Genomic DNA, 144,179 nt, shown 5'->3' on the forward strand with positions numbered 1-144,179 from the left:
TCCATTCGCAAAACGGTAAAGCAAACGGCACTCAGGTTTGAAAATGTAAAGTGGGACACACTGGACACACGGGACACTTCCTTGTCAGGGCTGGGAACATCAGATCACAAAGTTCAGAGTCCTTCTGCCCCCCCCCAAAAAAGTAGAAAATATTGCCATTTAAACTCACAAGCAAACTTAAAACTGTCCATCTCTTGTTTCACCATTGAGAGCGAGACAGAGGGAGAGATGGAGAGAAAGAGAGAGAACGAGGGGGAGAGGAGGGAGAGAAAGAGAGAGAGAAACGGCACTGTCTCTCTGTCTCTGCAGTTTTTTTTCAAAACCCTGCTGTTTCTAATCACCAGGCACTGCAGCTGTATGATCAAGCAGTCAGTCACACACCCACGCCCCCAGGTTCAAATACCAGTTCTGATCAGGCACACACAGGTATGAACGTGGATCAGGCACACACACACACACACACACACACACACACACACACACACACACACACACACACACACACACACACACACACACACACACACACACACACACACACACACACACACACACACACACACGTGCTTCACCTTCTCTTCAGCTGATTTCACTCTGGAGGAATGCATTCACTGTTTGGATGTGTTGTAGCCCACATACACACACACACACACACACGCACACAAAAGGACGGACTTGTACATAATTTAGCAACTCAAATGTTCACTGCTGCCTGGTTTGCACAAATGGAGACGAAGTTCGCTCTGATCACAGCAGATGACATGAAATAGCTCCATGGAAACAAACAATGCTGATCGCGCTCCTGCAAAGCCCCCTCACTGCGAACCAGACCAGGCGCCACGAGGGGGCGTTTGGGGGCGACGCCCCCTCATGTCATCAACCTCGCCCCCTCGGATGTAAGAGTATTCAAAAATAAAAATAAAAAAGAAAGAAAAAGAAATACTGGAAAATATAGCACCTTGCAGTTTCGCAAATTTTTTTAGTCCAATTTTGCATGCTTTTTTTTTTTTTTTTTTTTTAACAGCGCATTGTGCTCTGCGTCCTCATCAAGCAAGTCGGTGTTCTGTCGAAATGACGGGACACCTGTTGCGGCACCGTGAAGGGAGAGTACACGCATTGTGTTCTGCGTGTCTGTTTATAAGAATCTTCTCGCCCAGAAGAAAAAAGAGCGCCAACAACTACTCATAACTGTGTTCTTCACTTGGAAAAGACACCTGCACTGAGGTGTGACTCAGTGGAAAAAGGCACAACAGTGGCATGGCGCCAGGACAAAGAGGCACAATCAGAGGAACTGTGAAATACTGGTCAGTCACTATTAATAATTTCTTATGTGTCCAACCTCGTAGGTTGATCGTTAAAAGCCATCATAATTATTTATAGGAAAACGTTCTATTTTTATTTCTCAAACAAATGGTTGGGCCTGAAAACAGGTTGGTCTTATTTTTCTACTAAGGTTTGAACTTTGAGAGTGTTTACACATGAGAGAAAAGTGAGAAAATGTTAATGCCTGTTTGAGAAAAGTGTATAAAGTGTGTAGTGAGGGGTTTTACAGCCTTAAAACGTCTATAATAATTGTAAAAAATAACGCTGACTACTTTTGCCTGCTGTGGGTTATTTTTAGAACGTAACTCCCGCGATAAACGAGGGACCACTGTATATCTACATGAAAGGTTTATCTTTGACCCGTTGTGACTGTCATGCCCAATTGCGCTGTGTTTGTGCTTGTGATGGAGGGCTGTATGTGGGGTTAATCTACTGTCTCGTGTCGTTTCTCAGATCAGTTGTTGGTTTGGTTTTGTGGTATGCAGGAGATCACTTGACCGAGGGTCTATATATGTTCAAATAATAATAAAAAAAAATACTGTCATCACTTTTTACTCTTACTCAGTCAGTCTCTTACAGAAGTGTAGCCTAAATACACGAGCTTTCTAGGAGTGCACCCAATTCATTACGCACGCTCAGAGGCAGGTACCCTCCGGTGCGCACTTCTTTTTGTGTGGGGGCGGCGACCCTGCCCCTGTGGTAAACTCATCGCCCCCTTAATATTTTTTTTCTGGCACCGGGCCTGCTGCGAACAAATACACAGGCTCTTGTCTCTGCATGGGCAGGGGGGCAGCAAGCCTTTCAGAGTTCATGGACAGAATGCTGCAGCTCCGGCTGGACTTGTCATTTGATATTTTATTAATTTATAAACAACAGAAAAGGGACTGCTGCTAAAGTCCAAATTTTGTAATTACTGTGACAAAACATGGCTGAATTAGCTCGTAAATCTCTGTATTTACAGAGCTCTGTAAATAAATGAATTAATAAATAAAAAAGTGCCATTTTTTTGTGAGTTGGCAGTTGCATTTGAAAATAGCAAAACACCTGAAAATATGTTTAGTATGTTGCAGTTGTCTGTAAAAATTAATATCAAGATGTTATATATTTTTTTTTCTTTAAATAATTATGACAATTTCCTCCAAACAGGAGTACCAACATGTCCTCGTCAAAAGAAGTCAGCGTGGCGAATGCTTGTTCAGACGTGATCTGGCAACTACAGCGCTTGTCTTTGGACTCTGTGGGTGTGATACGGTGGGATCGAAAGGGGGCGCTCATTCCACCAGTAAAGCAGATAGAATTGACACAAGCTCGGCTGCAGTATTTGGCGATTTACAGGTCGCCAATTGTACCAAAAAATATCAAGTTATCAGTCTTTCACATCCCACTCTAAACACACTAACACGGCATTGATGGTAATGTATGCAAGGAAACAACCGAGACTCGGCGATGGGTAAAGAGCTTATGTTACTTCTTCAGATTTTCTCTTTCCTCGTTAGATACGCTGTTATCATCCGCCATTTTTTTAACCGAAACCAAAATAACTGGCAGCAAACTTGTACTTCCAGCTGTTGCAGCCGTGTCTTCACATTGACACCCAGAACTTCGTGTTCACAGCTGTCTTGTTTCTATTTTGCAGGTGCGACCGAAGAGATTCTCAGCCCTATCAGGTAGGTGTTTGCTGACTGCAGCTAGTTAGCCTACTAGCTGCAAATAAGACTAAAATGGACACTCAAGCTCAGGCTTCTGGGAACACAACAGGCCGCAGTCTGTGCGGAAAATAAAGTGAAAAGTACATGGGTTTTATTTGAAATTGCATTCTGAGTACCACGAATGTTCTCCAATGCAAAGGCTGACATAAAGACGACGAAGAGGAAGTACTCGTCGAATGAATTAGTTTTATTGGAGATCGTAGCTAATGATAGCTTGACTATTAGCTTGGTATGCTAGCTTGTCTGATTGCGGCCTGTCCGCAGTCTGTCATTTTAAAAATACAGTTAAATAAGAGTTTCAGAACAGCAAAACATCCACCTGTAACTTCTATACGAAAGTATTTATCTTTGGGATAGTTTTTATATAGACAAAAGTTAAACCGCCTAAACCTTGTTCTAAAGATTTACTTAATGTCAGATATTTATCACGAAGCAATATGTTTTTCCTTATAACAAATGGTGATTAAAGTATTCGGTTACATCAGCGTACAGTATGGATGTTGTGTAACCATGCAGTACTGCCGGTAAATTGTCAGCTGTATACTCAAAAGATTTGGGCAAATTATTGTCAGAATTAGCAAAACTGTACATTACAGGTATAGCCACCTTAGAATTCGATTTTTTTTTTTCTATAAGCCTCTTCACACAATGGGAATGCGTGTGACCATGTTGGTTCAAAGGTGGAAAGGTGTAAAAATGTAAACAGATGATCAGTCGCCCAGTGACAGCATCGGTCAAACAACTGTCAAAGTCCACAATAAACATTTTTTTTACAGATACTTATAAAGAGTGAAAATGCAACCGTTTTACCAAGCCATTACAATATACATATTATAAATAATTACCTTTGAGATTTTTGAGATTATCCCAGATGCTTTCTCCATCTCATGAACGCTGCCTCCAGCATTATTAGAGATGGTTTTATCAGCCAATCTTTGACAGCAAATGATTAATCCTCTACAGAATAATTATTTTGTATATCAGTGTTCAGCGGCATCCAACGGGTTGTATTGGCATGGCAAATTACGCAGCAGTGCGCGGGTTAAATGCATTTGAGTGCCATCGAGTCATGCCGCTCTGCTCATCCAGAGTTGAGTTCGATCGGGTCTGGGAATGATTTGCCGTCAGCATCTTTAAAAACGGCAGCGTAATCTGTTGTGATACAAATCAGGATGTTTTATCCCACCTCTGTTCATTATACATGGATCCAAATCACAGATGTGCCTAATAAATGACAGAAAATGCAGGGATGTGGACCAGACTGTTACGTCATGTGTATTTACTAGAGACACCATTCAGCTGCCATTCCCAGCCAGATTCATGATTCATTTTATTTTGTGTTTTTTTACAAATAATTCATTTCACATTCTTGGAAATACAAACGTAGTGTACAAGATTTATAGAAGTCTGCAAAGCGAAACCGTGATCAGCTGATTCTGTGTTTCCGAATAGATACTGCCTGGGTCACGGTTAACAAGTTGGGCAAAACCTGAATTTTTAGTTCGTGGGCCGCATAAGCTTCAGCTTTTATTCCTTGGACACCAATACCACGCTATCACAAAAAATTTTTCAAGGAATCAACACTCCAGCGGGAAACATAATCAAGATCTGTCATTCTCGCTGCCCACACAGTCAGTCCTGATGCCTCAAGACTTGAGTTTACGCCTTTTGCTCTTTGATCTCATGCGTGAGACTTGGAAGAGAGCAAGAGTGCGAAAAGGCTTATTAAAGGGGTTCCTTCAGCATTGCTATACAACCCCACTTCCAGTGAAGTTGGGACTTGTGTAAAATAGAAATAAAAACAGAATACAATGATTTGCAAATCCTCTTCAACCTATATTATTCACTTGAATACACCACAAGGACAAGATATTTAATGTTCAAACTGATAAATTTATTTTTGTGCAAATATTTGCTGATTTTGAAATGGATGGCTGCAACACGTTTCAAAAATTCTGGGACAGTGATATGTTTACCACTGTGTTACATCATCTTTCCTTCTAACAACACTCAATGAGCATTTGGGAACTGAGGACACTAATTGTTGGAGCTTTGTAGGTGGAATTCTTTCCCATTCTTGCTTGATGTACGACTTCAGTTCAGCAGTCCGGGGTCTCCGTTGTCGTATTTTGCGCTTCATAATGCGCCACACATTTTCAATGGGCGACGTGTCTGGACTGCAGGCAGGCCAGTCTAGTACCTGCACCCTTTTACTACAAAGCCACGCTGTTGTAACATGCAGAATGTTGCTTGTCTTGTCTTGCTGAAATAAGCAGGGACGTTCCTGAAAAAGACGTTGTTTGGATGGCAGCATGTGTTGCTCCAAAACCTGGATGTACCTTTCAGCATTGATGGTGCCATCACAGATGTGTAAGTTGCCCATGCCATGGGCACTAACACACCCCCATACCATCACAGATGGAGGCTTTTGAACTTTGCGTTGGTAACAATCTGGATGGTCATTTTCCTCTTTTGACCAGATGCCATGACGTCCATGATTTCCAAAAACAATTTGAAATGTGGACTCATCAGACCACAGCACACTTTTCCACTTTGTGTCTGTCCATTTCAAATGAGCTCGGGCCCAGACAAGGCGGTGGTGTTTCTGGATGTTGTTGATGTATCGCTTTCGCTTTGAATGGTGGAGTTTTAACTTGCAATTAGCGATGTAGCGACAAACTGTGCTGACAATGGTTTTCTGAAGTGTTCCTGAGCCCATGCAGTAAGATCCTTTACACAATGATGTTGGCTTTTAATGCAGTGCCGCTTGAGAGATCGAAGGTCACAGGCATTCGATGTTAGTTTTTGGCCTTGGCGCTTACGTGTAGAAAGTTCTCCATATTCTCTGACTCTTCTGATTATATTATGGACTGTAGATGATGGAATCCCTAAATTCCTTGCAATTGAACGTTGAGAAACATTCTTCTTAAACTGTTGGACTATTTTTTTCACACAGTTCACAAAGTGGTGATCTTCGCCCCATCTTTGCTTGTGAGCGGCTGAGCCTTTTGGGGATGCTCCTTTTATACCCAATCATGACACTCACAATTAGTGTCCTCAGTTCCCAAATGCTTATTGAGTGTTGTTAGAGGAAAGCTGGTGTAACACAGTGGTAAACATACCACTGTCCCAGATTTTTTTGAAACATGTTGCAGGCATCCATTTCAAAATGAGCAAATATTTACACAAAAACAAAAATGTGTATCAGTTTGAACATTAAATATCTTGTCTTTGTGGTGTATTCAATTGAATATAGGTTGAAGAGGATTTGCAAATCATTATAGTCTGTTTTTATTTACATTTTACATAACGTCCCAATTTCATTGGAATTGGGGTTGTAAATTTGTTTATTACTATTAAAGTAGGGATGTCCCGATCAGGTTTTTTGGCCCCAATCTGATTCCGAGTCATCTGATTTTGAGTATCTGCCGATAACGAGTCCCGATTTGATACTTTAAAAAACTGAACAATGAACAAATGCTAAATATATAATATTTTCATTTTAATCACTTTATTTTATTATTTATCACTTAAACAGTGCGCATCTCCTTGAGGTAGCTTGAACAATCAAGTAATAACCTCCCAGACTTCAAAAATGTACAAAATTCCATGTTATTTTATTTGACTAAAAATAAATGTCTGAGGTTCCAGAACCATTTATTGATTTAGCTAACTTAATTACAAGTGTTCTAAACTTTTTTTAAACAGTAATCAGAAATTTTGAGGTAACAAACGACAAAAAAAAAAAATTTCCAAGGATTTTTCTTCAGAAAACTGCTCTATAAATGAGCAGATCAGTGGTTTCTGCACCGATCTGTTTTGTACAGATCAGTGGTTTCTGCCACTAGTCTTCCATGTTTTGGCCCGACACGTCATTCCTGTTGGACAGCGCGAAGCTACCTCACAGCTCCGAGCGTCGAAAGTTGGATTGGGTTGAACTTATATTTTTTCTTTTGTTCAGTTAAAAAAAAAAAAAGATTGGGTTGAACTTTGACCGCATCAGCCTGTCGACAAGTGGCAATGCGCGCTCCTGTCAGAAGCGTCGCTTTAGCTCAGCTTTTGACGTGACGCTGACGCCTCTAAAAAGCAGCGCGTCTCATTGAAAATAATGCTTTTTTACACTGATTCTTGACGCTTCTGACGCGTGAAAGGCCCATTAATCTGCAATAATGAGCTTGAAATAGCGCTGATCAAAATAATGAGGATAAGATCTAGATCGGATTCCTGATCGGGATGCAACGTCCCATTTCGATCAAGTCTGAAACCACGTGATCGGGCCCGATTTCCGATCACGTGATTGGATCGGGACATCTCTATATTAAAGTACTCTCAATCTTGTATCACCAGTATGATCAAAATCTACCTCGTCTGCAAACAATTTAGGATTTTGACCCATGTAGGTTAAAACATAGGAACAAGTCACCATGACACTTTCTGTGACTGACCTCATGTAATGAAAGCAATGGTTTGTGTATGTGCGTTGTTTCACACAATGTTAAATTTTACCGCATGATAACATGCTCTCCCACGCTATTAATGATACAATTTAAGACATGTTTTTTCATCTCACATGGAATGAGAACAAGCATCGTAGAAGGTTGAGTGCAAACCATAGGTGAGCAATAAAAGTTCATCCTCAAAAGAGAAATATCCTCCATATTATGTAGCTGGTTTGTGTTCAGAAGATTAGATTAATTTGTTTCACCAACTTGAGCACAAATACAGACCTGAGTTAAAGGAATGCCAGAAGCTGCACAAAGACAACACCATCATCAAGTTAGCAAGTAATAGAACTGAGAAGAGAATGATCAATTTGCTTTTCTTATGTTAGACAAAGTAAATGCTGTAAAAAAGTGACAGGCAGTGGAATTTTCTGAGTATTGGTATTTTCATTTTCCTGGACTTTTAACTTAATTTTTTTTTTATTTTTTAGCATACTTAATTCATATTCATTGGTTTCATATTTGTGGATTGAGTTTTATTCTTTATATAATTATATTTACAAGGCTCTCACCCTCCCCATGGATCGGAATGCATGTAAGTTGCGGATTAATTGCAGAGTTCGTGTCATGTTGACTTGTTTTTAATATGATAATTGTATTAATTTTGATGCAGTTAAAGTAAAATCACAGTCTGAGGAAGAAATGTAGCAGCTCTGTGATTACGCAGGCTGTTTAAAAAAAAAAAAAAAAAAAACAGCCTCACTGAGAGACTGGAGCCTGTGCTGTCACAGAAATGATCTCTATTGACATTTGAGAGTTGTCATTTTTTGCCTGTGCAGCCATGAGCCCACTGAGCCAGGTGTCACGCTCAAAGCGCTTGCACAGCTGACGTGGCTGAGAGTCCACTTCTTTGGAGAAATAAGAAGTATACCCTGTTGAATCCAAGCGTGGTGTCCAACCTCATAGGTTGATCGTTAAAATGACATTCATTAGTTCTAAAAGCCATTATTATTTATAGGAAAACCTTCTATTTTTTTTTTTCTACTAAGGTTTGAACTTTGAGTGTTTACACAGGAGAGAGGGGTTTTACAGCTTTAAAACATCTATAATAATAGTAAAAAAAATAACGCTGACTACTTTGCGGATTTTGCCTGCTGCGGGTTATTTTTAGAACGTAACTCCCGCGATAAACGAGGGACCACTGTATATGATAAAATTGATAACGATTTTATCATATACCTATAAATGATAAATGCACGCAGAACACAGTGCGCATGCTCTCCCTTCACTCACTGCCTCTGGGGGTACGGATGCGGGACCCGCAAAGAATCCAAGTCATGGCCACGGAGCTCTGCGGCTGCAGTTACTGAGACCATGCAGCGGGCGCTGTGCATCGAAACAGCGAGCGTAGTCTCTGGACCTATTGCTGGAGTTGGCTGCAGCTCGGCACAGCAGATGGGGGCGGTGTGAGTGGCCCGTTGCGGCACTTACCGAGCCCGCAGACTCGGTAAGCGCATCGGAGGCAGTGAGAACAATTGCGGTGATGCCGACCAGTTCTGCGACCGGCCCACCTGATAAGAACGCAGAACACGATGCGCTGTAAAAAAAAAAAAAAGATGCAAAATTGCACAAAAAAAAATGTGCGAAACTGCGAGGCCGCGAAAGGTGAACCACGGTATAGTGAGGGACCAATGTATTAAATTACACATTAACAATATCTAGGATCGCACGTGCCGTGACGTCACAACATATGTATGGATTGGCTGATTACCAAGGCGACATTCACTTACTCAGGTGGTATGAAAAATATTACCGGTCCGCGAAAAATATCACAAGGGTGTATTGCTATTTATTCTTTAGTGTTTTATCCAATCATATTGGCGTATCATTTATAGGTATATGATAACTGATATTATTATCACTTTACCAAGACATTGCTAGGCTGATATCGACTCTACCTGGCTATACTCGGCCGCTGTGCGTTAACAAATAACGTTACAGCGCGCGGCCCAAGAACTGTCTGCAGAGAGAAAAAAAAACTGTCCGCAGAGGAAAAGATAAAAAGGCGAGAAGTGTGTGTTGGTCCCAGTATGGATATTCCAGATGATTTTCTCATGGATAGTATGATTTTCTCATGGATAGTATGACAATGAACAGCAGTTAAAGCAGCCAGCTTGATGAGGACGCACTGCCGAATTTGGAGAGCAGCGCGCGCCAGCCGACACGACAAAAGCTAAAGTGAGCCAACTTTTTTTTTTTTTTGCTGGGTGTCGTGTGTTTTGAAATGACATTAAATATTGTTCATGTGATTCCACGGGTTGTGTATCTCAGTAAAGTGATAATAATGCAAATAACATGCTGTTGTCATGCAGTATGCATTTTCTGAGTCCCTCTGTTCATGCCCAGTTGCTCAAAATGACTGATATTCCTAACTCGGGCGAATATCGGTCATTTTGGGCAACTGGGCATGAACGTTGCGCCTCTGAAAATGCAAACCGCCCTCCAAAAGCATGTTATATTATTATTATTATTATTATTTTATTATTATTATCACTGAGGCATTGCTGGGCCGGTAGGATAGGTTTACATTTACGCTACCTGTCTATAGGCCAGTCACAATTACTACAATATTCGCCAATCGCGATTATTTTTTATATTCGCGAATATTTTTCATAATCGCGATTACCATGAATTACTTATTTTATCCACAAAGTTGCATAAACGACTCAGAATCTGACGTCATCATGCTGCAGCAGCAGCCGCATGCAGTTTCTCTGCCTCTGTTCCCTCTCGTCTTGGTCGAATGGTTAGCGAGGCTCGGATAATAACACGGAGCGTGAGGAGGTTCTGGTTCCAAAGCCACGTACCACGGCACCGCTGTGGATGCATTTGGGTTTTAAGTAGGGCTGCCACGACTAGTCACGGCTACGCTGACGATTGAAATCATTAACAACTAATTTAGTAGTTGACGAGTCATTTATTTTATTTATTTTTAAGTCTTTGTTTTTCCTCTCATTTCATAGCTTTAGGAAGCCGTCCTGCCGTCATTTGGACATTCAAATTTTGAATAAGACGGCCGATTTAAAACAGTGGCCGTCTTATTCAAAGCCGTTTGCGCAGACTTTATTTTACTCAGCGTGTGGCTTTGTAAACTTGTAGCATCGCCTGCTACATTGAGTAGCGCTATGGTCTTCTTCTGTATTTTTTGTGGGAGCGTTACAGCGCCACATACAGCCCTGGCGTATGTACTACAGCTTTAAACGAATCCTCGAGGCCTCGAACATTTTTTGTAATCGAATTACTCGATGAATCGTTTCAGCCCTACTTCCATGCCCTAATATCTATCTGTGGTGCAAATGTGGTGAGAATTGTTGAAGTAGTCCCCCCCCCTCTTTTTTCAAAGCCTATATAAAGTGAAATCTTGATTCACAATCCAGATCTGAGTCACCCCCAAAATTTAATGGCATCTTCCATGGCTTAATATCTATCCATAGTGATCCATATTCAAAATTTTTGAAGTCGTTTTGATGTAATCCTGCTAACAGACAGACAGACAAATAATAATTCATGGGTTAACGTTCTCCGTCACCATGAAGGATTTCCGTCATTTGGAAAATTTAACTACACATACGCGTGCGCACTAGGGTTATGACTACAAAACTTTTTTCAAAACTTTCATTTTCCTGATGCATTTGATGAACCTTTACCCATAGATCGCTTTTTTGAAGTTTATTTCATTGGATCTTGAAAAAACCTCCCGCACCTAGCGCCACATCACTTTTAAAAATTTTACACAGTACGATTTTAAAAAATAACGTAACAAGAAAATAATTAACAAGTATCAAGAAATAACAAAAAATATACATATAAATATTGCTAAAATATATTAATAAACAATAATTGGTGTCTAAACACGCTTTGTCAACCAGAAAAGCACCACAGGTACGTCAAAGTCTGGCTTAAGATGGAGTTAGTGTCCCAACACCATCACAGTCTGGAGTCTGGCGTTGAACAATCAGAGATGCAGAACAAGTTAAGAACCGCCTCATGGAACTGATCTCTGAAGAGAAATTTTGTTTGCAGTTTGATGGTAAGAAAATTAACAGTAAGAGTACCAAGTTGTGTGCTTGAAAAATGACAGAAGAACATTACAACTTGGCATTTTGGCTTGTGGAACTGCTGCAGACATCTATATACCACTACAGGACCTGCTTGATGACTACAATGCATGTAACAGTATTCAGATGATCATCTCTGACACAACAGCAGTCAATACTGGTCGCAAAAATTGTGTTGTGGCCAGGCTTCAGAGAACATTTTGAGACAAGGGATTCGATGAACCTCAATACATCGGCTGCCAACACCGCATTCTTGATCTTGTTCTGCGACGTGTTGAACTTATTTTTTCCTATATGGTCACAGTCACCTAACATTAACTACGAGTTTATTGATGAGATTTTGGAACAGTATGATGATTTGCAAAATGCATACATGGGCATAGAAGTGATACCAGAGTATGAGAACCTTGGCTGGAGAGATGATTTCAAAATTCCTTTTTGAGCTTTTTGAAAGCATACGTTTTACGAAACAGAGGAAAAATGGCCTTGCATCAAATGACACAAGCTGCCATCACTTCACAGTGCCAGGTGGAACTCACAAGGAATTTTTTTTACACTTATTGCATTATTCCTTCTTCCAAATTGGCGAGAACAGCTGAGGGTAACTTGCGATTTCATTGCAACTACATGGTCGCGGGCCTGGTTTTCTAACCAACACTATTCAGAGACGGATTATGAAGACCTGCTGTCAGCAATATCCAAACTTACGTGTCCCAAAGCTGTGAAATGCTTCTCTACTCAATGGAAAAAGGAACCATCAGTGCTTGATGAGAGAGAGAGCTGTAAAGTTGATGGAGGAGGTTTGTTCTACTTGCAGAACAGACAAATATTTTAACTCATTGAGTGCCAGCCATTTTCAAAGTTCAGAACATCCCAGTGCCAGGATTTCTTCAGCATTTGAGTGTTTTTTTCAAGACCCATAGAAAATTGAGTTCTATGTCCATGTCAACAACAAACATACCACAAGCAAAGAAAAGAGAAGAAAAGAAATTGGCTCGATGATGCGTCTTTGGCGCGGGGCGTTACTATTGGAAAAGACGCGTTTTAGAGTCAATGGCATCGTGTGAGTTAACAACAAATTTATTAACACTAATACACAAATCTGAAACACTATTAAAAACACTACAAATGCTATATGTACTCATTTTCATGTATTCATCATGTGTATTATATGTAAAACTGACATGTTATAATAAAAAGTGTTTGAGCCGCTCAGTGTTTTAATGTGAAATATGAAACTGTCTTAGGTGCAGGAGGTTTTTTCAAGGTCGGGCAAAACCAAAGACATTTTTGTGAGTTTTAGGTAAAAGTTCATCATTTATAACCCCAGGCTAATAAATTTGAGATTTGTCATAACCCTAGTGCGCACGTGGTGTTATGCATGTTTTGGGGCCGACATATGATACTCTCACTGTCAAAGCAACATCACATTCTGCACTAATCAAAGCAACAGCAATGTCAGCGTGGATGGTGCCACACCATGGAGGAAGGGACTGTGTGAATTTTCACTCCTCTCCTCTCCGCTCTGTTTACTGCTTACCATGAGCCATGGTCCTTCTCCCTGTGTATGTGGGAACATTGGCAGACCTTCCCCAAGTAGGGCAGGGCGTGGCTTTGCTTTGAACCAATGAAGAATTGCTTGGATCTGCTGCTTCGTTGATTTATTTATTTTTTGTTTTGTTTTATTTTGCTTCATCTTAATTTTTCCCTGCTAAAACCCTAAAGAGCATATGTCTGTGAGTAATATTTATAACTTACAAAACGGGACCGATGCTAGCGCGTTAGCATGTCTTTGGCGTTTTCAATGTTAAAGTTAGCATTAAGCTGTTCACATCTCAGCACGTTTGTGTGCATTTGTTTTCTGTGTAATAATTAATGGCTCAGCGTTTGTTGTCGTAAAAGGTTTTGTTTTTATTTATATATTAATAATAGCAACGACAGTAATAGTAATAATAACTAATAATGCTATAATACAATTTTAGAGAAACATACAAAAAGAACCTGATAAAACACAGCAGAAAAGATAAAACCAACTAACAATGAACATAAATATAGAAATAACTGTTTTCTGTGAACACCTAGTGACTCTTGCACCTCCACTTCATCCCTGTTTTATTTAAGTTTAATGACCATTTGTTTGGTCAAACCACATCTAAGCTGTGTTTTTACACAAGAAAAAAAAAAAAGCAGTAAACTGCACATTTGTCTTTCATTCATTCATTCATCTTCTACCGCTTAGTCCAATTAAGGGTCGCGGGGGGCTGGAGCCTATCCCAGCAGTCATAGAGCGCGAGGCGGGGTACATCCAGGACAGGACGCCAGTCTGTCGCAGGGCCACAAATAGACAAACAAACACAGACACACACACCTACGGACAATTTTAAAGATTCCAATCCACTTAACCCGCATGTCTTTGGATTTGGGATAATCTTATTAAAGATCACATATTACACTTTAGTCAGGCCTTTAAAATACTTTTGTGGACTCTTGCTGTAATATGTTGTCAGTGGTTGAGGTAGTTGCTGTAGGCATCTAAAAATGCTCATAATCGGGTGAAACCTGATGGAAATGTCTTTATGGTGTGTCTGTGATATATGTATGTGCAAAATAAAACTCAAACGTTGATGTTGCGTGATAAAGGCCTTTTAATAACAACTCAAAGAAATAATGGCAAAACTCCCATGTAAGTAAAAAAACAAACAAACGATTAATTGGAAAAAAAAAGAATAAAAGTTAGTTGCAGCCCTAGCTTGTTTTACGAGTGAGAGCATTTTACTGATTAAATGTGAATAAGCCAGTTTTGAGTTTCTCAGTGCGCTTGTGTTTTCAAAACAGGTGACAGTGTTACTTTGTGCACAGCAGAACAACATTGTCAATTGCTTTAGCTGCTAATTTTGTATTTTTACTGTACAGACAGTGGACACAGCACCTTTTTGGCGCATTTACTGAATTAGAACTGATCAAAATACTACAGAAGACAACGAATTTTTACTTGACAGTTTAAAGTGTTTTTTCTTTGTTTCAGAGGGCTTCGTACCCATTAAAATTCACTAGAATATACAAAATTTGACTTGCTCTTTTAAAAAAATGTCTGTGGGAGCACCCCCAGACCCCCAATAATCAATACTGTGTTTTTATTTCACAGTTTGAAGTGAGTTTTTGTTGTTTCAGAGGGCTTCATACCCATTAAAATTCACCAGAATATACAAAATTTGACTTATTTAAAAATGTTCTGGGGGAGGACCCCCCCAGAATCAAGGCTACACCCCACCCCCCACCACCCTTTTATGTACCTTTATGTTCAGATTTTGCATTCTTGTTATACTTTGTCTCTCTCTCCTTAGATTTGTATACTGTATAATGTGTTTATTGTATTTGTTGAGGAAAAAGACTGTGTGCCCCACTATGCCACATTTTAGAGAATTGCTGGCATTAATTTTTGCCAGGAAAAAAAAATTCAGTCGGATGAAAATTTATTGCTTTAACATAATAAATAATAATAATAATAATAATAATTTATTAATTTATATAGCGCCAAATCACGAGTAATCGCCTCAAGGCTGCTTTCATTTAAAAGCAGGATAAAATTAAATAAGATTAAAATACAATAAAAAATGTAACCATAAAAAATTAAAAGAAGTAAAATAAATAAAACGTATAAAAAAAAGACACAATAAAATACTAATGATAAAACAGGGAGAAGAGATGTGTCTTCAACCTGGCTTTAAAAGTCTCCACAGAGTCCGACTGTCGTATTTGTGCAGGCAGATCATTCCACAGAGCTGGAGCGCGGTGATAAAAAAGCTCTGTAACCCGCTGACCTTTTCATCACCCTTGGGACACACAATAGTCTTGCACCCTGTGAACGCAGAGCCCTTGCCGGCACGTAGGACTCAACCAGGCCGGCCAGATAAGGGGGCGCCAGTCCGTGAATAATTTTATAGGCCAATAGTAATACCTTAAAATCCGATCTCAAGGAGACCGGAAGCCAGTGAAGGGATTCCAGAACAGGCGTAATATGCTCAAACCTTCTGCTTCGCGTCAGAAGTCTGGCAGCAGCATTTTGAACCAGCTGAAGACCACTGATGCTGGACTGTGGTAAACCAGAAAACAAAGCATTACAATAGTCCAATCTAGAAGAGACAAACGCATGAATCAGAGTCTCAGCATCAGCCATAGACAGGATGGGACAAATCTTTGCTATATTTCTTAAATGAAAGAAAGCAGTCCTCGTAATGTCCCTAATGTGGAGGTCAAAGGACAACGTAGGATCAAAAATTACCCCAAGTTTCCTCACTTTGTCAGTATGATGTATAACACATGAACCTAGGCTAAGCGCCAGCTGATCAAATTGATGCTGATGTCTTGCTGGACCAAGAACCATCATTTCAGTCTTATCAGAGTTCAAAAGTAGAAAGTTGCTAGACATCCAACTTCTCACTGCTGCGAGACAGTCCTGTAAAGCTTTTATGTTGACAGGATTTCCAGCAGCTATCGGCATATACAACTGAGTATCATCAGCATGGCAATGAAAAGCAACCCCAAAATGCCGCAAAATGTTCCCAAGGGGTGCCATATACAGGGAAAAAAGCAGGGGACCCAGAACGGATCCCTGCGGAACCCCGAACTTCATGCACTTAAAGTCAGAGGTAGTGTCGTTGCACAAAACACAGTGGGAACGACCAGACAAATAAGACGTCAGCCACGCAAGAGCAGTTCCAGTAATCCCGAAACAGTTTTCTAGCCTAACAAGTAGAATATGATGATCAACTGTGTCAAACGCAGCACTGAGATCCAACAACACCAATACTGTAGTAGTATCCGAGTCCATTGCTTGCAGAAGATCATTAACTACTTTAATAAGTGCTGTTTCTGTGGAGTGATGTCTTCTAAAAGCAGACTGCAGTGGCTCAAAAATGTCATTCTCAGTAAGATAGTCCACAAGCTGCCGTGAAACCACCTTTTCCAGAATTTTAGAGCAGAATGATAGATTTGATATCAGCCTATCATTTTTCAATACACCAGGATCAAGATTAGATTTCTTGAGTAGTGGTTTAACCCATGATTTAGAGTGGCGTTAAGTGGGACACATTGGCATGACAAAATGCACAGCAGTGCGGGGATCAAATTTGTGCAGGCGTCAAGGTGCTTTTACTCATTAACCCTACACGTGTGCAGATCTCACCTAGCGAACTCACTACATTGGCTATGGAACCCCCAAAGTAGTACTGTACCAGCAGTTATATTTGCTCTGATTTGGCAATATACCACAGAAATGAAAGCACTTTATTCATAAGTAGTAGAGTTGAGCCGGATACTCGTTTCAGACAAGTATCTTGTAGGGATAAAGCATTTTTGGCGAGCATGAGCATGATCTGAATAAAACTCATCAGTATCTGTGCTCGTGCTGAAGGAAAATCCTGATTGGCTAACTGACTGTCTTCTCACTCTGTGATTGGCCAGTCACACACAGCGCCCGCCCCTCCCTGCACAGACACATCTCTCTGCAGCTTCTCGCGCACACACACACAGGATCTCTGTCTCTGTGCTTGGCTTGACTCCAGCTCACGTTGCTGTGCTCCTTAATTTTTCTTCAATTTGCTTCTGTTTTGGTTTGTATGGTATTTAACATTACTTGGTGAACTTGTTTCGTAACGTACGCGGTGCATTTGACAAGACAGAGCCAAAAACAGCTCATGTTGTTGCTCACTGACTCCACTCTGGTCGGGTTTTTTTTTTTTTTTTTTTTACCATTTGTTTGCTGGCTGGTGATATAAAGTCAGTCGGAAAACTTTGCTTGTACTGAATGTGGTGCTTTTGAGAAGAATACAGTGAACAAGGCTGACATATTATTTCCCTGTTTGCCATCACTGGATGTTTGCATGAATCACCAAGTTCACACAGAACCCACACGCAGACACCTTAATCAAAATGCCAAGAATGTTAGGTAGTAAAAAAAGAGAAATAATTTAAAAAAATCACAGTTTGATCATAAAATTAAAAAAAGAAAGGTGTGTTGATTATGACAACTCTTGTTCATGCATACTTAGTTCATAATTTCCTACTGCATTGAATGTCAATTCTGAGGCTATGTTCCCCATTCATACCCTTAAGAATATTCATGTGCTGAGTTGATAAAAATTTGTTCTGTAAATAGTTCCTTTAATATTGTGATCAAAAACATTTAATGTCAATTCTGAGGCTGTTCTGTAAATATTCATTCATACACTTAAGAATATTCATGTGCTGTGTTTATAAAAAAAAACTTGTTCTGTAAATAGTTCTTTTGTGATCAAAATCATTGATTTGAATTTCAATTTTGAGGCTGTTCTGTAAATAGTTCCTTTACTATTGTGATCAAAAACATTGAATCTCAATTCTGAGGCTGCTCTGTAAATATTCATTCATACACTTAAGAGCATTCATGTTCTGAGTTCATTAAAAACTGTAAATAGTTCGCTTACTTTTGTGATCAAAATCATTGATTTGAATCTCAGTTTTGAGGCTGTTTTCAAATAAACATTAAATATAGCAACTTTTGATCAGTCCATAATAATAATAATGTAATGTAAGCCCCACCCATTTCCGGGTAAACCACGCCTACTTCCGGTTTAGGTCCTGCCCACTCCGAGTACAGATGCAGATCATTTATATGGTTGAAAAGATAGTGGTGTACTCACTCATCCCTAATAAGTAGATTTCAACACAAGCAATTTTTTTGTGAAAAAGCAAAGGAGACTACACCTTTAATGGTTTGCTGTTGATGTTGGTAATGATGTGGAGTTATTTTACATAATTCAGTGAGGTCCGTCATTCTTCTCTGCAGACTCTCAAATACTCGTCTAAGAGCCATCCAGGGGGCGACCACCGGCATGAAAAGATGCGAGATTTGACAGATGTCACTCCTCCATGCAAAGTGCTCAGAAGGACTGACAGCCCTGAAAACAAACACATAGACATCACAGCACAAAGCAGAGCAAAGGCTGTCCATACACACCGTGCCAGGGACAGGGATGGAGGTAAGACTCAGGAGTTACGAAGAATAAAACACATTTAGGTTAGACAAGTTATGACCATTAAAGGGTTGTTGATTATTGTGGATTTCTTTTAATGAATTTGCTTTGCGTTTTTAAAATCTATAGTTTTTTTTTTGTTTGTTTTTTTTTTTGTTTTTTTTTTTTATAACTTAAAGCTTTAACATAAAATTTGTCATCTGAATCATGTTGGGTTGATGGTTTTGAAATTGTGCACATGTAGTTTGGGTGTTTTAGTCTGGGGTTTTTGGTAAGATAAATTCTTATTTTATCCAAAGGTTTTCTTGGAGAGTAAACATCACTTGTGAGTAGCTGATTGTTTATTATATTTTTATTGTTTCCTTCATTAGAAAACAGTGTGATGCGTGAATTTAAGTGAAAAGGGGTGCTGCTTATATTTGCAAGCTGTTCAGTATTTGAACATTCTGTCAAAGGGATTATTTGCATCAACAGTACTTTTGTGTCTTGGTTGCATTTTGTTTCTGAAATTTTTAAATTGAACACAACCCCTCAATCCGAAGTTATTTGAGGTCTGACCAATTAAAATGGAACGTCTTCTGTCCCACAGTTACAAATACTGTTGAACTGAAATTTCTTAGTTGGATTTCTTTCCAAGATTACGTAAATGAGTACATCTACGTAAGTAGAGCGGGGTGTGGCTTTGCTTTGAACCAATGAAGCAATGATCCGACTCTGCTTCGATGGTTTGTTATGGTCTTCTGAAACAGATGTATTTTATAACTTAAAAACGGACCGATGCTAATGCATTAGCATGTCTATGGCATTTTCAGTGTTAAAGTTAGCATTAAGCTGTTGCAGCTCAGCATGTTTGTGTGCATGTTTTCTGTATAATAATTAATGGCTCAGTGTTTGTTGTCAAATTGTATTTTTTTTTTTTTTTTTACTCATATTAATAATGATAGCAACAACAATAGTAGTAATAATAACTAATAATGCTACAATACATTTTTAGCGAAAGAGACAAAGAACCTGATGAAACAAAACACAACAGAAAAGATAAAACCAACTAACAATGAAAATAAATAAATATAGAAATAAGCGTTTCCTGTGTACACCTATTGACTCTTACACCTCCACTTCATCCCTGTTTTCTGGGTTGGGAGGGTTACTTTAAAAATGTATTCTGATACAGTTACTAGTTACGTGTTGAAAAATGTAGTCAGTAATGTAATCCAAGTACCATAATATTAAAGTAATGTAATTTGATTACTTTCAATTACTTCTGGATTACTCCAATATCAAATATGCTAATACAGACAAAAGAAACTAAATATAGTCTTGACCACATAGTACAGTTTATTAAGCAAAAATAAAACTGTTTCTTTTACATGGCATGCTCTGTTTTACTTCACATTATGAATTAAAAGCACCCACAATATTGTTTTAAACACACCCAGTGTTCACCTGCTAAATTTTCAACAAAAAATGCCCCCCAAAAAAAAGATAATGAAAACTCAGGCGGTGTGCGGATGAATTTGTAATTAAAAGTGGCTTGCAGAACAATATACAAAACAAAAACAAAAATTCTGCTACTTGTACAGTAAACATAAAATTATCTTACTTTAGTCTTTCACATGGCATTCGCACCATGTTTAACATATCAGTCCACTTATTGAACTTTCAAAATAAGAACAAAAGCATAATGAAAACCATTAGGTAAATACTGTCAGTAAGGAGGCGTGATTGCCATTTTAATTCCGGGCAAGTTAGTGATTTGCGTGCATAGAAGTTCAAGAAACAGGTGGAATATGCCGTAAAGCTGCGCATGTTGGCAAAGCCACAAACGGAGGAACAAGGGAGACAATATTTCCTTCCATAAGTAAGTGGTTTTGGTTATTCTTGTCACTTTGTCCATGATATTTGGATGATAAACAGCTGTGTGTCTCCTGCCATACCTGTGTCGCCCGATGACACGGGCCATTAACTCTTCACTTATGTCTAGTTGATATTTTCCACTGCTAGACTGTCTAGTTAAAATACTTGTCGTTAGTGATTAAAATTGTTCGACAAGACTGGGATTTTTTTTAAATTTGCACCTTAAAATAATGAGATTATGACGACCCGCGCTGTGCTGCTCACAGTCACACCCACACACAGAGATGTGTACCCACACCACTGACTTCATGAATGAAACTCGGTCAATAAAGGATAATTGTGTAAAAATATAATATATGTATATATATATGTGTGTGTGTGTATGTAGGTATTGTAATGGTTTTAGGAGCCGCGTTGTGTTGAACAGCAGCTTCTGCAGCAGGACGCCTCATCTCAGCAGCTTGAACAGCGCAGATTCGTGTAACTTTCAACACTAATATTTGGGAATGTGTGTGTGTCAGAGTAAGTTTAATACTTTCCTGACATAATTTAATGTAATTTAATTTTACTGGCTCGATATCCAGTTCAAAATGGCATTTTTTTTTAACACGTATTTTGCGAGCATTTTTCTGAGTGTGTTCAGTCACGCATCTCCATTGAAAATGCATTAACATCCAGATACTTCATCAATATTTTGCCCGGTTAGGAGATGTAATGCTGTCCATGTTTTCGTTTCAAAGAAAAAAAAAAATACAGATATCAGGGTACTAGCAAGGATAAAATTTTAGCGTAGTGGTAATGTTGAGGGAGCGAAGCGACCGGGGTGGGGGGGGGTGCGGAAGGGGGGAAGCTTCAAGACTTAAAACCTGTTTTTATTCTCTTTCTTATGAGTAGTTTTTATTTTATGATTTATTCTTTTACTTCTGTTTTTAAGTGTTTGAATTTTTTTTATTTATTTATTTTAATTTTTTTATGTTGAACTGTTCTGTGTGAGGCACCTTGAGACAGCTTTTGTTGTAATTTGGCACTTGATAAGCTGATTAAGTTGAAGTTGAACAACATTTTATTGAGCCTTAAAGTAAATAAATATGAGATTGGTTACTGGATCCTTAAACTCTGGACAAAATAAACTCTACATGGTGGATCCTTGATCTCTGGACATAAACAGAAATAAAATGTTAGTTTTTTTCAAAAGCATTTTCTTTCAGACATTATTGGCATGAATGTATTTCCATATCTGAGCACAGGTCAGGTTTATAAAGAATGCAAGACGTCTAATTTTTGGAGGAAAAAACATTTTAGTCGATTGTAGTTTGTCTGTATTGCAACGTTTGTAAGAGGTGTCATTTTATTTAAAGCGGCCATTCGTTTTGAAGTTATTAATTCCGAGCGGACTCTGTCTCAGAGAGACAGAGTCAGAGAGCCGTGCAGCGTTTGAAGCTGTGACAAAACGGAGGACGATTCTCGTTTCTCGACTGCAACAAGACCAGAGTCCCAGTTAGTGACTTTAATCCACACAAAAGTGACTCATGATGTTTTAATGACTTTCAGAGGGGTTAAGAAGCGAACTTACCGCTTCTGAAAAGCAGCGAATCAAAGAGCCACGAGCCAGTGAATCGAAGCATTGCTTTGATTCACACTTCAAACTGGAGTTGCACTGCAGAAATGGTTGATTACAGACGCTGTACTGAAAATAAGCTTAACGGTCCAAAATTATAGCGTAACAGGCCGTAATGCAAGTTTGCGCTATCTAGAACCCTGGATAATATCATAAAATGCATTAAAATTGTAATCCTGCGAACTAATCCCCATTTTTACTAAATATACCTGTAATCTGAATACGTCTTTTTTTCTGTAACTGCAGCGGAATACAGTTACCTTTTTTGTATTCTAATTACGTAACTCCGTTACATGTATTCCGTTACTCCCCAAGCCTGCCTGTTTTATTTAAGTTTAATGACAATTTGTTTCGGTCAAACCATATTTTCAATTTGTTAATTTCTTCAGTGATTTCCTTCTAGAACTATCTGCCAAGAAAAAAACTGCTGCATCCTAGTAAGAGCAGAATACTACTGGAATGGTTTTAAATAAGAAAAGTTGGGGTTTTTTTCTCACCAAAATGGATGCTGCACTCACTGCAGTTTATTGTCTGGAATAGCCCCAGATTGCATTTCAGAGCTTCTAGAATTCAAACATTTTCATGCGGGAGGTGTTGGGGGTAATTTTGGGTTCCAGCTTTTTTTGTTTTTCCACCACTTTCATCCATGAATGTCAATCGTGAGTCACTTTTGTGTGGATTAAAGTCACTAACTGGGACTCCTGTGTTGTTGTGAGAAAGAAACGAGAATCGTCCTCTGTTCTGTTCACACAGCTCCAAACACTGCGCAGCTCTCTGCCGAGTCAAGTTAGAATGATAGAGTCCAGTCGGAATTAATAACCTCAAAGTAAAACACCGTTTAAATCAATTGATACCTCTTTCCAAATGTTGGAATACAAACAAATTGCAATCGTTCAAAACGTTTTTTATCTCCCAAAACAAGACGTCCCGCGCTGATATGCAGCAGCTGGCTGAGCTCAGTTCAGAGCTACGGAGAGACATTCATGCCAGAATGTCTGAAAGGAAATGCTTTTGACAAAAACTACAGATTTTATTTATGTCCAGAGGTCAAGGATCCAGTGACCAATTTAACATGTTGTGTTGACATAGAAAACCTGTAAACCTACTTTTAGTACACAGAAAATTCACAAGAAGTATTGACAAGGGAATCGATAAGGAATCGGATCGATAAGCGGAATCGATAATGGCATCGATATCAAGCCATTATTTTATTTAGCACCATACAAATTTATCTGTGAGTTGCCTATAGTCTCTTTGACAGCTACTGAAAATTTCATGGAAGAATTCCGCACGGTTCCAGAGATAAGCACGAAATTTACCCCCAAAATAGCACTTTTTTCATCAATTTTGTGTGACGTTGATAATTAGCATTATCATTTAAAGTTAAATGTTAAAGAAATAACCTTGTATTTTGTAATATCATTTCCTAGAAAAAACATCATGTTTCTAAAGCAAGGTAAAACTGTTGCAAGCGTAACGCTGAGAATAAGTCATTTATTTGTGTCAAAACCTTAGCTATATCTCCTACTCTGCTTCAGTAGAATAATTATATTATTTGTTCAATAATACCAATGGACAGAATTTTTGTTTCAGGCTTCTCCAGACTAAAGAAGATACCTCCAACTGTTGTCGCAAGCGTTATGCTCTACCACATTATAGTATATATGCACTGATAGTTTCTAGCAATGACTGAACCGAGACCAATAGAAATAAGAATAACATTTCACAAAAAAGACCACTTTTAAATTTTGATGGTTGTGTCACAGTTTGGCTTCATTATTTTTGAACTAGGCCATAACAATAATAATATTATATAATAATAATAATAATAATAATAATAATGATTAAGAAAAAAACCTGACTGAGACTTGCATGTTCAACCTCCGGCTGTATTGCATCTGCTGAATTGCAGAGAAAGAGGGATTAAAAAAAAAAAAAAAATGCTGGGACCCAGTCCACCAACCTTTAATTAAAAAAAAAAAAGAAAAAAAAAAAGACATTTTTCATCTTCCAGGAGATGCTGAAAATGTACCATTAGATACAAAATTAATTTTGTTTCTGGGGCCCCGCGGGCCCTAAACCCTGGCTCCAGGGGACTGCGCTCCCCAGACCCACTGCCAATTTTCTTTGGATTTCACAATTTTCATTTCACAGCCCTGACTTCTGCATGGTTTAATTTATGAGCTATATAAAAATAAATTTACTTCATTAAACGTTTCTGCATAACGTCATAACTGATGTCCAAACTCAGACATTCCTGGGCACGTTTGAGGTTCTGGCTTTAAAATCAGGTAATTTAGGTTTCAGGAAGTCATAAATTTGGAAATGATTATGGCTCTTGGGGTTAGTCTGTGTTTGACAGCTGTTTGAGGTTTGAACAACAGATAAACTGTGTTGTCAAAGTAAGTTTTTGCCAGCTATGTGTTCTGGCTAAAGTAAAGTCCTTCCTCAGGAGTGATCTTCAGATGGCCATTTATGCTTTTATCAGCTCCAGACTTGATTACTGTAATGCACTTAATGCTGGTCTTCTCATGCATCCCTCTAACATGTGCAAAATGCTGCTGCTTGTCTTTTAATGAACACTTCCAGAAGTGAGCATACCCCTGTACTAAACTCACTCCACTGGCTTCTTGTTCGTTTTAGGATTTATTTTAATGTGTTGTTTTCAAAGCTATTAATGGCCTTGCACCCTTTTACTTGTCTGAAAATTTATCTCTTCGCACATACAGTAGGACTTAAAGGCATTTGGACAAATTTTCTTAGTTATTTTCTTAGTTTTAAGGTTGAAATATAAACTCTGGGGGCGATGTTACTTTTGTGTTAGCTGAACCTAGACAATGGAACAAGTTACCTCCTGATTTATGTACTGTTTCTGATCCAACACTTTTTAAATCAAAGCTCAAAATGTATTTATTTTAAACACCTGGTGGCATTGTTGTGTTGTTTGTATGTTCCTTTTTAATTCTATTGTATATTTAGGGGGAGGTGATGGTCTTGTGGTTAAGCATTGGGCTTGAGACCAGAGGATCCTCTGTTCAAATCCCAGCCTGACCAGAAAATCACTAAAGCCCCTTTCACACCGGGGCTGCTCCCGGTTGCTCCCAGTTGCGCTGTGTGTCATTATGACGACGCCGCGTGGAAGCAACTCGGTGCCGAGATGATGCAGCCTCGATGATGCGCAAAGGAGGAAGCAAGTTGGGCACCGAAAAATTAAACCTGTTTAATTTTGTCGGCGTCCTGTGCTCGACGCAGAAAGGAAGTGGTTCCAGCGCAAGTCGGGGCAAAGAGGTGTTACCGGCGTGACTCGGAAGGCAATTTATGATTCCTGCTGTGTTCCATTGTTACCGCAGTATAAATCACACAGGATTGTTTTTATATCGTGTACTTAATGCAGTAAAAACTACATGTGTAAAAAAAAAAAAAAAAGACCACAGAAAAAAAAATGCTGATTGCAGCTGAGCTCCTTCTCTGTGTGGAGCTGTCTGGTGAAGAGACGCACTGTGAAGCAGCTGCAGCTTCTTCTCTCACAAAGGTGTTTAAATAAAATCCATAAACGTCCTCCTCACAGACTGATTGCCAGAAATATCCAGTAAAAAGTCCGAACATCTCTAGTCCACTCGTGGACATTTGTTCACGCTCGCACATGTGCACATGCTGGCTGCTGTAAAGGGCTATATGAATAAATGCTGATTGATTGTAATCTTATCAAATAAACATGTAAATTGTGATATAAATTTGGGGTAAAGGTAAAAAATTTGGGGTAAAAAATTACAAGTACCACAGCTTTTCAATTTAATTTAGTTTCAATTTAATCATCTTATAATGCACCATATCACAACAAAAGTTGCCTCATGGTGTCTCACACAGAACAGTTCAAAATAAAATTAAAAAACACAAGTAAAAGAATGAAACATATTCAAATAAAAAGCTATTCATAAGAAAGAATAAAAATATGTTTTAAGTCTTGACTTTAAAATGTCCATGGACTCTAACTGCCTCACTGTCGCAGGGAGACTGTTCCACAGAGCGGGTGCACGATAAGAAAAAGCTCTTTGACCCGCTGACTTCACCCTGGGAACACACAATAGTCCCGCATCCTAAGTCCACAAAAACCCGGGCCGGCAAGGGGTTTCATCAAATTGGCCAAATTGGATAAGAAGGTGCCAGTCCATGAACAACTTTATAGGTTAATAACAAGACCTTAAAATCTGCTCTTACAGAGACAGGAATCCTGTGCAAACATGCCAGAATGGGTGTAATATGCTCAAACCCTCTGCTTCATGTTAAAAGTCTGGCAGCAGCGTTCTGACCCAGCTGAAGACCCCTAATGCTGGACTGTAGTAACCCTGAAAATAAGACATTACAATAATCCAATCTAAAAGAAACAAAAGCATGGATCAGCGTCTCAGCATCAGCCATAGACAGGATGGGACGGATCCTTGCTGTATTTCGCAGATGGAAAAAAGCAGGTAATATCCTAATGTCCTGGTAATATCCCTAATATGGAGGTCAAAGGACAGCGTGGGATCAAAAATTGCCCCAAGATTCCTCACTTTGTCCATATGATGTATGACACACCAGGATTCTCCCCAGAAATCTTTAGTATAGTGGTGCTGTTGGAAACTATCACCCGAAGCGGTGTGCAACGCTTCCACTCGGGGGTCCTAAGACAAAAAGGAAAATCTTTTAGTATGGTGGTTTCTGGTCTGACTCTGTGCTGAATTGTTGATTAGTGAAATGAATCTGAAATGTTTGTGTTTCATTGACACACTATAAATGTTACAAATGTGCAATAAACTAATTTAAAAGGAATGTACAGAGAGACCATTTAAAATGTGGGAGATTCCAGACTTTTTTCTTTTTACACATTTCCACTGCATAATTAAATTTGAAATCCCAAGTCGTCATCATACCACCAGGCTGGGGGCATTCCCTTCAAAGTGTTAAAATCTCACCTTGTCCTTGTGATTCAGATTTTGTCACCACTCTGTATTGTCCAAAAAAGAAATTAATTCATAAAAAAAAAAAAAAAAAAAAAAAAGAAAAACTAAAGGTCCAGCTTTCCTTCCTGAGTTAGCAGGTGCATTTCTGGAAAACATCTTACTGCATTTCTTGGCATGTGATGTACATATTAGGAAAATCAGAAACATCTGACGGCTGGCTGACAGTGAAAGTGGGCACTATTTTAGTCCCACCATGAACATGCACGTGAAATGTCTACACAACACTTTTTTCTTTTTTTTTAACGGGCTGGACACGATTTCTTACATAGGAAATAAGTTGGAATATGTTATTTTCAGGAGATAATGGAGTTTGTATAATGTGCCACATTCGTAAGCGAACTTTGTGAGGAGCTCAGCAGCTACTGGCTGGTGGTCGTGCACATGGGGACTCTGGTGCAGTGGACTTTGAGAGTCTGTCTTGATGTGAGACTTTTCTGTAACAGGGCAGCACGCACCGTGTCACACACTGTACATTTGGACTTCTCTGCTGTTTTTCACACACACTGTGAATATAAGGCATGGGTTAAAGTTCTCCGTCACCACGATGGATTTCCGTCATTTGGAAAATTTAACCACACATAAGCGTGCGCATGTGGTGTCATGCGTGTTTTTGGGGCCGAAATATGATACTCTCACTGTCAAAGCAACATCCCATTCTGTGCTAATCAAAGCAGCAGCAGCGTCAGCGTGGACTGCGGAGGAAGGGACTGTGTGAATTTTCACTCCTCTCCGCTCTGTTTACTGCTTGCCATGAGCCACGGTTCTTCTCCTCCCTGTCTTCGTGAGAACATTGGCAGACACTCCCCAAGTAGAGCAGGGTGTGGCTTTGCTTTGAACCAGTGAAGCAATGATCCGACTCTGCTTCGATGGTTTGTCGCTTTATCTTAATTTTCCCCTGCTAAAACTCTAAAGTGCATATGTGTGTGAGTAATATTTACCTCTTTTATATTAAACCGACCTGTTATGGTCTTCTAAAACAGTTGATAGATGTATTTTATAACTTAAAAACGGGACCGATGCTAACGCGTTAGCATGTCTATGGCGTTTTCAATGTTAAACATAGCATTAAGCTGTTCGCATCTCAGCCCAGTTTGTGTGCATGTTTTCTGTGTAATATTTAATGGCTTAGTGTTTGTTGTCGTCAAAGAGTCAAATGTATTACAAAGTGTAATTTATTTTTATTTATATATTAATAATAATAATAATAATCAGAAGAATCAGAATCGCCTTTGTCGTTGTAATTTCCATTACAAGATTTGAGTGCAACTCCAAAAAGGTGCTTTCCGTGGTGCGAGTAATTTTTAGCCAAATAAAAGATAGTGAAATTTAACGGTAAATTATTCAGAGTATATGCACAACTAATATAAACATAAGGTAAAATGAAATGTGGACTAAGTAATGTAAAACGAGAATTATAAACAACTGTTTTATTTTAAGTTTAATGACAAATTGTTTTGGGTCAAACCACATCTAAGCTGTGTTTTTACACAAGAAGAAAATAAAATGCAGTAAACTGCACATTTGTATCTTTTTTTTTTCATGAAAATAACTTATTAAAGATCACATATTACACTTCATGGCCCAGTCACATGGCACTTAACGAAGGGTAACGAAGCCCTGACGAAACAAGAAATCTAGACTTTCGTTGACCGTCGTTGGCATTGTTTAACCTTCGCACAGCTTTGTTCCTGCAGCTGGCACTTCGTCAGGATTTTTAAACTGTTGAAAAATTTGAACGAAGGGCAATGAAAACCTCAGTTCGTCTGTTTCGTTTTGCTGTCGTTCTTGACGTTTTTTAATCGTTTGTGTAATTTTTGTAACGTTATTGTTTAATTTGACTTCGTTGGAGCAGCTGAACGTTTTCACACAGCGCAGAAGCCCGTTTGTGAGCGCAGAAGCCCGTTTGTGAGCGCAGAAGCCCGTTTGTGAGCGCAGAAGCCCGTTTGTGAGCGCAGAAGCCCGTTTGTGAGCGCAGAAGCCCGTTTGTGAGCGCTGAGGCTGCTGCTGCGTTCATGTACCGTTGGAAATTACAGGGCAAACTCAGCCTGCTTGCTTGGATTTTTTATCTGTGTGGGGGGGGCAGCTTCAATGAGCTCAGGCACATTACATTGGCCAGAATTATTCTTTTGTGTTGATAGAATTAATTATTTTGCCACAAGCAACTGTTGAATTTGAAACAACAAAAAAGTTGTGTAATTTCCAACAGTACTTGAATGCAGCATCAGCGGCAGTAGGAGCTGCTCCGTGTGCTTATTTTGTATTAAATCTAACAATATGAGTGTAAGAATGATAATCCAGTCCTTCTGTACATGTGGCAACAGGTAGATGAATCAAAATGATGATATAAAGAGCTGTTCTGGAAGACAGAATTCACGTTGTGGATCAGTGATCAGCTGGTGGAATAACCGCACATGTGAGTCAATGCGCGCGTTCACACGCACTGATTAATTTACTGCTCTGATATATTCAATCATCTTTACACTTATATTTATTCTCCCTTTTGACAGTTTTCTGTTATAAATCAATATACGAGGGCTGTCCATAAAGTATAGGTCCTTTTTATTTTTTTCAAAAACTATATGGATTGCATTCATATGTTTTTACGTCAGACATGCATGAACCCTCGTGCGCATGCGTGAGTTTTTCCACGCCTGTCGGTGACGTCATTCGCCTGTGAGCACTCCATGTGGGAGGAGTCGTCCAGCCCCTCGTCGGAATTCCTTTGTCTGAGAAGTTGCTGAGAGACTGGCGCTTTGTTTGATCAAAATTTTTTCTAAACCTGTGAGACACATCGAATTGGACATGGTTCGAAAAATTAAGCTGGTTTTCAGTGAAAATTTTAACGGCTGATGAGAGATTTTGAGGTGACACTGTCGCTTTAAGGACTTCCCACTGTGCGAGACGTCGCGCTGCGCTCTCAGGCGGCGTCATCAGCCTGTTTCAAGCTGAAAACCTCCACATTTCAGGCTCTATTGATCCAGGACATCGTGAGAGAACAGAGAAGTTTCAGAAGAAGTCGGTTTCAGCATTTTATCCGGATATTCCACTGTTAAAGGAGATTTTTTTAATGAAAGACGTGCGGACGGGTCCGCGCGTCGGGACGCAGCCGGCGCGGAGCGGCGGCACAGGAAAAACACCTCCGTGTTGATAACCATTTGTAAAATCCAGGCGGCTTTTGATGGCTTTCAGTGGAGTGAGTATATGAGAAATTGTTTAACAGCTGGACATGTTCCAACTTGTCCTTAAGGCTTCCAACAGAGGTGTTTTTCCTGTGGCGGAGCGTCGCGGCGGCTGGGAGCCGACGCGCAGACCCGTCCGCACGTCTTTCATTAAAAAAATCTCCTTTAACAGTGGAATATCCGGATAAAATGCTGAAACCGACTTCTTCTGAAACTTCTCTGTTCTCTCACGACGTCCTGGATCAATAGAGCCTGAAATGTGGAGGTTTTCAGCTTGAAACAGGCTGACGACGGCGCCTGAGAGCGCTGTGCGACGTCTCGCACTGTGGGAAGTCCTTAAAGCGACAGAATCACCTCAAAAACTCTCATCAGCCGTTAAAATTTTCACTGAAAACCAGCTTAATTTTTCGAACCATGTCCACTTCGACAGGTTTAGAAAAAATTTTGATCAAACAAAGTGCCAGTCTCTCAGCAACTTCTCAGACAAAGGAATTCCGACGAGGGGCTGGACGACTCCTCCCACAAGGAGTGCTCACAGGCGAATGACGTCACCGACAGGCGTGGAAAAACTCACGCATGCGCACGAGGGTTCAAGCATGTCTGACGTAAAAACATATGAATGAAATCCATATAGTTTTTGAAAAAATAAAAAGGACCTATACTTTATGGACAGACCTCGTATATGACTTAGAACATAATACAGTGATACAGCAGTGACCACAGCACACTTTTTTTTTTTTTTAATTGGAGCACGATGGAGCACGCAGCGCGTCGACAGTGTGGATTCTGATGATGGAGATGATCCCTCTTTTGTTCTGGACATGGAACCAGAGCAGGTGGTCTACCGACGTGCACACAGATCTCCACAGATTCTGTTTGCAGTTTCTCCAGGATTCAGGCGCTATAAGCTTCGTCCCAGCGCCGAGTGCTGGAGCAAACACGCTCTGCTCCAGCAGTGGCTCCAGGTGCATTTTGCTGAGATCGTGAGCTTCGGTTTTGTTAAGTTCCTCTTTCGTCCCTTTTTCGCTCTTGCTTCGCAGACTGTTCGGTGATAAAAGCTCTTTCGCCCACCTTTTCTCAACGAATTGTGACGTTTTTTACTTTTTCCCTTCATTCAGGAATCATCGTGTGCCACGTGACTGGGCCATTAGTCAGGCCTTTAAAATACTTTTGTGGACTCTTGCTGTAATATGTTCTCAGTGGTTGAGATAGTTGCTGTAGGCATCTAAAAATGCTCATAATCGGATGAAACCTGATGGAAATCTCTCTGTGGTGTGCCGGTGATGTATGTATGTGCAAAATAAAACTAAACACTACTCCAGGTATGTATGTTTTTGACGAGAATATAACATCATAACTTTATTACAAGCTCAAACGTTGATGTTGCATGATAAAAGCCTTAATAATAACTCACTTCAAGAAATAATGTCAAAACTCACATGTAAGTAAAAAACAAACAAACAAAAATGATTAATTGATTACTAAAATAATCGTTAGTTGCAGCCCGTTTGTTTTACGAGTGAGAGCATTTTACAGATTAAATGTGAATAAGCCAGTTTTGAGTTTCTCAGTGTGCATGCATTTTCAAAACTGGTGACAGTGTTACTTTGTGCACAGCAGAACAACATTGTCAGTTGCTTTAGGACCTAATTTTGTATTTTATTGACTGTACAGCCAGCGACACAGCACCCATTTGGTGCATTCACCGAAATAGAACAGATCAAAATACTACAGAAGACAAAGAATTTTTACTTGACAGTTTGAAGTGAGTTTTCTTTGTTTCAGACGACTTTATAGCCATTAAAATTCACCTGAATATACAAAATTTGACTTGCTCTTTTAAAAAATTTCTGGAGGAGCACCCCCCAGACCCCCCATAATCAGTAGTGTGTTTTTACATCACAGTTTGAAGTGAGTTTTCTTTGTTTCAGAGGGCTTCATACTCATTAAAATTCACCAGAATATACTAAATTTGTCTTGCTCTTTTAAAAAAATTCTGTGGGAGATCTCCCAGACCCCCATAGTTTGAAGTGAGTTTTCTTTGTTTCAGAGGGCTTCATACTCATTAAAATTCACCAGAATATACAAATTTGTCTGCTGTTTTAAAAAAAATTCTGTGGGAGATCCCCCAGACCCCCATAGTTTGAAGTGAGTTTTCTTTGTTTCAGTGGGCTTCATACCCATTAAAATTCACCAGAATATACAAAATTTAACTTGTTCTTTTAAAAAAATTTGTGGGGTAGAACCCCCAGACCCCCCATAATCATTGCTGTGTTTTTACTTCACAAATTGAAGTGAGTTTTGTTTCAGAGGGCTTCATACCTGTTAAAATTCACCAGAATACACAAAATTTGACTTGGTATTTATAAAATGTTCTGGGGGGCTACCCCAGACCCCCCAGAATCAAGACTACACCCCGCCCCCCACCACCCTTTTATGTACCTTTTATGTTCAAGTTTTGCATTCTTTCTATGCTTTGTCTGTCTCTCCTTAGAGGCTATTTAGAATAGATTTGTATGCTGTATAATGTGTTTATTGTATTTATTGAGGAAAAAAGTGTGCCTCCACTACGCCACATTTTAGGGAATTGCTGGCATTGATTTTTGCCAGGAAAAATTTCAGTCAGATGAAAATTTATTGCTTTAACCCATGATATAAGGTCTTAAGCCCTTTTCACACAGGGCCCACTTTGAGTTGGGTTGTGCAGCATCATGACGCCACGAGGATGCAACCTAGTGCCGATATGATGGAGCTCAATGCCAGGACACCGTGACGGACGCAAAGGACAAAGCAAATCCTATAAACTTCACTTCACTTCTCAAATATTACTGTTTGTTTACTGTATTGTATATTTTACTGAAATTGCTGATGCAAACAACCAATGATTTATAAAGGAAAATCATGGAAATCATCAGGGGTGCCCAAACTTTTACATACAACTGTATATAAAGTGAAATCTTTATCCAAAATCACCTCCAGACAACAACAACAACAAAAAAACACTAGTTTATCATCCGTGACATCAGGAAAAAAGTGGTGATGGCGGGCAGATTTTTTTTGTTTCCTCAGAAATGGGTACATACGTCATTTTAAACCTGAAAAACGACACATACAGCACCTGTATACCAAGTGAGGAACTGAAAATATCAGAGATTTTTAAATAAATCTAGTTTCAATGTTGAATTCTAAAGGATTATTAACTGAATGCGAGGTCTGTACGGGAATACGTCAGACTGAGGTGTAAGTACAGACCGAGCGTTAACCAGGCCTGTGTGAAAAACAGAGGTCTGATAAAATTGTACAGACAGAGCAAGCAAGGTTAATAATTCATTTATTATATGGCTATTATATAAATATATAAACACACTAACTTGCGTTATCACCCGAATATGAAAGGTGCTGATGGCTTTGGGCTCGTAATCAGAGACCTGTTTGCTTCACCTCAGTGAAGAACTTGCTAACAGATGATGCTGTTTAGATACTTATGGAATATGTTCATTTCTGACTTGGTTTTTCTTAATCGTGGTTTTAGCTTTTGTAATGAATGGAATGCACATTTCAGACCAATTGTCATGGTAACTGGTCTGATATGGGAAAATATTGGACCGGAATTTGGTCAGAGCATGCGTGGCATCGCAGCCATATAATAAAATCAGTGTACTGCAGTGTAGTAGCATGATAAACATGCATCCTGTGTGAGTGACACGGATCAACTGACTAGTTGTCAATGACATCTTTGGCCAAAGCACACTCGCCACCTAGCGGTCGTGCTGGTTCTTGCACCAGCTGTACCGCCGTCAGTGAAATTCAGCAAAATAAAAAACAGTAAGATGCTTTGGCTGCTCCCTTGTTTTTGCATTCTGGGTCACCACAGCAAATCCAAGGTGGACCTACATGTTGAATTGGCACGTTTTACGCCAGACGGCCTTCCTGACGCAACTCCATCTTACATGGAGAAATGTGGCAGGGGTGGGATTTGAACTGGGAACCTTCCGCACTGAAACCAAGTGCATTAACCACTTGGCTACCACCCAACAAAATAAAAAAAACAAATAAAATAAATTGATGCGGGCCAATTTTGATACACGTGGGGATGATAAACTGGTGGTTTTTTTTGTGTGTGTGTGTGAGGCCTTACCTCTGATGATGTAATCAGTGTTTGCTGGTAGTGGAATTAAAGTTTGCTGAAATGTATTCATATTTTACTTTTGTGCAAGAAAACAGGAAGTGTTCTGGGACAATGTTTGGCTTTGTGAAGTTAAAGATGGAATTCTGCTGTAATGGTTTTTCTGCTGCCAAAATGAGAAAATCAGCTTAATGTCAACTAGACATCCATTGGCAAGCTTCGAATTCAATTCGGTTATGTAGCGCCAAATCACAACAGAGCTCTGTCAAGGCGCCTCACATAGGTAAGGTCTAACCTTACACTCGGTGACAGTGGCAAGGAAAAACTGCCTCTGGTGGTTTTAAGGAAGTAACCTCAAGCAGACCAGATTCAAGGGGTAATCCAGTACTTGGGCCATTCTGCAAAATGACAGAAAAAAAAAAAAAACCTTTCTAAAACAGCTTTTGGTTGAATTTGCCTTCAGATTTACTTCCCAAAAATGTCAGGTCTGGTGTACAATTGGCAAGATTGTGTCCAAACATGGAATAGAAGGAAATCCTACACCCACTAACCTCTGGATCTTACTAAAGATACAACCTTGACAAACAGTTTGTTACGGTAATGATTTTGGTATGTTGTTACTGCTGCTTAAGTTACTTTCTTTATCTTTCTGTTGCATTGTGTTGCAGGGACCAGCTATTCTCCACAAGAGAATTCTCACAACCACAGTTCACTTCATAGCTCCAACTCTCATTCCAACCTCAGCAAGACCTCAGGACACGGTAAGTGTTTCCTCTGCTTGTTTACACCAGCACTAAATGGCAGACAACCCTGAGGATAGTGTGAAAAGCAAAAGGTTACCTGAGTGGTTTGATTGTTTTATGACTGAAACCATCAAAATATGGCATTGGGTATTGTGAAGGCTTTGTGTCTGTCACTCTGTCAGTCTGTCTACGCTCAGTTTAAGTCCAGTCCTATTACTTCCAGAGTCTTCAAATTTACAGGGAACTTTCTTGGGACACGGACAGGTTCAAAGATGGCTAACCTTGGCCTATTTTAAGAGGTATTTTAAGAAGTTAAAATGTCACTTTCTGTTTCAATCTTTTAAGTTTTGTTTTTGAGTAGCAGGCATGACAGCCAGTCAGAGTAGATCTGCACCGTGACGTCTGGCTGTTCTCTCCAAAATTGCTTTGTTTTGTGTGTTTATATACATGTTTCTCATATATTATATAAAAAGCTTGTGAGAAATGAACATTTCTAAAACTGAAAATGCTGTTTTTGGAACCTAGTAACACCTCTGAACTGATTTACAAGACATTTTGCGGACATTAGCATGTTGACATGATAGGCTGGTCGCGAGATCCGTTTTGTTTCTGTGTAAGCATATCATCTTCAGTGATGAAAGTTTTCCGGAAATTACTGGAAATTTGTTTTTTAGTCACGTGGGGACAATTCCAGATTATTTTTGATAACACATCAGAATCCATTCATTCAGTTACATTCAGTTCCATGCCCAATCAGTTGGTGGTGGTAATGCTCTGTGTTGGTTTGCATGCCACCAATAAGCTCCAAAGAAGAAGAAATGTTATTTGGTTTTATTTTTTGGGAAGTTTATTAAGTCATATTTTTGGGGACTGCGCAGTGGTTCTCCTAACGGTTTACTTTGTTGTGGACATTAAAAGTTAAGTGCTGCGTTTTTCCTCCAGTAATCATACATTTTTTTTTATTTATACCAAATAAAGGTCCAAAGTTGATGCATTAATATACCGTAAATACTCCAATTGTTCAATTTGAATTGAAACTGAGAATTATTGTTTTTTAGTTCTTTGAATTTCAGTTCCTTGATTTGCACAACTTCCGCTCTTAAAACTTAAATATTGTTTTTGATTGATAGACGGGCTTTGAACATGTACAAATTGTACGTAAGGCAATAGGATCTTAATAATTAAACAAATGCAAATTATAAAGAATACAAGCTTTATCTATCCATGAAGCCAGAGGACACACACCAATTAGCTAAACTGCAGGATTGTCTTACAGACATAAAGACATGGATGACCTCTAATTTCCTGCTCTTAAACTCAGATAAAACTCAAGTTATTGTACTTGTCCCCACAAATCTTAGAAACATGGTGTCTAACCAGATCCTTACTCTGGATGGCATTACCCTGACCTCTAGTAATACTGTGAGAAATCTTGGAGTCATTTTTGATCAGGATATGTCATTCAATGCGCATATTAAACAAATATGTAAGACTGCTTTTTTGCATTTGCGCAATATCTCTAAAATTAGAAAGGTCTTGTCTCAGAGTGATGCTGAAAAACTAATTCATGCATTTATTTCTTCTAGGCTGGACTATTGTAATTCATTATCAGGTTGTCCTAAAAGTTCCCTGAAAGCCTTCAGTTAATTCAAAATGCTGCAGCTAGAGTACTGACAGGGACTAGAAGGAGAGAGCATATCTCACCCATACTGGCCTCTCTTCATTGGCTTCCTGTTAATTCTAGAATAGAATTTAAAATTCTTCTTCTTACTTATAAGGATTTGAATAATCAGGTCCCATCTTATCTTAGGGACCTCATAGTACCATATCACCCCAATAGAGCGCTTCGCTCTGACTGCAGGCTTACTTGTAGTTCCTAGGGTTTGTAAGAGTAGAATGGGAGGCAGAGCTTTCAGGCTCCTCTCCTGTGGAACCAGCTCCCAATTCAGATCAAGGAGACAGACACCCTCTCTACTTTTAAGATTAGGCTTAAAACTTTCCCCCTCCACAGCATGTCTTTTTCCTGGTTCTCTCCCTAAGCCCCAACCAGTCCCAGCAGAAGACTGCCCCTCCCTGAGCCTGGTTCTGCTGGAGGTTTCTTCCTGTTAAAAGGGAGTCTTTCCTTCCCACTGTCACCAAGTGCTTGCTCACAGTGGGTCGTTTTGACCGTTGGGGTTTTTTCTGTAATTATTGTATGGCCTTGCCTTATATATAAAGCGCCTTGGGGCAACTGTTTGTTGTGATTTGGCGCTATATAAATAAAATTGATTTGATTTGAAAGTCACGCCATTGGATGTGACCTGGGTAACGTCACTGGTTGTCTTTATATACCACATGCACCCAGCGCTCGCTTCTTTTCGGAATGAACTCGCAAGACTGAGTGACAAGCATCTTTGGCGGTCATCCGGAATTCATAGAACCGTAGTTACATTCGTAACTCTCGTTCTGTTTCATTCCTCCTGACCGCCAGAGGGCGGTGCTTTAACACCTGGATGACTTAATACCAACAAGGTCACGAAGAGTCACACTCACCTTGCATCAGCAGTGGGGAGTGAAGGCAGACAACACCGCCGAATTCACAGCAGGAGGAGCATCCACATTCAGTCTGTAATAGTGGGCGAAGGTACAGGGCGAAGCCCACGTAGCAGCAGCACAAATAAAAGGGACACCTCTCAGTGCAGCCCAGGAGGTGGACACCCCTCTGGTGGAATGGCACGTAACCATAGGAGGCTGAAGACCTCTGGACCTGTATACTTGTAAAAGGGCATCCACGACCCAATGCAAGAGTCGCTGCTTTGGGACAGCACAGCCTCTTTTGTGATCACCGTAACACACAAACAGGGCATCCGTTTTCCTGATCCCGGCAGTCGCACTAATGTACTGCTTCAGCATTCGGACAGGACACAGGGAACCTGAAACAGATAATCCTGGATCAGAATGCGGGACATACACAGCCAAGGAAACTGGCTGGTTTAACATGAAAGTTGAAATTCTCTTGAGTAAAAAGGACGGATTAGGCCACAGCGTAACCCCAGATCCGTCAGAATTCCATTGCAAACAGTCCCCAGCGACTGATCGGGCATGGAGCTCTCCCACCCGCTTAGCCGAAGACAGTCCAAGTAGAAAGGCAGTCTTCACTGACACCCATTTAAGATCAGCACTTTCAACTGGTTCGAAAGGGGATAAGCTTAAACCCTCCAGGACTAGAGGAAGGTCCCATGAAGGTATGCGTGCAAGCCTTGGAGGCCGCAAACGTACAGCACCTTTCAAAAAACGACACACTAAGAGGTGTGAACCCACTGACCGGCCATCAATGTAGACGTGCCGGGCAGAGATTGCAGCAACATAAACCTTCAAGGTAGCGACAGAAAGTCCTTTCTCCAGCAGTTCTTGTAAATATTTGAGAATAGGCACAGGGCAACACTCCAGGTCTAACTTTTGGTTCTCACACCACCGCGCAAACAGCTTCCATCTGTTGTCATACAAAGGCCTGGTAGAAGCAGCAAGTGAATTAAGAATAGTCTGAACAACAGCCTGGTCACAAGAACTTAACAAGGAGTCCGGCCCCTCAACAGCCACACATACAGTTGAAGGCGTTCTGGGTGAGGGTGCCAAATCCTCCCCTGTAGCTGTGACAACAAATCCTTCCTGTCCGGGAGAGCCCAAGGTTCCCCCTCGAAGAGTTTGTAAATCATGGGAAACCAAATCCTCCCCGGCCAGAATGGAGCAACCAGCAGCACCCTGTGGCTGCTCTGATCTATCCTGTGCAGTGTCAACATCAGCAGCGGGAGAGGAGGGAAGGCATAAAGGAGGCAATCCGGCCACGGGTGAGCCAATGCATCCTACCCCAGCGGGCTGTCTGGTTCCGAGAGGGAGTACCACCGTGGGCAATGTGTCGAGGTGCTTGAAGCGAAAAGGTCCACTTCCTCTATACCATACTTCTACCAGATCATTTGGACCACAATCGGGTTCAGTCTCCACTCTCCCGGTGGTGATTTCTGTCTGGAGAGTAAATCCGCTGCGCTGTTCTGTACACCGGGCAGATGAACTGCTCTGACACTTTGAAGGCGAGGCAACGCCCATAAGAGAAGCTTCCTAGTTTCTGCCAATGAGTGATTGGACCTGGTGATGGTTTATGTGATAGACTGTTGACGTGTTGTCCGACCGGACAAGAACATGTCTTCCTCTCAGGGCCGGGAGGAAATGCTTGAGAGCCAGTCGCACAGCGCGAAGCTCCAGCACGTTTGTGTTGGAGTCTGACTGCCAAACATTGGCAGTCAGACCCGACCACCTCTGCCTCGCATCCCTGATGACCTCTGGGCGCGATTACTGGAAGCTCTGTGAAACCGTTCAGTTCTCGGGGGTCTGCCCGTAGGCTCCTGAAAGGCAGGCCGTTGAGAGAGCTGGCCCTCAACTGCAAAAGCACGTGCAGCTCTGGGAGTCGGCGGAAGCCTGGATGCAGAGTGAAAAACTGTAGCACGTCTGACTGGCTGAGGTCTGGAAGACCGGTGTAGGTCAACCAACTGTTGCCGAGATTTACTAGCCTCAACAGCATGCTCCAAAGTTTGTTGGGCCGCAGGTCCAAATACTTGGCCTGGAAGAACCGGCAGCGAACGGAGTGTGCCTCTGCAGGATTCGGACAGGGGGGACTGTGCAAGCAACACCTGACGTCTAGTGATGGTAAGGGTTGACATCAGTCTGCCAAGCTCTCTGGACATATAAGCAAAGGTTTGGAGTGAGGCATCACTAAGACTTTGCGTAGCATCATCAACCTTTGCCTCCCTCAAAGACTTTGAGAGGGCAAGGGCTAAATGGGACAGTGAGTTGCCTAGGCGACCGATGCGAGCAGCTATGTCATAGCTTTTGGTGAGGAGGCCATCAGTGACCCTACACTGAGGTCGTGGGCAGCGGGCACCCGACTGACTGCAGCCTTTTCCAGCCATTCAGAGTCACTGATGAAGATACGATGTCAACAAGCAATACCACAATTGGTCGGTGGAGTCGAAATCTCTACCGTCGGCCAAAGTTATACCGTGAAATGGTTATATTGTTGCCCTACTAGAAACGCCATTTCACTTGTCAAATGTCAGTGTGTTTCTCTGCTATGTGATATATTAAACTGGACTTTTTGATCCAGACAACCAATGAGTTCTAAAGGAAAAAAATGAAAATTTTCAAGGGGCCCAAAGTTTTGCACACAACTGTAGCTGTAGATACATACAGAAAGAATACCAATATTGTTCACCGTCAAACTGTGCTTTATCTGGGACTATAAGACCATGGGCACAAATTGGTGTGGGATAGGGAGGACATGTCCCCCCCACCTTTTCAACCGGGGGGACAGAATATGGTATGTCCCCCCCACCTTCTGACATATGTGTGTACTTGAAGCATGCTATACCAGTCTTATGTGCAAACCATGTCAGTCTTATGTGCAAAACCATGTCAGAATAGTATCTTTGTTTTTGCAAGTTTGTATATTTAGCAGCATTGACTTGTTTACAACACCTGTTTCTTGTTTGTCACATTTGGAATTTTCTGGGACTGCATTTGCCCAGATTTGAAACCAAAAATAGTTGCCTCTGGGGACTAGTGTCTACACATGAGTATCAATGGACCATATGCTAATTTACTAAATTCTGAAAGTTAGAAAAGGAAATCAGAAAAGTTATCTGGGACCTCAGAAAGCCCATCTGCAATTATTGCTTGATCTCCAAAATCAGTCTATGCAAACTAAATTATGTTCAGTATGAGTGTTGTCATTAGTGCCACTTAGAAAATTAAATTCATAAGTAATTTATCCTAAACTTATGATCTGTTGTTTATCCAACTTATGCAAAAACAAATCTTGAGAAAATAAATACAGTATGGGATAGTTAATAATTAAGTCTGTTCTTTCATATTTATGAATACATTTTACCACATTGCAGTTGTTTTTTTTAAATGAGAACTCAACCTATCATTCTTTTTGAGTTCTACACATATGGTGATACCTTATTTACATCAAGGTGTTAATAAAATCAATGCTGGCTATTCTCAGAATAAAGTATTATTTCCTTATATCCACAGCTTCAAATTGTATAAGTCAAATGGTGTCCACTTTATAGTCTTCTCAAAACATTAAAATTACTGTTCTGGATGCTCAGAATGCATCTGAGCTTGAAACCGTTGGCTTCTGGGGGCCTAAAGCAACCCACAGACCCCTGGCCTATGGGCTTCGGCCCTGCGGGCCTCGCACTTTGTCCCCCCCAATTTCTAGTTCTAAATTTCACCCTTGCATAAGACAGACATCCATGAAATATCAAGTTTAAAGGTTGTACTATCCTGATTGGGCCTTATCAAGGTTTGGGTAAGCTTTACTTAGTGCTGGATACACTGTTTCACCGGATCCAGCTCACTTCCAAATTTCAGTGGAGTCTTCCACGCCCCAGTATCTATCCGTAGTGCAAATTTGGTGAGAAGTTGTGAAGTAGTTATGACCTAATCCTTCACAGCCTATATAAAATCCGATCGAACACCTATGGAGAGATCAGAACTGCCAAAGATAGGTGCATCATATTCAAGAAGGCTTGAGGCTGTAATTGCTGCCAAATGTGCATTAACAAAGTATTGAGCAAATGGAGTGAAAGGCGTGAGGTTACTCATGTACATGTGATTTCTTAGTATTTTTTATAAATTAGCAATAAACAACAACAAAAAAAGCTATGTCACTATGGGGTGTTGTGAGTCGAACTGGGGGGGGGGGATGAATTTCATCCTTTTTGGATTAAGGCTGTAACAAAATGTGGAAAAATTGAAGGAATAAAAATGCTTTCTGGATGCGCTGTATTATGGAATTCCATGCTGCCACAATCTTTGGCATAACACCTCCAAACCAATCTTACTGGTAAAAATGGGAGTGCTATTATGTTCCTACCTATGTTGGAGTAAAACAACTTTTTCATGAGTATGTTGGAGTATGAAATTTTCATGAGTATGTTGGTCACCCATTCTTACTTTGTTGATAGGGCCCCCACTCATTTGGGAAATGTTACAGTAACCCACCAGTCGTTACCTTCCTCTGGAATGAAGTTCCCTCTTACTATTCAGAAACCATGGCTGTATACCTTTCACCCCAGAATTTCTTGTACATTTCAACTTGCGTTACAAGTTCTTGCATCAGAACCTATTCACTCATGCACACAGATAGGAGCGTGTGTAATTGAGCACGCACACACAGATTTTTCTGTCTGGTTTTCTCAAATCTCCCTAAATGCTTACCTTGTTTTCTCAGCTATATGAACCTGGGGATGACTGGTCAGAGCACATCAGCTCCTCTGGGAAAAAATACTATTACAACTGTAGGACAGAGGTGTCACAGTGGGAGAAGCCCAAAGAGTGGGTGGAGAGGTACTGATGATAATCCCTTTAACAACCTAATTAGCTACAGACATTATTTTGATTATTTTGATCATGCAATCATTGGGCACATGGCAAAATGTTCTGTGTTAACTTGTTTATGATTCATGTTTCACAGAGAACACAAACAGAAAGAGTCAACTAAGGCTGCAGTTGTCAACAGTTTTCCCAAAGACAGGGACTACAGAAGAGAGACTATGCAAAGTTCCACTGCCCCTGGGTTTACAACTACAAGTAAGTATTGACCAGTTATCGCAATCAGTATGTATATATTCTTGCTTTGATCAATTATATACGGTTGGTTACATATTTTCAGTTCAGTTTTGGTTGTAGTTTTGATCCAAATCTACCTTCAAACTAAGTAATGTTAACATTGTTGTCATTGGTCAGTCAGTGGTGACTATTTTGTGCTGACCTTTATTGGTGCTTTGTTGTTACCAAAAGATGCATGCTGATGAGGATTTGCTGGAAAATGCACTTTTAACTTTTGAAACACATGCCCGCCTCTATATGTCATTTTACATGCTGCTTTTACACTACAAGTACCTTGTGGCAATACCTTGGCCAGCAGTCAGAGAGACTACTGCCGGAGCACTCTGAGCACCTCCAGTTGCTTGCATTTCTTGTTTTAGGCCAACCAGAGCAGTTTCTGCACCCGTGCTGTACAGCCAACTTTACAGAAGTGCTCAGAAGAGAAAATAATCACAAATACAAAAATCAATCTAATCTAATAATCTCAAATGTGCACCCAGATTTTGCAGAAGTGATTAGTAAAATATCTGCATCAGTTGAGTATAGTCTTAGTGAAGGTGATTTTATTCTTGTAGATTGTTGTTGTATGTAGTAGAGATGTCGCTATCAGGGTTTTTTTTTTGTTTTGTTTGTAGTTTTTGTTTTTTTTTCCCTGATCAGTCATTTAATGTCGAGTATCTGCTGATGCCAAGTCCTGATCTGATACAAGTAATCACAGCGTTTCACTTTTCCACATTTTAGGTTACAGCCTTATTCCAAAATGGATTAAATTAATTTTTTCCCTCAAAATTCTCCATACAGTACCCCATAATGACAATCAAATCAAATCAGTTTTATTTATATAGCGCCAAATCACAACAAACAGTTGCCCCAAGGCGCTTTATATTGTAAGGCAAAGCCATACAATAATTACGTAAAAACCCCAACGGTCAAAACGACCCCCTGTGAGCAAGCACTTGGCGACAGTGGGAAGGAAAAACTCCCTTTTAACAGGAAGAAACCTCCAGCAGAACCAGGCTCAGGGAGGGGCAGTCTTCTGCTGGGACTGGTTGGGGCTGAGGGAGAGAACCAGGAAAAAGACATGCTGTGGAGGGGAGCAGAGATCAATCACTAATGATTAAATGCAGAGTGGTGCATACAGAGCAAAAAGAGAAAGAAACACTCAGTGCATCATGGAAACCCCCCAGCAGTCTAAGTCTATAGCAGCATAACTAAGGGATGGTTCAGGGTCACCTGATCCAGCCCTAACTATAAGCTTTAGCAAAAAGGAAAGTTTTAAGCCTAATCTTAAAAGTAGAGAGGGTGTCTGTCTCCCTGATCCGAATTGGGAGCTGGTTCCAGAGGGGAGGAGCCTGAAAGCTGAAGGCTCTGCCTCCCATTCTACTCTTACAAACCCTAGGAACTACAAGTAAGCCTGCAGTCTGAGAGCGAAGCGCTCTATTGGGGTGATATGGTACTATGAGGTCCCTAAGATAAGATGGGACCTGATTATTCAAAACCTTATAAGTAAGAAGAAGAATTTTAATTTCTTTTCTAGAATTAACAGGAAGCCAATGAAGACAGGCCAATATGGGTGAGATATGCTCTCTCCTTCTAGTCCCTGTCAGTACTCTAGCTGCAGCATTTTGAATTAACTGAAGGCTTTTCAGGGAACATTTAGGGCAACCTGATAATAATGAATTACAATAGTCCAGCCTAGAGGAAATAAATGCATGAATTAGTTTTTCAGCATCACTCTGAGACAAGACCTTTCTAATTTTAGAGATATTGCGCAAATGCAAAAAAGCAGTCCTACATATTTGTTTAATTGAATGACATATCCTGATCAAAAATGACTCCAAGATTTCTCACAGTATTACTAGAGGTCAGGGTTGTAAGACAATTCTGGAGTTTAGCTAATTGGTGTGTGTCCTCTGGCTTCATGGATAGATAAAGCTGGGTATCATCTGCGTAACAACGAAAATTTAAGCAATGTTGTCTAATAATACTGCCTAAGGCAAGCATGTATAAAGTGAATAAAATTGGTCCTGCACAGAACCTTGCGGAACTCCATAATTAACCTTAGTCTGTGAAGAAGATTCCCCATTTACATGAACAAATTGTAATCTATTAGATAAATATGATTCAGACCACTGCAGCGCAGTGCCTTTAATACCTACGGCATGCTCTAATCTCTGTAATAAAATTTTATGGTCAACAGTATCAAAAGCAGCACTGAGGTCTAACAGAACAAGCACAGAGATGAGTCCACTGTCTGAGGCCATAAGAAGATCATTTGTAACCTTCACTAATGCTGTTTCTGTACTATGATGAATTCTAAACCCTGACTGAAACTCTTCAAATAGACCATTCCTCTGCAGATGATCAGTTAGCTGTTTTACAACTACCCTTTCAAGAATTTTTGAGAGAAAAGGAAGGTTGGAGATTGGCCTATAATTAGCTAAGATAGCTGGGTCAAGTGATGGCTTTTTAAGTAATGGTTTAATTACTGCCACCTTAAAAGCCTGTGGTACATAGCCAACTAATAAAGATAGATTGATCATATTTAAGATCGAAACATTAATTAATGGTAGGGCTTCCTTGAGCAGCCTGGTAGGAATGGGGTCTAATAGACATGTTGATGGTTTGGCGGAAGTAACTAATGAAAATAACTCAGACAGAACAATCTGAGAGAAAGAGTCTAACCAAATACCGGCATCATTGAAAGCAGCCAAAGAGAACAATATGTCTTTGGGATGGTTATGAGTAATTTTTTCTCTAATATTTAAAATTTTATTAGCAAAGAAAATCATGAAGTCATTACTAGTTAAAGTTAAAGGAATACTCGGCTCAATAGAGCTCTGACTCTTTGTCAGCCTGGCTACAGTGCTGAAAAGAAACCTGGGGTTGTTCTTATTTTCTTCAATTAGTGATGAGTAGTAAGATGTCCTAGCTTTACGGAGGGCTTTTTTTATAGAGCAACAAACTCTTTTTCCAGGCTAAGTGAAGATCTTCTAAATTAGTGAGCTGCCATTTCCTCTCCAACTTACGAGTTATCTGCTTTAAGCTGCGAGTTTGCGAGTTATACCACGGAGTCAGGCACTTCTGATTTAAGGCTCTCTTTTTCAGAGGAGCTACAGCATCCAAAGTTGTCCTCAATGAGGATATAAAACTATTGACGAGATAATCTATCTCACTCACAGAGTTTAGGTAGCTACTCTGCCCATTGTTGGTATATGGCATTGGAGAACATAAAGAAGGAATCATATCCTTAAACCTAGTTACAGCGCTTTCTGAAAGACTTCTACTGTAATGAAACTTATTCCCACTGCTGAGTAGTCCATCAGAGTAAATGTAAATGTTAAGAAATAATCAGACAGAAGGGAGTTTCAGGGAATACTGTTAAGTCTTCAATTTTCCATACCATAAGTCAGAACAAGATCTAAGGTATGATTAAAGTGGTGGGTGGACTCATTTACATTTTGAGCAAAGCCAATCGAGTCTAACAATAGATTAAATGCAGTGTTGAGGCTGTCATTCTCAGTATCTGTGTGGATGTTAAAATCGCCCTCTATAATTCTTATCTGAGCTAAGCACTAGCTAAAGGTCCGAAAATTCACAGAGAAACTCACAGTAACGACCAGGTGGACGATAGATAACAACAAATAAAACTGGTTTTTGGGACTTCCAATTTGGATGGACAAGACTAAGAGTCAAGCTTTCAAATGAATTAAAGCTCTGTCTGGGTTTTTGATTAATTAATAAGCTGGAGTGGAAGATTGCTGCTAATCCTCCACCACGGCCCGTGCTACGAGCATTCTGACAGTTAGTGTGACTCGGGGGTGTTGACTCATTTAAACTAACATATTCATCCTGCTGTAACCAGGTTTCTGTAAGGCAGAATAAATCAATATGTTGATCAATTATTATATCATTTACTAACAGGGACTTAGAAGAGAGAGATCTAATGTTTAATAGACCACAATTAACTGTTTTAGTCTGTGGTGGAGTTGAAGGTGCTATATTATTTTTTTTTTGAATTTTATGCTTAAATAGATTTTTACTGGTTATTGGTGGTCTGGGAGCAGGCACCGTCTATATGGGGATGGGGTAATGAGGGGATGGCAGGGGGAGAGAAGCTGCAGAGAGGTGTGTAAGACTACAACTCTGCTTCCTGGTCCCAACCCTGGGTAGTCATGGTTTGGAGGGTTTAATAAAATTGGCCAGATTTCTAGAAATGAGAGCTGCTCCATCCAAAGTGGGATGGATGCCGTCTCTCCTAACAAGACCGGGTTTTCCCCAGAAGCTTTGCCAATTACAATGTGACATTGTTGTGTAATGACAGTGTGAATAAGGTTTTTGTTTGTTTTGACATTTTTATAAATTTATGAAGAAATCACGTATGAAGCTCAAAATTGAACTCAGGCACATCCTGTTTCCACTGATCATCCTTGAGATGTTTCTACAGAATAAATTGAGTCCACTTGGGATAAATTCACTTCACTGGATATAATTTGGAAAGTCACACACCTGTCTACATACTGTGGATGTACCGATCCACATTTTTTCACTTCCAATCCGATCCCGATACCTGAATTTGGATATCTGCCGATACCTATACTTTTCCGATCTGATACCAGAGCTCTCTCTGCTTTAATATTATCATTATTGTTGATTTTATATGAGGATTTTCTTAAAAAGGAGACCTGAATGTTCAGCTGCAATTTGCTAGAAGGTGCATCTAAGATGAAAGCCTAGATTTGATGTTTTGTTGAGTACTTTGATCTTTTTTTATAGACTTTTATAGATTTAAAGAGAAAAGACAGCACTCGCCGTCTCTCCTTCTCAATTTTCAATTTCAGTGCCGCATTATTGATATGGGAGACATGAGCTCTCTCAAACAGCCCGGCTTCAGAAACCTCCCTCTCCCCCTCCCGCTCAGCAATAAACAAGCAGAGAGCAAACAGCACTTTAGAGGATTCGCAGTGGGTGATCCGTGTCAGAAAACGTTGCAGGTTGGATCGGTATTTTCCGACACTTGAATTACTTCGGTATTGGAACCAGACACCGATCTGGGATTGGATGGTCCCATCCGTACTACATACAGTTGTATGCAAAAGTTTGGGCACTAGGGTTGAGAAAGCATTTTTGACGAGCACGAGCATGATCCGAATTAAACTCAATATCTGTGCTCGTGCTGAAGGAAAATTCTCATTGGCTAACTGACTGTCTTCACGCTCTGTGATTAGTCAATCACACACAGCGCCCACCCCTCCCTACACAGACACGTCTCTCTGCAGCTTCTCTCTCTCTCTCTCTCTCTCTCTCACACACACACACAGGATCTCTCTCTGTGCTTGGCTGCTTTCTGCCTCACGTTGCTCTCAGTACTCTTGCCCAGCTTAAGTTTTCTTCAGCTCGCCTCTTTTTTGGTTTGACTGATATTTAGAGTTATTTGGTGAACTTGTTTCGTGTCATACATGGTGCTTTTAACAAGACGGAACTTAAGGCGGTCACAGCCTCCAGTCAGGTTTTTTATTTATTTATTTATTTTTTTAACCGTTTGTTTGCTCTTCGTTTTTGTTGGTGATATAAAGTCACTTGGAAAACTTTGCTCCTACAGAATGCGGTGCTTTTGAGAAGAATACAGTGAACAAGGCTGACATATTATTTCCCTGGTTGCCATCACTGGATGTTTGTATGAATCACCAAGTTCACACAGATCATTAAAAAATAAACACTTACAGACCACTTACACACATACACACAAAGTAGCCTATATTAATATTTTTATTGAACTTGGCTGCATGCAGTATCTGCAGTATCTTTCTCACTGCAGTTCATAAAAATAAATTGGTCAGTTGAACAACCTCACAAGTCACACACACATGCACACACAGACAGTCATGCATACACAGACACACACATCTTAATCAATATTGTTTAACTTTGTGCGTAAAAAATGCCAAGAACATTAGGTAGTAAAAATAAATAAATGAATTGGGAAAAAAAATCACAGTTTGATCATAAAATTAAAAAAAGAAGGTTGTGTTGAGTATGACGACTCTTGTTCATGCATAGTTAGTAGTTCGGAATTTCCTACGACCTTGAATGCCAATTCTGAGGCTGTTCTGTTATTATTCATACACTTAAGAATATTCATGTTCTGAGTTTATAAAACAAAAACTTGTTCTATAAATAGTTTCTTTACTATTGTGATCAAAAACATTGAATCTCAATTCTGAGGCTGTTCTGTAAATATTCATTCATACACTTAAGAATATTCATGTTCAAAAACATTGATTTGAATCTCAATTTTGAGGCTGTTCTGTAAATAGTTTTCAAATAAACAAATATAGCAACTTTTCAGACTTAAAATAATATACTGATTTAAGCCCCAGCTATTTCGGGTTAAACCACACCCACTTCCGGTGTAAGCCCCCCCCCCCCCCCTGGTACAGATACAGATAATTTAGTTGGTTGAACAGATACAGATAGTGGTGTACTCGCTCATCTCTATTGGGCACCCTTGATGATTTCTATGATTTTCCTTTATAAATCATTGGTTGTTTGGATCAGCAATTTCAGTTAAATATATAGCAGACAGAGTATTTGAGAAGTGAAATGAAGTTTCTAGGAATTACAGAAAGTGTGCAATAATTCTTTAAAAAATGAGGCAGGTGCATAAATTTTGGCACCCCAACAGAAAAAATACATCAATATTTAGTAGAGCCTCCTTTTGCAGAAATAACATCCTCTAAATGCTTCCTGTAGAGACTCGGGAGTGGAGAGGACTGTGTGCTATGTCCGTTTAATTAGGTCATGTGACTTCGGACGCAGAGGCGTGTCAGTGGACTTCAGAGGGTTAAAGTTTATTGTGAATCAGTGCAGACAGCACCCACAACATTGTGACACCCAGAAAAAAGTGGTAGTTTTGGCTGTTACAGATTTCGATAAAAACCAATAGCTGACGTCACACAGGCTTTGTCAAGTATGTATACAGTCTGTGATTGTCTGTCGATGAATCTGCCCCTTTTCCTGCCCTGTACACACCCACATTCAACTACAAGAAAAAAAAAATAGAAAAACATATGAATATTCAAGTATACAGTGGGCCCAAAACGTATTTAGTCAGTCTAACATTATTTAATAATTTGGAGAAGATTCATATTGAAGAATGCTTTTGTTGATGAAATGTCATTGAAGATTTCTCTATTTTTAGAGTCGGCACATGTAGAAAAGCCTCCAAGCACCCAGACCCAGTCTTCATCATCGTCATCTTCGTCATCATCCGGGTCTGGGAGCTTGAATCCCTCCACAGGACCTCCTGGATCATCAGCATCAACAATACCTGTGTCCCCAGTCTTACAGTCACCCATCCCTCCGCTACTACAGGACCCCACCTTACTTCGCCAGCTTCTCCCAGCACTTCAGACTGCTCTACAGCTCAATAATGCCAGCGTGGACATGGCAAAAATCAATGAAGGTATTTAATTAAATGCACTTACACTTATTGTTATATCAATTATATTATGTTGTGTGGTGGTCTTATTTATTCAATTCAGTCACTTTATTTCAAACATAGGGTTCTTATAAATAAAAAATAGGACTAAAGAATAAATAAAAGTAAACTAAAATAAATGAGCAACATGAATATACTGTATTCTAAGCCGACCCCCTTTTTTGATGAACGTTGGTGAAATGCCCACCTAAAAAAATTTATTCTGTGACCCCCTCCCCAACCCAACCCATTGTAAAAACTAAAAAATGAGTTTTCATTATGTTTCTCTCGTCTCTTTTGCATCTGACTTGTGATGATGACTTCTGTTTGACCTATGCTCTTACTTGAAGAACTTTTGTGCAAGAAACAGGTGGTGTTCTGTGACAATGGCTTGCTTTGTAGGCCCAGCCATATGGTGACTTTTCAAGGAAAGATACCGGCATAAGGAGCTGTGCTGATACTATCAGTTTGTTAGTTTTTGTCCGATGAAAGTCATTTTTCCCTCTGCAAAATTAGTTCCTTGTCAGTTTATGTCTGCAAAGTTCATCAGAAAGTTTTGTGCATGTTCAGAACTTTGAGGAGATCTTTCCTGCTCCCTGGAAGATTTTTTTTTTTTTTTTTTGAGTGTGAGAGTGGGACACAGTGGGCCCATGGAGCGCTTCGGGACATGAACATGGAGAAAACTGAGTTCATGTATTGACAGCGGCAGACTGGATGTTCTGCTGTTTTCAGTGAGATGCTGACTGGAAAATGATAGATGTATTGTCTTAATGAGAAGGAATCACAGATGGAAACAAACGGATTAACTGTAGAGTCGCGTAGATTTAAACAGGTAGGAACTTTTGAAGCTTCCATGAGAGCTAGATTTCTCAAATTTTCTAGTTTTAATATAAGGCTGTGCAAAATGTTTAATTGAAGTAAATTGTCTTTGTGGCTGACCCACTGATCTGAATATAACACTGGATAGCTCATTGGCCAATATTTTTGAAGCAAATCAGCCGCCATATTACCACTCACGTACCACTTCTGAACGGTCTTTTCTACTGATCTTTAACCAGGCACGCACAATTTTATTCTTTTTGATTTTGCCAAAAAATGCCTTCATGGGCAGCTGTAAACTGTGCAAATCACCAGTTTAAAGGCTGTGGATGAACATTTCACCTGTGAGTATGATTGTAATGGAAAGTAATGAACAATAATTTGAAGAGTTCTGTCCCTTATTTCAGCATATAGACAAAGATAATAATAATTAATAATAATAAGTGTCGTGGCTTGTGTGTAGCCGCATGCTGAGTTTTTGTTGGATGAACTATTTTAAGACATCTATGAGGTCTACTTGGAGCTTTAGGTGTTGCTACAAGTTTTATTACTAATATTAGGCTGAAGCTCATAGAGTTGTGCGTAATAAATACTGTCATTGCAGGGAAAACCAACTCTCCTGTAGCCAGTTAAGTGGTGTTTTATTCTTTTCAGTGCAACTATTAAAAATACACTATTGCTATATTATCCATCATGACTTTTGTTATCAATCTATATATCAGGCATTGACATTAAGCTTTGTCCATAGGACAAGTAGGAAAAGCTGGTTGCCGATGGCACGCGATAGATACGCCAATGGCGCGTGTCACCTAGGGGTATCTGGGGGCATGCTACTGTGGAAGTACTGAAATTACACTTTATCATAAATTACTTCTCTCCTGTGTGGGTGGTAAAATTGAATTTCCAAAAAATAAATTTTATTACATATTGCATGCATAGCCTCTAGCCTTTTAATCTGTTAACCAAGACATAGCTCATAATGTTTCTCTCCTGCGATTGTTCATAATTGGGGAAAAATTTTAAATAATTGGTAAATCAATCAATCAATCAATCAATCAATTTTTTATATAGCACCAAATCACAACAAACAGTTGCCCCAAGGCGCTTTATATTGTAAGGCAAGGCCATACAATAATATGTAAAACCCCAACGGTCAAAACGACCCCCTGTGAGCAAGCACTTGGCTACAGTGGGAAGGAAAAACTCCCTTTTAACAGGAAGAAACCTCCAGCAGAACCAGGCTCAGGGAGGGGCAGTCTTCTGCTGGGACTGGTTGGGGCTGAGGGAGAGAACCAGGAAAAAAGACATGCTGTGGAGGGGAGCAGAGATCGATCACTAATGATTAAATGCAGAGTGGTGCATACAGAGCAAAAGAGAAGAAACAGTGCATCATGGGAACCCCCCAGCAGTCTACGTCTATAGCAGCATAACTAAGGGATGGTTCAGGGTCACCTGATCCAGCCCTAACTATAAGCTTTAGCAAAAGGAAAGTTTTAAGCCTAATCTTAAAAGTAGAGAGGGTGTCTGTCTCCCTGATCTGAATTGGGAGCTGGTTCCACAGGAGAGGAGCCTGAAAGCTGAAGGCTCTGCCTCCCATTCTACTCTTACAAACCCTAGGAACTACAAGTAAGCCTGCAGTCTGAGAGCGAAGCGCTCTATTGGGGTGATATGGTACTATGAGGTCCCTAAGATAAGATGGGACCTGATTATTCAAAACCTTATAAGTAAGAAGAAGAATTTTAAATTCTATTCTAGAATTAACAGGAAGCCAATAAAGAGAGGCCAATATGGGTGAGATATGCTCACTCCTTCTAGTCCCCGTCAGTACTCTAGCTGCAGCATTTTGAATTAACTGAAGGCTTTTTAGGGAACTTTTAGGACAACCTGATAATAATGAATTACAATAGTCCAGCCTAGAGGAAATAAATGCATGAATTAGTTTTTCAGCATCACTCTGAGACAAGACCTTTCTGATTTATATCAGAAAGGTCCAATATGCATCTGCTTCTCTCCTGTGTTTTTTTCTGAATTCATCATTGTTCAGTGCATGATCATTTGCCAGTATGTTTTTTGATAAAGCAAATCAAATTATTTTATTTCAACATTTAAAATGACTTACTGGTCTGCAATTGAAGGAAAATCCCAACATTCATGGCAGTATATTGTGTTGTCCTCTTCCTTGTGCCCCATCCACGGATAATCCTGTGTCCAGCTACTCACAATCTTCCTCTCTCTTCCTTTCTCTTCATATCTCTTCTTTGAAACTTCTACACTTGTAGGGGTTGATGCTTTGTGTTTGACTGGTGTTTAGACATTCTGTTCAATATATTCTTCAAAAAGCGTGTTGATCAATGCAATGTTCGTTATCTAATGTTTCCTGTTACAAATCTCATTTTTCTGTAATTCGTGACACATTCCTGACATTCTTAATGTGACTTAACGCATCTGAATAGGTTTCGTAATAGTGCGTGTTGGAGCGTGATATTCTTGATATTCATGGAGCATGTTTTTGCCTGTCAAAAAATCTTCCACGAATGTCACACACCACCCTCATTTCGTCTCACGTTGTGGAGGTCGCAACTGAGCGTATTGATCCGTCTTGATGAGTAGTGATCCTTAATAGAACGTGACAACGTTTGTAGTGGTTCCTGAGATGGTTCTTGGAGCCCAAACTGTCACGTGTTATTACGAAGTGACACGGAAACTGTCAAGTTTTGACACGACCTGAAACGCGGCGTCACATTTGACTGCACGCCACGACAAATCAGTTTTCTGTCACGTGTGCGCAATTAAACTCGGCTCCAAATGTCATTCCACAGTTCCTGCTGAAACTCCTCAGGACGCTCCTGCAGGTGTTCCACCTGCTGTTGTAACCGATGAGTGGGAGAACAAGTCTGAGCAACCAGAGGAGCGAGAGGAGCCTCACGTGCAGCCAGACATCTCTGCACCTCCTCCAGTCCGGCTGTGGAAGAAGCGTGCGCACAATTAAACCCTGCTGCATCGCTTTCAGTTTGATTGCTGACACCAAGTCAGCTAAAAGTCTAATTTCAGTGCTCTTCAGCGCGCTCCTGCAGGTGTTCCACCTGCTGCATGTGCCTGATGTTTGGGAAAATGGGCGAGACGAGAGCCGCATGAAGCCACACATCTGGCTCTGTCCTCCTCCTCCTCTCTGCACCACTCCATGGCACAGAGCCCAACTACGCATGCAGTCACAAAGTTCTTCTGAAAAACTGGAGCCATCTGAATTCAGTTGGATGAATATAGGTGTGTGTGTGGAGACAATTCACTTCGTTCACAACGTGACAGTACTTTACGATGCGCTGTTACGCACAGTAGCGCGCAACAACACAGAACACTATTCTTTACCGTGCGTAATGGTTCCTGATAATTCTCCAGCAACACGTGCCATTAATCGTAACACGTGGTAACAGGTTGCAGCAGTTCCTGAGGACACCTGACGCCTCTGCCCCGAATCATCACATTCGTGATCAGCGGCCAAGAATGTGTACTTCGTGGCATTCGTGACTTGTCGGCGTTATGTGTAAACGCAGCATTAAAGATGAGTCCTGGATGAAAAATCTTTCTGAATCAGTTTTCACACTTTGCTGTTTCACTGAGGCTGTCGTGAAAATGATCATTTATTAAAATTGTTTCGTTGCTTTTTTACAGCGTGTAATATCTGATGTTGACACCCTCTGTCTCTGTCTCTCTGTGTGTGTGTGTGTGTGTGTGTGTGTGTGTGTGTGTGTGTGTGTGTCTTTGAGGGAGTGAGACACTCTTTACTCTCACACCGTATTTGAGCAACCTTTGGAAACATGAAGGCTTTCAACTGTAAAATAAAGCCTATAAATGAATTTCTGGAGCCATGCAAGCAGAAGGAGCTCTTTTTATTTGAAGGCTAAGTTTTTTTTTTTTTGTTTTTTTCCCCCCCACTGCTACAGCTCTGCTCGGCTCTCTGCCGGCGGGGGAGGGGGGAGCGGACAGTTAAAAAAAAAAAAAAAACCTGAGAGCAGGACAGAGTGATGGTGCTGTCATAACAGTGATGGTGTGGCGCTGTTTTTCCATTGTCTGGGGAGAACCCTGTGTTATCATGTTTTCTGATTGTCTGCTGTGTGGAGAGTGGCGGGAAAAACCGAAGACACTTTCTTGCGAGGTGCGAGACAGGCGGTGATGTAAATGAGAAAACAACTTGCCCGGTCGGACAACGATTTAGAGCTATTGCTTGTCCGATCACATTTTACACTTGTCCCGGACAATCGGACAAGCGTTAATGTCGATGGTTTTATATATATATATATATATATATATATATACACACACACACACAGAGAGAGAGAAAGCTGATGATTACACAACACTTGTATAAATTTGATTACAAAATCATAATATCATGGCAGACATAGATTAGGAGGGATGAAGGTTACATTAATTGGAGAACAAAAAGAAGGAAATGAGAGAATCAGCTCAGTTATTACGCCAAATTGCTGACATTCTAAAAAGCCGTCTATGTGCCCTCCACATAACTTGGGAGTGGTAAGATTGGCGCCAGTTTGCTTCAGCAGTTTGTACGGCGTGTGTGGGCCAATGAGCTATCCAGTGTTATATACCAGTCAGTGGGCTGATCGTGCAAGTCACGTCACTTTTTTTTTTTTTTGGCTGCTGAGATGAAAAAGTGCCAGACATTAGCTGACAATGAACACATTTAATAAACAACAAAAAGACAAGAGAAAAATAGACATAGATGTGATTTATTCTTTATTTGTGAGGAAATCAGACATTTTATTCAAATGTGTGGTCTGGCAAATGTAATATTTGGCCGAGTATGTGCAAACAGTCACCCCCCTTCATGTAGAATTTCACATGGAGTGCTCAGAGGCGCAAATATGGTATATACCAAGAAATAAGATATCATAAAGCTTTGAACATTGCCTATTCTGGTTCAATGCACCCAACCTCCACAGGGCTGCCGGAAGTGTGATCTAAAGATCTGTTGGACAGTGGGCTCCTCCAGATGTTCCCAGTTCACCTGCACTATCCGTTTGGGCTTACCAGGTCTGTCCAAAGTCCTCCACCACCCTGTGATCCAACTCGCCACTGGATGGTGATCAGTTGACAGCTCTTCTGCTCTCTTCACCGGAGTGTCCAGAACCTCAGATCAGATGATACATTCACAGAATCACTCATTGACCTTCCGCCCAGGGTGCTCTGGTACCATATACACTTATGACCATCCTTATGTTCAAACATGGTGTCTGTCATGGACAGTCCGTGACTAACACACAAGTCCAATAACGAACGACCGGTTGGGTTTGGATCAGGATCATGGAGGCTATTCCTCCAAGTCACACCTCTTCGTGTGTCTCTGTCATTACCCACGTGTGTGTTGAAGTCCCCCAGCACAACAATGGAGTCACCCACTGGAGCTCCATACTGGACCCATTCAGGGATTCCAATTAGGCCAAATACTCCAAACTGCTGCTTGGTACATATGCACAAACAAGAGTTCCCCCTGCCCCTGAAGGCACAGGGAGGTGACCCTTTCACCTACTGTTGTAAACCTCAATGTAGCGGTGCGATAGCGTGTTTTCTCTTCCTTGTTTTTTTTCTTGGTGTGCTTTGTGAACCATTCTTCAGAGATGAAAGTTTTCCGCAAATTCTCGGAATTCTGGTTTTTGGGGGGGAAAGTGGAAATTTCCGGCAAAATCATGCATCAATTGAAGCAAAATGTTAGTTTTTCTTTTTGGCCATTTTGATATTTACTGGACTTGGCAGCCAATCACAAGGCTTGGTATAAAGCAGTGCACAATGGCCTCCTATTGGTTGGTTGTGTTATGTGACTAGTGGCCAATGTTTGCGGGCTATTTTTATTTTATTCCTTGCACGTGTCAGATTTAGACAGAAGTCTGATTTCATGATCTTCGTATTTGTAAAATATCAACTGTGGTATCTCAGATGCCACCGTTGATGTGAAGTCTCACATTTTCACGTTCGGATCAGACACTGAAGGATAAATGTTATGTTCTGCCACCCCATTATGAAGCGGCAAAGTGAGAGGTGCCATTTTACCGTGAACTCCGTGTCGTGTTGAGATGACAAACTAAATTGATGAAATGTTGTTCTGTTCCTGGGAGCTCATCAGAAATGAATTCAAATGGTGTTTGTTCAAGCAAAAAGGACTAAAACTGCGACCAAACTTTTTTTAATCATCATTTATACAGAAAAGCTAACACTCCCTGTAAGTCTTTCTCAGTGATTTGTGGTGGGAGTCTGAATGCCACCACCACCATACAAACTCTGACATCTCCATATTTATTTTTTTATTTTTATTTTTTTTTTTAAATTGCATCATGTTTCAAAATCTGTCTTTGGCAAGAATTTACTTCAAATTGTCTCCATGTAAACTCTATCCTGCTAAATCTGCATTTTATGGTTCTTATGTTCCATGGGTGTGAAATATCCAACTGGAGGAAAATGTTTTATGCCACGTTCACATCGGGTGCGACGAGACACCACAAATTCGATGACGGATGCGCCACCATCACCCAGTGTGTCGCTCTGCTTTTGCTGCTAAAATTCGCCCCAGTGCGTCATCAAATAGGAGGAGCTTCCATTCCGCGCTCCGGTTGTCAGACAAGTTAACATGGCAGACCTTGATCACACGGAGCGGGTTGCTGTGCTCTTTTGTTGTGGAAAGCTGACAAACGTCACCAGCGGTGCCGTTCCTGGGTTCACAGCATCCTCATGAGATGTTCCCAATTCGGGGAGTATCATTATTTGCAGCAGGAGCTGCGTCTGGATGACGGCCACTTTCAGCGGCCCTTCCGCCTCTGCAGGACCCAGTTTGAGGACCTCCTGTCCCGTTCACGCGCGCACATGTAAACAATTTTTTTTTTTTTTTTTAAACTGTCTGCTTCCTGCTGCGGGGCTGCTGCTTGCTCTTCCCCCAAAAACTGTCATAATTGTGTTTATAAACCAGTCACCATTTGTTTTATTATACATCTGCGTAGTTAATAAATAAAATAATCTTCACGGACAATTTGCTCGCGCGCGTACTTGAAGAAAAAAACTGCCTGCTGCGAGGTTGCTCGCTTTTCCCCCAAACTGTCATAATTGTTTATAAACCAGTCACCTTTTGTTTTATTATACATCTATGTAGTTAATAAATAAAATAATTTTCACGGACAATTTGCTCGCGCGCATGTGAACAGAAAACTGTCCGCTGCCTGCTGAGGGGCTGTTGCTTGCTCTTCCCCCAAAAGCTCTGTCATAATTGTTTATAAACCAGTCACCATTTGTTATATTATACATCTGTGTTGTTGTTGTTCATTCAGCTGCTCCCGGTTTTGTTTGGGGTCACCACAGCGGATACAACCAGATCTGCATTGGTAATTGGCACAAGTTTTACGCCGAATGCCCTTCCTGACGCAACTCCAGTTTTACCTGGAGAAACACACACAGCCGCTGGTGTTCCAAAGAGGTCTCCCATCCAAGTACTAACCAGATCCTGCTCTGCTTAGCTTCTGAGATCTGATGCGATCAGGCTGACACAGAGCAGACCGGCTGCATTATACATCTGTGTAATTAATAAATAAAATAATCTTCACGGACGATTTGCTCGCGCACACGTGAAAAGAAAAAAAAACTGTCCGCTGCCTGCTGAGGGGCTGCTGCTCGCTCTTCCCCCAAAAACTCTATCATAATCATAATTAAATAAAGGACAAAAGGGACATAAGTCCTGCTCACAGGACATGTTCACATCCAACTCAGTGAAACTCCAGACATCTCCACCTCACTACATATTCAGTCCCTGATTGGTCATCGCGGCGCGACAAGATGAAAAAGTTAAGATTTTTCAACTTGGGGAGGAGGGCAACGCGACGTGATATTGTGCCACAAACGCTGCAATTGCTCAAAATTGCTTCACTCATGTCGCTTCATTTGTGTCCGCCGCGTTGCGTGGCTTGGCGCCACAACACCTCCTTCAATTGGGATTACATGGCAACCTGTTGCCACTGTCGCTCGCGTCGCGCCTAGTGTGAACGCGGCTTTAACATGCTCTAAAAGTTAAATATTGATGTAAGAAATGTTTGTGCAGAAATGCTGACTTAACCTGTTTATGCCCAGATTTATTTATTTATTTTTGGAAGTGGAAAAAGCTGCATTAGTACCTTCAAGGTTTTTTTTTTTTTTTATTGTGAGTAGAAAATGACAGTGATACACTTCGGCTACAGTTGTTGCCAGTGGGGAAAAACGGGTTAATCATTGGACAGAAAAATCTATGTTATTGCGTTTCCCACTTATATAAATAAGAATCAAATTTAAACTCAGTGTTCCTGAGAGCTAAAAGTTCGATTGATGACTTAAGGAACAGTAAGTGCAGCTTATTTTTGTTCATGTTAAGACACTATCAGATGTTATCAGTGGTGGGCACTGTTCAGCTAATCCAATAACCGATATTTATCAAAGATAATGTTTTTGTTAACGGGATTAGCTTCTCAGATAAGTTTTAAAATCATTATCGGACCAACTATCTTACGATAAGTTTAGTTCCGATAGCTTTTAGACCACTAACGTTTTTTTACATAGCTAGTAACATTGAAGAACACTTATAATCCCTTTTGGTCCTGTCTGCTCTGTATTTTCCAGCAGTGAGGTAGCTAAGAGGAGCGGAGCTCAACTCTGCCCCCAGCAGAAGGGGCCTAGCCACCAGACTTCCACAAAAAAAGAAAAGTCATTATGCCTAACATACAGAGTGGTCCAGCCATGAGGCAGAGGTCTTGAAATGGAAAGCAGGTTTGACTTATGGTTTTGATTTATAAATCAAATTATTCCAGATAGAAGTACTACCTTAATGTAATCTCTTGAATTGGACAAAGTGAATATATGTAACACATATGTTAATTTTAAAATAATGTACTAATTCTGAAGATTTTAACATTAACCCTCTGGGGTCCTAGGGCATTTTTTGGACAGTTCACTCGCCTGGCATAAATGTCTTATTATTGCTCTTAACAGATCTCCCTGCATCCCACAATCAAGTTTTATGTCTCTTTTTTTTCAGGACAACCTGTGCTTTCAGAATATATATGCTTTTGTTGTGTTTTCTAAGTGTAATAAAGGTTTACAAACAAAAATAAAGAAAAAGAAGCGGAAAATAAATTTCCACACACATTTATTCAAAACACACAGCAAACTATAATAAACAACTGTTTTGACACTTTATAAAGGTAATTTGAGGTCTTATGTAAAAGACTGTACAGCAAAATGGTTCAAACAATAAACAGAAATGCACATTTTGAACAATATATACACAATGGTCTATGCTTTTTTGTCTCCATCTCAAAGCAGTTTCTGTCTATTACACAAAGGTTACAACACAAACTTCTGTTCTGTTTTGGACTGTTGTGTGCTGCTCCTAAAGCAGCTTTCACGTGAGATTGTCATCAGAGGCTCTCCCTCTGCTTTCACTGATTGCTGTGCGTAATGGTGCAGGGCGCACTGAATATGTACTAATAGTATGTACTCATTGGAGCACCCAGGAGGCTATTCAAAGGGGCCAACTAGTGACATATCACTCCTGAAAATAATCTTTGGCATTTCACGTGAGGTAAATCTGCTCTACGATTAGATTTTGTAAAACCATGTGACGGTGAAACAATTCTGATTGGACACTCACATTGCGCACATCACACAACTTCTATGAGGAGTACGAAGATGGCCGATGGCTGGCTCGTCCGGAGTTAACTTTTCAGCAAAAAAAAAAAGTATGTTTCTATCTCATATCATTAAAAAGTTACTTATAATTTAGTAAAGCTTGGTCTTAGCCATCGTATACGACGGCGTCGGCGCCAGAGGGTTAACACACAGATGCCCAAAGGGATTATGGGTAAACTTAGCCTCCGCTCATACTGATTGGTTGACTAATTTATTCTATGTATAAACCAACACAAATGAATCAATGTAACGTGTGTTGGTGTTTGCAAACAAATGTGCTTTTGTAAAATGTGCTTTTTTCATTTGTGTATAAAAAAAAGTGGGCGGGGGGGGCATTTGCAAAGCTGAAAAGTCTGTTAAATTGTGATTCAGGCCGTGTGATAAAACCAGCATCAAAATGCATAGAACACTGCGATCTACTGGCGACCCGTTGTATCACAGTGTTGTTGACCACAGGATTTTAAAATTATCTGCAGTTTTCCAAAACCTGAGACCACTCCCAGGAAATCTTGCAAAATCTCTCGGGATTAAACGTGACTTCAGAATAAACAGTTTGTGGACTATTTACAACAGAGAGAAAAAAAAAAGATAGAAAACAAAAGGCGTTCTTGAAAGGAGTGGAGACAGCATGACCACCAGACTTTCTGCTAAGCCGTTGTGATTTTAGATTTCACTCTGTGCATCCGTCACCTCGCTTTGTAATTGGCTGCACATCACATTTAGCAGGCTGCGTGCTCGTTTGTGGTCAGAGGACACCACACGCTGCGATATCAGGCCAAGACAATCCAACATTTTGAATATCCTGATTTGCGATCGGAGCGCTACTGACGTCCTTCCGAGCAGATTAGAACGCTCTTAACACACCAGACATGGCAGGAATATCTGATAAGATTATCTTTAGCATCATCACGATTGTCGGGGCATCCTTAAGATTGTCGGAAGGGGAAGATTGTGGCTGATATCGGCCTAATTATTGTGCCATGTGAACCAGACTTAACAAATCCGTTGTTATGACACCACATGGAGTAACTAACTGATTGGATGTTATGATGGCTCATGGAGCGACCCCTCATGGAGCGACTGATTGAGCCGTTGTTATGACACCACACCACAAAGTTCAACGGCCAAAATACTAACATTCTGGGCGCAGTGAACATGTTTTCACTAGTATTTGATTTGTTTGTGCAACTGACTTCATTATTCAAGCATTCAAAAGGCTATTCCTATCGCCACACAACTCCAACCACACACAAGAAAGCTTTTTGACAGTTCTTGTTATTGAAAGAAGCCGCGACTCCCTAACCGGGTAGCGTTGTGATGTCATCACGCATGCACTTACGCGCTGTCTAGCGGGATCTTGAAAATCCTCCATTACAATTTAACAGACTTTTCGGCGCGTTACATTGATTCAATTGTGTTGGTTTTTTACATAGAATGAATTAGTTGACCAGTCAGTATGAGCAGATTATCCATAATCCCTTTGGGCATCTGTTAATGTTTAAATCTTCCGAATTAGTGCATTATATTCAAATTAACATATGTTTTATACACTCAACAAAAATATAAATGCAACACTTTTGGTTTTGCTCCCATTTTGTATGAGATGAACTCAAAGATCTAAAATTTTTTCCACATACACAATATCACCATTTCCCTCAAATATTGTTCACAAACCAGTCTAAATCTGTGATAGTGAGCACTTCTCCTTTGCTGAGATAATCCATCCCACCTCACAGGTGTGTCATACCAAGATGCTGATTAGACACCATGATTAGTGCACAGGTGTGCCTTAGACTGCCCACAATAAAAGGCCACTCTGAAAGGTGCAGTTTTGTTTTATTGGGGGGGGATACCAGTCAGTATCTGGTGTGACCACCATTTGCTTCATGCAGTGCAACACATGTCCTTCGCATAGAGTTGATCAGGTTGTCAATTGTGGCCTGTGGAATGTTGGTCCACTCCTCTTCAATGGCTGTGCGAAGTTGCTGGATATTCAGCTTCCAAGAATTGTGTACAGATCCTTGCAACATGGGGCCGTGCATTATCCTGCTGCAACATGAGGTGATGTTCTTGGATGTATGGCACAACAATGGGCCTCAGGATCTCGTCATGGTATCTGTGTGCATTCAAAATGCCATCAATAAAATGCACCTGTGTTCTTCGTCCATAACAGACACCTGCCCATACCATAACCCCACCGCCACCATGGGCCACTCGATCCACAACATTGACATCAGAAAACCGCTCACCCACACGACGCCACACACGCTGTCTGCCATCTGCCCTGAACAGTGTGAACTGGGATTCATCCGTGAAGAGAACACCTCTCCAACGTGCCAAACGCCAGTGAATGTGAGCATTTGCCCACTCAAGTCGGTTATGACGACGAACTGGAGTCAGGTCGAGACCCCGATGAGGACGACGAGCATGCAGATGAGCTTCCCTGAGACAGTTTCTGACAGTTTGTGCAGAAATTCTTTGGTTATGCAAACCGATTGTTTCAGCAGCTGTCCGAGTGGATGGTCTCAGATGATCTTGGAGGTGAACATGCTGGATGTGGAGATCCTGGGCTGGTGTGGTTACACGTGGTCTGCGGTTGTGAGGCTGGTTGGATGTACTGCCAAATTCTCTGACACACCTTTGGAGACGGCTTATGGTAGAGAAATGAACATTCAATACACGAGCAACAGCTCTGGTTGACATTCCTGCTGTCAGCATGCCAATTGCACGCTCCCTCAAATCTTGCGACATCTGTGGCATTGTGCTGTGTGATAAAACTGCACCTTTCAGAGTGGCCTTTTATTGTGGACAGTCTAAGGCACACCTGTGCACTAATCATGGTGTCTAATCAGCATCTTGATATAGCACACCTGTGAGGTGGGATGGATTATCTCAGCAAAGGAGAAGTGCTCACTATCACAGATTTAGACTGGTTTGTGAACAATATTTGAGGGAAATGGTGATATTGTGTATGTGGAAAAAGTTTTAGATCTTTGAGTTCATCTCATACAAAATGGGAGCAAAACCAAAAGTGTTGCGTTTATATTTTTGTTGAGTGTATATTCAGTTTGTACATTTTAAGAGTTTACATTATTGTAGTTATTCTAACTTGATTAATTTGATTTATAAATCAAAACCATAAGTCAAACCTGCTTTCCATTTCAAGACCTCTGCCTCATGGCTGGATCACTGTATGCAGTCAAGGTTAATGACGTTTTCCTACAGCAGTGGACAAGGCGCACTAAGACAGACACGCTGACTCATTGGCTGTGTTTGAGTTTGTGATCACCTTTGATTCTATTAAAAGCTTTGGAGGTGTTTCAACTCAAAATTGGCTTGTTAGTAGCTGAGAGTGTACTGGAGACAAAATTTAAATTTATCGGGAAATAACTCTCATTTAGCTTATTAATTGCACCATATTGCATGTAGTATTTCCCTCAGACCCCACACTAGCTGCAGCAGCCCCAGTGTCATGAAAATTTAATTTTTTTTCTTTTCATGGGCCACTTTCATTGCTGTTTCTTCCCCCTCGCCTGATACCAATTTGCCATGGGAAATCCCACCAGGAGCATGAAGGCTATACAAACCTCTCTGCCACGATAAGGTGATGGCTTCTGGAGAGGGAACATCACAATTCGTCACAATATGATTTCCTTTATTGTCTTTGAAGTTACCATGTTCCCTCATTTATAAATAAGTCTGTTTTTGGAGTGGGAGTCGGAGGGGTGATAAACATAGGAAGTAGTGTTCCATTTCAACAAAACGTTTGTAGGGCTTGAAGAAAAAGTTATCACCACAGGTTTTTGCAATAAAAACAGTGTACACTCAAAAAGCTTGCATATGCTATTAGCATGAACTGGGATGCGTTACAGTCTTCCCTCACATCATCCCAGCAGTGCTTCTTGTTATGATGCTGAAATGTGCAACATGTCTGCAGATGCTCATATGTCATGGGTTAAAGTTCTCCATCACCACGACGGATTTCCGTCATTTGGAAAATTTAACCACACATACGCGTGTGCACGTGGTGTCACGCATATTTTGGGGCCGAAATATGATAGTCTCACTGTCGCTTCAAGATATAATGGCAAAACTCACATGTAAGTAAAACAAATAAATAAAAAAAATGATTAATCGATTACTAAAATAAGTTAGTTGCAGCCCTAGTTTGTTTTATGAGTGAGGGCATTTTATCGATTAAATGTGAACAAGCCAGTTTTGAGTTTCTCAGTGCATATGCGTTTTCAAAACTGGTGACAGTGTTACTTTGTGCACAGCAGAACAATGTTGTCAGTTGCTTTAGGCCCTAATTTTGTATTTTATTGACTGTACAGCCAGCAACACAGTACCCATTTGGTGCATTCACCAGATTAGAACAGATCAAAATACTACAGACGACAAAGAATTTTTACTTGACAGTTTGAAGTGAGTTTTCTTTGCTTCAGAGGACTTCATACCCATTAAAACTCACTAGAATATACAAAATTTGACTTGCTCTTTTAAAAAATTTCTGGGGGAGCACCCCCAGACCCCCCATAATCAATAGTGTGTTTTTACTTCACACTTTGAAGTGGCTTTTATTTGTTTCAGATGGCTTCATACTCATTAAAATTCACCAGAATGTACAAAATTTGACTTGCTCTTTTAAAAAATTTCTGTGGGAGACCCCCCAGACCCCCATAGTTTGAAGTGAGTTTTCTTTGTTTCAGAGGGCTTCATACCCATTAAAATTCACCAGAATATACAAAATTTGACTTGCTCTTTTAAAAAATTTCTGTGGGAGATCCCCCAGACCCCCATAGTTTGAAGTGAGTTTTCTTTGTTTCAGAGGGCTTCATACCCATTAAAATTCACCAGAATATACAAAATTTGACTTGCTCTTTTAAAAAATTTCCGGGGGAGATCCCCCAGACCCCCCATAATCAATACAGTGTTTTTACTTCAGATTGAAGTGACGTATTTGTTTCAGAGGGCTTCATACCTGTTAAAATTCACCAGAATACATAAAATTTGACTTGGCCTTTAAAAAATGTTCTGGGGGACACCCCCAGAACCCCCAAGACTACACCCCGCCCCCCACCACCCTTTTATGTACCTTTATATTCAAGTTTTGCATTCTTTTTATGCTTTGTCTGTCTCTTCTTAGAGGCTATTTAGAATAGATTTGTATGCTGTATAATGTGTTTATTGTATTTATTGAGGAAAAAAAAAATGTGTGCCCCCACTACGCCACATTTTAGGGAATTGCTGGCATTGATTTTTGCCAGGAAAAAATTTCAGTCAGATGAAAATTTATTGCTTTAACCCATGTCATATGTGCTAAATCTCTTCCATGATTAAAATGTGTAGTACTCCCAAAACTATTAAGTGCAATAATTCAGGCTCAGCATTTTTTAAAAGTAGTGTTGTCTGGACAATTATGTACAATTTATTTTTTCTAACATGATTATTTGTCTTATGCTGCTTTTTGTGTCGACTTGTCACTGTTAATCTGTATAATTGCAACATAAGCAGTTCCGATATACGGCAAAACTTACCTAAATCTTCATTGTATAAACTGGATATTCGCATTCACCGGACAGAAGTGAAAGTCCCAGTGCTTTTGTATGGTTCCATGTCTTAGGACCTCCTGTGAGCGGTGTTTTCAGTATAGAACAATGGATGTCATTCCATGGGTAGATACAAAAACCTCTTTGAAAAGCTGAAAAGTAGTGACTCTGGCTCACCCACGGGTCATAACAGAGTGGGAAGATGACATGAAAAAGTGGCCCTCGATTATTTTTAACTACTTTGTGTTGTCACTCGACGTGGACAGCTTGGCTATGAAACTGTGGAACTACAAGCTTTGCATCGTATAAAAGCACAATGAAGTTGAAATACTACCTGACAAGTAGTACCACCGTAATGCCAAGAATACGTAACCTTAATATGTATGGTGTTAATTCGTGCTGTGCTTGGTTGTATCAAATGACAGAAAATGAGTGAATTAGATAGCAGCTAATGTTACAAACACAGCTTAACCGTTTGTCTCATTAGCATCCACCATGGCTTCTTCAACGAAACGTAGTTCAACCATTTCTCTGGGTAAGGATCCAGTGGTTTGGGTTTTTTCTCCATAACATGAAAAGAACAGACATTGGGACGTTGGGGTGGATTTTTCAAATTCAGCGCCTTTAGCCAGCACTGGAGATCCTTGTCTTTTGATGGAGGAGGGAACAAGTTAACTGCTCGTCCAATGCACCCAGATCTCTGCTTTCCATGTTCAAAACATTGTTCTGAAAGCAATAGTTTCCTCTTCTTCCAGTTGTTGTGGCACCCACGGACTGAACAATTAATGCTGATCATGTCTGGACACTTCTAGCGTACAGTGTTCCCACATAGCTAATCATCGACGCAGTGGCGAACCGGAAGTTGCTTGGCAAAATGGAGCCGCTCTGACTTCCTGAGTAAGGTGAATAGCAGGCACCCAAAGCAATAATAATAATCATCAAGCTTTCCATGCTTTTCTTGTCTATAGGGCAGATGTAGAACACACAATTTAAAATATGTTGTCTCCACGCATGTTGTCCATCCATTGCTGCCCTGCCAGCTTCCATTACTCCTGACAAAGCGATCTTCCAAAAGGGAATTTAAATTAATTGTGATGAGAACAATAATGGTTGGAGAGAGAGCTCACCAACATAACTCCATCACCTCAAAAAGGCTGTAAACATGTCCTCTTATGCCCATATGGAAGAACAGAAATTTGCTTTGAATTGAGGAAAACCTGCAAACTAATACACAAATAATGAATGTTTGAGTTCAGTGGTATGATTATTTCATGAGGTGAAAGCTGGAGCAAACCATTCAACGAGGTGAAGCCGAGACTGTGTACAACAGGGGTGCCCACACTTTTTCGGTTCACGAGCTACTTTCAAAATGACCAGGTCCGAAAGATCTACCTTCATCAAAAATGCTTAACATAAGTAAGTACATACCTTACTCTGACTTGCACTGAATGGACTCAGCCACTGTTGCATAGTCCAGACAGTAGCTGCTGGTAGTTGGTCTTAAGCAGGCTTCCAAGTGATCATCGCTCATGGTGGAACGGTGGGTGGATTTAATAATTTTCATATGGGAAAAGGCTGACTCGCATAAATAAGTAGAGCCAAGTGCAATCAAGAAGGTAGCACATTTCCTCCTATTGGAATACTTTTCCTCTGTGAGTTCCATAATTGTCCATGAACCCTGGCCTTAAGCTCAATGTCAGCCTGTAGTGTCAAAATCTCATCCTCCACTGCAAATGAGTTCAGGTGAAACAGTGCTGAGATTTTTGATGTGAGTAAATCAACTTCAGCATCTTCTCTAAATGGAAAGCACATAAATGTCGCAATTGGCTCGAGTAAAGCAAAGTCTTGAAACAGTTTGTCAAAGTCTGACAGACAATTTTGAATCTGCTCTGCGTACGGTGCACTGTCAAGTTGCGCATATGCCTTCTGTTGCATCTTCAGCTCTGTGAGGTTTTTGAAGTTCTCCAAATCATGGTGCTGCAGTTTTGAGGACAGATGTTGCATTTTCTTGATAATTTGCATGTTCCATCTCCGTGATAACTGAAGAGCTTTGATTGAAGATAGTATTTCTGGTTTGTTTTTAAAGTCCCGAAACAAGGAGTCAGCTGCCTCAATGAAAGCGTCTTTTATCATCTACAACCCCTGGCAAAAATTATGCAATCACTGGCCTCGGAGGATGTTCATTCAGTTGTTTAATTTTGTAGAAAAAAAAGCAGATCACAGACATGTCACAAAACTAAAGTCATTTCAAATGGCAACTTTCTGGCTTTAAGAAACACTATAAGAAATCAGGAAAAAAAAATTGTGGCAGTCAGTAACAGTTACTTTTTTAGACCAAACAGAGGGAAAAAAATATGGACTCTCAATTCTGAGGTAAAAATTATGGAATCACCCTGTAAATTTTCATCCCCAAAACTAACACCTGCATCAAATCAGATCTGCTCGTTAGTCTGCATCTAAAAAGGAGTGATCACACCTTGGAGAGCTGTTGCACCAAGTGGACTGACATGAATCATGGCTCCAACACAAGAGATGTCAATTGAAACAAAGAGGATTATCAAACTCTTAAAAGAGGGTAAATCATCATGCAATGTTGCAAAAGATGTTGGTTGTTCACAGTCAGCTGTGTCTAAACTGTGGACCAAATACAAACATGGGAAGGTTGTTAAAGGCAAACATACTGGTAGACCAAGGAAGACATCAAAGCGTCAAGACAGAAAACTTAAAGCAATATATCTCAAAAATCGAAAATGCACAACAAAACAAATGAACGAATGGGAGGAAACTGGAGTCAACATCTGTGACCGAACTGTAAGAAACCGCCTAAAGGAAATGGGATTTACATACAGAAAAGCTAAACGAAAGCCATCATTAACACCTAAACAGAAAAAAACAAGGTTACAATGGGCTAAGGAAAAGCAATCGTGGACTGTGGATGACTGGATGAAAGTCATATTCAGTGATGAATCTCGAGTCTGCATTGGGCAAGGTGATGATGCTGGAACTTTGTTTGGTGCCGTTCCAATGAGATTTATAAAGATGACTGCCTAAAGAGAACATGTAAATTTCACAGTCATTGATGATATGGGGCTGCATGTCAGGTAAAGGCACTGGGGAGATGGCTATCATTACATCATCAATAAATGCACAGGTTTACGTAGATATTTTGGACACTTTAATTATCCCATCAATTGAAAGGATGTTTGGGGATGATGAAATCATTTTTCAAGATGATAATGCATCTTGCCATAGAGCAAAAACTTGCAAAAAGACACACAGGGTCAATGGCATGGCCTGCAAATAGTCCAGATCTTAATCCAATTGAAAATCTTTGGTGGAAGTTGATGAAAATGGTCCATGACAAGGCTTCAACCTGCAAAGCTGATCTGGCAACAGCAATCAGAGAAAGTTGGAGCCAGATTGATGAAGAGTACTGTTTGTCACTCATTAAGTCCATGCCTCAGAGACTGCAAGCTGTTATAAAAGCCAGAGGTGGTGCAACAAAATACTAGTGATGTGTTGGAGCGTTCTTTTGTTTTTCATGATTCCATATTTTTTTTTCCCCTCTGCTTGGTCTAAAAAGTAACCGTTACTGACTGCCACAATTATTTTTCCTGACTTCTTATAGTGTTTCTTAAAGCCAGGAAGTTGCCATTTCAAAATCAGTCATCAGAAAGACAAGAAGTACAGTATAGTTTGCCAGCATTAAACAAGAAAAACAGGAAATGCTAAGGTGATCGCCGGCCACTAGCCCTAAACTTCACTAAAAGACCCAGAATTTAGGTAAAGTTGAGGCTGCGGCACACTGTTTCTTAATAAAATGAATTTAAAGAGTAAAAAGTGTAAAACAAAACTATACCAGTATGCTAGCCATACGAAAGGGAAAATAAGTGCGTCTTAAGTCTGGATTTCAAAGTCTCCACTGAATCTGACTGTTTTATTGATGCAGGGAGATCATTCCACAGAACAGGGGCTTGATAAGAGAAAGCTCTATGACCTGCAGACTTCTTATTCACCCTAGGGACACAAAGTAGTCCTGCACCCTGAGAACGCAGTGCCCGGGCCAGTACATAAGGTTTAATTAGGTCAGCTAGGTAGGGAGGTGCCAGTCCATGAACAGTTTTATAGACTAGTAGCAGAACCTTAAAATCTGATCTCACTGGGACAGGAAGCCAGTGTAGGGATGCCAAAATGGATGGTCGAACTTTCTGCTTCGTGTCAAAAGTTTGGCTGCAGCATTTTGAACCAATTGGAGAGCCCTAATGCTAGACTGCGGGAAACTAGAAAATAGAGCATTGCATTAGTCTAATCCAGAAGAGATAAACGCATGGATCAGGGTCTCAGCATTAGCCATAGACAGGATGGGATGAATCTTCACTATATTTCGCAGGTGGAAGAAAGCAGTCCTCATAATATTTCTCATGTGGAGGTCAAAGGACAATGTAGGATCAAAAATTACCCCAAGGTTCCTCACTTTGTCAGTGTGATGTATGACACATGAGCCTAGGCTAAGCGTTAACTGGTCAAATTGATGCTGATGTCTCACTGGACCAAGAACCATCATTTTAGTCTTATTAGATTTTAAAAGTAGGAAGTTTCTAGACATTCAATTTCTCACTGATGCAAGGCAATCTTCTAAGGATTTTATGTGAACGATATTACCAGCAGTTATCGGCATGTATAACTGAGTATCATCAACATAGCAGTGAAAGGTAATCCCAAAACGCCGCAATATGTGCCCAAGGGGTGCTATATAAAGGGAGAAAATCAGGGGGCCTAAGACAGACCCTTGTGGAACCCCAAATTCCATGTCACTAAGGTTAGAGGTAGTGTTACTGTACAAACAGTGAGAACGACTGGTCAGATATGACCTCAGCCATGCAAGGGTGCTCCCAGTAATCCCAAAATGATTTCCCAGCCTATCAAGTAGAATATGATGATCCACGGTATCAAAAGCAGCGCTGAGCTGTAACAGCACCAGAACCGTCGTGGTGTCCGAATCCATTGTTAGCAGAAGCTCATTCACCACTTTAGTGAGAGCCATCTCTGTGGAATGATATTTTCTAAAAGCAGACTGCAGTGGCTCAGAGATTATTCTCAGTAAGATAGTCCACAAGCTGCTGTGACACCACTTTTTCCAGAATTTTAGAGCAAAATGATAGATTTGATATCGGCCAATAGCTTTTCAGTACGCTAGGGTCCAGTGTTGTATAAAGTACCGGAAAATCGCACTTAAGTAAAAGTACAGATACCCATTTAAAAATGACTTTGGTAGAAGTTCAAGTCACTGATTGAAATGCTACTCAAGTAAAAGTCTTAAAGTATCTAGTATTTATTGTACTTAAGTATAACAAGTAATGTACAACTAAATGTACTCAAGTATTGAAAGTAAAAGTACAAGTAAATGTTAATAATCAAAATGGACTGTTTTTTTTTTTCTTTCATATAAAGTTTATCTAGGCTTGTAAATGGCTGGTAGTATTAGTCAAAATACTGTAAATTGTGCACATCACACATCACACCTCAGGAACAAGGTTTCAAAACCTTAACAAGAGTAGGCTACTGACTAGGTGTTCACAGGAAACAGTTATTTCTTTCTATATGTATTTATTTATTTTCATTGTTACATGGTTTTATCTTTTCGGTTGTTTTGTTTCATTAGGTTCTTTTTGTCTCTTTCTCTAAAATTGTATTGTAACATTATTAGTCTATTATTATTTACTATTATTGTCTATTATGTAGACTATTATTGTTGTTGCTATAATATATGAATAAAAATCAATTTAAAAAATTACAATTTGACTCTTTTACAACAACAAATGCTGAGCCAATAATTATACAAAAAACAAATCAACACAAACGTGCTGATGCGAACAGCTTAATGCTAACTTTAACATTGAAAATGCCATTGACATGCTAACGCGTTAGCATCGGTCCTGTTTTTAAGTTATAAAATACATCAACTGTTTCAGAAGACCATAACAGGTTGGTTTACCATAAAAATATTAAATATTACTCAGACATATGCTCTTTAGGGTTTTGGGGAGGAAAAATTAAGATAAAGTGAAATATAGCAATCAATCCATGAATCGTAGAGCAAAGCACTGCTTCGACCAGCGAATCAGTGCTTCAATTGGTTCAAGGTTCAAAGCAAAGCCGCGCTGCAGAAAAGTTGATTACAGACCCGCTGAAGGTCTGTAATCAATGTAGAGAAATTATCATTTTCCTGACAAACACCCCCCAAGTGCGCAACTGCAAAAAAGCTTACCGGACATGCTTCATGACAAATCGGCCTGACTTCGTTGCAGTAATCAGTGCTGTCTCTGGGTGAAAACACGACTTTTTTCGTGTGTGTGTGTGTGTGTGTGAGACGAGTAACGGCATGGTGCATAGAAAATGTATCAGAGTAGAAGTATGCAATTAAGGTCCAAAATGTAGTGAAGTGAAAGTAAGCCGAATTTAAAAAAAAAAAAAAAAAAAAAAAAAAATCAAGTAAAGTACAAAGTCTCCCAAAACATACTTAAGTACATCAGTGAAGTATTTTTACTTCGTTACTATACAACACTGCTCGGGTCAAGATTAGGTTTCTTAAGTAATAGTTTAATCACTGCAGATTTGAAACATTTAGGAACAGATCCAGAAGTTAAAGAAAGCTTAATAATTTCCATCACAGTCGGCTCAAGCGTGGGCCACAGGTCCTTACACAGTTTACACAGTAGGATCATATAAACAGGTTGTGCTTTTTGTTGACATTACGAGTTTTGTCAGAATGCTTAGTGAGATACTATCAAATTCTGTAAATCTAGGTAATACCGCAGTAATTGTGCCCACCTCAACCAGCAGGGTGTCCTGGCTAGGTTAAGGCATGCAGGGATATGTTTAATCTAATGTCTTGTATTTTCTTCTCAAAGTAATCCAGGAAATCTTGTGCTGTAAAAGGAGAGCGAACTCCAGGTGGTTGTCCATGTATGTGTTGCCACCATGTCAAACAAGAAGTTTGAGTTATGCTTGTTTTTGTTGTTAAAATCAGAGTAATATGTCCGCTTCATAGCCAGTAATGCATGCTTATAGTCTAATATACAACCCCTGGCAAAAATTATGGAATCACCGGCCTCGGAGGATGTTCATTCAGTGGTTTAATTTTGTAGAAAAAAAGCAGATCGCAGACATGACACAAAACGAAAGTCATTTCAAATGGCAACTTTCTGGCTTTAAGAAACACTATAAGAAATCAGGACAAAAAAATTGTAGCAGTCAATAACTGTTACTTTTTTAGACCAAGCAGAAGGGAAAAAAATATGGTATCACTCAATTCTGAGGAAAAAATTATGGAATCATGAAAAACAAACAAACGCTCCAACACATCACTAGTATTTTGTTGCACCACCTCTGGCTTTTATAACAGCTTGCAGTCTCTGAGGCATGGACTTAATGAGTGACAAACAGTACTCTTCATCAATCTGGCTCCAACTTTCTCTGATTGCTGTTGCCAGATCAGCTTTGCAGGTTGGAGCCTTGTCATGGACCATTTTCTTCAACTTCCATATTTGCAGGCCATGACATTGACCCTATGTGTCTTTTTGCAAAGAATGTTTTCACAGTTTTTGCTCTATGGCAAGATACATTATCATCTTGAAAAATGATTTCATCATCCCCAAACATCCTTTCAATTGATGAGATAAGAAAAGTGTCCAAAATATCAACGTAAACTTGTGCATTTATTGATGATGTAATGACAGCCATCTCCCCAGTGCCATTACCTGACATGCAGCCCCATATCATCAGTGACTGTGGAAATTTACATGTTCTCTTCAGGCAGTCATCTTTATAAATCTCATTGGAACGGCACCAAACAAAAGTTCCAGCATCATCACCTTGCCCAATGCAGATTCGAGATTCATCACTGAATATGACTTTCATCCAGTCATCTACAGTCCACTATTGCTTTTCCTTAGCCCATTGTAACCTTGTTTTTTTCTGTTTAGGTGTTGATGGCTTTCGTTTAGCTTTTCCGTATGTAAATCCCATTTCCTTTAGGCGGTTTCTTACAGTTCGGTCAGACGTTGACTCCAGTTTCCTCCCATTCGTTCCTCATTTGTTTTGTTGTGCATTTTCGATTTTTGAGACATATTGCTTTAAGTTTTCTGTCTTGACGCTTTGATGTCTTCCTTGGTCTACCAGTATGTTTGCCTTTAACAACCTTCCCATGTTTGTATTTGGTCCAGAGTTTAGACACAGCTGACTGTGAACAACCAACATCTTTTGCAACATTGCGTGATGATTTACCCTCTTTTAAGAGTTTGATAATCCTCTCCTTTGTTTCAATTGACATCTCTCGTGTTGAAGCCATGATTCATGTCAGTCCACTTGGGGCAACAGCTCTCCAAGGTGTGATCACTCCTTTTTAGATGCAGACTAATGAGCAGATCTGATTTGATGCAGGTGTTAGTTTTGGGGATGAAAATTTACAGGGTGATTCCATAATTTATTTCTCAGAATTGAGTGAGTCCATATTTTTTTTTCCCTCTGCTTGGTCTAAAAAAGTAACCGTTACTGACTGCCACAATTTTTTTTTCTTGATTTCTTATAGTGTTTGTTAAAGCCAGAAAGTTGCCATTTGAAATGACTTTAGTTTTGTGTCATGTCTGTGATCTGCTTTTTTTCTACAAAATTAAACAACTGAGTGAACGTCCTCTGAGGCCGGTGATTCCATAATTTTGCCAGGGGTTGTAGTATCGTGCCACTCAAGGTGGAATACTTATCATTTTGAACAACGCCGTTTCCGTTCTTACCTCTCGCCTTATGCTTGCGGTCATGCAGGTAATCTTTGAACCAAGGTGACTGTGTTTTTAGGGGAACATGGTTTTAACACAGGTGGCGCAATAATGTCGAGTGTAGTTTTGAGCACTGAGTTTAAACTAACCATAAGTCTGTCTGCTGTTGGGGATTTGCCAGATGTTAAGCTAAGACATCAGGCAGTCTGGCTTCAAATTCAGTCTTAGTTGAGGAGTTGATGCATTGCCATAGTGGTATATAAGGTTGTTGTTCCACTAAACATGGCAGCTAAACTATAAACTTAATAAGTGAGTGATCAGTGACCACTGATGTAAGAGGCATGATGTCAATATTTGTGACAGCAATACCACGTGCAAGAACCAAATCCAGGGTATTTCCACTAATGTGCGTTGAGTCCCGAATGCATTGCCGAAATCCTAATGCATCCACAATTTCCATAAATGATTTGCAGATGGGATCAGAAGGCTTATTTATATGAATGTTAAAGTTATCAATAATCAGAATGTTATCTGCACTAGTTGACAAGTTAGAGATGAACGCTCCAAATTCATCTAAGAGTTCAGAATATGGGCAAGGAGACCTATATACAGTGACAATACGGCTGATTTTTATTCTTCTTCCCTTGGAAATGTGTTATATCCTGAGCAGAGAATCAGATGCTCAAGCAAGTCATAATTGTGACCCCCAACAGCTAATAAGCTAAATCTAGATTTATAAATAAGAGCAACACCTCCGTCTTGCTTCGCATCATGAGGGACATGACTATATGTATATGCTGGTGGGCAGGCCTCATTTAAGGCGAGGACAGCTGTAGGTTTAAGGTTCTGTAAATCCTATAAACTTCATTTCACTTCTCAAATATCACTGTTTGTCTGGTATATGATATATTTAACTGAAATTGCTGGTCCAAACAACCATTTATTTATAAAGAAAAATATGGAAATCATCAGGGGTGCCCAAACATTTACATACAACTGTACATGTAAAGGAAGAGCCCTTTAAACAGGTAAACAGGGCCTTTCAAGTACTCTGTCAACAATGAGCCCAAAATAATCTACTAATGTACCTTGGCAATCAAATTTGTTTGTGAATCCACGATAACACGTTGGATGAAACCTGATCATGAAAGTCTTAATCTACATTATGCCAAGATTTACAGCAATAGACAACCTTAATCCACCTCCTTGCTGGTGTGGATTTTTCATTATTTACGCATGCTTCTCTCGCCAGTGAGCTGCACTCACCATGTTGTTTACACACTGCTAGGATGTGAATGCTGAACAATGATTGGTTCAGACGCATCACGTGGCGCTCCGCTTCTCAGTGAAAAAAATTTTTTCACGCATTTGTATTTTGCTTCTATGCAGACTTTTTGAGTTGAACTCTATGAAATGTACTTTTGTATATTTTTAACAAAATTATTGCATAAAGATTATTTAGACCGATTTTACTGGAACGGAATGTAAAGAAGGATTTTTCATCAGTAAGGCTTAAAAGAAGTGGAGCTCAATGAGGGAAAAATTAATCAAGAAAAAAAACCACGGTTCCTTTGGTAAATCGCATAAAGACATGACAGAGAACTTTAAAAGGGTCACGCACATGTTGACGTCATTGCATGGGCACAGAGTTACAGAGCTGGAGAAGTATAAATCACACTTCAAGATTTTAAGGTACCACTCTGAGCGGACTCAGAAAAAAGAGGGACTCCACCGAATGTAATCTTTTTCATGCACATAATGCCCAGCGCTTATTTAAGGCAGGTGCGTATTTTTTTCAGATGAAGTTTTGACCTGGTCATCAAATGAGGCAGGCCTCTGTTCAAGGTCAGGTGTTTAATCAAGGAAACATGTAAGTCTAACTGGTGCTGGGGATTCCTCGTAGATCGTTCAGCGCCTCCTGGCTATAACTAATCCGTTACATGCATATCGTGGATTTTGTCCATTTTACACATAAAGCGGATTATGATGGACAGAATTCCATGGTCCACCTGAATCCATTATATGTGAGTTTTACTGTACATCTATGTACATGTGTAGAGAATTTTCTAATCTGCATTGACGCACTGTATTTGGTGTCTGGGGAACTATGCAGACACTCAAGCCTGTAAACTGCCACATTCTACACTGAATGCATTTTTGAACTGTGAATCAATTATTAATCTCATCCTTGTCCACCTGTATTTAGTAGAACAAGCTTTTCAGTCTAATTGCACTTTGGTGTTGCTGGTACCAAATATGCTAAATTCTCTGGATAGACTGGTCAGTTATTATATCACAAATTAATAACCCAGTAAAAATCAACCATGAATGAAATCAGTCATTTTTGCTCTATGGCAAGATGCATTATAATCTTGAAAAATGATTTCATCATCCACAAACATCCTTTCAATTGATGGGATAAGAAAAGTGTCCAAAATATCAACATAAACTTGTGCATTTATTGATGATGTAATGACAGCCATCTCCCCAGTGCCTTTACCTGACATGCAGCCCCATATCATCAATGACTGTGGAAATTTACATGTTCTCTTCAGGCAGTCATCTTTATAAATCTCATTGGAACAGCATCAAACAAAAGTTCCAGCATCATCACCTTGCCCAATGCAGATTTGAGATTCATCACTGAATATGACTTTCATCCATTCATCCACAGTCCACGATTGCTTTTTCTTAGCCCATTGTAACCTTGTTTTTTTCTGTTTAGGTGTTAATGATGGCTTTCGTTTAGCTTTTCTGTATGTAAATCCCATTTCCTTTAGGCGGTTTCTTACAGTTCGGTCACAGATGTTGACTCCAGTTTCCTCCCATTCGTTCCTCATTTGTTTTGTTGTGCATTTTCGATTATTGAGACATATTGCTTTAAGTTTTCTGTCTTGACGCTTTGTCTTCCTTGGTCTACCAGTATGTTTGCCTTTAACAACCTTCCCATGTTGTGTTTATTTGGTTCAGAGTTTAGACACAGCTGACTGTGAACAACCAACATCTTTTGCAACATTGCGTGATGATTTACCCTCTTTTAAGAGTTTGATAATCCTCTCCTTTGTTTCAATTGACATCTCTCGTGTTGGAGCCATGATTCATGTCAGTCCACTTCGTGCAACAGCTCTCCAACGTGTGATCACTCCTTTTTAGATGCAGACTAACAAGCAGATCTGATTTGATGCAGGTGTTAGTTTTGGGGAAGAAAATTTACAGGGTGATTCCATAATTTATTCCTCAGAATTGAGTGAGTCCATATTTTTTTCCCTCTGCTTGGTCTAAAAAAAGTAACCGTTACTGACTGCCACAATTATTTTTCCTGACTTCTTATAGTGTTTCTTAAAGCCAGGAAGTTGCCATTTGAAATGACTTTAATTTTGTGTCGTGTCTGTGATCTGCTTTTTTTCTACAAAATTAAACAACTGAATGAACATCCTCCAAGGCCGGTGATTCCATAATTATTGCCAGGGGTTGTAGTATGGCAGATCTCATTTTGAGAGCTTGCTCACAAATCTCGTTTAATCAGAGCACATACTGACAGTTCCTCTTGTTTGCCTCTCCATAGTTCTCACAGCTGCTGTCACACAAGCTTCCTTACAGTCGATGCTTCATAAGATTCTTACTGCTGGACCATCAGCTTTCAATATCACAACTCTTCTTTCTCAAGCTGCTCAGCTGTCCAACCAAGGTACATAAAGAAGTATTATGCTTACAGTATTACAACACTTCTGGTGCAAAGGTATTCACTTGGAGTACTATGCAACGGTTTTTAGAAACCCCATCATTTGTCACATCATAAAATGTAATGTTTGGGCCTTGCTTCTTACTTAGCCTCTCATTCTTACTGTGCACCATGGTTTTCGTTTTCAAAGGTTTTTGGCAGTGTTCCTTAAGTTGTTGCAAAGTGCTCTGTTAGGACATAACAGTTCAGCTAATCAGTTTCCCACTTCAGTGGTAATGCAAATAACTGATGAAGATGCCCTAGGCCACAGTGGTCATACAGATTTTATGATTCATGCTTTTACTCAGATACTCCTTGTTTGACTTTGTAATAAATTTCATAGTATGTAATAAGTCATATTTTTGTTTGTGCACCTCCAGCAGCTCAACAGTCAAACCAGTCACCAATGTCATTAACTTCAGATGCCTCATCACCCAGGTCCTACGTTTCTCCAAGGATTAGCACACCACAAACCAATGCTGGTCCTCTTAAACCTCTCCTCAGCACACAGCCTATCATGTCACAAGCAAAAGTAAGTGTTAAACATGAGTATGGACTAGCAAGCTATTTCAGTGTGTGTACACTTTTGTGGCATCACCAAGCACACATAATTTCAAATGGGCATGGCCTGACAAACTTCTTTGCTGGACCCCAGATTTAACAGTAATGATGAACAAAGCTTGGCAGTTAGATTTCCATCAAACTTGTTTTCACTGTGACATGAACAATCACATCGTGAGATTGAGGCATCAGCAGTATTTTATGGAGTGACCGCACAACCTCAAATTGGTTCTTGGATCATGCAGTTGTCTTTGGAGCCATCAACACTGGGGCACCTTTGAACTGGATCTTGCCAGTTGAATGTCCCACATAACCAGTGTGACAAAGCTGACTTGAGTCTTTCTAAGGCATGGGTTAACGTTCTCCATCACCACGATCGATTTCCGTCATTTGGAAAATTTAACCACACATACGCGCGCACACGGTGTCATGCGTGTTTTGAGGCCGAAATATGATACTGTCACTGTTGAAGCAACGTACCTTTCTGCGCTAATCGAAGCAGCAGCAATGTCTGCGTGGATGGTGCCGCACCACGTAGGAAGGCACTGTGAATTTTCACTCCTCTCCGCTCTGTTTACTGTTTGCCACGAGTCACGGTCCTTCTCCTCCCTGTCTTCGTGGGAACATTGGCAGACCTTCCCAAATAGAGCACGGTGTGGCTTTGCTTTGAACCAGTGAAGCAGTGCTTCGATGGTTTATTTTATTTTGCTTTATCTTAATTTTTCCCCCACTAAAACCCTAAAGAGCATATGCCTGTGAGTAATATTTACCTTTTTATGTTAAACTGACCTGTTATGGTCTTCTGAAACAGTTGATAGATTTATTTTATAACTTAAAAACTGGACCGATGCTAATGCGTTAGCATGTCTATGGCATTTTCAGTGTTAAAGTTAGCATTAAGCTGTTCGCATCTCAGCACGTTTGTGTGCATGTATTTTCTGTATAATAATTAATAGCTCAGCCTTTGTCGTAAAAGAGTCAAATGTATTACAAATTGTAATGTTTTATTTATTTGTATTTATGTATTAATAATAATATAGCAACAACAGCAATAATAGTAATAATAACTAATAATGCTACAATACAATTTTAGAGAAACGGACAAAAAGAACCTGATAAAACAAAACAGAAAAGATGAAACCAGCTAACAGTGAACATAAATAAATATAGAAGTAAGTGTTTCCTGTGAACACCTAGTGACTTACACCTCCAATTCATCCCTGTTTTATTTAAGTTTAATGACAGTTTTTTTCTGTCACACCACATCTAAGCTGTGTTTTTACACACACACACAAAAAAATGCAGTAAACTGCACATTTGTCTTTTTTCACGAAAATATCTTATTGAAGATCACATATTACACTTTAATCAGGCCTTCAAAATACTTTTGTGGACTCTTGCTGTAATATGTTGCCAGTGGTTGAGATAGTTGCTGTAGGCATCTAAAAATGCTCATAATTGGGTGAAACCTGATGGAAATCTCTTTGTGGTGTGTCGGTGATGTATGTATGTATGTGCAAAATAAAACAAAACACTACTCCAGGTATGTTTTTGACGAATATAACATAACTTTGTTACAAAGCCAAATGTTGATGTTGCATGATAAAGGCCTTTTAATAATAACTCACTGAAAGAAATAATGGCAAAACTCACATGTAAGTAAAAACAAAAAACGATGAATCGAAAAAATAAAAATAATCAAATTGTTCGTTGCAGCCCTAGTTTGCTTTACGAGTGAAAGCATTTTACCGATTAAATGTGAATAAGCCAGTTTTGAGTTTCTCAATGCACATGCGTTTTCAAAACGGTGACAATGTTGCTTTTTGCACAGCAGAACAACATTGTCAATTCCTTTAGGCGCTAATTTTGTATTTTCATTGTGCTGCCAGCGACACAGCACCCTTTTGGCGCATTTACCGATCAAACCAATAGAACCGATCAAAATACTACAGAAGACAAAGAATTTTTACTTGACAGTTTGAAGTGAGTTTTCTTTGTTTCAGAGGGCTTCATACTGGGGACGTGAATCTTACAACAACTCACGATTCAATTCGATTCCGATTCTTGGGGTGACAATTCGTTTCAGAATCCATTTTCGATTCAAAGAGCTCTGAGAAATAGTTATATTACTTAAAAATGTTTATGTTTAAGAAAATGCAGCTTTACAAGGTTACTCAAGTGATTTTAAACATGCAAATTTACTTATCTGCTTTGCTCGTTCAGAGTTGGCTGGCACTTTAGCGAAGTGATGGAGTGTGCGCTGGTCAGTAGTCGGCAGAGACCGCTGCTCCGCTTCTTTTAGCTCCAGGTGATGGCGTAGTATGTGGGCTTGTGGATTTGAAGTGTTTCCGAAGTACTTGACGCCCAAACATTTGCCTTCAGCAAAGACGGTGCTGGCTGAAGTAGCTCTTTGTCCGCCATGCTGCAGCTCACGAATGTTTGAAGCATGCCGGACCCTCCCCTCATGGTGACGCTGTAGTACGGAGGCCGTTGCCTGACAAACAGTACACACACTGAGTAAGCAAGAAAATGTTTAAAAAAATGCTTTTGAAAATCGATTCTTGGACATTTTGGATCGATTCAGAATCTTAATAAATAAGAATGCTGTTTTGTGCAGCATTCAGGTACAGCGACAAGCTGACAAAGGATTGTCAGCTGGTTAACTAAAGGTTAAATAAAAAATAAATTGTGGAGTGTGCTTTCATAAGTCTGTATTATATGTAATATAAATGATGTTGGGAAATGATTGAAATTGCTGAAAAAAGGTTAGAAAATGATGTATTTTTTTGTGTTGATCTGTATTCTGTAGTGACTTCAGTTTTACTGCCTGAATGTTTTGTCATGATAAATATCTTACCATTCATTTAGCGATTCAATTAGAAGTCTCAATTTATCCCTTTTTAATTAGCCTCTAGTTTTTTCTTCATCAGGTTTTCCATCCTGAGGTATTCTGTCAGAGCAAATTCATAGAATGGAAATGCTGTTTCTCTCAATTTGGTGGGTCACATAATAGTCACTTTGACATTGTAAATTCTACTAATATAAGAATATGCACGAATGACATTTTCTTTATGATATACTGAATATTCCAGTCTAGTGTTTCCAGATTTCTTTCAACTTGGTCCAGAAATTATTGAATAATCTTACTTTCACTCTGGGTGGCGTGGCTTTCATTTTATTTATATTATTTGATATTTTCACGGAGAAGCGCTCTGTAAAATCAGCGCCGCAGGTGGGTTAAGAGCAGTCTTTAATATTAATATCTTTAATGTGATGCGAGTGTCCGAAGCGCTTACTTTCACCCCTGATTATTTCCCATCTTTAACTTCATATTGAATTTAATTAAGGATCAGTCTAGTATCTCGTGTTGTGGCAGACATAGTATGTTGATGGTACTGACTGATGGTATTATTTCCTGTCTGGGCTGGGACGAACAAATTCATTCAAGTTTATTATATAAATAGTCTGATCCTCTTCTGTATTTGTTTTGACAAATAGTGGTTGTACAAATGTGGGACTGAGTTTGAATAAATGTAACAGCAGAAAAAGAAAAAAGCAGATTAATCCTGAAACTCTTAAAATCATTGATCATGTCCAGATTGATTTCTATTTGTCTGGTTGTCAGACGCTAACCAAGATGGCAGCACTCTGGCAACAGCCAGCGAATGAGTGGATCACCCCGGTACTCCCATCTACTGAGTAAATAGAAATCAATGGCCTTTTCTCTAAGTCTAGAAAAGTTAATTCTTTCACCAAAACATCAAATCTAGGCTTTCATTTTAGATACACCTTTTATCAGATTGTAGCTGAACTTTCATGTCTTCTTTTTAAGAAAATCCTCATATAGAATCAATAATAATGATAATACTAATACTAATATTACTAATAGTATTTGTATCAGCAGATGTCCAAATTCAGGTATCAGGATCGGCTCGGAAGTGAAAAAAATTGTGGATCGGCATCCCTAAATAAGGATAGCTGTGCCTCTGGCCTTTCCCCTAAAGTGAGAGTGGAATATCTGGCCCTGGTAATCAGATAAAAAGTACTTTAGTGTTTTTATAGAACATCAATAGTCCAGGGCTCTCCCTAAGCAATGGCACAATATCGCTGCGCCACTGTTGACATTTTGCTGAAATGGCGAAGGGATGTGGTTTTCTCCAACTAGGAGAAAGCCACAGCTACTTTTGGTCTACTTTTGAAGACATTTTTGAAGTCACTTTTTGCACATTTAATCTTAACCAGATCATACTACTTTGAAATTTTTTTTATTTTTTTTCATAATACACAAACACACTCATCTTCAACCGCTTAGTCCAATTAAGGGTCACAGGGGGCTGGAGCCTATCCCAGCAGTCATACAGTGCATGGCGGGGTACACACAGGACAGGACACAAGTCTGTCACAGTATTTCATAATAATACATTATTATTATTGACTTACTATTTGTAATATTTAAGAATAAAGTAATGCAGTTTGAGCCATGCTGACTTTGAAACAAAGATTGGTTTTGACTAATGATGTCTGATTCCACAGGTTTGGCCAGAAGGGTGTGCAATAGTATAAACTCAGATCACTTTTACTCTGTTTACTTTTAATGACAGATGCACTTTTTTCCCACTGATGGTGTTAATATTGTAATTTGTAATGCAACAATTAAGTATTTCAAAATATTTTGTAAACCACTGGACACCTTGACTTCATTTAGGACCACAGGTAAAAGTTGCTTATTTTCATGACTTATCTTTTATCATAGAAAATTAATATTTGTCTTCTTTTTTGCTGGTCTGAAAAATGATCCGAACCGTGGCTTTTCTGATCCGTGACACCCCTAATAATTACTGATATTGAAGAATGTCAGGTTTTTTTTTAAAGGTAAAGCTTAATGAAGATTGTATGATCAGTTTTTTTTTTCTCAAAATTGAAGTATGTCTGTCTTTGTTCCATCAATAACACATGGCTTCATTGAGGTTTGGCACCTCTGCTAATGTATTTGTTCTGAAAACATTAGTTATTATTGTTACCCTCTCACCAGACAATGCAGACTTTCTTAACTTAAATCTGCTTTGCTCCATTTCTTTAGTTTTTATAATTTTTGACAAAGGCTCTTTTTTAATTCACTAGACCAGCTCATAATTCGATTTATTATAACTATTATTCAAACATTGGGCATTTTTTAAACATTAGCTACCGTGCTTTCATTTAGGACCATGGGCATGTTCCTCATTTTCATTGTCCTTGAAGTTCTTTTTAAAATTGAAAGCTAAGTGCTATTTGTCTTTGTTGTTCTTTTCTCCGTTTGAGCATGTGCAAAAATGGAAAAGTGACAAGTGTTATAGAAATGCATTTTTCCCTCAATTTCTGATGAGCAATTTTCTTTAAAAACTCGAAATAGCTCTTGATCTACAAAAAGTAATGAGTGGCTATAACTAATGCATAAGTATTCATCTCGGAATGTTTCTGATGAGTCTCTTATTTGCTACGATTAGGTGAGTGTACCACCTGTGAAGCAGGCATCACTTCCCCAGCCCACTCCTCAGCAACCCCTCTCCAGTGAGAAGCAGCACACGCATGATGCCACCACTGCATCGCCTCGTACCCTGCAGCGCCAAAGGTATATACCACCTTGCAATAATACCATGGTGCAATAAAAAAAAAAACCTGCACTCTTATTTCCAAACTATATTTCAGTGGTGAACATGGCTCCATGGCATCTACAGGATTTAGTTATTTCAGTGTTGTGAAAAATTTTGGTGTCCTTCAGGTTTATTTTTATATGCAAATTTGTAATGCAAAGGGTCTGGTTTTTGTAGTTTGGAACAGCCTGGTGCTGCCCCATCTGCTAGGATGATTAACGTCTTTGGTGTTGGGTTTCTTGTGGCAAGTCCATCAGTCAGCTGTGAAACCCCACTGAATCACAGTGAGATTGCAAAAGTGATGAAACAGCTGAAGGCAGGTGTATTTGCAGGTATGCATTTGCAGGGTAACAAGGCTAAACAACTCCAGGCAGATGGAAGCACTGGCCTCCTTGAGTTGTACACAGTGTTTTCTTACATTTGGGAGACAGGTGCAGGGCTGTGAAAACTCCGCGGATCTGCGGAATTCCGTGGATTTCATCATGGGGAGGGGGGGTGGGGTGTTAGTGATGTACTCTTTAATCGTGAACATCACTGAGTTTTTAAAATGCTTATCGCAAATTGTTCTCTTTTTTTACGACATCGTGTAAGTTTTATAAGTCCGCGGACACTGATCTGTGTGTTACAGATACAAATCAGTTTCCTCGGATCCGCGGAGTTTCGCGGAGGAAAAATGCCACTCAAAGCATAGCTGTTGTCGTAAAGCAGGACTGGTTGGTTGCTGCGGCGACGCTCTGTGGCTAAAACTTAGCATGTGGACATCCCAAACTTTTAGAGCTTTCAAGTTTTTAAAAGAAGATTTGTGCAGTATGTCTGTGTCATGGACCGACTGTTTGAAAAAGTCTTACAAGGACAAGAATCCGTGGAATTGTCGCTGGCTTCATCAACACACCTGAAAGATAAAAGAAACGGGAAAAGTGAACTGTGCCCTCTCAGGAAACACGGTAAGAATTTTTCTCTCCCTGGAAAATAAACATTCTGCTGTTCAAACAGGATTTTAGACAAGATTATGTGACTTTTTTTTTACTAATCTAGACTTTTTTTCATTGTAAAAAAGACATTGTGGCTTTGAATCGATTTAGGCTGCATGAATTTACACAAGAATATAAGTGACTTTTTACTATAAGGTATGTTATTGATATTTGGAAAATCATGGTAAAATATTCTACAAGCTTTAGCTGTGGTTTTTGAAATGCTGTAACAGTCTTTTCAGTCTTCATAAATTTCATGTAGTTTAATTGTTCTGAGTTAATGCATAATTTGGTTTACAATTAAAAGGAAAATCATTCCAGGTCCTACTTCCATGTCATATTCTGTTGTTTCAACATCATCATTGACAGGTCAAATTAAAGGTTGAATATAGGATCATTTAAATATCCAGTAATTTTGAGATTTATTCTTCCAGGAGATGCTGAAAAAGTATCATTAGATAAAAAACTTAATTCTAGGGCCCCATAGGGCCCAAGACCCTGGCTCCTGGGGAGCTGTACCCCCTCAATCCCCTGCACATTTTCCTCAGATTTTGCAATTTTCATTTCACAGCCCTGCAGGTGTCATTCCAGCAGACTGGAAGAGAGGAGTCGTCACTCGCTGGAAAGGATGAGCACTGCAACAAATACAAGGATAATACACTGCATTTTATGCTGAGCAAACTGCTTGCAATGGTGACTTCCAGGTGCTTCATGCTCAGCACCTCAGAGCAGTGTGTATCCATTCCCCAGCTGTTAATTGAATGTATTTTTGCTCTGTGAGTGGTCATCGGATGCAAGTGTGAATATTGAAGAGGCGTATTTGCAGGCTGTGTTGAGTTTTGCGGAGTATTTAATTCAGTTGATGGAGCTGTTCAGTGGGACGTGCCCATCAGGTTGATATGTTGTCCATTCAGCTCCTCCCGTTTTGTTTGGGGTTGCCACAGTGGATACAGCCCAATCCGCATTCGTATTTAGCACAGGTTTTATGCTGGATGCCCTTCCTGGCACAACTCTAATGTAACCTGGAGTTGCTGGTGTTTCAGAGGTCTCCCATCCAAGTACTAGGTATCTCAATTTGAAAAGAGGGAAAAAAATTGAAACATTAGGAGTTTTTGAAAGCTTTAAATCGAATAAAACATGTTTGTAAACATCGATCGGGAAATGTGCGTACCCTGCATCATCGCATTACATTGAAAAAAAAGAGTCCTATTGCTTTCTGCAGCTTCGGTGCCACTGGTGATACCTGTCTTTTCTTGTATTTCCTCTAAATAAGCTGCAAATGTATTACTGCTGCTGATTAAGTAGGGCAGGCACACATTATATTTGTCCTCTGGCTTCTGTAACATGCAGAAAGAACCCCTGCCAGGCAAATATTTTAAGAACACAGATGAAAAATGTGGACAAATATCAATTAATTTGTATGCCAATATTTTGCTGGCGGGTGACCTGTCAGGAGCATGATGTTAAAAACTTCTGCTGTCCGATTCAATTAAAATTGAATAGCTGTCAGCTTTCAACATATGATGTCAGAGTCTAACAAAAACAGTCAGATTTTAACCATTGTACTAAACACATTTTTGAGTTTTAGCTCATCCTGGGCCAAAGTCGAGATGAGCTGTTGCTATGATGAAGGTGTCCATCCTCCATCCACAATTAAGAAACATTGTCTTCTCCCTCAATTTTCAGCAGATTTCATTTCTGATGATTTTGCTTGCAATAAATAATTCTTGTGTATTAGGCATGTGGAGATTAATCGATACAAATCGAATTAGTATGTAGATACAAACGTGCGCGATGCAAGTGTATCGAATCAATTGATGGGTGAAATTGCGATGGATCAGTCGCTGCCTGCTTGCATCAATTTTTTGCCGATGCACATTGAACGCACCACGGACGGAAGCCAGAAAGCACGTTTCTACCACAACAAAAATGATGACATCGGTAGCTTTTTTGCTTATCGATTCCCTTATTGGTCCTTCAGTTCAGGACACCGGAGCAGCCGTTATTGTTGAGGGTGTTTATCAGGAAATGAACATTTCTCTACATTGATTTCAGACTGCAGCAGGTCTGCTTGAAGCAACGAAGCAGCGTTTCAACCCGCTGTTTGATGATTCTCTGCTTTGCTTTCAGCGGCAGGTCCACAATTTTTTCATTAACCCCCTCAAAGCCATTTTGAAGATGTCAGTCTCGAGTCAGCTTTGTGTGGATTAAAGTCACAAACTGACATTCTTGTTGCGGGCAAGAAGCGAGAATCGTCTTCCGTTCCACACTGAAGTTTTACGCAATGGTTCTCTGGTGTGAGCGCCAGCCCATGCATAAACTGAAGTTGTCCATCAGGTAAAGGAAATAATAATAATAAATTCCTCTGTTTTGTGGTATGAAATGCACAGCTCCAAAGAGCTGCACAGATCTTGGTCAGAATTAATAACGTCAGAGCGAATCGCCATTTTAAATCAAATGACACCTCGTTCCAAACATTATAATACAAACAATGAACTGCATGGTGCGCCAATGCAGGGATCAAATTCATGCAAATATCAAGATGGCTTAAGTGTTGCATTCTTAGGAAAAACATAGAAGTTCATGTTTGTCCCTGAGATGGTTATTGAAGCATCCAGGGACACAGCAAGTCATCCCGGCATTCTGAGCCTTTTGTTTACTTTGAGTATGTGTGCATCTGTAGCAGGCACAATCCCCTACGCAACCAAAGTCCAATATGGCAGGTATGCAATGCCCCAATTACAGCAGATAACCTGTACTTCACAGACGGATTTTTATTTCTACTACTCACTATGACAATGGCAAAACTACACAAATTGTGCCACAATCCACATTTGTGGCTGCTTTCAGGAGATAGGGAAGCACTATTGTTCTGTCCTGCGGCACTTCTGTGGAGTGGTGAATGCGACCATGTGCACCATGAGACCATGTTCCCAGACCTGATGTGATCTTTGAGCGTGACCTGCTGTGATCTTTTACAAAAACAAATTCAACAAGGTAATATGAAATATAACAGCAAAAAAGAAAAGAAAAAAACCTGAAGCACTTTAGAAAAACACCTCTTACAGAAACACATATTTGCTTTATATTTGTTCGTATCTTAGATTTTTTTTGTAAATACTTGTTCCCTTCAAATCATATTGACTCTGATTTCATACATCTTCTGAATATTGCAGCAAAGTAAATTATTGTGTACTTTATACATTGTCTGTGCCATTTTAAATTCCACTAAATCATAAAATTTAAGGGCATTACTGTCAATAAACAAATCGTTAGTTGATTCCCTGTAATTTGATCCATTAATAATTCTTATAGCTTTTTTTTTGCATCCTAAAAACAAAGTGTTAGCTTTATATGTATTACCCCATATCTCTAGACAATAAGTAATATATGGAAATAGTAATGAACAATGAAGTACACTCAACAAAAATATAAATGCAACACTTTTGGTTTTGCTCCCATTTTGTATGAGATGAACTCAAAGATCTAAAACTTTTTCCACATACACAATATCACCATTTCCCTCAAATATTGTTCACAAACCAGTCTAAATCTGTGATAGTGAGCACTTCTCCTTTGCTGAGATAATCCATCCCACCTCACAGGTGTGCCATACCAAGATGCTGATTAGACACCATGATTAGTGCACAGGTGTGCCTTAGACTGTCCACAATAAAAGGCCCAGTTACAATGGCATCATCCGGACCAGGAAGATCGTCAACATCCAGCTCTGCCACAACTGGAGACGCTGATGGAACAGACACACAGACAGGATGAGCTACAGGCTTCAAAACAGAGTCAACAGGCTCACAAGCAACATAAGGTCTCAACAGATTAAGAGTAGCTAACTGAGAAAATCAGCAATGGGGTGGAAAGTCGGGGTTGGCGGATCTTGACAAAGCTCTTCACACATGCTTTTTTAGGTGAAAAATAGCATTTTCCAAAGTATTTTTGAAAAATTTAATTTGGTTGCCATGGAATTGAGCTATGCTGAAAAAGGGGCTTAATTAGCCATTGTGGCCACTCAGATGGTTGCATTTTCAGCACTTTTCATGTGCAAATTAGAAAAAGATTTCCTAGACCTATACATGAATGGTACACATCCTTGAAATGTGCATGCTATATATATTCAAATGAGGTGCAACATACATACATGCCCGTAAAGTGAAAAGAAAATATTTGCATTTTATAACGTGACCTCTATTCAAATTTTACAAGTTTGAAAAATTCAAAATATTGTCAATTTTCCTTGCGCGACTGCCAGTGTTCGGACCATGGTAGGCCATTTCGCTAACATAAATATGAAAGATAGATTCGTGAGCTACACATTTATTGGAAAAAATCCAATTGCATCGGACCAAGGGAAAATTTGTGAACAATTCAGTCTTCGCCCAGATTCAAGTATTGGTAAATTTTGAAGAAACAGTGTAAATGGCTATTTTGATATGATCTTCCAGAACGTGAGGATCAACCTATCATTTTGTCATCATATGTCATTTACAGAGTTATTGCAATTTTGTTTCAGTCCCAATATGTGTCATATACATCTCACCATATTTGGCTAAAACGGAAATTTGAGCAAATGTGATCTTTCAGAATGTGAGGATCAACTATCATCTTGTCATCATGTCATTTATAGAGTGACCCCTGTAGACCATGATAACACATTTAAAAAAACTTATATCAGTTTTCTTCCAATGCCCATGTGTGTCATATAAATTTCATTTTATTACCATGGAACAGAAATTTGACAAAAAACGGTGAAAATGGTTAACTTCACATAATCTCATAGAATGTGAGGACAATCCAGTCATCCTGCCATCATATCTGATGTAAATAGTAATCCCTGGAGAGTATACGAGGGCTGTCAATAAAGTATAGGTCCTTTTTATTTTTTTCAAAAACTATATGGATTTCATTCATATGTTTTTACGTCAGACATGCTTGAACCCTCGTGCGCATGCGTGAGTTTTTCCACGCCTGTCGGTGACGTCATTCGCCTGTGAGCACTCCTTGTGGGAGGAGTCGTCCAGCCCCTCGTCGGAATTCCTTTGTCTGAGAAGTTGCTGAGAGACTGGCTCTTTGTTTGATCACAATTTTTTCTAAACCTGTGAGACACATCGAAGTGGACACGGTTCGAAAAATTAAGCTGGCTTTCGGTGAAAATTTTAACGGCTGATGAGAGATTTTGAGGTGATACTGTCGCCTTTAAGGACTTCCCACGGTGCGAGACGGCGCGCAGCGGTCCCAGGCGCCGTTGTCAGCCTGTTTCAAGCTGAAAACCTCCACATTTCAGGCTCTATTGATCCAGGACGTCGTGAGAGAACAGAGAAGTTTCAGAAGAAGTCGGTTTCAGCATTTTATCCGGATATTCCACTGTTAAAGGAGATTTTTTTTTAATGAAAGACGTGTGTGGACGGGTCCGCGCGTCGGGACGCAGCCGGCGCGGTGCGGCGGCACAGGAAAAACACTTCCATGTTGATAACCATTTGTAAAATCCAGGCGGCTTTTGATGGCTTTCAGTGGAGTGAGTATATGAGAAATTGTTTAACAGCTGGACATGTTCCAACTTGTCCTTAAGGCTTCCAACAGAGGTGTTTTTCCTGTGGCGGAGCGTCACAGCGGCTGCGAGCCGATGCTGCAATCCGTCCGCACGTCTTTCATTAAAAAATCTCCTTTAACAGTGGAATATCCGGATAAAATGCTGAAACCGACTTCTTCTGAAACTTCTCTGTTCTCTCACGACGTCCTGGATCAATAGAGCCTGAAATGTGGAGGTTTTCAGCTTGAAACAGGCTGACGACGGCGCCTGAGAGCGCTGCGCGACGTCTGCACCGTGGGAAGTCCTTAAAGTGACAGTATCACCTCAAAATCTCTCATCAGCCGTTAAAATTTTCACCGTAAACCAGCTTCATTTTTCGAACCGTGTCCACTTCGATGTGTCTCACAGGTTTAGAAAAAATTTTGATCAAACAAAGCTCCAGTCTCTCAGCAACTTCTCAGACAAAGGAATTCCGACGAGGGGTTGGACGACTCCTCCCACAAGGAGTGCTCACAGGCGAATGACGTCACCGACAGGCGTGGAAAACTCACGCATGCACACGAGGGTTCAAGCATGTCTGACGTATAAACATATGAATGAAATCCATATAGTTTTTGAAAAAAATAAAAAGGACCTATACTTTATTGACAGACCTCGTAAAAACACACTAAAAAGTTATTGCGGTTTTACTTCAATGCTGATACGTGTCCTATAGATGTAGCCATATTTCGCCCAACGGCCAATTTTGAAGAAACTGAAGTAATGAAATTCTTGAAACAAAAAATGTGAGAACCACAAGTTTCAAATTAACATACACAAGTCAATAATACCAAGTGATAACTGATAACTCACATGTAACTACAAACTATTGACAAATGGACACTTGCAAGTCACTACAACCAAATGTAGGTCACAATAACACACAGTCAAGGACAAGTCACCACCACCAGGTGACACAGACTTGGTAAGGAAAAAAAGCTGGTGCTGCAGCAATATATATCATACACACAAAGAGTGACAACTGGACACAGGGTCCATGACACAATGTACAATCAAAACAGAGCGCAACGTGTAGACTCTTGCAGGGTGAACATTACTGTAGGGCGTTGGTAACAGTCTCCACAAGTGACGGCAGTCCACCTTCTGCTCCTGCAGCCACACAGTCAGCAGCCTCGACATGGTCCAGTGTTGATTACATCAAACAGTATACAGCATAGGGGGCAGCATTGTTTGCACTGATCTCATCCTGGTGTATAAATTATGAATTGTATATTGGACTACAATTAATGCCAGAAATGCAAGCCATTCTAGAGTTGATAAATAGTCCAGGGAACTAGAAATTGTAGTAAGTGAAGATCACTGGAAACAATGTTTTACAAAGTTGAGATCCTGTACTGAAAATAGCCAACTGAGATCCTTCCAATATAAATTTTTGCACAGAGCTATTTGTGACTAATGAAATACTAACGAAATATGGCAAAAAAACAGACACATGCTACTTCTGTGAAAGCTACATTGAAAATATGGAACATCTGTTCTATGATTGTATACATGTAAATGACCTGTGGAAAGATTTTGTACAAAGGTTTTACCATATATAAGACCATATATGAATAAATGCAATGTAATGCTAGGAAAAATTAGTGGAGAACACTTGGAACTAATCAATCTTTTATTTATTATCATAAAAAAATATATTTATAACACAAAATGTTGTCAACGGGTAATCAGTATGCAGAGCCTATTACTATTTATCCAAGAACATTACAAACAAGATTCTGTGTCAAATAATTGTAAATGGGAGCCAATAAGACATTTTTTAAAATGATGGGTTTTTTCCCTTTCTTTTTCTTTCTTTCTTTGTTTTGTGTGTGACCACCTCTTTGGTAATTTATATCTGATGTATATGTCATGAAAATAAAATAAAAATATAAATTAAAAAAAATTACGAAAGTTGCCAATACAATACTGATCGAAACAATTAAAAAAAACACAAAAAATACTTACTCTGTCCTATTTTCACTTCGAGCTGATCTGACAGTTGTGCACATGTTGTTGTTCAACCACCAGGAAAGATCATCAAAACACACGGCGGTTAAAGTTTCCTTGAACCGTTTGAACGACAAATATCACACTGAAAATGGCAGTAAATTCACAAGTTTCGGCCCCCCTATTGGTGCATTTTCCATCAGATGCAATTGAATTTTTTAACAGGCATGGGAAGATACTATTTTTCTCAATATCTACCGAATATGATGTCACAGATTAGGTCCGATCGCCGACAATTTAATTTTTAGTGAAGCATGTTTTTAACTAATTTGATAGCTCCACATAGGACTTGTTTTTTATTCATAATTTCTCAAATTTCTGTTCAAAAGACACATTATGTTTAAAACACCAGGGAGAGTTATGCTACCTCACAAACAAGTGTTAAAACATTGTTTAAAAAGTGTTTTTATGACTTTTTTGGTCATATCAACTTGCTGACTTGGAGGTGCATTTGCTTTAAAAAAAAACACAATTGGTTACCATGACAACCACTTAATATTAAGGCCAAATATTTTGGGGAAGTTTTACACTAGCCAAGTACTGTTCACACAGCCAGTTTCATTAAAATCCGTGAAATGCCACTTTCCATGTTTTGGGCCCCTATGGTTGTTTTTCTCAGTCAGCTGCTCTTAACATGGAATAGTTTTGTGCGTGACCTACGGTCAGGTGTAGAAATTAAATAGTTCAAATCTGACAACTTTTTTAACACAGAATAAGGACCACAATACTTTGCCTGAAAAGGAGATGTAACCAACGTCATCAAGGCCAGCACTTGATCACCAGGAAAAAACTCTCTATGCTCTGACTTAGAGTCATAGCGCTTTTTCATTTTAGACTGCACTCCCACAAGCTTTTCTTAGCAGTTTCCTGAGCCAAATACAGTCTATATCTGAAACCATTCACAAAATCCAGTAAATTGCTGGGAGGGTCAGAATCTCTCCAACCATCCTGTAACAACGCCAGGGGACCACAGACCTTATGGCCAAATACCAGGTCATTAGGGCTAAACCCTGTGCTTTCCTGGACCACCTCTCGAGCAGCCAGCAACATCCATGGTAAGGCCTCTTCCCAGTCACCCTGCATTTGGACACAAAAAGAACGCAACATGGCCTTTAAAGTCTGGTGGAATCGTTCAAGCGCACCCTGACTCTGCGCATGACAAGCAGAAGAAAGATTGTCACATTTAATTGTTTAAGGACCGGTGCAAACAATTTCGAACAAAAGTTCGATCCCCTGTCAGACTGTAACACACGTGGGACACCAAAAATAGGAAAAAAACTGAGACAATGCACGGACTACAGATTTTGCAGTAATGGTACGGAGAGGATATGCAGCTGGATACCGAGTGCTCAGACACATCACAGTCAACAAGTAACAGGCACCAGACTTAGACGGTGGCAGTGGGCCTACACAATCTATTAACAAATGTTCAAATGGTTGTCCTATAGCTGGAATTGGACAGAGTGGAGCTGGCTTCAAAGACTGGTTGGGCTTACAAGTCAACTGACATGTGTGACATGATTTTATGTACGTGGACACATCTCTTTTTAAACGAGGCCAAAAGAAATGCCTCATAACACGGTCATAAGTTTTCCTGACCCCAAATGTCCAGACTGATCATGAGAGATCTGTAAAACCACATTCTGAAGTTTAAGAGGAACAACCACTTGATACACAGGATCACCAATAAACTCATCTAACTGAGGTGTTCATTTTCTCATCAACATATCATTGTGCACAAAGTAGCAATGAGACTTGTTCCTAACCTCAATTGAAGAACAAACCTCCTCCCACAAAGCTGCCAAAGTGTTGTCTTCCTTTTGCTCCTTTACCAAATCACTGCAAGAAATAGACCAGGGAGCCCCAGGCAGTCAATTAATTTTGAGAGTCATCATCAGAATACTTATCTCTCTGCATCTTTGAACGGGTCACCACACAAGCACCAAACACGTCTGGAAACTGCACTTCATTCTCATCAGGCTTACTACGCAGTACAGGAACATCAGTCACCTTCACAGGTGGAGGGACATCCGCCCACACCCGGCTACCTGCAGTGTCATTGCCCAAGATCATGTCTACACCGTCCACAGGTAAGGCTGGAAGTACCCCAACAGCCACCGCACCCTGGAAAAGATCACAATGCAGCATCACGTTATGCTGTGGAAGCCTCAAAACATTCATGCTCATCCCCATAACAGGAATGTCTGAGCCAACAGAATTTTTATTTGAGACCGGCAAAGCAGAAGCTACAATAAGAGTCAAAAGCACCAGTGTCACACAAAATGTTTATCCACACCTGCTCTTCACTGTCCACCAGGGACACAAAACCATCAGTAATAAATGGCAAATATGACTCCAACTCAGGCTTAACATTAACTTTTGCCACTCCCTGCCCCTTCACAACAGATGCAGTGCACATGACAGGCTTAGCACTACCACAGTACCCTGTTTAAGATGAGATTTCAGTGCATAACAGTCACTTTTCCAGTGTCCGTGCTTATGACAATAATTACAAACTTTTTCAGACTCCCATGAAAACCTTACATTTCTAGACTCAAAATCAGACCTTTTTGAAAAACCCTCACATGGACCCAAGCAACCCAAACTACTCCCAGATGAATGGGTCAGATAATAATCAGCAAGCGCTGCAGCCTCCGCGACAGACTTAACTCCACGCTGCAATACGCTCAGTAACAGAATTTTTAAACTGTTCTAACAAAATTAAATCGCGGAGACCTTCAAAAGTGAGTCCTCTGATGTGCACTGGTGTTAAGTTTTAGACGGGTGTCCCCTTGTAGGTTGTCGCGGCGTTTCCCAATAGGGGTTTCACCACCTATTTCTTTAATATTATCAATCTTAATATCTTTATTTGCTATAAAATACTCTGGATACTCCTTCCTTTTGGACCCCTTTCTAATTATACTATTTAATACTTTCCATGTTTGAGTGTTACTCCTGTTCTGCTCCAATAATGTATGATAATCTTTCTTACTCATTCTTATAATATTTACTCATTTATTTTTATATAACTTATTTTTTGTTTCAGCATCTTTTGTCCTGTATTTTATGAATCTCTTATATAATAATTTTTTTTTTTTTTACATGCATCCTGTATTCCCTTTGTAATCCATGGTTTATTTAAACACTGGCGCTTTCTAGTAATTTTCACTAAGGGACAATGTTTTTCATATAATGAGATTAAAGTTGACAAAAATGCATTGTATGCATTATTAGGGTTTTCATTAACAAAAGCCTCAGTCCAGTCTTGTTCCCCAAGTTCCACCTTGAAGGCAGCCATAGCTCCTGATGTTCTACTTCTTATCATTTTAAATGTAGAAGTCTTTAATTTAGTTTGAGTCCCAAAATTTTGAAAAATTGCTAAAACAGGAAGATGATCACTTATATCATTTATGAAAAGTCCACCAACTATTTCAGAGTCAGTTTTATTTATGAATATATTGTCTATCAATGTAGCTGTATCCAGTGTTACTCTACTTGGTTTTATAATTACAGGGAAAAGACCTTTACTGTACACTGTATGGATAAAGTCTGTTGTTTTTTGATGTCCATTCGGGTTTAACAAATCTATATTAAAATCACCACAGATTATTTTCACTTTCTTATCAGAATGGTTAAACATGGCATCAAGTTTTTCATTGAATGTGTCAAGACATGATCCTGCTGTTCTGTAGATACAACTTAATATCATTAACTTGTTTTACATGAATTTCAGTTGTTATACATTCCAATATGTTGTCTATAGTACTTGACATACATTCAGTCTGGCTGCATCTCAAAGCTTTATCTACATACAGTACATCTTGTGATCTACATAGTCAAAGGTTTTAAGTTCATTTCTTCAACACATTTTGATGAGGGCCCACCTTGACAGTCATTCCCACTATAGAAAAAATCTTCGTCTTCAATATCTCTGAATGGAAATGTATAATCCGTATCCATACTTGTCATTAATTTATTTTGTTGTTTCATTGTCTGTTAAAGCCATAAGGCCAAAAATTTGTCCACAGTTGATCCATAATCTCCAGTCTTCACACATTTCCACCAAAAAATGTAGACTCCTCATTAACAGCCGTGATTGTTTGTTTTATTTGTATTGTTCTAAGTCTTTGAGTTCTCTAATCATCACAACTTTTGCTTCTTCAGGTGTACCATTCAAACGGATCATTACTTTGCAATTTCTCATCCACGTTGCTTGTATCTTGTTTTGTTTTCTCATAATACTTGCCTGTCTGGCAATTTCAGCATTCTTTTTTGTCAAGTGTTCATTTAAATACACACCTGTCTGTTGGGGAAGTGTCGTGACACGGACCCACAACAGGGGGCGTTAATGAAGGGACAATGGAATAGCCAAAAAGTAACAATTTAATGTTGTGAAGTTGCACAACGTAGTACAGACAGATACAAATATGCGTTACATCAACCCGACACAAGGTGACGTGTGGCAGGCTCAAAGATAGGAGACGTCCGGTGCGAGAAGAGCCGGATCCCACACAGCCCTCACCACCAACGGACCCGAAGAACACCAGAGCCGCCAAGCCCTGCGCCCCAGGTGGCCACTGTCTTCAGCAGTCAGACCCGGTACTGCTGGCAGAAAACAGAAACAGTTCTGGATGAGTGTGAGTTCGCACACTCAGTAATCCCACAGTCTGTACACAGTTAGGAGGGAGAACCTCCACCTCCAATCACACACTCGTGCAGCTCCCGAGATAACCACTTATCTGGGTGGGGTGGGAGGCGAAGCCGTCGCGGTCCACACCAAACGCCAACTCAGCAGACAGGGTATCCGTCCCAGGAAAACGGCTGCAAAAAGAGATCAGACTAATACTCGAATTAAGGTTCAGCAGAAAATTACCTGTATGGTAGAAGATTTCTCGGTGAGGAGGTGGAGTTGCAGTCCGGTCTTTGTAGTGGTGGTGATGGGTGACAGCTGGTGTTGATAGGTGACAGCTGTCACCTCCAGCGGCTCCAACGCCCTCTCGTGCTTGGAGCCCGCACTCCAAGCAGGGCGCCATCTGGTGGTGGTGGGCCAGCAGTACCTCCTCTTCAGCGGCCCACACAACACTGTCCCCTTTAACCTCTTGGCCTGTTTCAGTACATCAATCTTGGTCCTTCTGCTCACAAACCAAACGATAATTGCCGTCTTTTTTTTTACCGTCTCTTCTGGGGAACGCATAACAGGTTGCGATATGATGGCTTTGAATACTCACATTCTTAGTTTGGAGGAATTTTATAACTTGCTGTTCCAGCGTTTGTAACTCCTCTGCTGGAGCATCCTCACGTTCTCCACCTCCACCTGCTGTAACTCTGGCATAGGTCCGATGTTGCGTCTCCAACCCGTTTACGATTATCTCATCCTTTGTAATATATTGTTCAGGATCCTCAATTTGACTTTTCAAGCTATTTTCTTATCTTTCTCCTTTATCAGGTTCTTCAGTTGTCTTATTTCACCCATCAAGTCATGTAGCATACCTTGTTGTTTAGAGACTTGACTCGGTTCATCCGACATTAAGTTAAGAGATTTCCTGATCTCCTCCAACTCCTCCTCAACACCAGAGTTTACTTTCTTTGGTGGCATTATGAGATCAGTTCCTTAACTCCGTTAGCTGCATTAGCGTTGTTAGCTCTGTTAGCAGCGTGTTAGCAACATTGGCGTTGTCAGCTCCGTTAGCAGCGTCAGCGTTGCTAATTGCGTTCTTGTTTGAAGACTTGTCGGCATCCGTCGTCACTCACATGCGTCATCAGCAACCTGGATTGTGGCTGAAGAGGGAAAGGAACAGTGCGACCCACTGCACCACCGCGCTGTAAATCCAGAAGCTGCTCCCTCTGAGCGCATCTGTGTCAGTGTTGTCAAAGCAATGTCTTGCACAGCCTTGTGTGGAGCTTTGACCTTTTGACCTGCCGTGGCTGAACATAGCTGTCACACTGTGTATCACATCTAGTGTATTTAACTATTTAATGCTTCTATAAAACATTATGTAGAAGTGACAAAATTATTTGCAGTGAGTGAAGCACGTCTGCTGTATTCGTGCTCTTTTCTATCAGAGCATCTCGAAACCACAGATAAGCTTTAACATGTATAGTTGTGTTCAAAATAGCAGTGTGTTTACAAAAGCGAGTAAACCTCAAAATCTTTACAGTGGGTTTTAGTTCAGTGCATGCAAATGCATTAGGAACACTGCACATTCAATTCCAAATTGAAACATGAAGAAAAAAATATTTGCTATTACTTTACCAAAAGAAAGAAAACAGAATATTACGCTGTTAAGATAAATGGCAGTGTCTGCAGTTTTCTTTACAAACTCAAAAATTTCCTCTATAAACTGAAAAATGCTAAAGGATTTATCCTTCCTGTGAATCACTGAACTCTTTAAAAAAAAAAAAAAAAAATATTTAGTTGCATAACTACTTTGACAACTGCTTCACATCTGTGTTGCATGGAGCCGACCAACTTATGGCACCTCCATCAATTCAATCAATTTTATTTATATAGCGCCAAATCACAACAAACAGTTGCCCCAAGGCGCTTTATATTGTAAGGCAAGGCCATACAATAATTACGTAAAAACCCCAATGGTCAAAACGACCCGCTGTGAGCAAGCCCTTGGCGACAGTGGGAAGGAAAAACTCCGTTTTAACAGGAAGAAACCTCCAGCAGAACCAGGCTCAGGGAGGGGCAGTCTTCTGCTGGGACTGGTTGGGGCTGAGGGAGAGAACCAGGAAAAAGACATGCTGTGGAGGGGAGCAGAGATCAATCACTAATGATTAAACAGGTGAACAGGTATCCCACAGCCCAGGACCATTGAACTACATTCCACAATTCTTCTGGATTTCTTGGTTTTGCCTCAGAAACGGCATTTTTTTATGTCACCCCACAAGTTTTCTATTGGATTAATGTCCTGGGATTTATGCTGGCCATTCTATAACTTTATTCTTCCTCTGTGGCATTAGACATCTTCAAGTATTTTGATGTATTCAAACTGATCCATGATTGCTGGTATGCGATACATATGCCTGACACCATAGTATGAGAAACATCCCCATATAATGTTTGCATCATGTCTTCACTGTCTTCACAGTGTACTGTGGCTTGAATTCAGTTTTTGGGGGTCATGTGACAAACTGTCTGCATCCCCTAGACCAATAAAGAACAGTCTTGCTTTCATCACTCCACAAAATGTGCCATTTCTTTTTAGACGTGTGTTCTTTGGCAAATTGTAACCAACCTCCTCAGCACATCTTTTATTTTTTCAACAATGGGACTTTGTGGGGGTTGTTGGCCATAGCTCGGCTTCACATAGGCTTCTTCTGTTTTTGTTACAGTACTCACAGGTAACTTTAGGACATCTTTGATCATCTTGGAGCTGATCATTGGCTGAGTCCTTGCCGTTCTGGCTATACATCTTTCTGGTTTTGGTTTCCATTTTAAAGGGGATAGAGAATCAAAATCATCTTTTTCATGTTTTTGTTGTTAGTTCAGTCTCCCCGCTGTGGGGAAAACACACGAAGTGCCAGCAAGTTTCAGAACCTCTGTTTCAAGTAATTCTCCTTTTTTGAATTGTCGCCAGAAAATAGGCCAATTCGTGTTTGAGGGAAACATTGCTTCACATTTTCACCAATAGCCCCCACACACACACACACCCACCCCCTTTCACACACGCCCCTTCGAAATTAATTATTCATAAGGTTGTGCACACCCATTCCTACCACTGGAAGAGGAGCAATGGCGAGCTACAGGTGTGCCTTCCCAGCTGTCATAGCGGACTACGATCTTTACATATTCTTCCCACGGAAAGCATTGTACGCGATCACTGGCTTTTATTCATTTTTAACAGCATCCCCAGGACATACAACCGCCGACTATTTCTTTGCTCTGCGCATTTCACGGAGGACTGTTTCACAAACCTTGCACAATTTCGAGCTGGCTTCAGTCGGCATTTAATACTCAGTAGAGGGTCAGTTCCGACTTTGCGACAGAATCAACCCCAGCACCATCAGTACAGCCTGTAAGTATCACATTTTCTTTTGTTTTAAATTTGTGTTGCGCTATATTCCTGTTGTAAGAATTGCACGTTAGAATGGCACGTTAGCTCTGGTTTGTTCCTCTAAAGGGAATAAGCTAACCCCTTAGCAGCTAGCTATTTGCATTATTATGCTGGCAGCAAGTAAGCCTGCAAAGGGCACCTTGCTTATTTCAATGCATAACCTTTGGAAGTCACAGTAACCAAAGTAAAACAAAACAAATGAAGCCAAACTAAAATGGTATTACTACACAATAGGAGGGGGATTTGAGTAGCGTGACTAGACGTCCTCTTTTTCCTGGACATGTCCTACTTTTGAAACAAAAAAATGTCCGGGGGGAATTTCAAAATCTTGATTTTGTTCAACTGCCTCAAACATAACAGTGATCCCTCGCTATAACGCGCTTCACCTTTCGCGGCCTCGCATTTTTTTTAGATTTTTTTAGTCCAATTTTGCTTTTTTTTTTTTTCTTTTCTTTTTTTTCTCGTCCTCATCAAGGAGCCAGTCACGGCGCCGCGAAGGGCGAGCACGTGCATTGTGTCTGTTCATAAGAACCTTCTCACCCAGAAGAAAAAAGAGCGCCAACAACTACCAGTGATGCCGGTAACGGCACTGAGCTTTACAATGACATTTTTATGCTTTTTTTTCTCAGAGCCGCTAAAGTGTGAGTGCTTTCTTTTCAGTGAGAGCAAGGGCAGCCAATCAAACAACGGCAACCGATCAGCGCCAACACCTACGTGCATTTCATAATGAGGTTGCCAAATAAGCTCCAAAACGACGTCATTAAATGCAAACGAAGCATTCTAAACACAGCATAGTAACATAGCTGTTTCAGAGAGCCTTTTACGAAGGTTCTGAGCCATTACAGACCCAACCAATTTTTTTTGGGCTACATATCACATCACAGAACAAGGATTAATGCCCCATTCAACCTCTCTCTATCACCTTTAAAGCACTTGAGATCATCGTAGTTGAGCAGCCAATCATTTTCTGCTATTCTTTTTCTTCTCTCCAATCAACTTTTTAATCAAAGTATGCTGTTCTTCTGAACAGTGTCTGGAATGACCCGTGTAGATTTTTAGAGAGAAATGTACTACAGCCAGCATGTACAACATTTGCTGCCTTTGTCCTTAAATAAGAACCACAAAAAGAAATATAATGCAATGCTAAAATACCCTCAGCCATATGAGCATTGTGTTCTGTATAATTTGCAGTTGTTTAAGTAATTATTAGGTTCCAAAAACTGAGTTTCCAGCTAGCAACCAGATTGTCGTCACGGTGCAGCTCTATTCTGATTGGCTGTCAACCCCCGCCACTCAAAAACTAAACTGAACAATTGAACGCTAACATCTGCTAAATGTCTTTTGAAATCACTTCAGCTGTATTATTAGGTTCTAAAAACCAGTGTTTTCAATTTTTGAAGTGTTTATTTCTCACTCGCTTTTAAGAATTTATGACGGAGGATATATTTACACACAAAATGGAGTTTGCAGCTAGCAACCATACTGACATCACGGTGCAGCTCTACTCTGATTGGCTGTCACCCCCGCCACTCAAAAACAAAACTGAACGCTAACGTCTGCTCAATGTCTTTTAAATCACTTCAGAGGTATTATTAGGTTCTAAAAACAGTGTTTCCAGTTTTAGAAGTGTTTATTTCTTCCTAGCTTTTACATAATATATGACAGAGGTTATATTTACACACAAATGAAACCGAGTTTCCACCTAGCTAGCAGCATGTGACATCACCAACGTCCGTGAGATCATGCCATAAATTTGTACAGAATGCAACATTTTAACCTCTTAAAATATGTCAGGATTAGCCATCTTTGAACTTGTCCAAGGTCTGTGTCCCAAGAATGTTCTCTGTGAATTTGAAGATTGTTGTAGGAATAGAATTGGACTTATGCTGAACATGGACGGACCGACGCCATCTTTGCACTACCCAGTGGCCATATGTCGGCTTCGGGTATAAATGCAGACACTATTTTTGAACAGCCTACTTCACTTCTTATTACTTCAGTTTCTGTAAAGTAATAAGAAATCTTGTTTTAATTTGGAATAGAATGTGCATTGTTCCCAGTGGATTTGCATGTGAGGAAATAAAAGCTATTTGTAAGGATTTTGAGCTTTACTCACTTTTTTAAATACTTATTATTTTGAATACAACTATAATAGGACAGCCACATTTCATGCGTTAGTGACTGATTGAATTTGTGCCACCAAATGGCGAGTGTAAACGTAACTTTGTTGCACTCGTGTAATGACAGTGACAATAAATCTCTCAAATGAGACTTCCTTTAATGTGTGGTGTCATGTCACCATCTGCTGGTCATAGATGGCTTAACATTTGGCAAATACATGAATTTGTTTCTGGCATTGGTAGGCTTTTGTTGATTAAAATGTCAGTTCTGCTTTTTGATCACATTCCTGCTTATAAAATGGGGGTCACCCCTTTGGACTTGTACAAAATCTCTGCAACTTGACAAAGTAAAAAAAAAAAGAAAAATCAAAGCCAAAATGACAGCTTGCATAAGTAATGACACCCTCTAGTATGATTTTGTTACACAAGCATAACTGTTTCAATGATTCTACAAATTTTAATATAGAGAAGCCTGATTTATTTATTTTTTTTTCCCCATAATGACATAAAGAAATTAGTGTGTAAAAGTCCAATGGGGTAAACATTTTTTTATAGGCACTAAATGGAGGCCAAAAGAAGTTTCATTGTCATCGTGGGTTTTTTTGAGGGGGGGCGGGATCTAAGTCTTCTTGTAGACCTGAACATTGTTTGCTTCATAAAAATTTAACGTTAAAATAAAAGTGTTGCTTTTCTTAAAAAGGATATAGCTTAGACCTGTTGAAATTCTTGTTTATTAAAAGTAGGGGTACGCCAATGCAACATTTTGGATCTGTATTGGTCCAATATTGATGAAAATGGCTGATCAGATATCTGAAATCAAAAATGTTACAAGTCTCCCTGCATGGGCTGTGGGACAGCTGTTATAAGTGTCCATGTCTCAAGCGTCATCCCAGAGTGCCAACTTGAATTATCTTCAGTTTATATAAGTAATTATTTTTGTTCTGTTAATGATGTTTAATTTATTACAGGATTACAGTTAAGGGAGAAATAACTTGTGTGAAATTTCCTTTTCTAAATTGGTTTTAAATAGGTTTACATTTAGCCAACCAGAAATATACTTGCCACTAAATTTAGGGGATTGGTGCTGAAGCATGTTAATGTCTGTCCTAAATAAGTGTTGGGTTTTGATTTGATACTACAGATGTTGCAAAAAAAACAAATAGGCATCATATTTTTGGGTGTCTGGTATCAACTTGGCATTGAAAATCTAGATGCTTTTAATCAGTGTGTCTGTGTGCACTCTGCTAATGATATGCACTTGATGCTCTTAAGGGCCATGTCACACCTTGACGATTTAGCCAGTGTTTGTTGACCATATTAAAAATGCTGGCATATGCTGAATTTTATTTATATATTTTTTTCCACTGTTGAATGTATACATAGCATATTCACAACTAGTTGGGCATATACATGTCATATTCTTAGCTTGTATATAAAAGTAATGAATTTACACCAACAACTGCGTATCGTGTTGCCGACATATGCATCTTACCTCCAACAGTAGTTCCACTTACGAAAAGCCTGTGAAAGTGTATCACTGACGAGCATGTGGTGATTTGACCACTTGCATGAGTTTGATCCCCGCACTGGCACTCAATCTGACAGTGAGTAAACTGTTGTAAACTTTTGTGAACTGTGCGTGGCTGCATGCCAGTGCGCAAAGAAAATTATGTTCAAAACTTCTGGCACACATTAATTTCATGAATTAGTTGTGATCATTGCACAACCTATTTGGAAAACATTGCGTGTCGCTGCGTCTTATTGTGAGCAGGGCATATGAACAATTATGACACGATGTTTTGTGGTTCGCTAATTAGTGATTAGCGGATTAGCCCACCACTGCATGTATAACAAACATAACTTTACAGATACATTATCTAACTCATAAGAAGGAATGAAAATGCAACTGTTTTACCAATCCTTTACTATATATATTAAATAATTACCTTTGAGACAAGATTCCAGATGCGTTCTCCACCGCAAGATGTGCACAAGACAACCTGTAGCTGTAGATAATTTCTCTGTGATTCTGGGAGCAATGAGAGAATGGTTCAATTAACCAAGTTCTGAGAGCAAATATGTCAATGGCTTGAAATTATTATTTTATATAGCGTGGCGTCAAGTGGGTCAAAATGTTGGCATCCAGCAGGGCAAAGCGGATATACTGTCATGACGAATTGCGTGGCAGTGCGGGGATCAAATTTGTGCAAGTGTCACGGTGCCTACTTAACATAGGCGTCATGCCGAAATGAACTTCTGCTAGGAAGAACTCTGCTGGCCGAGGACATGAGCGTATCCAGGTTCTTCTCCTTCATTCATCTCTTCATCTTCTGGCTCTTTTGACACGCAGCTGGTGCAGTGTCAAATCCATGAGATCATGCTGATGTTGGAAGGCATCTAGTAGATATTCTCATTGCCTTTCTGAATTCTGCATGTCTGTTCACCGTGGAGTCTGAAGAGTACTGAGGGTTTCTCCTGACAAACGCTATTTCTTATACTAATTGCTGTGAATACGCCATTATACCGTAGCTGACACATTCAGTAAGTCCTGTGATCATTGGGAACATCTTAAATAAGTTGCACGTAGGTTCACAGCACATTACTCATAGGTTATAAATAGGTTTTTGGGTACGTTAACATTTATCTTGCCGTATTTCAACTTATGAGTCACTTACAAGTGGTGTGTGGGCGTGTGCATAAGTAACCTAAACTTATGTCCCGTGTATGCAGGACGTATGAGTCATATGCTGGCATATGTCAAAAATATTGTGCAAGCCCAAACTTTTTCGACGCCCTCGCCGTACTACGACATATATCAACATGCTTCAGCCTGCTCCTAACTTATTCAAAACTCACCCATAACTTATTAGATGTATTGTTAATACAGATGGCATTCGCTGACTAAATCATCGAGGTGTGACGGGGGTGTAAGCAGGTTTACAAAAAAGCAGATGTGTCCATTTTGTTCATCCAGTGGATTATTTACTTATTTCTTTTGCTGCAGTATTTTGGGACAGTCTTATGTATAGTGGAATAAGCTGGCAGTTCATGGGGAAAAAAATCTCAAGCTACTCATTTTCTTCAGTTTTCATCCCTTTTGAAACTCGTGTTGAATTTGTTTGTTTATATCTGCCATACATAAGAAACAACATATCTCACTCTGTGCACATGAAGTTTTGATTGTGTTTACCGGACCTGGTTAACTTGTGTTCTGAGCTTATGGACCTTTCGCCCCGGCAGCGTTGATGGCGTTAGAAGTGTTGCAAATCGGTCTGAAATGCATTATTTTCAATGGGACTCTTTGCCAGGAGCGCGCATTGCCGTTAGTCAAGATGCTGCGGTCAAAGTTAAACCCAATCCAACTTTAGCAGCTGTGAGCTGTGACATAGCTTTGCGCTGTCCAATAGAAATGAGGTATCGTGCCTAAACACGGAAGACTACAGTACAGAAACCACTGATCTCTATTAGGGATGTGGAGATTAATCAATATGAATCTGTGTCTAGATACAAATGTGCACAGTGTGAGTGTATCAATTCATTTAGTGTGCATCTCTTCAATTGATGGATGAAGTAAAGATGGATCTGTCGCTGCATGCTTGCATCGGGGGTTGATGCACCAGCATATGCATCCCCCTCCCCCCGGACACACATCGACTGCACCACGGATGGAAGCCTGAAAGCATTCTTCTACCGCAACAACAAATCTATTTCAAAATGGCCTGCAACAACAGTGCAAGCAGTTGTAGGAGATTTTTGATGCACCAAAAACTTTTTTTTTTTTTTCAGGCATTTGGAATTATTTTGGCTTTGTTTAACCCTCATGTGGTGTTCATATTGTTGTTACCCAGCCAGTGTTTGTGGGTCTGGTGCACCCGTTGCATTTTGTGGTTTTTAATGCCTCACAATCAAACACTTTTATGTTAAAATACTCAACAGATGTTTACTTCATCCCAAATACAAGCAGTGTAAACAATATATATGGTTAATACTTGCCTTTTACCTTTGTTAGATCACATTTATAATGTATTATTTAAAACGTAATAAAGAAAATCATTTAAAATCAAGATATGAGTGGAAACAAATTTACAAGTGAAGCAAGGTTTTTCAAAATTACTGATTTTTATTTCTTTGAACTCAGAAATTTAACCCATTCAGGTGCACAACACATGAACACATAACATATAAACATATTAGTCAAGACAATACATCAGCGCCATTGGACACATGGCCTTTAGCCACTAGCCTATACAAGACATGAGGGGCAGAGTTTTACTGTGTGTGTGTTGCAGATATACTTTTTGCACTTGATGCATGTATATTGTTTTTCTGTCCATCTTGGGTCCACACACTTCGCACCGCTGCTTCTTGTTGCTGGTGTTCACAAGCTAGAATAATGAAAAGATCAGGAATTTTACAAACATCTCTCTCTCACAAGACATGAGTGCCAGACATGTACTGCAACAGCATCACACACTTACTTCAGGCTCTGCAGATTGTGGTTCTGTAGGTTGGGTGGATAGGCAGGGCTTGACAATAAGGCAATTTATGCACTGGCCCACAGGGCCAGTAGAATCTGAAAGTTACTGGCCCGGATAAAAATATCACTGACCCATACTTTCACGCCTGTGCCGAACCGGGGGGTAACTGATAAGAATTTTTTAAATCAACACTCAGACATTAGAATTGGGTTTCCTTAATGTAAAAACACTTGAAAACAAACACAAAATTCTTATACTACATGATAAAAACCTTAAAGTGAGTAAACTTTGAAAAAAATGTCGGTAGGTAACTGATAGGAATTTTTTCAACACTCAGACATTAATACAAAAATAAATTTATTTCTTGATCATTTACAAAATTAATATGTTAAATTTCATAAACCAAGTTCCCTTGCTAATGTTGTCACCGTGGGGTTTCCACAAGGGCATACTGATTAGACTTTTAAACTGGCGTATGAAATCATACCACATTGTCTACCAGGACATGGTATATTTATACTTACTTGTTAGCATATTCTGGCATGGCCCTACAAGTTCCACAGAAGACAACCTCACTCTCCTCATCACGCTCCAGCTATGGCCGTCTTTTCTTCCAGGAAGTTTGCCAAGTTTTCCTCACCCTTTTCTTCTCATATTCAGCATCAGCAGCCTTCCTCTTCTGTGCTTGTTTTGAGGGTGATAGCTGTTCTTTCCTTTGCTTTCCTGGTTTCTGCCCAGGGGCAGGAGGTTTCAAGAAATTCATAATATTCACTGCGCTCGATCTTGCTTAAGCGAAAATGACGCGTCGATGTTGAAGCGAAATTTGCGCCACATCAGAAGATGCGCCTGCAGACGAAGTTTGTCTGCACTTCGGCAATGTTCCCAACATTGCGAAGTGGTGCAACATGTCCCGTCTCTGGTAGCAGCCTGTGAGCAGGACGTATGTCTCTTTTGTCCTTTATTTCACAACTATGACAAGAGTTTTTGGAGGAGCAGCAGCCCCACAGCAGCGGGAGCGGAGTTTCTTTTTCTTTTTTTCTTTTTTTATTGTTTACATGTGCGCGCGTGAACGGGACAGTTGGTCCTCAAGTTGGGTCCTGCAGAGGCAGAAGGACCGCTGAAAGCAGCCATCATCCAGACGCAGCTCCTGCAGCAAATAATGATACTGCCTGAATTGGGAACGTCTCATGACGTTTGTCAGCTTTCCACAACAACTCGCTCCGTGTGATCAAGGTCCGTCATGTTAACTTGACTGACAACCGGAGCCGGCGAGCTGAATGGAAGCTCCTCCTATTTGATGACGCACCGGGGCGAATTTTCGCAGCAAAAGCAGAGCGACACACCAGGTGAAGGAGGCGCGTCCGTTGCCACGCGACCCCCGCAAATTTGTAGCATCTGATCGCGCCCAGTGTGAACGCGGCATTAGACTAATAAATGTGCCCAAAGCGATCTTAATTCTTACTGGCCCATACGGACCAGTGAAATATGAACTTCACTGGCCCGTGGTGGCCCGGAACATGTAAAAAAGGCCGCCGGGCCATCGGACCAGTGCTATTGTCGAGCCCAGATAGGGCACCAGTATTCTCCTCCTGAATCCTCCTCACAATGGCTGCAGAGGCTGGGGTTCTGGGGACATGTTGTCTTTCCTCGATTTGTGGTCTCACCAATGCCTTTCCTAGATCCTCGAGAAAGAGGCATCTCTTTTGGAGCTTCCCTCTGTTCCACTCTGGGTTCATCGCAATCCAAATGACAAAGGCGTTGTATGCTGAGATGTCCAACATGTCAAAGCATATCACCAATGGTCAGCGTAGAGTCCTCTATTTGCAGCTGTAGGCCGTCACCAGCTTATCCATGTTGTCTACCCCTCCTTTTGTGGCATTATAATCCATGATGATCTCTGGTTTGTGATGTTCCTGGTCACAGATTATTCCATTCCCGTGTAGTGTACTCCTGAGTACCACATTTTTGCCTTTCTTTGGCACATAGGATACCAGGGATGTGTCAGCCGTGTATGCAAACTTGGAAGACATGACAGGCCTGTTTTTTGAAGTCAGCAGTTGAGGTGGGACCTCTGACTTGTTTTTCCGTATTGTTCTCACCATGGCCAGCTTCCTCTTTAGGAGCTCCTGTCCCAGCTCGTATGAGGTGAAAAAATTGTCACGTGATGGGGCTCCTCCATCAGGTTTCCCTGTGTAGACTTGTAAGTAAGTTCCAAGCATATGAGGAAGTGGCATCACAACCAGCCCAGATTTTTATACCATAGTTTGCAGGTTTAGATGGTATACGTATACTGCCGAAAGGCACAGCGGCTTTCTCTCTGTCACACTCACACACGTGTGCACACACACACACTAACAGCAGGCCCAGACAGGAGGAGGACAGAGTGTAGGTACACAGAACATCGATTTCCACACTTCTATTAGCTCTGGGTCCAGTGGACCTGAACATCTTATATGTAATAGAAATGTGTAGGGGGGTGTACAGTGTGTGGTCTTGAATTGAATTGTATATTATTATATATAATTCTCATATAAGCTCTTCACAGAAAATGAGCCAAGGCCAGTGAGTCTGAGTTTGAAAAAATAATTCATTCTATTATTTTTCTTTGAATAAAAAATGAAAACGGGTCCCACAGACCCGAACACCACACAAGGGTAAAAAAGATGGGAAACTTGACAAGACGCAGGTTGTTTGAAAAGAATCCCGTGGCTACCGCTGCGCCCCCTAACTCGGCAAAACTGGGAAGAAAGTATCTAAAATTACTTTTGCCAAGGCAAGTACTCTGTCAATGAGTGACTCACTTTAAGTCACTCATTGAGTGTGACATTGTTTTACTGTTTACTGTACTGTTTAAGTTATGACTGTGATCAAACAGTTTCCAAACATGAGGAAACCACTTCTTGTTCCTTAATGTTGAATCTGGTAAATTTACTGCTTATAAGGAGCAAAACAGAGTTCTCTGCTTCTACTAGAATCAAAAGAAGAAGAATACCATAGTACAATACTGAATTGCAGCTTATTCTTTTTTTGGTATAATTTCTTTGCATCATGTTGAATTGTATCGCATTGTGAGGAATTGAATCGCCGTCAAATACATATCAAATCACATTGAAGCGGAAACGGGTGAATCGCAACGTATCATCAGTATCGTATTGCTGGTAGTGTATTGAGATGTGTATCAAATTGTCAGTGATGAGATTCACGTGCCTAATCTGTATATAACACTGTTATATACAGATCAGTGGCAGACGTGTCACAGAACTGTTCACTTATACACAGCAGTTTTCTGAAGAAAATCCTTGCAAATATTTTTTAACCTCAAATATAATTTCTGATTACTGTAAAAAAAAAAGTTTCTTACATTAGAACACTTGTAATTAAAATTGCAAAAAAATAAGATTCTTTAGAAACCTTTCTTCATCTGTAAATTAAAAACATACTTACCTGTTGTTTCAGATGAGATGATTTCTTAACATAAGGAACCTTGGATATTTATTTTTAGACAAATAAAATAGCATGGAAATTAATGCGTACATTTTTAAGTCTGGTAGATTATTCATATCTGCATTTAACCAGAAAGAGACACTGTAAATAAATACAGATGTTATGAATACAACAAGAGATGATTTAACAATGACTGCAGTGTGATTGTAAATTAGGATTTGTTAATGTGACATAAACCTCATGATGAAATCATTTTTTTTTTTATTTAGTCATTACAGAGTAATTTCTAAAATATGATTTTAACCAGTGATTGTGAATGTTTTAAAATTGTGCACAATAGCGGCAGGGCTTCTACCTGTGCAAATGTCTTTTGACTGAACTTTGATTTCATGGATATGTTTAAGGATCCATCCATTCATTTATTGTTAAAATATAAAATGAAAGCTTTTTTAAAAAATAATGAAATAGTTGTTGTTTAAAGCGCCTTTGTTTTAATTACCACTGTGACTTCTGTGCTTGCTCTGGGCATTGAAAAGGTTAGACCTTACTTGTGTGAAGCATCTTGAGGCAACTTTGTTGTGATCTGGCACTATATAAATGAAATGAATTGAATTGAAATACAAGCATAGAAGCAGGTGTTGGTTTGCTAGACTCTCAGGACATTTAACCAGATGATGGTTTCTTCTGCAGCTTAGACCTCTGGCTGAGTTGGGAAGACACTTTTGTCCCATTTTGAAGAGCAGAGATGTTTTCTTCTGACTGGACTTCATGGTGTTCAGTTCATCACTGGAAGTTTTTGAAGTGCATCTGAATTTAGGTTGCCTGCACAGCAAATGTTCCTGATTGTTGTACAAGTAAAATAAATAAATATAAACAATCACTAAACGATTAAAAAAAAAGGAAAAAAACACACAAAAAAAATCTAAATTATTTAAAGTTGAGCTTTTTGTGGTCTCAGAAGTAACAAAAAAGCTATGGCTTTATTTGGTGAAAATAAAAATAGACAACCATTTACAAATTAAAGCATTCACTCAGCTTAACTGTGCTAAAAGGCTAAGCTAACATTATCCAACCATTAAACCTTCAACAGCGTAGTAACATCATGTTTTATTTTTAAATTATTCTAATCTAGAGTAAAGCCTGGTTCACATGACAAGATTTTAAAATTATCTGTAGGTTTCCAAAACCTGAGAGACCACACACGTGAAGATAAAAAATCATAGATCTGACAGGTTTGGTCATACAGTGTGTGGTGTGCAGCCACACGGTAAGGACAACACCACCACACACGACCAACAGATTTCACACACGAACATTTACAGTTCAGACAGGAAATCTCACAAAATCTCTTGAGATTAAACGTGACTTCAGAGTAAACAAACGGAGGTACTTTGTGGACTATTTCAAACAGAGGGAAAAATCGATAGAAAAATAAAAAGAAAAGGTGTTCTTTAAAGAAGTGGAGACAGCGCGACCACTGGACTTTCTGGTAAGTCAGAACAGCTGTTTTGATTTTAGTTTCCGCTCCGTACGTTCGTCACCTCGCTTTCTGATTGGCTGCACGTCACATTCAGCAGGCTGCATGCTCGTTTGTGGTCGGAGGACACCACACACACTGCGATATCGGGCCAAAAAAATCCAACATGTTGAATATCCCCGATTTGCGATTGGAGTGCTCCTGACGTCCTTGCGAGCAAAGAGGAATATCTTATAAGATTATCTTTAGTGTCATCACGATTGTCGGGGCGTACTTAAGATTGTCGGAAGGGTAAGATCGGGTCCGATATCGGCCAAATTATCCTGCCATGTGAACCCGGCCTAAGCTGCAGAACTAAGCTCCGTTGGTCATATTGGGTTTTTGTATATTTCCAAAAGTGAGGAATAGAGTGGGACTTCTCTGTCATCCTGGCACTCTGTCTCCACCTGCCCGGGGATGAGGCCTGAACTCCAGCTGCTCCATGCGGCTCTGCACGCTGTCACGGTTCGATCAATACCCCACCAGCTCATCAGTCCTCCATCGGCTCTGCGTCACTCCGAAAAGTAGTTGGAAAAAAGCTTCTCCCAGCAGGGTGATGGGAGAATCGTTCTGCTTTTTTTAAAAGCTTTTTTTGTGGTTCTGCAGACACAAATCCTAGATGACTCAGCTTTTGGAATTGTGGAAAAACCCAAAGTGTGACGTAGCAACCCCCGCCCCTCTCGCCGCATTGAATGCGTTAACGCCTCCAAAGCGCCTGAGGCAACTGGACACGTTAACTGATGCTTCCGGTCTGAAAGGCCCTTTAGAACAGGAAAATGTTGGTGAGATGGAGTTTGTTAGAGCAGCTTTATTGATAGTTGAGAAAAAGTGTCAGTTGATTTAGAATTGCTTGTATTTTCTCTCTTCATGTGGATTCCAGCAGTCACAGGAGTCCATCACCAGGTCCCAACCATGTCTCCTCCAGCAGCAGCAACACTCCCAACTCTGCCTCTGCTGCTCCCACCTCCTCAACATCCCGGCCCGCTTGCTCCTTCACCCCCACCCTTGCTGCCAACTTTAATGAGAGTCTCATTAAACATGTCCAGGGATGGCCTGCAGAACACGCAGAAAAGCAGGTTGGTATATTTTTTGTGGCAGGGTTTGTTTTTGTCATATATCTGTAGTAAAAATAAATGAGTTGCAGTCGTAAGTATATTTGTGTGCGCTTCATGTTTAAGGCTTCAAGACTACGTGAAGAGGCCCACACCATGGGAAGCATCTGCATGTCTGAGAACTGCACCGAGCTCAAAAACTTAAGGTCCTTGGTCCGAGTCTGTGAAGTACAAGCAACATTGCGTGAGCAGAGGTAAAAAAAACAAAAACAAATCAGAAAGTATTTTTTAATGAATCTGTTGGCCGTGACAGGCAGTAATCATTGGCGGTCTTCTCTTTTTTTTTTCCTTTAGGATATTGTTTCTGCGACAGCAAATCAAAGAACTTGAAAAGTTGAAGAATCAGAATTCATTTATGGTCTGAGAACTTGTTGGTGAGGGTCGGAGTGAAGAGGAAAAGGGGACAACCCATTGCACATAGTTGGAAGGTGGACTGAGAACAACGTTTTGGTTCCTCTCATCCTCAGTGTCAACACATGGGAGCTGCAGTCTTGCTGGCTTTGGACCGTTGAGCTGGGCAAAGTGAGATGCTGTTGCTGGAGGGGTGGGGTAATTTACAAGACTCTGTTTTGTAAAAACCCAAATTGTAGATTTCTTGTAGATGTTATCTATGTTGTAAATATGTTTTGTAGATTGAAGCCATGGAAAGCCATGCCTATCAAAGCTTTTGACATCTCAACTAATCAGCACCTAGGCGGCTATACCCATTAGCTAGCCTTTCCTCAATGTTAACCCATCTGCAGACTTTAAGCTTCATTTCCTCAGTATGTACAGTAGATCCTTGAACCATTGCCATGAGCATGTGTGTGACCTGTAAATGGAGCACGGTTTAAGCCATTTGTTTACAGATGACTAGTATAAACCAATGCTGGTGTCGGTGTTGTTTCTTCATATACTGGTCGTTTGATTAATCTGTAGATGAGACCCCCTCCACCACCCTCAGGATGAGCTGTCACTGGCCGCTGCGTGGAAAACATCCCTTCTTTTGCAGGTCCAGTTTAACTGCTCATAATGGTTCAGCGATCTATTTGCAGCTTCTTGTGGCCCTGCATTTCCCAATCTGAGTGGAAAAACAGTGCCTGGTGGTGTGGTGGAGTGAGTGGGGAAATGGATAAAAAAAAAAAAGTGTGCTGCTTTGGATCATTCCCTCTGGCCCCTGCCCTGCCCAACTGCCACATCCTTTGAGTGACAGCAATCAACACTCACCACTTTAAACCCTCCTCTTTTTTTTGTCTTCCAAAAATTGGTTTTTATTTTTATTATTTTTTTTTTTCTTCACAAGTGATGAGCTGTACTTTTCAAGGTGAGATGGTACCAATCATTCATTCCTCTGTACAGTCGCAAAGAGTGGAGTTCTGGGAAGAGGACACAGACTAAAAATGTTTTGCAAGTAGTAGTGATGACCAGTATAGTATATCACTATATGTTATAAATGATAACCACACATTTTCATTTGCACCCAGTTCAGGAGCGGTATGAGTGCTACCCGAAAGGAAGAAGCAAGAGTCGCGCACTTTGGCGACAGATTTGTGTCAGTCACCAATTCAGTACTCTTCAGTCAGATCAGGGCAGTGAGAGGTCACAAGGTCAAATGTGAAATGTATGTATTTTAATAAACATATTAAACATAAAGTGAGCATTGTTTTTATTTTATGATTAGGTTTCTTAAGATGTTTGTGCCTTGTTGAAACACCTCACCATATCAGACATTTTAAGAGTTGCTCGTCTGCTGGGGTATAAAACCTGCACGCCACACTTCCTGGCACATGGTCAACCAGTTTTACTTTGTTCACTGTTGGAGTGGATTCCTAACCTGCAGAGGTCTGTCCCCAACCTCCCAAATCACCGTGTTTGTCTATAGCTGAACTCTACAGATTAAGTAAACGTGGCCACACTGTTTATGTGCATCGTTTATATTGTCAATTAAAATAAAATATTCCTCCTGGGCCTGTGCTATCACCTGCATTCACAGGACTTAGACATCCGTCTCATTTCTGTACCATGCAGCTACACAGAAACTTCCACGGTGGTCCAAAGGATGACACTGTTTCTTCCCAGCAAGATTAGAGTTCCAATCAAAGTGGAGCTCTTAATGTGGAATTTCCATGTTCTCCTCCAGTCTGAGTTACCTCCCACCATCAAAAGCAAAGCTGCACCTGGTATTGGCCTTGACCAAGGCAGTGTTTGTAGGCTAGAAATTCATTCCCTAGTGAGATTTTATTAATAGTAAGGTGGCAGACAGAGTCGCAATTATTCTATGAGTTTACAATTATTCTGGTATAAGACTAAAAGCCTTTAAATCAATTTCTGCATTCAGCCATCAGACTTTAATCTATCTAGTGAAAAGTGTTGAACTTCTGGACATTCACTTATCTGTGATATTCTTTGTCTCTAGCTCTTAGACCTTTGCGATTAAGACTCGGGAAGAACTTGCGGACATGTGAAGGTACTGGCCAGAGGTATTTAGCGTTGCTGATACTTGGAGAATGAGACTTGGGATGTGAACCAGTGACTTAAGGCGGTAACTGTCTTGGGTGTGGCAGCATTCACATAACATGTCAAAGAAGCTTGGATGGTAGAGATGTAGAGCCTATAACTCAGACAAGATGATAGAAACTGAAAGTAAGGTGCAGCACATGAGCCCAAGCAATTGCAGTTTTTACCCGGGGTTGACACCACCACCACAAGTCAACACCACTAATAAGTTTCGCTGTTTAACTCATTTTTAGAGCTTACGTACTCAAAACGGTGCACCCAAAAATGGCATACCTGTGGAATTTTAAGGGGCTTGAGCAAAAGCAAATCATTTTAACTTTTTTTTTTTAGATTTCATGCAAGTCAGTATTCAGAGCCTATCTGCATGGATTGGACTGCATGCAACTGTGAAATGTGGGTTGACGAAAAATTCACCCCTGCATGTTTTTCCTCTACAGTGATCAAATGGTGTGTCCAGAAAGTATTCATGGGGCTTCACTTTTTCTGTATTTTATGTTACAGCCTTATTTCAAAATGGAATAAATTCATTTTTCCCCTCAAAATTCTACTCACAAGACATCAAAATGGCAGCTTTTTTTTTTTTTTTTATTTACTGTAAATAACTAATAAATCATTAACATAAGTATTATACGAGTATATAACATAAGCTGGGCAGGCACTGAATTTCAATCATACTTGGCTCCAGCTCAAACTACGACAAAACCGCATGGTGTAAAAGTTCAGAGTGCATGATTTATGTTCTCACACTATACGGCCCAATGCTCTGATGTGATCTGACTGCTCACATTGTATGTTCAAAAACTACACGTCGGACTTGTGTTTCCAAAAGCAAAATGTAAACAAGCTTTTTTTTTTTTTTCAAACTTTATTTACATTTCTTGTTTTTACAAAAACTCAATGGGAGACATCAAAGTTAAAAAAAAAAAAACATTACAAGGCTTTACGTGAGTTGAAGAAGGGGGGGAGGGGCAAAGAAACAGAAACTGCTCTCCCAAAGAGATGATCACTGTTTATGCTCTCCAATTCTGTATCAGTGTTTGCACATGTACAGTCCGAGAGGTTGACGCTTGTAGCGATTCAGCAGCGGGATACCCTCATGATGGCCGACCAGAATATCAAACAGGTTTGATTTTCATCCGACCATATGATTGCCGATTGGGAGGTGGTCGTGAGAGGTTAAACGCAGCTCGTTACTCCATGTATACTACACGATGCAGGACGCGCGATTAAGCTGCAACTCGGCACAATCCACAGAATTCTCGCATGAGTGGAAAATCGGCTGAAAAAGGGCCAAAACTCGCACAGTGTAAGCCCAGCTTAAGTACTGAGCGTCTGGGCACCAGTAGTTGTCAGTGTTCTATTTATTTTGACACCGGTTATATCAGATGGTTATCTAATTGCAACTTGGCTTTTTTTTTTCTGCCTTTTTTTTTTTTTTTTTTACAAATAAAGGCATTTTTTAAAAGCACATTTATCTGTAAACACCAACACACGACACACCTCACATTAACATTGGTTTACATAGAATGAATGAGTCAACCAATCAGTGTTAGCGGAGGCACATTTTACCCATAATCCTTTGGCATCTGTCTGTGTTTGTTACAAAACTTCAGAATTAGTGCATTATTCAACATTAAACGATATTATGTTATATTTTAACTTTGTACAAATGACAGAATTGACATTAATGGAGTTATTCTATCAGTATTAATTATATTTATAAACCAAACCATAAGTCAGTCAGCACTGCTTTATTATCCAAGACCTCTGCCTCACAGCAATACTGTTATTGAGTAGAGAGTTGAGCTTTGCTGTTCCTTTCAGCTGCTTCACTGCTGGAAGCTATATGTAGTAAACAGGAGCCTTCAGTAGTGGGGAGGATGCACAAAGACAGAAGTGCTGACTCATTGTTTGGGTCTGTAGTTGCCTTTGATGCTACCAGAAGCAATCGTGGTGTTAAAACTCAAAATCAGCTTGTTAGTAGTTGCAAGTGTACCAGAGACAATACTGGAAGTTATCGGTTATCTGAAGCTTCTGATAATTTTTTGGGTGGTTTATCAGTTTAGCTTTATAAAAGATAACTTTTCAGTTAGCTGATTTGCTGTTATCAAAGCTAATTTTTTGGTTAGCTGTGCCCACCACTGGTAAGGCCATATGTAGACAGGTGTGTGCCTTTCCAGATCATCTCGAGTCAATTGGATTTACGCCAGGTGGACTCCAGTTAAGCTGTAGAAACATCTCATCAATGATCAGTGGCAACAGGATGCACCTGAGCTCAATTCTGTTATTCCTAAAACCAAAAAGGTTCTTTCAACAACACTACCTACCACATTTTTTCTGAGTCACTAACACTATTGGTCTATACACTGTATGTCAATAACACTATTATGGCTATGCCTGCCTTTTACTTTTTGTTTGTTTTTTATTTTTGGGGGGGTGGGTGGCACTTTTTCTGTTAGCTTATTCCTGTTGAGGCTGTCTCCCATTGCCGATTTGTCATGCTGGATTGTCTACGTTATTGGCACAAAAGTTTTCAGGAAATTTTTGAATATTTGCTTCAGCTATCTGATCAGAATTTATGATGCCTGGGATAGGTCGTTATTCAAACCAGTGAATACTCTAATGGGTCCAGAACCTAAGTTCTGTGACCATTCTCTAAGATGCTTGATGATTGATCTGACTTCTGAAGACCTTTTGAAGGAGTACTTGCTCCCAGTTACCTCCCAATAATCTCAGCATTTTTCACCAGCGAGCCAAATCCAAGATGCTAACTGGTGCCACCTTGACTCCCTGGACCATCATGTAGTCAAAGAGTGTGTGGCTTTTCAGCTCCAATGGCATATTCAGGAAGCTCTCTCTCTCTCTCTCTCTCTCTCTGCAATGTGTAGTTCTGCAGGAGCTCTTCACTGCTCTCGTTGACATGACAGACATGATCTGGAGGATTGCAATTGCATATGCAGAAGATCAATAGACACAAGATGCCACCTCATACAAGTGGTTGGACTATGCCCACAAGGTGTCATTCATCATCCTGGATTGCCATGGTAATGCGTAATGCCACTTTTGACTGTTGCATCACCAGGCACAGCTTCATGTTGGAGTGGGCCAAAAAGTAATTTTTTTTTTTTTTTTTTTTTTTTAAGCTATACAAGAAAATAGATCAAATCTCGACTTCAGTCTCCCTTGTGCCTTCTGGCAAAGTGCAACTGAAATTTCATGTTTTCTTTATTTACACTCAACAAAAATATAAACGCAACACTTTTGGTTTTGCTCCCATTTTGTATGAGATGAACTCAAAGATCTAAAACTTTTTCCACATACACAATATCACCATTTTCCTCAAATATTGTTCACAAACCAGTCTAAATCTGTGATAGTGAGCACTTCTCCTTTGCTGAGATAATCCATCCCACCTCACAGGTGTGCCATACCAAGATGCTGATTAGACACCATGATTAGTGCACAGGTGTGCCTTAGACTGCCCACAATAAAAGGCCACTCTGAAAGGTGCAGTTTTATCACACAGCACAATGCCACAGATGTCGCAAGGTTTGAGGGAGCGTGCAATTGGCATGCTGACAGCAGGAATGTCAACCAGAGCTGTTGCTCGTGTATTGAATGTTCATTTCTCTACCATAAGCCGTCTCCAAAGGCGTTTCAGAGAATTTGGCAGTACATCCAACCAGCCTCACAACCGCAGACCACGTGTAACCACACCAGCCCAGGACCTCCACATCCAGCATGTTCACCTCCAAGATCATCTGAGACCAGCCACTCGGACAGCTGCTGAAACAATCGGTTTGCATAACCAAAGAATTTCTGCACAAACTGTCAGAAACTGTCTCAGGGAAGCTCATCTGCATGCTCGTCGTCCTCATCGGGGTCTCGACCTGACTCCAGTTCGTCGTCGTAACCGACTTGAGTGGGCAAATGCTCACATTCGCTGGCGTTTGGCACGTTGGAGAGGTGTTCTCTTCACGGATGAATCCCGGTTCACACTGTCCAGGGCAGATGGCAGACAGCCTGTGTGGCTTTGTGTGGGTGAGCGGTTTTCTGATGTCAATGTTGTGGATCGAGTGGCCCATGGTGGCGATGGGGTTATGGTATGGACAGGCGTCTGTTATGGACGAAGAACACAGGTGCATTTTACTGATGGCATTTTGAATGCACAGAGATACCGTGACGAGATCCTGAGGCCCATTGTTGTGCCATACATCCAAGAACATCACCTCATGTTGCAGCAGGATAATGCACGGCCCCATGTTGCAAGGATCTGTACACAATTCTTGGAAGCTGGAAGCCGAAAATGTCCCAGTTCTTGCATGGCCGGCATACTCACCGGACATGTCACCCATTGAGCATGTTTGGGATGCTCTGGACCGGCGTATACGACAGCGTGTACCAGTTCCTGCCAATATCCAGCAACTTCGCACAGCCATTGAAGAGGAGTGGACCAACATTCCACATGCCACAATTGACAACCTGATCAACTCTATGCGAAGGAGATGTGTTGCACTGCATGAGGCAAATGGTGGTCACACCAGATACTGACTGGTATCCCCCCCAGTAAAACAAAACTGCACCTTTCAGAGTGGCCTTTTATTGTGGGCAGTCTAAGGCACACCTGTGCACTAATCATGGTGTCTAATCAGCATCTTGATATGGCACACCTGTGAGGTGGGATGGATTATCTCAGCAAAGGAGAAGTGCTCACTATCACAGATTTAGACTGGTTTGTGAACAATATTTGCGGGAAATGGTGATATTGTGTATGTGGAAAAAGTTTTAGATCTTTGAGTTCATCTCATACAAAATGGGAGCAAAACCAAAAGTGTTGCGTTTATATTTTTGTTGAGTGTATAAGCAAAACAAAGGTTTATTTTATGAGCAAGAACAGGAGCGATCCAATTGGCTGCTAGTCTGAGAAGCCTATCGTCAAGACCGTCAACACCCGGAGGCTTGTCTTTACAATTGATTTAAAACATTCCATATCTTTTTGCTATCAGTTCCTGCTTTCAGAACTCGATCCTCAAAAAACATTTTCTTTTTCTTTATATTAAGTTTAGTGACAGAGTTCCTTATTTTACGATAAAGATCACAGTCAGATTTATTTACCGTTATAATTGCAGTTTTTTCATTTGATCTCTCATTTTAATAGAATCTTTAATTTCATCATCCAACCAGGGTGTGACGATGTTCCTGACACTAAATTTCCTCAAAGGAGCATGAATTTCCACTAAAGACATGAATAAACTATTAAATCTTGCAAGTGCAATTTCAGGATTATGAATAGATAACGCCTCAGACCAACAGACAGCTTTCACATCATCAACAAATTTTGCATCATTAAACATTTTATAATTGTCCATTCAGACTTCGTAAGAAAGTCTGAATGGACAATTTTCAAGTTGCGCCACCATCTTGAAACCGAGACTCCGGTTCGGGACCCTCTCGCTCGCGTGTTTGGGGTCATTAGAAACAACAGCTTGTTATGAAACCTCACGGAGTGGCTGACCAATCGGATGTTATGACGCCTCACGGAACGCTGACCGATCGAAGCTGGACGCTGGTTAAATGATGTCTCCGAAAGTCAACGTAAGTCCAGATTTCTTGTTACGTTTTGGCTTTGTGTCCTATGTTAGTGCTGTGTGACCAGGGCTTTAAATTTGTTGCTAGGAAAGTTCAACGACCAAAATACCAACATTCTGGGCACAATTAACATGTTTTCACTATTACTTGATTTCTTTGTGTGACTGAGATCATTATTCAAGCATGCAAAAGGCTATTCCTACCTCCACACAACTCCAACCACACATGAGAAAGTTTCTTGACAGTTCTTGTTGTTGAACGAACCCGCATTTCCCTAACCGGACAGGGTTGTGACGTCATCACACATGCGCGTAGGCGATGCTCACAGCAACTTGATAATCATCCCACAAAGCTGAGAGTGGTGCAGCAGTGAAAGGTTACACTATGCATCAGGGCTGTGCAAAATTCAGAACTGAATTCAAAATGACTGTTGAATTTCAATTCAGTTATTGAATTTCAGATTAATTTTGAACTGAGGCAGCAAACAAGATGCAGAATTACAACTCTAAAATTCTGAATTTTGCACTGGGTGGCTTCCCTCAATAGTCACCTTGCACAGTCACTCAGTTTTTGAGATACACAGTGATTTGGAAATATTAATGTATACTTTTTTTCCTGTCATTTCATTATTACACATAATTTATGGTTTCTTTGTATGTGTGGATTACTTAGTTATCTTGTGAAAATTTCATGTCGATATAGCACCTTTAGAAAATATATTTACTGAGAAAAATGGTGATGTGTTCAATACATACTTTACCCACTATCTATCTGTCTGCAGTGCCTTGCAAAAGTATTCGGCCCCTTGATGTTTCACGCATTTTAATTTGTTTATGGCATTTCAAATACAAAAAGTAAATCAGGCTTCTCAATATAAAAATTCCAAAAATTATCTTCCTTAGACTCAAACTGAAAGTAAATCTCTACAACTTGACATAAATTAATTAAAAATATAAAAGCCAAGACATAAGTAATCAGCACCTTTGGTATAATACCTGTAAATAATCAGTTTAATTGCCAGTTTTCTTCAGACAAGTCAGGGGATGGATACATGAACATTTCCAAGTCACTGAATATGTATTGAACTTTATTTACATCAGTTATGAAGAAATACAAACAGTATAGCACTCTATGGTAAATCTGTGTGGAGACCGTTCTCAAAAACTGAATGACTGTGCAAGAAGCAGAAGAGTGACAAAAGCCACCAAGACACCCAGACAACCCAGAAGAGGTTACAGGCTTCTATGGCTGTGATTGGAGAAATTGTGCATAGTGCATGTTTTGCATTTTGTATCCCCAGTTATACTGCTTCATGTTGAAGTGGTATAGAGGAGGGTTTTCTTTCACCAGAACATTAAATCTAGGCATCCATCTCAGATATACCTTCTGACAAATTGTAGCTGAACTTTCAGATCTTCTTTTTAATAAAACCCTCCTCTGTACCACTTCATCATGAATTGAATGAAATGCATAAATTTGGGCACCCCAATAGAAAAAAATACATCAATATTTAGTAGATCCTCCTTTTGCAGAAATAACAGCCTCTAAATGCTTCATATAACTTCCAATGAGAGTCTGGATTCTGGTTGAAGGTATTTTGGACCATTCTTCTTTACAAAACATCTCAGGTTTGCTGGTTTCTGAGCATGGACAGCCCACTTAAAATCACAGCACAGATTTTAAGTAATATTCAGCTTTGGGGACTGAGATGGCCATTCCAGAACGTTGTACTTGTTCATCTGCATGAATGCCTTAGTAGATTTTGAGCAATGTTTAGGGTTGTTGTCTTGTTGAAAGATCCATCCCCGGCACAACTTCAACTTTGTCACTAATTCATGAACATTGTTCTCGAGAATCTGCTGATATTGACTGGAATCCATGTGACCCTCAACTTTAACAAGATTCCCAGTACCTGCACTGGCCACACAGACATACAGCATGATGGAACCACCTCTAAATTTTACTGTAGGTAGCAAGCGTTTTTTCTTGGAATGCTGTGTTCTTTTTCAGCCATGCATACTGCCCCTTCTTATGTCCAGATAACTCAATTTTAGTTTCATCAGTCCACAGCACCTTATTCCAAAATGAAGCTGGCTTGTCCAAATGTGCTTTAGCATACCTCAAGTGATTCTGTTTGTGGTGTGTACGCAGAAAAGGCTGCCTCTGCATTACAGCATCATACAACATATCTTTGTGCAAAGAGACTATCTGTAGACACTATCTGCAGCAAGTTCATGTTGTAGGTCTTTGGAGCAGGTCTGTGGGTTGACTATGACTATTCTCACCATCCTTCGCTTCAGCTTATCTGAGATTTTTGTTGGCCTGCCACTTTGGGCCTTAACTAATACTGTGCCTGTGGTCTTCCATTTCCTTACTATGTTCCTCACAGTGGAAACTCTTTGTATCCTTTCCCTAAATCAAGATGTTGAACACTCTTTGTTTTCAGGTCATTTTAGAGTTGTTTAGAGAAGAGATGTAAAGAGGGGAAACATTTCCAAATGGCCATCTTAAATACCCTTTCTCATGAGTGGATTCACCTGTGTAAGGAGGTCAAGGCTCAATGAGCTTACCAAACCAATTTTGTGTTTCAATAATTAGTGCTAAATGTATTCAAATGAATAAAATGACAAGGGTGCCCAAATTTATGCACCTGTCTAATTTTGTTTAGATAATTACTGCACACTTTCTGTAAATACTCGGAACTTCATTTCACTTCTCAAATATCACTGTGTTTGTCTGCTATATGATATATTTAACTGAAACTTCTGATCCAAACAACCAATAATTTATATAAAAAAAAATCATGAAAATTATCAGGGGTGCCCAAATTTTTTGCATACAACTCTATCTATCTATCTATCTATCTATCTATCTATCTATCTATCTATCTATCTATCTATCTATCTATCTATCTATCTATCTATCTATCTATCTATCTTTTTCAAGAAATGAACATGAAGTCCCATTTTCAGAGTAAAATGATTTTACTAACATGTTTAAAGTTGTTTCACATTAGCAATTCAAGTTTGTACCTATTAATCTGTGCTTATTATGTTGAAGTGTGTTAGTTGCCATGTGTTTATGAATTAGTTTTGTACAAGAGGACCTTATGGCAGTTATGTGCTTAAAGTATCAAGAAATTAGTTTTGTTGTTGATATTTTTCACTTTTATGTTTAATTTGTCAGAAAATAATAGCCATAAAGTATCTTTCAGGAGAAATTTTTTATTGAGCCCGTTTAAGTGTTTTTTCTTACCAAGAGAAGATACAACTATTAAATTGAGTACTGGATTTTGAGTATGTATATACAGGGTGGGCCAATAAAATGTTACCACTTTTTGATAGTACACAAGTTTTTGAAATGAGAACTTATTTGAAAATTTTATTTCAGACTTGCAACAGAAGCATCAAATTAACATTTGATACCAAAATTTTCTCACTTTGTCTCTTGTTTTCCGCACAGTTCAATAATTGATGACATGTTTAATCCACGCTCCTCTTCTTTGGATTACAGCTGCAACACACACATTGAAGTTTGTGATGACATTGCCACACATCTCAAGAGGGATAAAAAAGAAATTCGGACAACTCATACAAACCTCAGCCCCCGAGATCGGTTTATTCCCGGTTGGTCTACTCCCATTTCTTCTGCTCTAAAATTCCCAGTTCATCTACTGCTAGGTTCCCGGTTGGTCTACTCCCGTTTTGTCTACTCTTGGAAAAGTACATAAATCCCATTTTGTCTACTCCCATTTTGTTTTGGATTTTTATGTAAATGAAACTTAAAATTCCCGTCACTCGGGAGGAGCTCGGAGTCGAGACGCTGCTCCTCCACGTCGAAAGGAGTCAGTTGAGGTGGTTTGGGCATCTTTTCCTGATGCCCCCTGGACACCTCGCTGGAGAGGTGTTCCGGACACCTCCCATTGGAAGGAGGCCCCGGGGAAGACCCAGGACACGCTGGAAGGATTACATCTCTCGGCTGGCTTGGGAACGCCTTGGGGTTCCCCCGGAGGAGCTGGGGGAGGTGTGTGTGGATCGGGATGTCTGGGCGGCTTTGCTTGAGCTGCTGCCCCCGCGACCCGACTCCGGATAAAGCTGAAGAAAATGGATGGATGGATGGAAACTTAAAATTCAGCTTTTAGTTGATAGTTTTTATTTTTTGCATTAAATTAAGGAAATTAACTTCTACAATATCCTAAAACCTAGCTTTCTAAATAAACTAAAAGGGTAATATTAATGACATATTATTGTGTTTAAATATAGCAACTGATACAAATACAAAAGAAACTCCAGGCTAACCCTAACCCTAACCCTAACCCTAAATAAAAATGCTGAAAAAAAAAATTGAAAATTGGGGGTATTTTGGGTTTGTCTAATCATTACAACCTCTTCTAATTCAAAATCTTGTAAATAATTAAGAAAAAATCAGGAAAATACAAGAGTAGACAAAATGGCACTACTCTACATTTCTGAGAGTAGACGAACTGGGAGTAGACCAAACAGGAAGTTACGCCGAGATCTACTTCTATGAGAAAACCAAAACAGTCTTGTTTGAGTTTAAAGGCTGTAACAGCAGTGACAGAGCACATCTTCAGGCTGTTTGTTCTAAAGTGCAGGACAAAAGTCAACACCTCTAACTGATCAAGATCTGACAGGTGACCTGAGATGTCTGATTGGAATGTCATCAGATTCCATGGAAGCCAAAACACTGTTTTATGTACCGGTGCAAGCTGGCATCACAACAGCAGCAGACAAAGCAGCAGACAACTGATGATCAAATAATTTATCTACAAAGACATTGTTTTGGAAGAATGAAAGAAGACGGCTCCTGAATTCATTCCGTGGCTGTGATCCAATCTTTATGACGAAAGCAGCCGCAGAGGCTGTTTGGCTGCAGAGGTCACATATAAATTCATGAGCACGAGGCACTGGATATTTGCTGCTGATTATCTTGAGGAGAATAAATCAGATCATGTAGGACGGAGACAGTCTGCCTGTCTCCATTTCTTCTTAGGTCTTCAACCTTGATATGGCTGACATCAAAGAGCTGGGAGGAAGCCACGAGGTGTCAAAGGATGTCTGTCTACTCTGCTGTACATCTTCGCACACGTTTGAGGATCAAATCTTCAAAGTGGTAATATTTAGTCAAATAAGATCATCTTTAGCCCCTTAGAAATCCTTCACAGTGTCAAGTTAGATTTGGAACTAAATCTAAATCAGAGTTGATCGGAGTGTTCCCTCTCTCAGATTGTTTCACAGCCCTCATTCTTGCAGCAGTGGGGGTGGGGTGTTAAGGGAAGGTCCTCCTGTCTGTACTGGGTCACACCTATAATGTGTGAAAGGAGACACAAGCCGCAGGGTGCAGTCACTCCCCGATGTGCTGGTTTGTGCTCTTCCTCCCAGCATGAAAAGAGACACAGTTTTGTTTTCCTCCTGTAAGTTTTGTGATGCACTGTGCATCCCACTGCAGGTACACCTCAGCAGACTGCAGCAACAGCAGGAGAAGGCTGTCAGTTATGAACAACAACTAAGCAAGCAATCATGTGAACACTGCATCAGCTGCAAAAGCCAGACAGTGACATGAAGGTAAAAGCAAACATCTTGCGCACCAGGAGCAATTTAGAGTTCAATGTCTTGCTCAAGGACAGGACAGGAGTGGCCAGGGTTCAGACCTTTCACTTAACAGCTTTATCACCAGTTATCTCTGAGAGGTGACTCATCTGAAAGACTGTGTGGGTTGTCGAGTGTCACCACACCTCCAACGGGAAAAGGCAAAAGCACTGAGGGGGAATAAAAAAAGTTTTCCATTATCCATTAAATCTGCCTGCAACCTTAAAAAAAAAGAAGAAAAGTTGATAAGTATCTAATCTTGACAAGTATAAATGTGTAAAATGTGCAACCACTTTTCAACATTAAAATTTTTTTTGAAAGGGTTTATATATATATATATGTGTATATATATATATATATATATATATATATATATTTTTTTTTTTTTAAATAATTAAGCCTTTCTTTTTTTATTTTTTTTATTTGAAAATGAGGTTTATAAATTGATTTTTTATTTCATGAAATAGATAAAAAAGATTACATTGGATTTTTATTTATGTATTTATTTTTTTGAAATGTGTGGGGACACCTTAAAGAATAGGCTTAAATACCACGTTGTGTGGCAACATGCATCATATGCCATAGAATCCAATGACCTTATTTGCCATTTCATTTTCAGACCAAGCAATTTTCATGCTTTCTGCTGTGTGAGCGCTGGTTTATGCAGCCCCAGAAACTGGCTTTTTATGTTTTTATTTTTAATGATTTGTTTTTTACTTGTTTCTACATTCATGTATTATTTTATTCCTCTCAAAATTTTCATTCAAAAAATTTTCACTCTCTCTATTTACATATTTTTGATCACACTGCAGACTATACAGTCAAGAAAAATAAATACATAAATAAAATAAAAAACAAAAATTAATCATTCCACTTTTGACCAGCAGGTGGGAGTATTTAACAAGTCTGTTTTGTGCCACTTCTCTCAGTTTGTTCAACTGGTATTTCTGAGCACACTTTATTTCAGCCTGACCACAACAGATATTGAAATATTACACTGATATGCTGACGGAACAGTTCTCGACTTTGTGAATAATTTGGGGTCCTCACATAACACTATCAAATTAAACAGACTAAAGGACCCTATTTGCTAATGTTCTGATCATTTTGGTGATATTTCTTAATAATTATTTTTCGTGAGTTTCCCATTATTATTATTATTATTATTATTATTATTAAAATATAAGTCCTTCGCTTTCTGCACTAAAACGGAGAACACTCATCTGATCTTAATTTCATTCAGCGCACAAACGGTACAAATGAGAAAATTGTTGAGATTTATTGTTGAGAGAAATTCAGTTTGGCAAGTTAAATAAAAAGTAATTGTATGAATAAGCTGAATCGGAACGTGCGACGAGTATTTTTGCAGCGTGTTATCTGTGTACAGATTGATGAGAGAAGGCCTGTTGGACTGGCGCCTCCATGTAATTTCACATAATTACGGTAATTACTCTGTAGTTCCCCTGAAGCAGAATCCGTCCTGTTGTGTGTTGGCCACAATTACCCAGCATGCTTCACTTCTGACTGGGGCTTCCCTCGGGAAATACAAACTTCCAAAAATGATGATAAACTGACACCTGCCTGCACTTAGACTTATTTTCTTCTCTTACTTTTAGACTTGAGTCCATTTTATTTTCTAAATAAGTAATTTATTGGCGCAGAATAAACAAGTCGATTCTTTATTAAAAATTAAATGCTACAGTTGCATTACAATTTTTTTTAAGACTTACGTTATATGTGTATATAAATTATAATATTTGGAACTAATATTTGGAATATATGGAACTCACGTGAATGTGTTGAGTTGATTAAAGAGCAGATGTGTCAGCGTGCGTGTGAGCGTGTGCGTCTGGGTGGCGCCGTGTGTCTTTTTGGGTTGCTAATGTGTCCTCCTCCTCCTCCTCCTCCTCCTCCTCCTCCTCCTCCTCCTCCTCCTCCTCCTGCAGCGGCAGCCTGAAGCTCAGCCGGCGTCAGTCTGACCAGACGTCATCACACATGCAAAATATATTTCATGTGCACACGCAAAACTTTTATTAAGGGTGTGCACGAAGAAGCAGTGTTAATCAGAAAATGCACCTATAAACTGCTACTTACCAGTGTTTGAAAATGGACAATCATTTTAAAATTCAATTGAGTATTCCAAGCATTCCGAAGCACCGAATTACTTTCTGTTAGGGTTAGTTTCCACATGAAACTGAATAATTTTCTGAAGCAATTGGTGAATTTAGTGTTTTTGATCATTTTTGAATCATTGAAACATTTTCTGAACCAACTTTTTAAATACATGCTTTGAATGTTTCAAAACAGCAAATTTGTGTTCAAAGTAAAGATATTTGTTTCTGCCATCAGTGTGTTGAATATTTAATGTGGCGATTAAACTCCAAAATCAGCCCCTTTCAGTTCTGAATCACTTCTGAAATTTTAGGTTATGATCGATACAGCGGAGGACGAGTGATCCTCTCATTTTTGGGACACGTTGGCATCTTTTATCATGCAAAATATACCTTGCTGTTAATTACAGGGTCCTGATGTCCACTAGAGGCCACTGTTGCTTATTAACTCACTCGCTGCCAAAGACGTATATATACGTCAATTGGCCGCCAACCGCTCGCTGCCAAAGACGTATATATACGTCAATTACATGTTTTCATGGTAACCGCCGGCGAACATCCTGGCGCAGCTTGTCTGTGGAGATCAAGCTTATACGTGATGTAATTGTGAAGTTAATCCAGTATGAGGCGGTAGTGTGCTCTGAAGGATCGTCAGTGAGAGAAGAAGAGGAGGGCCAGGAGGGTGAGTAGAGGCAAGATGGCGAAAATGAATGGCAAAGGAAAGCTAATGCAGCTCACGCTTCAGCAAGCTCTTTCCCGGAGTACGGAGCGAGAGAGTGTCGGGATCGCCGGTGGTTTGGGTGGGGATCGCGGAGAGGAGGTGTCCCGAGAAATGGACGAAGTTCAACCCGGGCCAAGCCGCGTGCGGCGCACACAAATGGTGGCCAGCTCAGAGGATGAATCCGATGGTTGTAGCGAACCTGACCCGGATTCTTCAGACGAGTGGTTACCGTCTGGATCAGGGAGGAGCAGCAGAGACTCGTCCCCAGACGCTCCGGTCACACACAAAAGAGGTACAGTACAATACATACTTATATATAGCATATATAGCTAACTAACTTTTACTGATCAGATAAAATGAGAGGATTTTCTCACATAGCAGCAATTGTACATAAATAGATAGCTAACTTTTTACTGATCAAAGGAGAGTAGGATTTTTCTCACATAGCAGCATTTGTTATGGTATTTTCTATCTATTTCCATAATTTACAGGTAGTGCAACCAGCACAGCTGCCAGTGCCAATGATGGCAGTGAAAAGAAGAGAGGTAAGAATATACATCCAAAATCTGCACATCACATAGTAGCAATAAAAATTGTTTATTTTATAGTAATGGTATGTATTTCCATAATTTACAGGTCGTGTATCGAGCAGCAGTCATGGAGCAGATTCTGGGTGGCATACAGGTGACTGGACACCAAACGTGTTCCCCTCACTGCGACCCCTGGACCCCGAAGAGCTGCTGCGGAGCTGGATTCCGACAAACCAGCAGACTTCCTGGAGCTCTTCCTGACTGACGAACTACTTCAACATATTGTTGACCAGACCAACCTTTACGCCACACAGTACCTCAGTGCACACCCAGAAAGTCTGCCACACAGCAGAGGTTCCTCTTGGAAACCGGTGTCAGTCCCAGAACTGAAAAGTTTCTTCGGCCTCACTTTTCTCACTGGCTTTGTCAAAAAGCCACGCCTTGACATGTACTGGAGTGTTGATGAGGTGGACTCTACACCTCATTTCAGTCACACCATGCCACGGAACAGGTTCCAGCTCATATGGCGTTTCCTTCATTTCAATGACAATGCTTCACAGGATGCAGCTGACAGACTGTACAAAGTCCGTCCAGTGTTAGACTATGTTCTTGACAAGTTCAAGGAGCTGTATCAGCCAGGGCAAAACATTTGCATTGATGAGGGTATGATGCAGTGGAGGGGCCGCCTGTCTTTCAGGGTTTACAACCCACAAAAGCCTGTGAAATATGGGATAAAGTCATACATTCTGTGTGACTCTGCGACAGGGTACTGCTTCAATATGCAGCCTTATGTTGGGAGACCGAACACTCTGCAGGATACCATTTTCTCCCTCCTTGATCGCCTCCCAGGCCATGGCTATATGCTCTACATGGATAATTTTTATAATTCTGTCGCGCTCTGTGAGCGTTTACTGGGAGCACAAACCAACGTCTGTGGGACACTGAGGAAGAATAGGGGGGAACCAAAGACCATCACAGACCTGGCAAAGACTGATCTGGGGGTGGGGGAAAAAGTTGTGCTGCACAATAAGAAGGTGATGGTGGTAGCGTGGCAGGACAAGCGGCTTGTGAAAATGGTGACAACCTGCCACAGAGATAGCATGAAGAGGGTTGAGGTGTGGCAGAAGGGACACAAAGAAAAGGTTCCCCTGTTCAAACCAGAGTGTGTTGTGGCGTACAACTTGTCCATGAATGGGGTGGACAAATTGGACCAGAACATCACGTACTACCCCTTCATACGAAGGTCACTGAACTGGTCCAAAAAGTTTGTAGCTTATATTTTGCAGCTGTGCATGTTTAACGCATACATAATCTACAAACACAGAAACCAAGGAGAATGCAAAAGCCTTCTCACTTTTATTCGCAGGGTCGTGCAGTCCTGGACCACAAAACGTGTGGGCGAAAAAGAGAAGGGCGATGAGAGGGAGGTGGGAGAGCAAGTAGAGGAAGCAGGTGTGGGGGCCGAGGGTGATGGTAGGTCTACTCCGAGGGCGCCTTATAAGACTGACCCAGAGAGCAGACTGGATGGAAAGATGGCCAACCATCACCTGGAACCCCTGATGCCCACCAGCAATAAGGCGAGACCAGCACGAAGGTGTAGGGTCTGTGTACGTAGGGGCCTGCGCAGTGAGACCAGACTCTTTTGTAAGTCCTGTGGTGTCCCCTTGCATGCCGGCGAGTGTTTCACTGCTTTCCATACACAAAGACATTATGCTGATGGGTGAACACATGCACAAACACACACACGTGCACATATGCACAACAGCTGCAACACACCAAAAAAGTTATTTTGTAAATAGTTGTAATAGTAGGGATAGTAGTAGGGAAATTGTAAATAGTTATATACAGTGTCATTTGTTTTAGTTGATATAATTGTAAATAAATGATTATTTTTTTTGCCATCAAAAGCCTTTTTTCCAGTGTTTTTGTTGTTTTTATAGCAGCAAACAATGTTCACATGTTTGAGGTGTCACTAAAGTAAAAAATATTCACATCAAAGTCACTGTTCTGGTCGACATGCGTCATTTCACAAAAAGCTGTTTTTCTCACCTTTTTAGTTGGAAACTGGTGTTTTTGGTGAAACCACCCTATGTTCTCCTGCCAATTACTCAAGAATGGAAGAAGGTAGAGACAAACTTTTTTTTTTTGATGAAAGATAAGACTCTAATCTTTCTGATGGTGGTTTTGGTTTTTTCATAGTCATAGCAGACAAAATTCTGTGGGTCTTGAAACATAGATCAAAATTCCCCAAAACAGCTGGCAGTGAGGGGTTGGCTGCTCAGAAAATGGCTGGCAGCCAATGAGTTAATAATATCATACTGTAATTATATGTGATGGAAATGAAAGAACATGAACACTAGCATCAAATCAGAGAGTTGCATCAAGCGATTAACAAAAATAAATAAATAAATAATAGTACAGAATAGTGTTGAAAGGGAGTGGGATTGTGAAGTTAAATTACAGTTATGATCCATGTGTTCCAATACTGGAATCCATGAAGAGCTGTTTTGCACCCGTGGAATAGTGTTTTCCAGCGTTTTTGTTTAGTTTGCTAATTTATTGATAGATTGATTTTTGTGCTTTTGTGATTGATTTTATCTCCCACTGAATTAATTCCACTCAACACTGAAACATGATTGTATTTGACACTTTATTTTGAAAAGAACTAGTGGATGTAGGTTTTTTTTTAACTGTCTCGCTGGTGGCCAATCAGATGGAGGTGGGCGGAGTCGAGAGAGACCGCAGCTATTTCTTGTCCTCAAGCTCGTCTGTGTCGAATCTGTGTGTAGTTCGCAGTGCTGAGTGGATGTTTGTCTTTTTTGTGACAATTCACCGTCCTGGAATACAAAAGTGATGGTTTACCGCGGCGGACCGCTTACGAAGGCAAAGGAGGGTCGGCGGTGACACATTTAAATTCTGCTGGACTCTCAGGACTATATATCTGTGTGGTTATTATTTATTTTCCTCTCGGCGTGAGGCTCGCGCTGCGTTTTGCAGACTCCTCTTAGCGCATTTTTCTGCCTTCATGTGGGAGAAGCAGCATTTGGATTGATTTTTTTCTCCTTTCACTATTACTTTGTGTTCCTGGTAGGATTGTGTGCTGGCGTGCTTTGACTCAGGAATGCCTCATTTTTGGATGTAGTTCCTGTTGTTTTGTTCTTGTGTTTTTTTCCCCCCTGTTGCCGTCCAGGTTTTTTCCCCTGCGGACATAACCGGACTTTAGCGCATTAATTTTGCTCTAAATGGAGCGCCAGTACACTTTTATTTCCATTTGGCTGCAACTGGAGCTGTGTGCCATGGCTGTTCTTCTCACTAAAGGTACAGTTTGTCTACAGTACTTTAAGAAGTGATAAAAGCTGAACTTTTATCCTCAACAGTAACTCCACGTCCTCGAAGACAAATGGGATGTGGTCTTAAAAATGTTTAAGTAAAAATTATAAAAATAAATCAAATTTATGTGTCAAACCCCTATTATTTAAAAGTAATAAACTAACCTTTTATTTTAATTTCGTTTGCTTATAAAACTCCAGTAAGTCAGTGTCTTAATTGGCATTTAATAAATAAATATATGGAAATTTGTTAATTTTATCAAACATTTTCTTGGAACTCACATTTTTTAAACAAAAATCAAAACTTTTTTTCTTCACTTAATAGAATGGTTAGTACTGTTGCCTAATTGAGTTTTGAAGCTTGTGTCAATGCACTAAAATTCGCCGCTGCTTGTGCTGCCTTCATCCCTCTGAGGGGCCTCTGCTCTCTAATGAAATATTCTCCAAATGACCTGTCTGGGCCCTGCTGTTCCAATCATTCACTCAGAAAACACTGATCTGATGAATGTGGTCCTCCACCCGCAGCAACTCGTCTCAAACCTTTAGAGTCCCACAAATGGAACGTTAACGGACAAGATAAAATGTTTAAGGCTGTTCATAATAGTTGCCATATTGATATACAGCATTGTGCAAGGCAACGAAGAACAAATAGTCACAAACCAAATTCCTTCATGTATCACTCCCAGCAATTATTACGGCACCTCCAGTTGTGCGTGCGCACAGTGGGTCAGTTCGCACACACTAGTTGCTTTCTTCCCTAGTCTGTAATTACATTTATGCCTTGGGCAGTTGCTTTTCTCCAAATTGGTTTACAGGGCTGGAAAATATCAACATGAACAATCAAACAGGAGTAATTAAGATTTAACTGTTGATCCTCCTGTTGGGACACAAACCGTGCTCATCAAAACTATCTGTACACATTAGAATAATACAGATAATAAGGAAGCCTTCACAGATCAGGCCCTATCGGCACTTCTAGTACAATATTGTTTCCAGAGGAATTAGAAGCATGAGGTCAGTCAAAGTGCCCCATCATAAAAAATCTGAATGATGTTTGTGTCTTTTTGGACAAATGTTTGTCCTACATTTTCCTATAGTTTATGTGCTAAGGGGTAATGAAGTGCTGCAGATGAAGTAATGAGTGAGGCTGTGTTGGAGCACGCAGCTTAATGAAAAGGTTGCTGGAAGCTCTTTAGATGGGACCTCAGTGCACCCGGCCTCCCCACGCACTCCTGACCACAAGTAAAGCTTTGCGTGCAAACTGGAAGAGGAGACTACTGGTCTCTCCCCCCCTCCCTTTATGAGTTTCCATTTGGGTTGAAAGGAACTGACTTTGGCAAACAAACCACTAATTATGAGCTACACGGTTCCTGTTTTATAATACAGACAAAAAGTCCTTTTTGCATGAAAAGCTCTTACATGAAAGCATATTCACTGAATTAAAACAAAAAAAATAAATAAATAAAAAAGGTGGTCTGTTGGATTAAGGGATTTAATGTTACCTGGCTGTTTGTTGCAAAGTCTGCCAGACTCTGTGAGAAGGAACACTTTCAAAATAAATCTCTACACTATAAAAATCTCTGAAACATTCTCATCTGTTGTGAGGAGTTCAAACAAACTTGCAATGTAAAGTGACAGAATTTGGTGAAATAAACCACAGTGGCTCAGCTATTGAGAAGTGAAATTACAGGAACATTATCGTTAATTTATGAACCTCCCATAAGTGCCTTTTGAGGGGCTTTGCTCCTGGTTTGTGACCCACTGGTTTGTAAGAGACATGCCTGGAGTAAGGTTTGACCTTAACATCTTTATCATAATTAATAAATTACTTTATTTTTGTGCACTTTCAGGAGAAATAAGGTGTTACTGTGATGCGCCGCACTGTGTAGCCACTGGATACATGTGCAAATCCGAACTGAATGCCTGCTTCACCAAGGTTCTGGACCCACTCATTGCAAACTCGCCACTGACACATGGGTGTTTAGAACCAGTCACCAATGCTGCTGATGTCTGCAGCAGCTCGAGGGGAATGGATGTCCTCAGTGGGGCTGCCGCGACGCTACAGTGCTGCCATGAGGACATGTGCAACTACAGAGGTCTACATGATCTGGCACATACCAGAGACTCTTCAGGTAAGAAGGAGATGGAATGCCCCCCCCCTCGAACCTGAAATGCTTGATCTGATTCCTCATCAGTAAATATTGGATTTTTTTTTCTTCTTTTATACTCTATCCTTCTACTTAAACTTTACAGAAGTAGAGTTTGTCTTTTAATGGGCTTTGGTACCCGGAAAGGCAGCGAGCAGCCAGTTTTACCGTCAGCACTTGGAATGAGATCACATGTAGTCCTTTTTTATGATGTGAACACCACATAATTTTCCCACAGAGAAGGAATGTGCCTGACAGAATGACTGGTTTTTGACAAATCTGTATGTTGGGCAGAAGTTGAAAGATTCTGAGTAATGAAAAGCGATTTTCTGTTGTATTCAGTGTTGACTGTAGTTTATTAGCTGACATTAATTTCTGGATCTCAGTCGGGACAGCTTGAATCATTTGTTTTTCCTCTGCTGCCCTTTCTTCCTTCCTCTCTGTCCTTGTTTCTCTCTGCGGTTACTTTATTGGCATGACTGAGCGGAATCGAAGATGATAATTTGCTTTAAAAAAATCGGTGCCATGGGTAATCATAAGTCTCTGACGAGGAACAGTGGAAAACATCTGATGCAATGCAATTAAACAGTCGATTATCTGTGTGTGCAGATTATGGTCGCTACCAGCCGGACAGCAGCAACAGAAACCTGGTGACCCGGGTTCAGGAGCTGGCCTCTGCCAAGGAAGTGTGGTTCCGGGCAGCGGTGATTGCTGTTCCCATCGCGGGCGGTCTCATTCTGGTGCTGCTAATCATGTTGGCATTACGAATGCTTCGCAGCGAGAACAAACGGCTGCAGGACCAGCGGCAGCAGATGCTGTCGAGGCTCCACTACAGTTTCCACGGCCACCACAACAAGAAGGGCCATGTAGCCAAACTGGACCTGGAGTGCATGGTGCCTGTCACGGGCCATGAGAACTGCTGTCTGACTTGCGACAAGATGAGGCAGGCGGACCCGAGCAACGATAAGATCCTATCTCTGGTGCACTGGGGGATGTACAGCGGTCACGGCAAGCTGCAGTTTGTATGACTCCCTGCCGGGAGCTCTGACTCGTACTTCCTGTTGTACCAGGACTGCCTGTCATTCATTAGCTCTCTCATTTTTTACTTTCAAAGACATTCCTGCCTTGTTGGGCTGTTTGGCTTGTGGTTCTTTTTTGAAACAGTGGTGGAAACATAAGACTGATATTTCATGCTGTTTTCGTTGAATATTTTTTTTCTTAGAGGAGCACTTTACTTGAAAATGAAAGGCAAACCAACGAGGAGCTGTATTTAAAGTCGAGCAGCAGGAATGAGGACTGCTTCTGAGGATCCTGGACTTTCCACTGAGCTCTGAAGGATTCCAAATTTGTCTTATTTGCACATTTGTAAAAAGAAAAAAAAAAAAAAACTGAAGTTGTTGCTTAATACAAGAATTTTACACTGACACCAGGGTACAAAAAATAAGATGGACTACAAAAAAGTTCTGTGTCTGGCTGTAGGTGTGCACACTCTTCTGTGTATCTGTATGTTTATGATTCAAGCTTATTGTAAAGATTTAAAATATATATTTTTGTCTGATAAAAGCGAGCGGTGTGCGTCTTGTTTTGGGTGAATGTCACTATCTCTCTGTGATCAGACTATAAGCTTGACTGTGAAAGAAGAAAAATGACCATTAAACGTGACTTTTTATTTATTTGACTCAGTTTTTTGTTGTGGCTTTCTGCTTTAAAACTCAGTGAGAATTAAATTATAATGGATAGGATATTAAAATGGTGGATTCAGAGGTGTTGACGTGTGAATGCTAATGAGAGTGAACCGCGGTGCTTTGGCAGGCTGCTGTTTGAATGTCAGGTAGTGGCTTTGGCATGCGGGACGAGCGGAAGAGACAGTAACGGCTTTGTTTTACAGCCGCTACTACATCTCTGCCATTCCTGAACTCTGTCCAGAGGTCATATTTGCAGCTTCAAATAACTTATGTCTTTTTTTGTTTTTATTTCTCGCCCTTCTTCAATCCATCTGCCCCTGCTGGCCGTATTTATCCTGGAGCTAGTAATTCTATTTATTTAATACACAGGCTGATGCCAGTAAGCGCCGTCGCTGTTCAACCTGTAATTCAGTGGAAACACTTGTGGCTCTTCACAGCAAAGATGCTGTAAGGACGAGCCTCATTTATGCAGAGCTGTAACTTTTTATTACTGCACTACAACACTAGAAAAGCACTTGTGCACTCTTGTAATTGTGTTTGTGTAAATAGTTATATGAATTTTAGCAAGATGCCTTGAGAATTAATAATATACCATATTGGCCTCTCTTCATTGGCTTCCTGTTAATTCTAGAATAGAATTTAAAATTATTCTTCTTACTTATAAGGTTTTGAATAATCAGGTCCCATCTTATCTTAGGGACCTCGTAGTACCATATCACCCCAATAGAGCGCTTCGCTCTCAGACTGCAGGCTTACTTGTTGTTCCTAGGGTTTGTAAGAGTAGAATGGGAGGCAGAGCCTTCAGCTTTCAGGCTCCTCTCCTGTGGAACCAGCTCCCAATTCAGATCAGGGAGACAGACACCCTCTCTACTTTTAAGATTAGGCTTAAAACTCCTTTTTGCTAAAGCTTATAGTTAGGGCTGGATCAGGTGACCCTGAACCATCCCTTAGTTATGCTGCTATAGACGTAGAGTGCTGGGAGTTTCCCATGATGCACTGTTTCTTTCTCTTTTTGCTCTGTATGCACCACTCTGCATTTAATCATTAGTGATCGATCTCTGCTCCCCTCCACAGCATGTCTTTTTCCTGGTTCTCTCCCTCAGCCCCAACCAGTCCCAGCAGAAGACTGCCCCTCCCTGAGCCTGGTTCTGCTGGAGGTTTCTTCCTGTTAAAAGGGAGTTTTTCCTTCCCACTGTAGCCAAGTGCTTGCTCACAGGGGGTCGTTTTGACCGTTGGGGTTTTACATAATTATTGTATGGCCTTGCCTTACAATATAAAGCGCCTTGGGGCAACTGTTTGTTGTGATTTGGCGCTATATAAAAAAATTGATTGATTGATTGATTGATAATGATTTTAGTCAAACTTTGCAGGTACATTGGGTCAGAATCAGTCCACAATCAAGGTCAAATTTACAGCCCATACTAATGTACAGGAAAAATAAATTTTAAGGAAATTACATCAGATATTTTGTGTGTTGACTTTCTGTTTAAACACCCATTCTAGCATTTTCTTTACATGCCTGTTGGTCTGACGTGGGTGTGGCTCACTGAGGCACTTTTGATCAAGCTGGTTTTTGAAAAGGAATCTGGAATTTCTTTTTCATATTGATATGGACTTATCCCATCTGCTCAAAGTGATGGTAATCAGTGAAATCACCTGCTGGAGTCAGTGGCTACAAAGAAAAGTGTGTGTGTGTGTCTGTGTGTGTGTTGGGGGGTGGGTGGTTTCCCACAACACCTCTAGATTAAAGGTATGCTTTTGAAGACATTTTTTCATACTACTAATACTACTTATAACAATAACTAAATTGTTTAGAAAAAAAATGTTAGAGAGAATTTAGTAGTTACAGTTACATGTATGTTTTACCATTACAGTGCTGTTAACATTTAAATATGAGGTCAAGAAAGTTGTCTTTATATTTTATAAAGCAAGTATTTATGCTCATTGAAGTCAAAAAATGGTGACTATAAAAAAGTGAGTATTGGCAAAATGTGGTGGCAGGGGGGTGTTGTCAGCAGCTGCTGAAAGTAACTAGCAATCTAACTTAGTTACTTTTAAATAAAATAAATACTTTTTCAAGGAGTAATCAGTAATTGGATTACTCTTTCTAAGTAACTGTAGCAGCACTTCATCTGGAGAGATCTATAAATGTCTGCACCGACGCTCCCCATCCAACCTGATAGAGCTTGAGAGGTGTTGCAAAGAGGAATAGACAAAGTGCACCAAGTTTATAGCATCATATTCAAGACTTGAGGCTGTAATTGCTGCCAAAGGTGCAAGTATTGAGCAAAGGGTGTGAATACTTATGTACATATGATTTCTTAGTTTTGTAATTTTAATAAATTTTGCAAAGATTTCAAAAAACATTTGATCATGTTGTGTGTGTGTGTATATATATATATATATATATATATATATATATGTGTGTGTGTGTGTGTGTTTATACACACACACACCACATTTTCTGTGGTCTTAATCGGACCTGTCCACATGTGACTCTTTAAGACAGAGGTGAGGGAAAACATTCATAAGTCACATTTACCAATTTAGGCAACAACAAGCTAAAAATTTAGTTGGGCACCGCAGTCTCGTTTGAGGGCGGGTGCTGAAAGGGTAAAAATTTCTCTTTCGGGTGAACAACCATGGCATTTTCAATGGGTTTTTTTGGGCAAGTTACACGCAAACAAAGTGAAAATACAAAGAAAAAGCGACGATGTGGTGGGAAAGTGGACATGTGTTGCGGTTTGTTTATGACCCGGAGCACAAACGTGTCAAGGTGGTTTTGCAGGAACAGAGCTCCTCTGGTTAGCTGTGTAGGCTCACTTACCGACACGATGTCTCCCATCTGCCTCATCTTTTCTTCTCCACTGGGAACCGAAAAAAAAAACCAAAAACCTGGTAACCATCCTCACCTGTGATCTGCATGCTTGCAATCAGTGTGTGTATAAAAGGTCAGTGAGTTTCTGGGCTCTTGTCAGACCCTTGCATCTTTCATCCAGTGCTGCACTGACGATTCTGCTTTCTGAGTCATAGGGAAAGCAAAAGAATTCTCAAGAATCTGCAGGAAAAGGTAATTGAACTGAATAAAACAGGAAAGGGATATAAAAAGATATCAAGGGACTGAGAATGCTAATCAACAGTGTTCAAACTCTAATCAAGAAGTGGAAAATGAGTTAAACCAAACCACGTTCAGGTAGATAACAAAAATTTCAGCAACAACTGGTAGGAAAATTGTTTGGGATGCAAAGAAAACCCACAAATAACTTCACCTGAATGACAGGACTCTCTGGAAAAAAGTGGTGTGGTTATTTCCAGATGCACAATAAGGATGCACTTGAAGAAAAATGGGCTGTATGGTCGAGTCGCCAGAAGAAAGCTATTACTACACAAATGCCACAAAGTATCTCTCTGACAATACACCAAATAGCACAGACAGCAAAGCCATTTGGAGTGATGAGAACAAAATTGAACTTTTTGGCCAAAACCATAAACGTTACATTTGGAGAGGAGTCAACAAGGTCTATGATGAAAGGTACACCCTTCCTACTGTGAAGCACGGAGGTGGCTCGTGGATGTTTGGGGGATATGTGTGAGCTACAAAGGCACCGGAAACTTGGTCAAAATTGATGGCAGGATGAATGCAGCATGTTATCAGTAAATACTAGAGGAAAATTTGCACTCATCAGCCCGGAAGCTGTGCATGGGACTTACTTGGAGATTCAACATGACACTGATCCAAAACATAAGGCCAAGTCGACCTCAGCAGAGCCAAGTCATTGGCTACAGCAGAATGGGGGATTTTCATGCACCTATGGCTAACCACCCTGCTCAGAGTGCTGCTCTCATTGGACTGACATCTCTGCTATTTTGGCATTGTGGGATAGCTCGCGCCCACAGATTGAGCTTGCCGGACTACTTTCGCAAAACTGCTCAGTGTGCCGCTCTCATTGGAGTGACAACACACAGAATGTGTCTCTTCCCAGATAGATCTCTTTCAGTGCAGCTTCTTGTTCTGACTTTAACACGAAGTTAACACCCAAGTCTTTCATCGCCAACTGTAAATGGTAATCAAAACATTTCAATCATATTTTTCTGAACTCTTCAGCATCAAACTCCATCATGTCAGTGTTTACAGTGCTCATAAACTTTTAAGTTTCTTAAATATTTATTATGGCCACTCTTAAAACTTCAGTTCTCTTAATAATTTTATTGCTGGTAAATTTTAGAATTGATTTAGAAGAGATATACTCATTATCTCACAGGAATATATCACAATTATCTGGGAACTACTTTTTGCGCAGGAATTCATCAAGCACATCGGCATTGGGCGTGTACTAACACAGAATCCCCAGAAACTGTGGAAAGTTGTTCGGCCATAATGAGAGCTTCCACTTTTAGCTTGTCATAAGCTAAGCTAGTGGCACTTATGAGAGTGTGATGGCTAATTTCAGCTAACAGAGTTTACTGTGTATACGGTGCAACGGCGAGCCAAAGCTCCGCAGAAAGTTTACTCTTTTTACAGAATCTTTCAAGGGTGAAGTTTCAAAATGTGTACAGATTAACAGAGACATTCTCCCACACCCCGCTCCAAACTGGTTTAAGGATAGTTTATTTTTGAGCGCTACATCTACAACTATGAAGGTTTGTATCTTAGCCAGCTTAGCATCAGCTCTGATATAAATACTGTTAACTTTATAATGTGTGCAGTCGAGGGTAACGTTAAACCAAACTAAGCCATTTATCTGCTTTTTAAAAATGAGTTGACTTATGTTGTAGCCTGTTCTGTAATGAACTACGTTAGCCAATGTTAGCAACAGTTAGCGCTAGTTAGTGGCGAGTTAAGAAGGTCTCGTTTACCCAAATAAACAATCCATAGTACAGTACAAGTGTTTCTACAGTACATGCACATCTTTGTATTTGATCCATTAATTACCGGTTTGTTTATGTATTTATTTTTTATCAGTATCCAACATCAATGACAGTGAGGTTAAAAAAATTAGCAAATTAATCAATAACCGGTTTATAAACAATTTGTGTGCAGGCCCAGGCAAATAAAATTAGACTTTGGGCTGTTAGATTTTTTACGAACTTGATGTTGACTTCTTACAATGAAGCAGGACACTTTTCCATTCATGTCTGCTTGTTTATATCATTCCCCGGTTCAGGACGCGGCTGTGAGGAGACCAAAGCCATCAGCCAGGAGTGTCTGCAAATCAACACTCAGGTGCACACAAATGCACACAGGTGATGATACTGTTAAACTGTTGGTTAATGTATAATAATATAGATTGCTGTATATTGCCACTTATTGTTCACATTGATGTAGCAAATAAAACATTAAAGTCAGCTGTTTTCCAGAATGACTGACAATCAAAACAAGTTGCAAGAGATACAAGGTCAGTGAATGTAACACTTATTTATTTATTTTGCTTAATTTATTTCAGGACCCTGCCCTGACACATTATTGTTTCTTGGTGAAGGACTGAAAAAAAACCTCAGACTGTAACCACTGATCTCCTCGGTGTTGTGTGGCCTGTCTGAGCTCTCCATGGTGGGCTGTAGGTTCGGACCTGTGCCACGAGGGTCACCCCTGTCATAGCCTTTTCCGTGCAGAAAGGTACATGATGATGACAAT

At 40.1% G+C, this 144,179-nt stretch overlaps 3 protein-coding genes across 3 annotated transcripts; all 3 read left to right on the top strand.

The window, feature by feature from the left end:
* The first annotated feature begins 2,585 nt into the window (after positions 1 to 2,585).
* On the top strand, positions 2,586 to 115,959 carry waca (WW domain containing adaptor with coiled-coil a). The gene is given in 14 exon segments (XM_034172104.1): positions 2,586 to 2,773; positions 2,960 to 2,990; positions 18,419 to 18,611; positions 35,057 to 35,142; positions 35,144 to 35,149; positions 42,405 to 42,520; positions 42,648 to 42,763; positions 49,983 to 50,246; positions 78,683 to 78,805; positions 79,222 to 79,370; positions 84,886 to 85,010; positions 114,096 to 114,291; positions 114,394 to 114,521; positions 114,622 to 115,959. Coding segments are annotated over 14 exon segments (1,644 nt in total). The 5' UTR covers positions 2,586 to 2,732; the 3' UTR covers positions 114,692 to 115,959.
* A 15,870-nt stretch (positions 115,960 to 131,829) lies between these two features.
* LOC117508688 (piggyBac transposable element-derived protein 4-like) lies at positions 131,830 to 133,107 on the top strand. The gene has a single exon (XM_034168537.1). It carries the CDS (start codon positions 131,830 to 131,832, stop codon positions 133,105 to 133,107), a length of 1,278 nt encoding a protein of 425 aa, XP_034024428.1.
* A 1,025-nt stretch (positions 133,108 to 134,132) lies between these two features.
* On the top strand, positions 134,133 to 138,537 carry bambia (BMP and activin membrane-bound inhibitor (Xenopus laevis) homolog a). Its single transcript, XM_034172112.1, has 3 exons — positions 134,133 to 134,701; positions 136,563 to 136,844; positions 137,469 to 138,537. Exons 1-3 carry the CDS (start codon positions 134,626 to 134,628, stop codon positions 137,885 to 137,887), a joined length of 777 nt encoding a protein of 258 aa, XP_034028003.1. The 5' UTR covers positions 134,133 to 134,625; the 3' UTR covers positions 137,888 to 138,537.
* Positions 138,538 to 144,179: the final 5,642 nt, after the last annotated feature.

The sequence above is a fragment of the Thalassophryne amazonica genome, chromosome 1 (genome assembly GCF_902500255.1).
Source record: "Thalassophryne amazonica chromosome 1, fThaAma1.1, whole genome shotgun sequence".
Classification (NCBI taxonomy): domain Eukaryota; kingdom Metazoa; phylum Chordata; class Actinopteri; order Batrachoidiformes; family Batrachoididae; genus Thalassophryne; species Thalassophryne amazonica.

Coding starts and splice junctions, on each gene's coding strand:
- LOC117508688 (XM_034168537.1), top strand. CDS start 131,830: ATGTACTGGAGTGTTGATGAGGTGGACTCTACACCTCATTTCAGTCAC.
- bambia (XM_034172112.1), top strand. CDS start 134,626: ATGGAGCGCCAGTACACTTTTATTTCCATTTGGCTGCAACTGGAGCTG. Junction 134,702..136,562: donor GGCTGTTCTTCTCACTAAAG/GTACAGTTTGTC, acceptor GTGCACTTTCAG/GAGAAATAAGGTGTTACTGT. Junction 136,845..137,468: donor ACATACCAGAGACTCTTCAG/GTAAGAAGGAGA, acceptor CTGTGTGTGCAG/ATTATGGTCGCTACCAGCCG.